This window comes from Semicossyphus pulcher, unplaced genomic scaffold (assembly GCF_022749685.1).
Source record: "Semicossyphus pulcher isolate SPU_LCO1_2020_fin unplaced genomic scaffold, fSemPul1.0.p SCAF_10, whole genome shotgun sequence".
In the NCBI taxonomy this organism is placed as follows: Eukaryota; Metazoa; Chordata; class Actinopteri; order Labriformes; family Labridae; genus Semicossyphus; species Semicossyphus pulcher.
This window is the reverse complement of record NW_027211604.1, coordinates 28,874,266-28,988,708: the sequence shown is the minus strand read 5'-3', so window position 1 is coordinate 28,988,708 and position 114,443 is coordinate 28,874,266. Positions and strand designations below refer to the sequence as shown.

At 40.8% G+C, this 114,443-nt stretch overlaps 2 protein-coding genes across 2 annotated transcripts; both read left to right on the top strand.

The window, feature by feature from the left end:
- The first annotated feature begins 33,699 nt into the window (after positions 1–33,699).
- On the top strand, positions 33,700–83,301 carry LOC138595092 (junctional adhesion molecule 3B-like). The gene is made up of 9 exons (XM_069666415.1): positions 33,700–33,771; positions 71,029–71,097; positions 71,184–71,297; positions 71,383–71,535; positions 73,508–73,710; positions 77,234–77,333; positions 77,443–77,572; positions 77,697–77,751; positions 79,237–83,301. Exons 1-9 carry the CDS (start codon positions 33,723–33,725, stop codon positions 79,270–79,272), a joined length of 909 nt encoding a protein of 302 aa, XP_069522516.1. The 5' UTR covers positions 33,700–33,722; the 3' UTR covers positions 79,273–83,301.
- A 17,679-nt stretch (positions 83,302–100,980) lies between these two features.
- Positions 100,981–113,833, top strand: vps26bl (vacuolar protein sorting 26 homolog B, like). Its single transcript, XM_069672894.1, has 6 exons — positions 100,981–101,326; positions 103,993–104,149; positions 106,184–106,348; positions 106,475–106,650; positions 106,745–106,887; positions 109,547–113,833. Exons 1-6 carry the CDS (start codon positions 101,104–101,106, stop codon positions 109,679–109,681), a joined length of 999 nt encoding a protein of 332 aa, XP_069528995.1. The 5' UTR covers positions 100,981–101,103; the 3' UTR covers positions 109,682–113,833.
- The last annotated feature ends 610 nt before the right edge of the window (positions 113,834–114,443 follow it).

Sequence of the window (114,443 nt, the reverse complement as noted above, 5' to 3'; positions counted from 1 at the left end):
AGGAAGGCAACTCCTGCGGTTCACTACAGTTAATAAGAGCACTGTTTAATTCATGAGATCTGTCATGCTACAGTAGCTTCATCTTCACAGCAGCTTCTGTACTTCAAACTCCTTATCTGTCATCATCAGTGACCCTGCACATCAAGGTCTGAGATCCAGGACGACGTCTCTGCAGCCTCGTTTACATCCACACAGTGTTGGGCATCATGAGGCTGGATGCTGAATCACCAGGCATGAAAAAAAAAGCTTCAATCACATTATTAATAGTGATTTTATTCGCCATAGCTTAGGAAGAATGATTTGTCCTTCTGTGAGGGGAAATATGAGTGGCCTGTCGCATCAAATGGATTATAGCTCATTAATTTCCATTAACTCAGCAGAGAAACTACACGCAAATGACCCAAATTTCAAAGTGTGCAGGACAGCTTCTGTAAGAACACGAGAGCTCGGGAACAAAAGGAAGAGTGGTAATTGTAAGAGATTGCTTTGTTCCACTCTTCGGCTTGTTTCTCAAGTACAGTCTGTAGAAACCTCTGGAAATTTAGTGTGAAATTGTTAAAATGCATGTTTAATAATACAGTTAAGAGTTTCATTAAGCATCCACAAAATGTAAGTTGAAATAAACCTTCATATTTATTAGCTAATTTTGCTGTTTACACCATTTGGGTGTGGCTGATCGTGTTTTGATTGACATCTTTTTGGCTCATCTGCACAGCACGCGTATGTAAGAATCAGCTCAGTGCAGCTTCAAACAGTATGTTTGGGTCGTCTGAGTCAGAAGCAGAAGACAGTCTGGAATCTGAAAGTTTATATTTCACTTGGTCACTGAAGGGTAAGTTGTTTTGCTATCCATATCATAGTGAGCAGTTAGCACACATGTAACGTTAGGTGAGAGGCCTCTATTTGTTCTCAAAGCTATGAATAGATAGATAATTCCTTTATTGTCTGATCAAGTCTTAAATTTCTTTTGCATTACAGCAGCTGCATTTGAACATAAAAGTTAAAGGAGCCCCTGTAACAAGCCACTGTCAGTCAAAGCTGGGGTTCTCTGTAATCGATGGAAGCAAAAATATTTGAAATTCATAATTGTGGAGAAAGTTTTACAAACAGCTTGTGGTTTCACCCATTCAACATTCCTAGCGTGTATTAGGAAAGGAACGGCCCAGCGAGAGACGCTGGAGGGGAATACTACCATTTTCGCTGCAGGCAATGGCTCAGAGCGGTACAGAATCAGGAAAATCTTCAGTTCAAACCTGATGATTTTGAACGAGACATCACATCGGAGGCAGGCGTCCATGAGAATGTGTAGTTTAGCGAGCTCCCTGGCCTCCGCCAGATGACGCATTTTACGTAGTCTGGTGGAGGTTTTCCAGGGCCCATTGGAGAAGCAGATAGCGCCCTCCAAAAACATAATGGCATTAGCTCCCCAGGTTACAAAATACATATATTTGACAGAACATTTTATAACACAGAAGACAGTATTCAAGGCCCTTTAACGTACTTTAGATCTGGGATTTAACTAATTATTCAATTTCAGGATCGACTGATGAACAAAAGAGTGCTTCAGTTTAACCTTATCAAACCCTGGGACCCTGTATCTCCTGTTTGATGGTAATAGTTCATATTGACTGTTCAGAGCGTGCTTTGGTTCGGACACAATGCTGTTTGCCTGTCTTAACACTTTTTTGTTGTAGGCTAATTTATAAAGTTTCTCGAGTTATTGGCCTACAATCTTTGAGCAGATTTTCATTTGGTGGAGTAGTTCAGACTTTAACGCAGTGGACAGACACTTGTACCACGTGGTGTTACAGTACTATAACAGTAGTCACAAAAGATCTATGTCAGCGAATGAAATAAATTCTTAATGAAGTAATGCTAAATGTTGGCTTTTTGGAAAAAGCTATTGTTATGTCATTACAAAACCTGAAACCCTGAAAAACAGATCATAAAGAACCTGGACTGAAAAATAGACAACCGTGGTCGACACTCTACACCTCCAACAGCCCTCCAAAATCACCTGTGTTGCCAACACTTGGACGTGTTTGATGCTAAAGCTAGCATGTAGCTGAATAGCTTCCTTTCGACTTTAAATATATTTGAGTTTATGGAATTAACTACTTAATAAATATCTAAACACAACAACACCAACAAACTTAAATAACAGTTTAAACTTTAGATTGAATGTCTAGATGATCAATATTATGAACAAAGGACCAACAAGTTGCAAGGTTAGAAGGCTGATGTGGCCACTGGGTTTAATTAATAAGCACATTTTTCATGACAATTCAAATGATGGTAAACATGTAAGAGATTTATTAAAAGCTGAAAGGAAATCATTTATTTTCCTAAAGTCCTTGTCACTTGAGAAACAATGTAGATGTGGTTTAAAAAAAGAAGGTTTAGATAAGCTTACAGAGTTTCTACTCTCTGACAAATCTTACAAATAAAGGTCATGTAAAAGCACATAGTATGATTTTTCCACATCTAAGAGGTTTTAGTTTTACCCATGTCTCTTAACATAAAGGAGCCTGAAATAGTTTCACAATGAAGCAGCATAATACGGACAGCTTTAGTGAGATTTACTGCCCCGCCTGAATACTGAACGGCCTTCAGTCCTGAGAGTGATACGCTGAAGGAGCGGAGACGGATGGCAGATATCTGACTTTCATTTTCACTGAGAACAAATGTGCAGCCCTTCTGTGATGAGACCAAAAGACCGACATAATTTATCCGACACAAAAGGCTGAATGGTTCTCACTCAGACCCTTAGAGGAGTCGAACGTTCGCAGCAGCAGTGGTATTATTTTTGGACTAATCTGTAGAGATAATACATTTTAAATCTGGACTAAGACACTGACATACATCACAGTAAGTCCGCAGGACCAAAGGATATTCAAATAAGTTGAAATCTGTCTCTTTCACAAATGAAACATTAAGTTGCTGTCGTCCTTCTTTAATAATAGCGTCCGAAAAGCCCACGGCTGATTTAAGTCGTGCTAAGCAGATTTCCCCAAGATGATGTGCAAAGGAAAAGAATCTTGGTGGAGCAGGTAATGAACACATCCTGATGAAACCCAATCTGATTACACACAGGGGAAACTGAAAGCCTGAGCAGAAATAATTGAATGACTCATATAAAATGATTTCCAATGTTTCATTTCAATAACTTTGAGGTAGATACCCGCTTTGCACGCACATTTTAATGGTGCAAATCAAAAAGAATCGAGGAAATAAGGAGAAATTGTTCAGTCTTATTGTCTTCAAGCTGGGTCGCAATTAATTAAGAAGGGTTGGCTTTTTCAGTTTCCCATCAAAGAGATGGAAGAGATGCCAAATACAGCTCTGGATTCAGTGTTAGCTAGGCTAATGTTAATGACCTACTAGCATTAGTTAGGTGAAAGAGATACACTATGCTTTTACCATCACTGTTTGTGGTTTAAAGGTGTTAAAGCAGGTCAGTAACCTTGTTTAGTTGATGTTGGTGATTCTTAAGGGCCTATTTTTGGTATATCAAATACATTAGCAAACCAACACAGAACATACATTAGTACATAAAACCATCAAATCAGAAACATCTGATAGTTGGATCATCAGGTTTAACTGGTCATCACTAAACATTACAGTTACCTCTGAAAATGATAGCAGACAACCAAGGTCTCATATTTAACATTATCTCTGATGTTAACAGGTTGTCTCTTATGTATATCTATTTATCTCCTCCATTGTCTCTCTGTAAGTTGTTGTTGTTGTTAGCTGGGACTCCCAGTAATTAAGTCTACTCAAAAGAAATCTGATACAACCGTTTATCTTAATGTCATAAATGAGACTTGTTTGATGAGCATTGGTAGAGAGCAGTTCGGTTTAACGGTACGGCATGGAACAAGCAGTCCAGTGAGGCCGGTAAAACTAGCGAGAGTTCAACATCAGCCATAAGAGACTAGGACCCAAACCACTGATGCGGTAGCCACCTTACTTGCTCTTTAAAAGAGGTCAGCCACCATCTCAGTAGCACCCTCAGTCACACTGTCAGAAAAGAGGACCTAGGCCCGTGTGAGCAAGTGGTTCACCACCAGAGCCAGTGACTGAAATGAACATCTCTGGGACCACCCTGAAAGAGGTCAAAGAAGCAGTCAAGGCCACAAGAGCAACGCTGTCCCTGTCCCCAGTCGAGTCCCCTGCAAGGTTTACATGCAGTGCCAGAGGCTGCTGGTGTGTCTCTGGAGGATCTTGTGGATGATCTAGTGTATCAGTGGTGACATACTGTGGGAGTCTGCATACGGAAAAAGACAAGTTACATTGAGCAGTTTCAAGTCATCTCGCTGATAAGCTTCAAAGGGAAGAGCTTCAGGATTGTGGCCCAATGCCTAACTGACGTTCTCTTGAAGTATATATATATATATAGACACCTCAGTTTAGAAAAAGGGAGTGCTCGGAGTACCTGGCTGATTCAGCATAGGGGGGTGGTGACCCACCTGATTCGGAAGGCAAGGGAAAGCAGAGTAGACTGTGTAGGAGTCTGGCCAGACCTAACCAACGCATATGGATTCATTTAACGCTTGTTGAAACAGCAATGACAAGACATTGTGTTCCAGGAAGCAACCGGAAGGTCATCCTGGAATTGTACAATAATTTGTGTACAATCTCTGTGTCACTTTTCTCAATGCCCATGAACATGATAGTCAAGTCAGCAGAGTTATAGTGCAGATGCCCCATGTCAAAATTTGTACCCCTCATAAGAGCTTTTAAGGTGACCTTACCGTAACAGCTTAATCTGTCCGCTGCTGCAGGTGGCTCCTTCAAAGGCTTGAACGGCTCATAGCATGGGTATGGGCCTTCGGCACGGCCTTTTGCTTTTATTGATAGTACAGATGAAGATAGACAGGAAATGTGGAGAGGAGAGAGTAGGGACGACATGCACTAAAGGGTTGGGGGTTGGAGTTGAACCAGCGGCCGGTACAGCAAGGACTTTGCCTGCTCTACCAACTGAGCTAAACCAGCACCACAGCAAGGATGAGTTGTGAGGCAGCAAAGTCAAGGTCTCTGGTCCTAAAGAAGGGGAGGATGGTCAACCAGTTCTGCTTTAACCTTGGAGGGATCCAGATTCCAGGGTTCCAGAAAAATCCATCAAGAGCCTTGGCAAGATGTTTTACAGCTGCCTGATGGACACAAACACACTACAACAGTTCAAAAGCGACTTGACAACCTGGCTCACAGCGATTGACAAGATGGGACTCCCAGGGTAATGTAAAGCCTGGATGTACCAACACGGAGTCTTACCATGTCAAGTCACTGGTCTACTGATGACAACAATGAAGACAAGAGAGGTGCTGGCATTTCACCAAGCTGAAGCTCTGCCTTAGCTTAGTCTTGGAAGAATTCAAACTCGCCAAGACCGGGGAAATGGTGATTTACCTCGGACGTCAAGGTGACTTCAGCACAAATCTGTGAGAACTGGAAGAAAGTTGAAGGCACAGGAGGCAGTGGAAAGAGCGAAGGCTTGGCTGCAACACAGCATTGTGGTAGGTTCCTTGGCAGTTAAGACAAATGGAAAGAAAAAGGAAAGAAAAACATTAATTTAAAATCTGTATTCAAAGATAATCTAATATTCGCAGACCACGTTACACCAACTCCATTGAAGCAAGATGTGGTGCTAACATCTGCCTTTTCCTAGCAGGTGCTCCTAATAGAGCCAACAGTCCCCTGGGAGGACCGCCTGGAATAGGCTAATGAACGCAAGTGGTTAAGTACCAGGAGCTGGTAGAGCAGTGTCAGAGGAGAGTTTTGAAGTTTCACAATGAGCTCATCAAGGTGGGGTGTAGAGTCTTTGCTGGGTGTTCATTGTGTAAGGAAAACACTCTGCTTGGCATCACAGGAGCTTCCAAAAGGAGAGCCATCAAGTGAACCATAGAAGCTGCAGAGAGGCCACCAAGGTGGCTTTGGATCAGGAGGTCTGAACCGTGGGCCAATGCTGCTGGGATTCATGCCAGGGCCTGATCAACCCTGGCTGGGTCATCTAAGTGAGGGTGTCTGAGTTTGTGTGACCTGAAACACCTGATGACCTCAGGGAACATCATTGATGATGTGTCCCAGCGCATCCTTGATGTTTCTTTAAACAATATCTTATATGGAAACATTAACATAAAAGCAGATAGCCACTGTATTTAGATAGGTTGTTAGCTTATAACAACATCGTCATATTTTATATATTTTACATTTTAAACTCTGTAAATGTGCTTTGTACTGTAAATAGAGATATTTACAGTGCAGAAAAACATTTTAAAATAGTCACTCCCTATACTATACTCTATTTTTAATTGGGTTTTTAGTCATATGTAGGTAGGTTTATACAAAACAACAGTTGAGGAGAGTGAGTGAGTTAAACTTCAGCAGAGCTCTTCACCTTGTTCGGGTTATTTTTGGATCGCTCTCTCTCTCGTCTGGTTTCTGTCAGAGAAATCTATTTATCCACAGGCCTTCCAGAAGTTTCCATTTTCTCACCGGTTATCACTGTAATGTGGACTGTTGGAGCCTGTGGACAGCAGTAGCAGCAGCTCATCATTACCTGAGTGAGTCACTGTGTAAGATTCAAGACGCCTCGGCTCTCCCCGCTTGGTTTATTTCTGTTTCAGGTGAGAGTTTTAAAGCAGCACTTTGCTTGAAACACTCCTTTGATTAATGTTGACTCTGTGTGTTGTGAACACTCACAGCTTGTTCGTGACACTGCAAGTGCATTCTCTGAAATGGCAAGTTAAATATTTAGTACTTTCATCTGTCCATACACTTTTACTTGTGTCAAATTCAATTTCCTGTACAGGTTACCATGGTAATGGGTTCTATGGTGCTTATAAGTGAGTGGGGGAGGTTTATGAAGGGTTGAGTGAGCTAAGATAACAGTTAATCTATGTTTAATTAAGCTTCAGTACACGGAACTAGAGAAATGTAGCAAGCTAAGCTACAACAAGATGACAATATTAGCTGTCATGCTAGTTTTTGGAGGACCACTGTACTAACCTTAGTAGCTCCATCTACTAAGCAGATGGAGTCAGATGCTCTGGCATTTCTTGTATAGTACATTGGTGTGATCCGTCCAGTCCGGTGTATTGTTCAGGTGAACACCCAGGTACTTAGAGTTCACAATCTCAATGTCCATTCCCTGGATGTTCACCTGTGTGGGAGGAATTGGTTTGTTCTTTGGTTCTCCCAGCATTTATCTTGAGGCAGTTCTGCTGGCACCAGTTCACAAGTCCTGGGTCAGTCCCCTGTACTCCCTATCGTCCCCATCAGTGATGAGTCCGACGATGGCGGAGTCGTCAGAAAACCTCTGTAGGTGACAATTGGTTGTGTGGTTGGGAGAAGTCTGTGGTGAAAAGGGTTTAAGAGAAGGCGAGCCAGAACGGTCTCCTGCAGGGCCCCGTGTCCTCACAAATTGCGGCCTGTTGGTCAAATAATCCAGGAGCCGCAATGTGAGGTGATGGTTCACTCCTGTATGGTCCAGCTTGTCCCTCAGGAGCGTTGGCTGTATGGTGTTGAAAGCATGAAAGAAATCAGAAGACATGATTCTCACTGTGCTCCCAGTCCTCTCCAGATGAGAGAGAGATCTCTGCAGGAGGTAGATGACAGCATCATCAACCCCGATGCCTGGCTGGCAATGGGGGGTAGGGCACTGGGTATAGGAGCAGCAGTGAATGTGCAGGGTTGGGTTGTGGGGATGCTGTAAGCGGTATAGATAATGGATGGATGATTGAGTTGTGCTCAATTGTCGTTAGGGTTAAGGGTTGACTTACTTTGAGGTCATCATCAGTGTATTGACTTTATTGATGCAGATGGCTTATAGTGCTACTTCCCAGCCCTGGGTGTTTTCAGGGTGCTAAAGAATTTGGAGCTCTACAGAAATGTTTGATGATTAAGTATTTGCACTCAGAGTAAAACAGTAATTATACTTTTACTGTGCATCCACCTTAAAGCTCTTGTTTTCTTCTCATGTGAAGATCTTAAAAATGAAAACCTGATTGAAGTTTCAGATTTAATCACTCACATTTCCTGAAAAGGCAGCAGTGTCTCACTCTCACACACTCCCTCCTCTTCCTCTGTGCTAATGACTTGTCTTGTGCGAGAGGGTAAATGTGTGTGCGCATGGATGATCTCACGTAAGCTCACTGAGGGGGCTTCACCCGCTCCATCCTCACCGACCACCTCACACAGAGCCAGATGGCACTTTTTCAGATGACGGAGGCCCTGACTCTCTCTTTCTCTGCCTGCTTGTTTATTTGAGTGTGTGTGTGTTTCAATGTGTGTGTGAATGCGTGACTCTGCCTGTGTGCACTGAAGCGAGCAGCAGCTCTCCAGTATTATACATGTAAACACCGCCGTGTCAGGATTTATTGATCTCACCTTTTATCTGAGCGTGCGACCCGGACACATTTTCACCTGCAGCTGTTTGTTCACATGTGAGTTTATTGTGACAGACAAACAAAAGTGTAAAAATGTACACTTTTATGAGAGCAGAGTTTATATTTGTGTGTCATGTGATCAAATCATACACACACAGATGTGACTCCGTTATAGGTCTGAAAATATTCTTTTTTTACACGTTTTTAATTTATATTTTGTCGTTGTTAATGTCACACATTGACTACTGCAACTCCCTACTGGCAGGCCTTCCTGCATGCACATTCAAACCTCTGCAGATAATCGAGAATGCAGCAGCACGACAGGTCTTCAGTCAACCCAAATCGGCTCATATCCCTCCACTGCTCATATCCCTCCACTGGCTCCCAGCTGCCGCTCACATCAAATTCAAACCCTGTTGCTCGCTTTCAAAACAGCAACAAAAAACAGCTCCTGCCTACCTGAACGCCCTCATCCAGGTCTACACTCCGTCCCGCCCACTATGCTCTGCCAATGAAAGCCGCCTGGTACTCCATCACAACAGGGCCCTAAGTCTCTAACTAGACTCTTCTCCTCAGTCGTCCCCCGGTGGTGGAACGAGCTACCAAACTCCATTCGGTCCGCAGAGTCCCTTTCACCTTTAAGAAGAAGCTAAAGACCCAGCTCTTTATGAACACCTCTGCACATGATATTGATGATATTGATGATGGTAGCGATGACATTAATTATGATGATATTGATGATGATGATAATTAAAAGAAATAAAAAAGCTTCTTCGTTCCCTCCTGTCTTGATCGTTGCTTGTGTTGTATTAACTCTCAGATGTACGTCGCTTTGGACAAAAGCGTCTGCTAAATGAAACCGTAACATTGTAACATTATTGATGTTATTGTTGTTTTGTTGTTGTTATAGCTGTTGTTGTTGTATAGTTGTTTTACTTAATTGGCACAACACGTTTAGCTTATTAATAATAATGCAACATTAACACTATTTTCATTTTACATTAATTCAAGTTGAGGGATCATGATTATGTTAATAATTATGTTTTTATTGCAAGTAAATTTGCATGACTAATTACAAATGTTTTGTCCTCTCTTCTAAATCTGTTCTTAAAGTTATAATCTTGAAGATCTCAGTTTTCTGACGGCTGACGGTCGCTTTCCTTTTCAGACTGTTTGCTTCATCTGATCATCGAGTTTCTTTCTTTTTCTTTGGATTTTCACTTATTTTAGAAGTTGTATCTGTAGTCATCCATCTTTCCTTTGTTTGTTCAGCCATAGTAGATTACTGTTTACTCGCAACACTTGCAGAGAGCGGAAAAGCAGCCGCTTAGCTCCGCCTACCCTCTCTGGCAGACCAACCACTGCTGGCTGATGGAAAACGCGTCACTAACTGGGCGCCGCTTGGGATTTTTTCGGTGAATGTTGCCACAGACGCCCAGTCTTTAATACTGCAAATGCAAAGGCTTTCATCAGTGGGCCATAGGCTCAATCACCATTGTGTTACCTCATTCGATAGATAGTGACTTAACATGCATTTTTTTACATGAAAATCTTATTACTTTAATCACACAAAAAGAAATGTATGTTCATTTTTACATAATGAAAGTGCATAAAAAATGAGCATCCTCATATAAAACAAATGTTCACAAAGGCCTGTTAATGTTCCCTGATGATTCTCTACAATCACTCTTTGCAGATAAATCAGATAAAATCCTGGCTGTGTTTGGTAAACAACAGATATTTAAAGCTTTTATTATCTCTGATGTTTGTGTTTGCGCAGCTTCAATGCAGCATGAAAATAACCTTTACACAATACAGGCCTGTTGTTGTCTTAAGGTCTCCTGCTTCACACTCAGTTTGCAGATCTAATTTTAGCGCGGACTCGTCTTCTCCCCCTCAGGATCGGGGTTTAGCCTCGGGGCGGTGGTAGTATAAATACAGTAGTTAAGCTACTGTACGGTAGCTGCATCAGACGTGATGTTTCCATGACAGATGTTTAAAGCATGAGAAGTGATTACTGGAGACATATTGTGTCCCCCTAAGAGAAACCGTCCTCTGTCTTTGATCTGAATTTATTCCATACTTTCTATTTATTTCCCTGGCCCAAGCTTTTGATTCCCTCGAGCCTGACATTACAGGCCTGAGTGGGAATTACTAAGACTGCAGAAAACTATTATTAACCCATAGAAATCCACGAGTCCCCTCCGTGCTGCAGATTATTTTTCTGTTTTCCTCTTAAAGGGAAAGGGGGCAGGATGCTGCCATGGAGAATTTTGTGTGACAGAAGCTCTCAGTTCGCCTGTCTATCACTTTGTAAGACGTGAGACATGAGGGATATAAATACACTGCCTGGATACCCTTGTCCCCATCCTTCGCCCGTCTGCTCTCACGTGGTCGCTCTGATTGCACACCGCCTGCCTCCCTCGGCCCCTCACTGAGGCTGGAGGTCCGTGTGAGTGCTTCAGCCTCTGATAAGGACCTCAAAATAGCAGAAGGCTTCATCATTCTCAAATTGGCCAACGAGGGAAACCACAGACGGGACAGATCCAGAGTTTTTATTTCGTTACTGTCGTCTTCTTCTCATCTGTGAGGAGGACGAACGCTGAGACGACATGATGAATCTGTAAAACGGACAGGCCGGCGGGCTCACTGGCCGATTAATCTGATTGATTACATGAATGATACCTTTGAGCCAGAGATGTGACCTTGCAGCTCAGAGCTGCTCAGTTCAGTCTCTGCGTCTGTGTCCAGTTTGCTGGTCAAACAAATGTCTTGGCTGTGCGAGCCGACGAGCTGAGCTGCACACTGACGCAGTGACCCAGATCAAGCACCTGAGGCCAGAGGGGGAAAGACTGCACACAAAATACCTCATCTGTCATGAGCGGGGGGAGATTTATTATTCACTGAGCGTTTTACATTTTCATATTAGAAGGTGTTTTTTTTTTTTCTTTGCAATTACAGGAAGTTTAATCAGTGGGTTTTATAATTAGCTGTAGCTTTATATGTGCCAGCTTCTTCAATTAAAAGGTAAAATGAACCGAATTAAATACAAAAGCAGGTCGCTGAGGTGCGATATAAAAATGCAAAGCTGACTGTAGGAGTGTGCACGTCATGAGGTGGGATGTATGACAGCTGCTAACCTACACAGCTGCCAGCAGCACACCTAGAATACCAAGAAAATCTAAAGACAGGTGGATGATTAAAGTAAGAAGTACATGTGTGGGAAACTATAACAAATGTTGATGCTTTCATATGAAAGGATTACTGAAAGGTACTGAGCGTTAAATGTTATGAATCATTGGCTGTGACCTTTAGAGTCAACATATTTTTACCCACCTGAACACCTGGGAGAGATTTTGGAGCAAACACAGCACATAACATAAGGTGGGGGTTATTAAAGGAGAAGTTGTGTTTGAAACTGAAGCATGTTGGAATTTAAAGCTTTTGTACTTCAGGAAGAATTGTTATCATTTTAGCTTTAACTTTTCATCCAGCATCATAATCAGTTATATCTTATTTATCCAGTTTATGTCTTACGGGGCTAAAGCTAAAGCTAAAGAGTATGACATAACTTTGTATCCAGTAAGGCTTGCCATATTTTTAAACACACTAAATGATACCCTGTAAAGTCTGCAACATGTATATTCAACACAATAAATGCACAATAAGGCTTTTTCATCAGGATTGGGTAAAACAAATGTAGCACTTAGCACACCTAAACAGTGCTAGAACGCAGTGTTTTCATTCCCTGGTATAGTTTAACAAGGTACGAGTTAGCCTGTGGCTCTTTAAAGAAGATACATGACAGCTAATCATTAGCATACTGTCACGATCTGTCAGAAGGAGCCACCAGCGTCATGGCCTCTGACGCTTTCCTCTGACTTATAGGCCCGAAACAGCCTTGACGACGACACATTGATTGATTGACACGCAGATGAATCAGTGGCGGATTAGAAGAGTCGTGCATTGTTCATATTTTTACATTGGCTTGTGTGTTAGCGCTGAAAAAAAAAGAATAATACATTTATATTTAAAGGTGGTTAAAATCAGGACAGTTTGGTCTTGTGTGCTTTAAAACTGGGACATTTTTATTGTGGCTCAGTCTCGGTAAAACTGGGACGTCTCGTCACCGCATTTTTATTTAAATCACCGTATTGGTCCGAATATAAGACGACCCTGATTATAAGGATTATAAAGTAAACTATTTAATTGTACTTTTAATTAAACCATGTTTCAATATATTTTACATTAAATTATCACTTTTATATTGAATACAATGCCTTTCAAAATGTCAATAAATCATTAACCATCAAATTGAGGTCTTTTTGTAGAGCAGTCCTGAAACAGCTGGATAACAGCTCTGGTAACGGGCAGACCTTCATTCTGTTGTTCAGTAACACACTCACACACTCTCCTGTCAGTCTCTTGGAAGCGTGCACTTTTAGGACCACGGTACGATTTTCTCTGTTAGCATCTGTTAGGTAAGACTGTTAGCATTTTTAAAACGAGGCGGTGGAGGCCGATGTAAATTCATGGATGTTTAAGTTTAACACAAGTAAAGTGCATATTTTGCTTAATAAGTCAGGTAAACAGATACAGATATAAAAGTTAATTAATAGAAATTCGATTCAATTCATGCATATTTTGTTATGTATTAAAAGGTATTATGTTACTGTCTCTTTAAGAGTAGCAGGTCATTGCAGGGGACACGCCGAGACATGTCTTTTGTTTCAGTAGAGGCTCAATGAAGGACAGAGCCACACGGTTTTCTGACCCTAGTTCAGTTGACTGGGAGAAATAGCTTTAAATGTTCCTGTAAAAAGTAACTTTTGGCATTAAAATATTGTTTAACTTTTTACATTGCAGTCAGCGTGGAGGTTTTTTGTCACGTCACTGCACACGAGTCAGCCAAGGCAACATTTCTAGATCAACATTCAAGAGTTTCTATGGACCACACAGCGTTCTTCTGGGCCGGGGAAGGCAGGTCCGGTCCTGGGGGACTCCCAGGAGCTTAACCAAGGTGTGGAAAGCCGGGCTAATGGTACAGACACACTGAACGTGAGCTCAGTAGGCTGAAAAGTCCTCCTTTCATTATGTATTGCAAGCGGCCGATTAGCTGCACAAAGCATGCTGGGATACCTAGCGACTCGCACCAGGCAAGTGCTACCACTTTCTAACTTTTCTCCCTCATTATGTCATAATCATGCATTTAAAGAAAATGGTGATTAACTATTTAGTAAATTCTCCTTATTTCACGCCAACAACTGACCAGTATGGCTGGGCGGAAGCAAGTGTAGGTGAATTGGTCACGTGCAGTCTGTCCACACCGTAAGCCTACTAAGGGCGCAGGTGGATAGAGTACGGAGCTCCGCGGTTAGCCATGGTGCTACGCAGCGCTATGGCTGGCCCATGATATTTTTGACGATCACCGTGTCTCTCCATCTTTCATCCCCCTGGCTTTGTAGCTGTGAGTGACGGCTGGCCTCAATCATGAGGGGTACACTCGCTTTACAGATAAGTGATGCCGTCTACTCTTGTGAACGTATATTGGCCTTTAAAAGTCTAGACCCCGAATATAAGACAATCCTTTATATTTGGAACAATATGGTACATTTTATTTGTACAGCACATTTCACACAAACATAAACTCATTGTGCTTCACGGTAAATAAAACAAACAAAAACACAAATGAGTTCAGAAATACTCATTTAAAAATACATGTTGAAAATATCCTTGCACCAACCCACACAACACACACATTCATAGAGGTGAACATTATAAACACCGCCTGCTACACATTGGCATGTTAGTATGTTGATGTTAGCATTTAGCTCAAAGCTCTGCTGTGCCTATAAAGTCTCACTGAGCTACTAGAAAGGCCAGAGATGTTCTGTCTAGTTAATTTGGAAGAACTGAATGTAATTAATGGATTAATGGTTATCTAAGGTCTTTAAAAATTATGTTACAATATGAAAAGTAAAATTTTAATCTGTTTAAAAAGAAGTCATTGAAATTGTTTTCAAACACTTTGACCTTTCTTGTGGTGCTTTCAATGCAAGGGGCTGTCACAGTGAGGCTGTTTCTGTTTTTATGAGCTGACCCAGAGATGTGGACTCGAGTCATGGTGACTTGGTTTTGATGACTCGAGACTTGACTTGACAAAAATTAAATGACTTGAGACTTGACTTGAGGCATGATGACTTGGATGACTTGCATGTGTTCATAAGTTTGAATGTTAGCTGTTAAATATAAAATGATAAAATTCTATGTTGTCAAGTTTCTGTTTAACTATCAAACATGACACACACAGGCAGATGGCTGCTCTTCTGATAATCATAACCTAACATTACTATTTTATTCTTGTAAAATTACGACTTCTTCCTCTTAATCTCAGATTTTTTTATCCTTTAATGTGGCCCTAATACTCTGTCATAGTCCCTAAACCTCACCAAACTGTGACCGTTTCGCAAACTAAACAAAGAGATCACACTTTGGTAAGGTTTAAGGAAAGATCCTGGTTTTGGTAAGAATAATTATCAACAGGCCTCACCTGGGTACATTTTTGTTGTTGGACATAATAAAAAGTTGATCTATAGGTTCATATATTTCTGCATGTTTTCCAATTTTACATCGTGATGGTCAGTATAAGAATTTATCAAGTCAGGTAAAAGTCATTCCAGTTGCAGCTGTGTCAGTATTAAAGGTACATGGAGCAGAAAGTGTATCGTCATAAATCAATCATCACAAAGAAATAAAAAAATGTGTCAAATTTTGGCGGGTCTCCTGTAGGCTGTCTTATCCAAAAAGTGAAAAGATGACCCAGTTTGAGCCGAGGAGAACAGGTACACAGAACTCTGGTGGGTAAAATGCTGTGTTGTAGGGAATCCCTGCTCTGCGTGGACACCTTATTACAACACTTCTTGCTTTCTGTTGGCATGTCATCCTGGTCCACAGGGCAGGTTAAACACAACCACACCTGTGCACTGAACCTTTTTTTATCCATGGAGTTAAATGTTTTCCCTTGTTCTGGCGCTTCCTCTGCTGTCTTGTGAGGTGAAACCACTCAAGTGCCTCCCTTTACTGCAGCATGTGCCCGTCTGTGTCTGCCCTGAGTCAAATTACTTCAAAACATCATGACACAACACAAGGAGGAGAAAGAGACACTTCATGATATGTAAAACCATCAATTTTTCAACAAAACCTGCAACTCAGGCTCCATCAAACCACCAGAGAAGCAATAAATTAAATGAAATTGAGATCTGGCAGAAACACGCTGGATACCTGACAAGTCCCCCCTCAGGCAGAGAAAGGGTTTCATTTTTCACAAAAATGTGCTTGTGAGTGCAAAACGACCTGCAGTATTAATGTGTGGTGCAGGAATGACGGCGTGCGTTCACAGTCGGAGCACAGAGCCAAACGTTCACAGCACGAATCGGGCCTCCTTCACTGGCACACTTAGTGTAGGACCTCAGAGTCCACACATCACACACTGAACCTCTGAGGGGGGGGGATGGAGCCAGGCTGCATCATGTGAAACATCATGTCACCCCAAGTTAACATACGACGGAATCACTCACAGCGGCTGGATCCTGATCAATCAGAGGCTCTGAGAGGAGCTGAGTCCACAGGGCTCTGACAGGCAGAGCTGCTGTCTGCTCCTTTATGAGCTCACAGCCGAGACGATCGATACAAACTCAACTTTAGAGACATGTTTTGCTGTCTCAGCCTCTACTTCAGCTTTACTCATCAATGCAAGGATTCTAATATCTGAAAAAATACTCTCTACACATACTTTTATGATTTAGGCAACCACACATGAGGGAGTGCTGTAGTGCTGAATATCAGCACATTTGTGAGGTCACACACCATTTTCTTGCACACTTGCTACTTTGTGTTTGTCTGTCCATCACAATTCACAGTTTAATTCCAACGTTATTTGAGAAAATATGTCTCTTTGTAGAACAAGGTTTGCTACAATCTAGACAGCGACCCTTTGCTGTAACTTTAAGTGTATTCAGAACGCCTAAAATGTCTCAACAGCATAATGTGCTGTTATACCCTATATCAGCACTCATTTAATACCTGTCGTCCAATCAAATTACTTTTTAGATTAAACTGTTCTATATGGATTTTTATAGACTTCAAATGACCACAGAGCGGACACACACACAAAGTTTAAGATCACACCATGTCCTGTGAAGACCTCTAGTCTGAACCCCTTTCTTGCCCTGAAAAATCATCATCATAATTTTACTGTTATGATTGCTAGGGTTATTTTTCATTGCATTTTAATTATATATGAATTATATACATATACTATTATTCTCATTATGATAAAAATTCTGTAACATCAACAAAAGCAGGTCATTGAGTGCCAAAGAGCCGAACAGATTTGTTTTTAGCTGGATAATGAGTTAGGCCGCCCATGACCCTGTTGCTGCTCCACTGGTTTTCCTTCCGTGGACCACTTTTGGTAGGTACTGACCACTGCAGACCGGAACACCCCACAAGAGCTGCAGGTTTGGAGATGCTCTGACCCAGTCGTCCAGCCATCACAATGTGGCTCTTCTCAAAGTCACTCACATCCTTACACTTGCCCATTTCTCCTGCTTCCACACCAACTTCGAGGACAAAATGTTCACCTGCTGCCGAACATATCACACCCACTGACAGGTGGCACTGTAACGAGATAATGTTATTCACGTCACCTGTCACCTGAGTTAAGATGAGTTTAAAGTCCACGACATGAACGATGTGTAGTTTCTGCTGTCATGAGGAAGCTGGTTCCACCATCGTACAGCCAGGAGAGAAGTTTGATTTGTCAAAGCAGGAAATTGGAATATATTGATATTGAATTTTAAGTTGTATGAATCAACAATATACCCTGAAAGTATTATAGCAGTAATATATTCCCAAACTCTCTCCATCTCTTGAAGGATCAGCCAAGCTTGACTGGTGTGTTCGCCTGTGCTCTGTCATTGTCTCTTTTAGCTTTTTTTGTGCTCTGTCAGTTTTCTGATCTTTTATCTCTCTCCTGACCCTGCCCTGTATGTGCGTGAGTAGTAATTCTAAGGATAAAACCTCCTCCTGCTTCCTTTTATTCGGCTAACAGACTCACTGCAAAAACATCCTGTTGAAAATGTAAACAGAAGCTCTTCCAGCCTGCGTGCGTCAATCACCTCATTTGAATCAGATCTGATGACATCACTGACAGGCATTAACTTCAGAGAACTGTAAATCTTCTCTCTGATGTTCTGGTTTAATTTTGTAGGTCATAAAGAGGCATCAGTAATACATTAAGACTGTTTCGTAACCAGTTAAAACGTCTTACAGAAGATTTAAACAAAGTGCTTTTGTTATCTAAACCAAACAGACAATCCACGATCAACAGTTTGATTTTCCAACCATGACTTTACACTGTGTTGCTGTTATTTGAGGTGAACGTGGAGTACGTACTGTATGTTATCACCAGTGTGAAGGTCAAAAATGTATTATCAGTGCCAAATTTAGTTGAGATGAAAGCAAACTTAGATTTACTGGCTCGGACTGAACATCACCTCCTCTCCTCATGTGTGACCAGATGTTTTACAACGCTCCTGCCTCAGACGTCTGGAGGAGAGAATCAAACCAGTCTGGTATCAGGTCATCTTACATAAGGGTTTTCTATGGACTGTAAATAACTATCAGTGTTTGGACTTTCTGTTTGAAGCCTCAAGTGTGGCGTGCTGGCTGTCTACATCTTGTTTTTTTTCATGAGCATTAAGTGGCCATATTTGGACAGCTGGAGAGAAATGAAGTGATAGCAATGCTATGTTATAAAATTCAATCAATCACGTTTTATTTGTATATCGCCAAATCATAACTAAATATAACTCAAGACACTTTACAAAAAGAGCACATCTCGACCGAACTCTTTTATATTAAGAGACAGGCCCATCATGAATCCACCATGAGCAGTACGTGAATAGATAAGATTAAAATGTATTAGCATTTATCGATGTCTAGAATCTTATCTTTCTGTATTACACATTGATGTTTTCTTATACCTCTTTCCCACCAAAATTAGTGCGTTGCAGCAGGTTTTTCAGACCTGAGAAGACCCGCTTATAGACGCCGATTGTCTCTGTTCCCATTGCCAGTGAAGTATCCTCCTGTCGGTCTCTTTCCGGCTGTGTCACCGTCAAACGTCTCAAACTCGCCGGAGACGGGGTTAGTAAACAGTGAAGATGTTACGGTTAGGTCTTTATTGTATCTATTACTCAGTCTGTTTATCCAACTCGGCTCCAACAAATTTAGAACGATGTTCGACCACTGCTCAGACAGATACTGGTGGAATTTGTAGCCGAGATGACGAGGAGTCACAGAAGTTACCGATGGAGCATAGCATCGCGCCGGAAAGAGGTAGGAGATTAGTGTGTCGACACAGGTTTTGTGTTCCCATCAATGCTGATCGGAGCTGAGGTGATAACTACCCAGGTCTACTGCAGAGTCATTTGACCTGGGTCTGAACGTCGATTGTAGCCTTTCCCACTATGCAAAAATGCCGGGTGTGCCGGAAAAGGCTTTATTCTACCGTTTGGGTATGAACATTTTACCATTTTAGGAAAAACCTCTGTGGTGGTAGATTCTAGATAAGGTGTGCTGGAATAAACACAGAAGTGTTAGACTCCCTGTTGCGGTTCCACCACAGCGCTGTAACGAAGTTCCGCCATCATGCCGCCTTGACACGGCGGTGTTCCACCCTGCCGGCTCTGCTGTTAACACAGACAACGTTTTGGTTTTAAAGGACACATTTTTTACAATGTGAGATTAGAAATTAGAAAGCGTTACATTTTTATGGTGAAATCTGATTGAAAAACGGTCATGAAGTCACGTCTCTCCTCTACTTGAGGATGACTCAAACCCCTCCTGATCCTGTGGAAACATAAATATTTGCAGCAGACACTAACACTGCTGCTGAATATTTACTCTCATTTAAACCAAACAGGCTGAAGAGATTTCACTTCTCTTTCCCTCAAATGTGCCAGCGTGTCCATATTTGAAAAGCTGTTGCTCCGATCACAACACCGCAGCGTGTTTGGTTTCTGTGTGAACTCCTGAGAGTCGAGCTGCAGGCGAGAGAGAGAGGAGAAACAAATGTGTGGCCCGGGGTGAGGGAGCAGAAGGCTTCACTTGTGTGCAGTCTGGTGGTACACATGTCTGTAATGAGACGCACACAGTCACAGTTTGTAGTGTTTACAGAGTGTGGTGCACCTCAAGGACACTACGAGCTGAAGCAGACCACCAAAGGTTCATTCAGGAAGTAACATAAAGGCTTAATCTTCTCACACTAACATCAGTGAGGCCACCACGAAAGTTTGAATACCCTTTCACAGTTATCACATTTTATCACATTTTCTGTTAGAAAAAGATTTATCTTAACAAAATAACAACTAAAAATAATTCTGTTTGGTTGTTTATGTGATGATGCTCATGCCTTTAAGTCCAAAAGCAATGTTAGCAGTTATGTGAGGCTGTAATTAACCAGTTTTGCTTCAATGCTAATGTTAGCATGCAACAATGTCACATGCTGATGTTAAGCAGTTAAAATGTTAAACATTTTAATACAGGATGATTGCTCATGTAGTAGTGTGATGTTGTTTGTTATGTTCTGAACAGGGCATTTTACATTTGGGAAGAGTTGTATATGGATTGAAGCACAGACTTTTATTTTGAAGGTAAAAGGTTAGCATGTCAGCTGTGACGTCTTTATTTAAACCTGTTGAAATGTAGCAAATATGTTTGTTCTGAAACGTTTGAATAGGTTTATTGTGAATGATGTTAAGGTAAGACCCATTCCCTTTGAGGGAAATGTTGAGATTATTGCCGGCAGGCTTTATTTTATGTAAGGAACTTCTGTTCACTTTCCTTCCTCTCTGTCTCTGGGATTTCTGTGGGAAAGTACGAGACTCCCTAAAAACACAGTATTTCACTCGGATGGGCGTGGCTTTGCAGGACGTAACAGTGCACGTGTCGGCGAGCTCCGTGACCGTTAGCTGTCTCAGCGCTAATTGTTAGTAAGCTAACTTTACAATGACAGGTTTCCTTTGAAAGAAGCCTCACGAGTGGAGCGCTTGGTAACGTTTGCTCCATGGGGCTATAAAGAGTGAAGTTACTGCGTCTATTGTTCATGCTACAACCCCAACTTCAGCAGTTTGTCAACAAATTTAAAGTGAATCACACCTCATACATGGAAGTTAACTACCCTGTAAGCTCATTCGGGCTGGGCATCTATTGATGCAAGATACTACACTGATATCAGAACAGACCCCCATCTGAGGATGTTTGTTGTTGGACATAATTTAGTCTATATGTCAATATATTGAAGGGGAAGTCTAGTCACGGTTGTAGCCGTGCCAGCAGCACAATGAGCTGGACTCTAAGTGTACCTTTATAAATCAATGATTACAATAAAATCTGTTTGAAGTTACAATCAGGCGTGAATTCTCCTGTAGTTAAGTCAAAGATAAGGATAATAAACAACTTTTTAGGTTGCTAGCTGACGAGATGAGCTGAATGCGAGCCAATGAGAACACGCATCAGACAAAACACACTCTGTGTAACACAGAACGTAAGGCACCGCCCCCGGGTTAAATACTGTGTTTTTAAGAGAGTCTAAGTACTAATGCTCGCACATTTTTCGTGTAAATGTGAATTTAAGTTACTTACAGTTTGTGTAAAATCAGTGGTTAATTATTGTGACATGTAAGAGTTGCAGTTTCTTTCTTTTCAGGCATTAATATTTAGTGGAGAAGTATGTTGAGGTGTGTGTGTGTGTGTGTGTGTGTCGCAGTATGTGTACTGTGAGACTGTATGAGGCATGTCGTGCCCTTACTCAAGATGTAACAGCGGCATTTTAACAGATACTTAACACAAACTCTTCATCCACATGTTCCTTGGATGGTCCCGTTCAAAGGTTGGGAAGTTTGGGAAGCCTTTGACACGTTCAAGAGCTCCAAGTATTGAAACAACATAGGAACAACTAACAGGTTGTGTTGCATTTAATTGGCCAGAACGTTTCCAGGTCTCTCTATGTGGAGAGCAAATAACAGTTACAACCTTTTACCATATTACAAATCACATGTTAGCAAAAAATAAACATGCAATATTTAAATAACTAAAATGTTACAGTTCTCCTCAGCTTCTGTCCACCATGTTTCTGCATATATCGAAGGGTGCATTCAGACCTGACAGTTATGGACTTTAACCTGATAGTCCGGTTCGTCGGACAGGTGAGAACACGCATTCGAACTCTGTTGCGGACCAAACCACCGGACCATAGTCCGCCAGAAAAGACGGGACTCAATCCTTTTCCAAATGAACCACGTTCCGGTTCAATTCAGGTAAGAACATAATCTGACTTAAAGTAGGACCTAACACAGGAAGCAAACCAAAACACAGTGCATTGTGGGTTGTTAACAGGTGCTGACATTTGCAGAGACAGCCAGGCAGCAGGATGAGTAGAGGACAGATGTTGGGGAGCGACAGGGACATTGAAATATGGGCTGACCAAGCAATTTCACAAATGCTTGTGGAAACGACAAGAACACGGAGGAGTTCAAACTGTTCAGTGAAAAACTAAAGGAGAGGAACTGATCGAAATGTGAGTTTCCCACCTGGAAATTCCGACCAATCAGAAAGCAGTTTCCTCGGGCATCAAAACTTTCAGTCCGCTGGTAAAAGCTGCCGTGTGAACACAGACCAAACTTAAAGCAAAATGAAACATCCCAATTTAACAATTTGGTTTTTGATTCGGACCAAACAAACTTAAGATGCAGAAGCAGCCGAAGTTTCTCAACTCTGCAAGTTGTGGACACCGCCGGGGTCAGCCCTACACACGGGTCTGTATGTGACTGACTGACTGAGTGACGGTACTTTCACTAGAGAGAGAAAGTTGCAACATCGCAGTGGCGGATCAGGGAGCACATCGGACCTCCACTGACGAGACTCTCCGTCTATACGGCTCTGGATACTTTGATCGGGGAGAAGGTGGGGCTGCTCCTCCGCTGTCCTCACCTACGTCTGCAGTGCACAACTGCTTTCAAACACGTTGTCGACGGCATCATGAGGACAGTCCTTGTAACACATTGCCCACAAAAGCGCATGTTGACCTGATGCGGCTAGCCACATACTAGGTTTTGACCTGGTCATGTTTTCTGACATTACAAGCTGTTTTGCTGACTGGATGGGGCATTTATTACAATTTTTTTTACAGGTTTTTTTCAGGTTTTTCTTAAAATGGTTTCACATTTTACTGACACTACATAACTGCAGTAAAAGGAAAGTTAAAATGATGTTAAAATGCTATGAAACAATTTTTCATAAACAAAAAGGTAGTTTTTTATTTTACGTCCTCGTTAGGGGAAACAGAAATGTCTGCATATTCATAAAAATCTTATTTTGCCAATTTATCTTGAAGATGTCGAGATATGTTAGTGTTGAACAAAGCTTAGAGTCACAACAATAGGACAGCTAATGTCTTGTATTCATCTCTACGGCAGCTGACCTGTGCACAGAAATGTAGGACACAGATGGAATATTTGATCATTCAGAAAGGTCTCTTGTAAAGGAAAACAATCCCTTTCTTTCAAAGTAGTAAAGTGGAGATAAAAAAATATCCTTGCTGCATCATTGTGGTTCCACAGAGAGCATTAACACAACTTACTCTAACTGTATGTTTGATGAAAGATATAGAAGATGATCCTGGAGTGCTGTTTTATTGAATCCCGGTTAGTGCATTGCTCTACATCTCCCTGCTCCCTCTGTCCGTGCGATTCTCTCCGAGTGCAGTAAAGTGTAAGCTGGCATAAGTAAGAAGGGAAAAAGATTTGAGAAAACAATGCAGGCTTAGAGCCAGCAGCTTGAGTTTAGTGAATGGAGAAAGGGGCAGTGTTGTTCTAAGTGCTCGAAGTAAATCTGAGAATTCAATAAGTCTCCAGCCACTTCTATTATTCAGGAGACACCAGGAACACAAAGACAACAAAAGAGGCAATGTAGTGTGTGTGTGTGTGTGTGTGTGTGTGTGTGTGTGTGTGTGTGTGTGTGTGCGTGCGTGCGTGCGTGTGTGTGCGTGCGTGTGTGTTGTAGGGATTCTACTTCTTCCCATCCACACTGGAAAGCCTGATGTGTTCGGTGCATAATTCAGCCGTGTTGTATCCTTCTGCACTGGCTGGGACATCATTGTTCTGTGGAGATAACTGAACTGTAAGAAGAACACGTGCAGCTCTGTTTCCTGCTACCTGTTTCCTGTTCCCACCACTACACAAACTGTAAATTATTTGGATAAAGACTGTAATTCAGGTTTAAACCAATGACTGTATAGAAAAATGGACGACGCTTCTCCACCTGCTCCCGTTGTACAAGTGAAGCCAAATGCCCCCCAGAGCGGGCGCTGCCATCTTCAAGATTGGTATCCAGAGTGTGTGCAGTAGAGATCGGCTGGTGGAGCCGCAGTATTGTCGTCCCGCCCTTTCCTCTGCCCTAAACACACATTTACCTTGAGGCCTTGCCGTGTTGGACCCTCAGGTGGGCTCAGTCTGCAGCAGAACAGCTTCTTGTGTTGGTCTGAAGCAGATATTCACGCTTATGGAAAGTTCAATGACCGTAGTGTTCATGTTAGTTACGTCTTCTCTCGCCTTTTCTCCTCTACTACTGGGGAACAGTACGCTGCAGGAGCCGTATAACAGAGCTGTCAATCATGAGGTCACACCCCCTTTTACAGCATCAAATAACTAATTAAAAGTAAACTTGTCAGAAAAATGAAAACTTGGACATAAATCAGCATGATGAGAACTAACTATAATGACAGAAACCAGGTTTGAGAAAAATGATGATTTTATAGTTTGACTCATATCCCATCTGTTAACATGGAGGAGGCTGGCTTTATGACCTATCCTGCAGCCTGTCAGCAGGGGGCGATAGAGAGGGTTTGGCTTCACTTTTAGGGAGCTGTCATGTTGGCCATCTTTTTTATAAAGTTTGTGGTTTAAACCTATAAGTTTAAGCAAATATTTACTTTAGAAAACTGGCAAGCATCTGCAACCAAAGCGACACGTTCTCCACCTCCACCTCTTCAACTACTGCAGCTTTGACAGTGGCCTTACGCTTTAAAATAACCATCTAGGTACCCCTATAGCATCTCTTTTGCATTTGCATGATGATTTATACAAGTTTTGGACATGGAGTGATAGGAGATGGTTGTAGTTTGGTTAGGTTTGGCAAAGGACTTGGTTATAGTACGTTACAAAACTTTAAAAAGAACCTGAAAGAACAGTGACTTTTGGTTTTACACGGGATCGGCTTTGAATCCGTGATCCAGACTTTGAATGACCCATCCATCCCCACAAACCACCACCCAAAACACATACTCCTCATACTCTGTGAGTACAATAAGCAGGACAGCATCCAAAACTCAGGATAAATTGTAAGAACTGATAGCGCTGCCTTCCACATCATCAGCTCATATTTTTCAAGTACTGAAAACTGCACTTTTTGTTTAGCGCTAATTAGCTTGCATAAACTCCATGCTTTGAAGGTGAAGGTGGTAAACAGTAAACCTGTTATAAACTGTTGCTGAGTTTCAATTCTTATTTAGTAGAGGACAATGTTTATCTTTTAAATGATGGTCCCATTTAGAGTAACATAAACGATAAAACAGGTTAGCTTCAGGGCGTGGCTAGTTTGCATAGCAATGTGTTGCCAACCTCTTTTCCAAATATTGTCACTTCTGGCTTCAAAAAAGATCACTGCCATGACAACAATGCAAAACTCCAGGCTTCAAAATGGTAGTCGACAAACAATGGTTGACGTCGCAGTAGTTTTTTTTGCTTCTTATTTATAGTAGATGGAATAAACTGCGTTGTTAGCATTCACACGAGTCTGGACAGACAGAAAGGAAAAAGTGCAAACATACTTTATCATGCATCAACATGATAACATTACAGAAAACATTACAGTAGCTTCCACGGCCCGACACACAACAGATGGGAGGTAGATTTTAAAATTCAGAAATTAATTAACTTCTTTAATTTACTATTTTAATGACTTACCAGGTAAACTTAATGTAAGAATCTAAGGTGTGTATGTCCTCTTTACAGTTTTCTTTATAGCTGAAGTCAAAGGACAAAGAAAGCTGAAGTCTAGTCATGTTCTGTTACAGGTCAGAGTGAATGGCTGCCACATGTGCCAGGAAATGTTCCACCCTGCTGCAGGATGTGACACGCTACAATCCAATTAACATGTATTGAAGAGGGTGCCGCCTTAAAAAAATTGACATATAAATGTATCCTGATATGTGACAGATCATTTCACAGAGATTTGCTATGCACGTGTTTGTCACGTCTGTTTTGAATCTCTTGAATATTTGATTAGCAATCTGTTCATGAGCATAACATACAGAAAATAACGACACTGTCACCTCATTTTGTGCAGCTAAATTATTTTTCTGCATGGTTATCTAATTCCTGATATATATCAAATACGATCCCCCCTCCTTACCCCCACTTTTAGTCTTTACTTCTTGAAAGAGAAACCTTGGAGGCCACGTTCAGCCTAACAGCCTGACCTGCCGGGATGTCCGACAGCCACTCTGAATCATTGCACAGAGTACTTTGACTTTTATCCCACTTTTATTTGCACAACAATAATTGCTGCTGCTAGCTGTTAGGACCATAAGACATTACCATCTCATTGACCTACACATGGCAATCGCCAGCGCTTTAAAGACATTCACACTGACTCGTACATTCTCATACTGCCCTGCCTTGTTCACAGTGCAGGATTAACTTCACTTGACTGCAATAAAAGACTGAAATTTCTGGTCCATCGGTTTGTCATTACACATTACCGTCTGGATGGTTGATTCAAGGAAGACTGTCTTTGTACAAAGACACCGACCGTGCAGGAGATATGACCACCTGCAGCTGAGTCATGAGGGTGATGTCGTTTTACCCTCTCACATACCCATGGGAGGCTGATGTGATATAATACAGCTAATGTTATATGTAGCTGTTTAAGTAAAAACTACGGACATGGGTACTTATATAATAACTTTCCTGTTATTCCAAAACTTGTAAGGAAAATAGAAGTTAATAATAAAGCTATCATAAAGCTATATAATATAAGCTAGCATAAAGCTGTGGAGGGCGGAAGTGGATGAACCACGTTAAAGAGTAGCCAACCATACTGAGTGCTCCAGAAATGGTAAATGAAATGTACTTATATCAACAGATTGTACTTATATAGTGTTTTTTTAGTCTTCAGACCACTTAAAGCGCCTTTACACTACATGTCACATTCACCCTCTCACACCACTCACATTCACACACTGATGGCAAAGGTCTACGTGCCAATCTCCAATCAGGATCTATGCACATTCATACCAGATGGCTATGTCACCAGGAGCAATTTGGGTTTCAGTGTCTTGCCCAAGGACACTTAGACATGCGACTGTAGCAGTCAGGGATCAAACCTCCAACCTCTTGATTCGGAGACGACAGACTCTACAGAGCCACAGCTGACCCCTCCAGAAGTAAATGGAAGGCGCCTTACGCCTGGACCCCACCGGATCCGTGTCCGTATGCACCGCGGTTCTGGTCTGACCGGAAATGACCGGATGCTCTATTCTGTTTTTGTGTCTGACTTCTTGTTTGGAACACCTGCTTGAAGTGGCCTCCGTCATAAATAGACTCGGCGTGTATTTTTTGGGTTCCGTCTCTGACGCGTCTGGGATGCATCAGAAATGGAACGTGGCGTGCGCTGTGGAAACATGAGTATTAACTAGGGTGGGGACGATCAACTCCAGAGGTTGCGGCGCACACGGAATGCGGCGGACATGGATCCTGTGGGGTAGAGCAGTTAGACTGTGTAAAAGAGGTGGACATAGTCACAGTGACATCACTGCAGAGTTTATTAATAGGACCAAAACAGCTAAGCTTCTAGCAGACCTTTAACTCAAATCAGCTGTGCCCCCCACACAGTACACAGTACAGTTTTCACAAATAGCAAAATTAGCTCTAGAAACCAAATTCTTTTTTCTTTTCTTTTACCAGGCTGAAAGTAATTGATAATGTATAGTGAGCAGGTTGTTATTGCAGAATGGATGCTCTGTATGCTAAATATTCACTTTCATTCAAAGAAAACATAATAACAATGTAAAGGAATCGTGTCCTGACATTAGCAGCAGCTCTGCAACTGGAAATTGTACCCTTGAAAAAACGAAAACATTAGCTTCTCCTCCACCATTGTTGTTGACAAAGTTGATATCAGAAGTCCTGTCCCTTCTTCATTGTGATTGGCCGGTGAGGGAGAAGTGACATTGACGAGCGTGGCAGTGTTCCAAAAGTTGAACTATTTTGAACTGAGACAAAAAACAGCTGACGGGAAGGGCGTTATTGTGCTAGAAACACTGGTTTTGTATAAAAAAATAGGCACTGCCAGCGCAAAAAACGGCATTAGTGGACACAGGCCCTAAAGCCACATCTTTAGCAATGGTCTGTTCTACATAACAACGGTCTGTTATTGAGAAACAACAGACCATCAGAATCAAGTATTTAACACAGCTGTGTAATAAACATGTTTAATTCTGCTGTAAGTTTGGTATTTTAATATGGGGCCTAACAGGGATTGAGTTGCTTTTTAGGCCAGCCTCAAGTGGCCACTCGAGGAACTGCAGCTTTTGACACATTTGGCTTAATTTTTTCAGCCCTGGAGGTTGCAGCTTAAATGCACCTGCAATGACCAACGAATAATTTCATTTGTCAATATTATACCTCACATTCTATTGGTTGGGGATTTCAACAGGTTTTTTTTATATAAAATACAAGAGCAGAGCAGAAATCTGTGCAAGAAGCAATATACTGTATGTAAGTGCAAGCATAGAACAAGCAGAACAAATCTGAACCCAAGCAGGGAGTACTTCAGTGCGGGGGCAGGGTTTTAAGGGAGAGCATTACAAAATCTGAAAGTGAAATCAATAAGTTACACTCTGCATGGCTGCAAACTGAAACACCAAGCTCTTGAGTAAAGATTTCCCTACACAAAAACTGTTATCCAATAAGCTCAAATAAAGTCACAGACAGGTAAATGCTCAGTCAAAAGTCATAACAGGAGCAGACGCGATGAAGTTGTCAGCAGGAACAGGAAACAGGCTGAAATAGATTGAAGCTAAAGAAAGAATAAACAGGTCTTATTGAATCTTCTTTCATAATCAGTTTAAAGTCACACAGAGAGACCAGCCTTCAGTTTTACATCATTTCCCCACAGGCTGCTGAGGGAACAGAGAACATGAAAGCCCTTTGGTCTAATTCGGTTTGTCTCCACAAGACGGAGAGAAAAGAGAAAACACTTCCATGATCATGCACTGTTATTTTCCCCCATGTTTCCAGAAGAGGAGTGAAAAGTGACAAGTTTATAAGGTACGAGGAGAGTTCAGTGTCAGTAATGAACCTCTCAGTGACACACAGGGAGGAAGGTTGTGTTTATAAAGGTTTTAATACAGAACAGGTTTCTCCATACATGTTGCTGTAGTTACACTCCAGTTTCCTCTTCAGGGTTCTGGTTTCTTGTTTCTTTTGTTTTAAAGTTTTTGATCCAACTTTTTTAAATCAGTTGTTACAGCAGCATAAATTCCATTTTTTGCATCTATAAAATGTAGGGGGATGAAGACCAGTATTTTATTTACTACATCTTTATTTGTCCTTTATTGCTGAGGATGCTAGTCTGTAAACAAACATCTTCTTATGCATCTGGACACATCTTCAGTGATGTACCTGGACTCAGAGGGTGTTGATGGTCTTCTCAACACCATACACCCTCCTCCAGGTTCTTGAGGCACTCTCTGCCGCTTCGGTGGTGCTGCAGGTGGCTTTCTTCATCCCCTCTCCCTCAATGCCTGAATCTCTGAAGGCTCTGACCAACCTCAAGTGGGAGACACTTCGCTCTCCATCCCGCCCGCTTGCAGTTACTGACCAGTCCTGCATACTTTCTTTTAAAGGCCTCTTCCAAACGATCTTCCCAGAAGACTGTCAGCTTCAGCGGCACGGCCTTCAAGGTGGACTCTGAGAGAATGACAATGTCTAGTCGCAGGCTGTTGGCCACACTGTGGTTGGGGAACTTCAGCTGCCCTCGAGATCCACCAACAGCTGCCAGTCCCTTGAAGATCTCAGGAGGCCCACAGATGTTCTCTTGGTGGGATTTGGAACTGAGAGGCAGAGCCATATTTAAAAAGACAGCAACAATACAATTGATTAACAACAAGGGTGTGTTGCAGTGCTATTGGACAGATAAGATGTGATGAGAACAGCTGCATGAGTGCAGGAAAATAACAGTGAGGGGTGTGTGAGCAGAATGCTGAGATATGAACAATAGAACCAGCATGCACAGTATAGTCTTCATGACTGAAGTTACGCTACCTTCATTAGTAATATTATGTTTACGTGCTAAATTATTTATTTATTTAATGTTCCTTACATGTTGTTTCTCTCTTTTTTTGTTATATAATCTATGACTAATACAACATTTTAATATAAACTTAAATTCATACTAACCTAGCTTAAATTTGGTTAAAATAAATGCATAAATGTGGGGTCTGATGTAGGGTCTCCTTCCACTGTGGCAGGTCACTAAAATCTACACAGAATGATTTACATTAGTTAACACTGAGTCAAACGAACCTGACAGAAGAAATATGGAATAACCTTAATCCCAGACTTTTATTTATTTATTTAAATTATATATTTTTTTAAATAATACTTAATGATAAAAAAAATGTATCTGCTATGGGGAAAGGTGACCTCAAATTCTCACCTGCCACAGTCAAGATGTACCCCATAATATGCATGTGTGAGATGCTAATTTAATTAAGCTCATACATGATACATATACACATATACAAAAGACTGCTATGTTCGGACTCGTAACACAAACCTAGAGAGCAGAGCCTGAAGGCAGCGGCTTGGTTAAAATAACTACACCTGGTTCAAATCTGAGTGTTATGTAATACTATTATCATGCATGCTAGCATAATTAGACCTAGCTCTATATTTAGACATAATTACTGCAGTAATGAAATATGCACTGATTTGCACTGAATCATTTCTAATCTGACTCGTATAAACTGAGCAATGATCCAGTTTTGAGGATGATAATGTCATGGAGATTAGGTTATTCTGCCCCGCGCAAATGCAGGTATACGTATAATATTATTTTGCCTGTTGTAGGTCAGTTAGAAGAGATTATATTGTATGTCACAGTCGTGATTTGAGCAGCGTTTACACTCTGCATCAGCTGTCATCACAGAGTTATAACAGAGCTATAACTGCTAGATGTTATCAATGCATGTAAGAGGAGCTGCAGGCCAAAGGCTTCACGTCCTCTCTGACAGAAACAGGACCTCACAGGATGGAGGGGTTCAGGATGAAAGAGCTGTGGGCTGCTGCGGCTCTGCTGCCTGTCACTGTGTCCGACATACGAGCGGACCCTCAGCCCTCCACTCTGATTTACAGCCAGTGAATATTTTATTGAAGCCTGCTCTATGACATTGGTCACAGTACTGACAGGCTGCCGGACTCCACTTTTACATTTGTAAGGAAGTTTAAAAAGCCTGGTTTGAAATCTCACACATTTTTTTAATAGTTAAAGTTTGGAATACATGCAAAAATAATATACTTTAGTAATGTATTAATTAAAGCAGGATGTATCATGACTTTTTTTAACATCAACAAATGAGTCAAGATGACTTATTGTGATTAGTTCACATGTCTCAAGAAATGTTACTTTGTGGTAACATGCATTAATTGTACTGTATAAGCAGGATTTCAGCTACATTAAAGTGTATTAATTTTACTACATTTATGTATTGATGTGCATAAAAATGTATGATAAGTTTTATAAAAGGTACACATATTCAACATGTATTATGTTACTTATTAGCATGCATATTTGAAGCATATTGTCTCATTAGTCACAATAAAGCACTTATTTATGCTTTATTCTGCATTTTCTACAACTATAGGCAACTAGTTTTCTCTCAATAAACTCCTAATTACTGCTTATTGATAGTAACTAAGGAAGTTGTTGTACATGAATTATCATCCTAATATGTTTTGCTCAGCTTGCCTTATAAGTTGGTAATATCCCAACACAGAGCAAAGAAGAATAAGATGATTATTCGTGCAGAACAATTTCCTTACCTACTTTCAGTCAGCAGAAAGGAAACAAATATTTTGAACATTTTGGAAAATTTTGAGAAAAAATATTTCTTGCATGTTGTACTGGTAAGTCCACAATGATCGTTTTGACAGTTTGTTGTCGTATATGAAACACGTCCAGTCTATTTCTCTGTCCAAAATGCTGGCAACTTTGATGTGGAAGAAAACTAACAATAGCTAAACAACGTTTTTAGATTTTTTTTTACAGTGTTTGTGATTTTGTTTTGGCACACTTTTATTCCAGCACTGATATAAACTGTTTTATAATTCCTTACACACTTTATTGTGACTTTTTGTGTTATACAATAAAAAAAAAATCTCATTGTCCCCACATGAGGACATTTTTCTAAAAAATACTTTATGTTTAAAGATAAAGCTTAGGTTTTTTTATATACCCATTAGGTCCTTTAATCCCAAACAGCAGAAGAAAGTAAAAATAATATACCAAACAGCTGCTTGGTTCTCAGGAGGCTTTACGTCATAGTGACTTGATCATTTGTCAACAGTGAGCCACAAAAATCCATGATGCATCCTGCATTAATTCATACACTAATTCATCATGAGTCATGCATTAGTTTAGCATTACTTATGTACTACTTGTAGCCTTATTGCAAAGTGTTACTGTTCTCATTTTCAGTACAAGAACCTGCGAGAAATGTTCCAGTCAATGGATTTATAGTGAAATTATTACCCTAGGAAGCTATTCTGTATCACTAGATAACAACTTATAATAGCTGCGAAATTGCCTCTTGACACATTGCCTTCGTTTCATGTAATAATTCTGTGCTATTTTAAATGCACTTTGTTGCTCATCTCTCTTTAACCTCTCAAATGATCAAGTCCCCATGATTGATGTGATTAGTTCACACTTAATATTATCAGATATGGAATGCTAATTCACAGCTTCTAATTTTGCTCATTTCAGTGTTATGTTTTTATCTTTATTGTATAAATATTTGCATTTGACAAACACTTTGATTAAAAACAAAGCCTTATATCTGAGATGAGCTGCCATTCTTTCAGAGAGGCTGAGAAAAAACATGGGTCTGAGATTATTTTACTTACTGAAAATCAGGTCATGTATGAAATAACTATTGAATGGGAACTACTCACATAAAGACGCACTGGCTTGATAATTTATCACTGGTGGGAGGAGCAGGAGTTCAAGATCTGGCATTAAATCATCATGAGTCATACATTAGTAGAACATTTCTCATGTATTTTATTTGAACCCTTACTGTACTTTTTTTTTAATAATCAGTGTAAATAAGAACCAGAATCAATTATATTGGCCAAAAAGCATGAACATACAAGAAATGTATTACTCTCAGACACATAAATAGACATAAAACAAGGACAAGTTTGAGAAAGGTAAAAACATTTAAACACTAAACTACCATGTACAGGCCTATAGATATATGTTAAAAATTATATGTATAAAAACAAAAACGCCAAGTAAATGTATCTATATGTATATAAATAAACACAACAACAAAGCTTGTAGAAAGGAGACAAAAGACAACAGTGCAATGGAAGGTGCTGGGATAATAGGTTATGAATCTGGTTGCTGTATAACCAAATGTTCCAGCCGATGGATTTATAATAAAACTGTTGCTATTTTCACAACAATATGTAATAGATATATAAAATAATATGGCTGGATATTGCCTCTTGACAGATTAGGAAAAGTGTTTCTTTTAAATATATCCTGTTGCTCAACCCTCTTCTTTCTTACAACAACAACACATCATGACTGTAGGCTAACGGTGTTTTCCTATCTGAGCACACAGCTGCTGCTTACCTACAGGATAAGAGCACGGTAGTAAAAAAAGCCTCCCACAACGTGTCAACTATAAATTCTTGTCCGCGTGAGTGATGCTTTCGGTAGCTATGGAAACCTAATATAATACACTCCCCCTCTCTGTCTCCCTCCCTCCCGCTGTCTGTCTCTCTCTCTCTCTCTCTCTCTCTCTCTCTCTCCTTGTCTGTGCTTATGTCTCTCTCCCTCTCTCCATCCACACCGAAGCTCTTTAGGCTACTTTGCGCATGTACGGCCAGTCAAACCGAGCATTGCATCGATTCCAAGATGGCGAAAACACGTCTGGCTTGCCTCCTGACTCTCCTCTCAACTCACTGTAAGTACAAAAATCATCAGAAGTGGCTTTTATTTCCGCGTTTTTCCTCCCCGAGGAGCGTGACCGTCAGATGATATTTACTTCTACATCTGTTTGGTCGAGATTTTACCCCGGCGTTGGGCAAAAAATAGACTCAGAAGTAACCCTATCTGGATTCAACTAACGTTAAACTCAAGGCATACTGACAGTAAGACCGACCTCTCCGTCGTGAAGCATTTATAGTTGTTAATTCTGTTAACAAAGACAAAAAATAGTCGCCATTTTTTATACAAATTACTGTCTACATGACTCGTTCGAGTGATGACGTTTCTCAAATACATCGCTTTTCTCTCACTGTTTAAATCGGAGTATCGCTGCTCTGTGTAAAATAAACGGTTCTGTTTTAGCTAGCGGAAATAACTGTACGAGCTCGTGCATCAGTTCAATTTTCGGCTCAATTCAGAGTCTGCTAAAGCCACCACGTTTTTTGTCCTTACTCCAAAAAAGTTTCTCAAGTTTCGAGAGGGACTTTGTGAATTAAATATGTATTAGTGCGGTCTCGTAGACCGTGCTGTTAACTATTTACCGTTGGTTTTTTGGGGTCGTGGAGATGGCCGAGATGCTTGAAAGTAGTGATGCGAGATAACGGTTTTTTCTCCTGCGGCGGAATAAAGCAGGCTGTCCGCGGGAGGAGCCAGCCAGGCCAAGCCAGGCAGGCAGGCAGTGTCCTTCACCAGCCCCCCTCATCTTAATCCTCCTCCTCCTCACGCTGCTGGACCCCTTCTAACCGCTCCAGAGCTGGGCTGCTAAACAGAAACAGCCGTCGGAAAATCAATTCGTTTCAATATCCCACCCTTAAAGACCTCATATATCCACTTTATCTGTCGTACAGTTCGAAGCGTTAACAGTTGAATGGGCACGAGCGTAGCCGCTATATAGCTGTTAATTTAAAAATTCTATCAACGCACGAGCCTAAAACTTCCATATCATACTTTTTTTGTTTAGTTATCTTCGTGCTTTGACGATATTTTAAGTACAATGAAAGTTCACTAATTGGATTTAACTGTATCTGTGTGCGAGTAAGAATTAAATACGTACTCCACACGTGTTTTAAGTACACAGTATGTGTCGAAAAGCCACTTGTTGATGTGCTATAGCGATTTATTCATCAAGCAAGATTGTTTAACTCGTCATTGCTCTGCTCAACAAGCAACTGAAACTAAAAGCCTCCTCTTGTTTTTTTTAAATCACAGTTACAGTGTAAAACTATTGTTAAGGGCTGTTCATTTACAGAGATTTTTTTCAGGACAGTGAACCACATTACGTGTTTTATCCTTTATTGCATCCAAGATACAGACTGTATTCTCCTGGAAAATGTTTAAAAACTTGGTTCCAGTCATAATTAGGGCATTGGAAGAAGTTGGTTTGGGCTTTGAAATGTTCAGTTCAAGCATGAGTTTGCCTTGGTAATAATTTCACCTGAAGAGTTTTCCTTGAATTGGTGCTTGTATTTTTTTTAGTTTCCCCTTTGAATTAAGCAAGGTGTGAGAGGACAGACTTACAGATCAAAGAGAAGCACAGACATAAGAACCTCCTGTGATCTCTCATGTGTGTGAATGGGCCTTTTCTCGCTGCCTTAATTAGGAATAGCAATGGAGCTTGTTTAAAATCTGTTGCTGTACTATCAACACTGTCTCTCTTTGACTTATCTCCAGGCTGTGTGCTGATTATTTTATTCAGGCGATACATTTCAAAGTCAGTCCTCTTAATGATGTTCCCCTGAGTAAATCTGCAACAGGCCATGGTGGCAGCACAATTGACATTTTGTGTGGGTGGGGGTAGTGAGCTGAGGAAGATTTAAGAATTTCTTTTGTGTTACTGGACAGGGCTTAACCATGTGGTTGACTGGCTCACAGCCAGCATCGCCGCTGTCTTTAGACACAGGACAAATCTAGCTAGACTAAAGCTGGCCGCAAGCCGTGTTATGATACTACTTTCTGCTGATAGGTACTGACTGTAATTAGACTGCTCCTTGTATTTTGGAGAAGCTCTGCTCCAAATTCAGTTTCTGATGTTTTACAAAGCCATTAAGAATTTCAGAAAGGATTGAGTGTGTCGTTTGCTTTCACTTCTTGTTCTGTAGGTCACACTCTGTGTTATGTGCTTGTTATTTTCTATTCATGACATTCTTCGGGTAGCTATCATCCTAATGGCTACGCAAACCCCAGCCGTTTCCAAGTAAAGGCTGAACCCAGCACGACTGAACAGAGCTGCAAATATCAGCCCGGTTGTCTGTCAGCAGAGCCAGAGACGAGGGCCTTTGTTATTTTAAGTACACGTGCTCACAGCAGACTTTCCATCCTCATCTAATGGAATGCATTAACATTTTCCATTGTTGGCTTCACCTGAGCCATTTCACATAAAATATTCCACAAAGTGGTACGTACTTTAAGAGGACATCTGCCCGATCCCTCCTGCCAAGAGCATAGCCAAGATATGTAGGAGCCTGGAAGATGCTCAAAGTGTATTAGTGCTGAGCAAATACAAACTTTGAGATCACTTCTTTGACTCTTATAAGAAACACCTGTTGACATCCAGCCTGTACACACCTTTTTTTGTGTTACTTACTTGTGTAATGCAATATTAACTTTTGTTATGAGATCCATTTTAATAAAATGTATCTGTGTACATCTTGAAATTTCGAAAATCCATGGCCGCTGTTCATTTTGTGTTGTGTTAAAACCCCCTTCAGCAAGATAGCCGTGTTGGAATCTATCTTAAACTATTAAACACAGGCCTATGAAACAGATAGATGCTAGGTCACTGCTAGTATTAGCAAAACCAGCTAACTAGTAACAACTCGACGGTTTCCAAATAGTTTTAGAAAAATTGCAAAATTCTGCATTACTTACGGTCTTCAATATATTGCAATATATCAAACAAACATGGTTTTACTTACATAACTAACATAAGTGCCCATTACTAAGGTATGTTTAGTTGTCATGGTAAAAAACATCTTTTACGTTCTTAAAATAAGTCTCTTTTTTGCGCTATCAAAGTAACAAGCTAAAGGACAGTATCCAAAACTTACACTAGAGGGGTATCTAAAGCGTCAGATTTTTAAGCATTGGGCCAATGATCAAGCTGCTGTATTTGACCAGTTTGGTGTGAGAACAGGCTCATCTTTCACAATTACCTGAAAAGGAGACGCAGAATTGCAAACACAGTTTCAGACCCGAATAATGAGCTTTCACACTTGCTCAAGTGTTGAAATCAATCCCTCTAACTGGGCAACTGACATTTTTATGACTTGACATTATCTTTGCTTTCACTCTTGGCTGTCAGCCTAATCTAATCGAGCTGTCTCTTTATCTGAACGGATAAGATAAGAGAGAAAGCTGTCCGCTAGATGGCTGTTGAGTCTCCCCTGTGCTCTCTACGCTGATAAGCCATTGCATCACCCGGAGAGCTTTGAACATCCGCTATTAACCCACACATAACTGGGCTGCTCATGGGGTGACGTTACCCAGCACACTCTTCAAACATTTGTCTAAACCAGAGCCAAGTGTCGGCACTTTTCTCTGCGTTTGGCATCTGTGGTTATGGCCGTTTGGCATGGCAGGAGTCGTCGGTCTCCCAAGATAACCGCATATAGTGGCTCCCTAAGGAGGTGCATGTTGTCAGATGTTTCCTTACACACCCAAAGCTTGTGAGCAAATGTTTGGAGCTCTCTCTGAATGGCATGTTCGGCCCCTGTGGGCGAGTCACATACAGTTTGACATTTTACTGCAGAGACAGTAAATGGCAGAGGAAAACAGGGATGGACAAACAGGAAGGGGCATTTTGTTTGGAAATCAGAGTTCCTTTCCCTAACACCCCTGAGTGCGAGGTGTCAGTGTCGTGACACATTTATCCAAGCTTCCATTTTGGTCCCAGGTCAGGAGTAACAGCAGGAAGGATTCCTGCTCTTACAGAAGGTTTATCTGAGTTTTAAAATTTGCAGAGTTTCTCCCAATACCAGTATCTGTATCGGCCTCAAATACTGCCTTCAATCTGGCATCGTTGGTGGCAAGTAAGATTTTAGGTAAATGATCATGTGACAAAGACAAACATCAGCACAACAGTGTAGTGCCAGCAGAGAGTGTAATGTTCGTGAAAACCAGCTAAATGTCAGCAGTCTGTTTTTCCATCATTGTGTTTTTATTTAATCACACTAGTATCGCAGGGCTAATCGTCATTGGAAGAGTTTAATTGATATTAGGAAGGAAAGATGGTATCAGCACATCTCCTAAATGTTGTAATCATTTTTAAAAACACTACAGTCAGCCATGTGGATATGTGTGCCAGAACAGCCCCTCCTGGGATAAAGTCGAAGCAGCACATGGCCCTCACTGTGGAATGACCCCAAACAGCTGAGCAGGCGTGGGTGGGTGGGTGGATGGTGTTTTGAGCTGCGTCGCAGGCGTAACCAGAAATATCTGCTGCGTCCCTCCCAAACCTGAGTGAGCGTGTTAGCAAATGCAGCATTCCTAACAGAAAACACATGGAAGCTTCTCCTCATATGTGCACTGACTAACAATCATAACCACCTGTTTCCCCGAGGAGATAAAAGGGAGCCCTGTTGATGAGCTGGCTGGGGTCGGAGCAGAAAAGGGGGGAGTGGTGAAGAAAGCTCAGCAGTGTTCACAACACAAGCTGGGTGTGACGATACATCTCCTGAGACAGAAATCCATTTCAACTTGACACAGAGGAGGATTCAGCTCATCTTTTTTTATTTTCCGTTAGCAGTGAAGCTAAAGCTCATGCTGAGGTCGAAAAGGCAAACAATAACATGCTCACGTTCCAGAAATGGCAACGGCATGTGCATGCTTCAAATGTCAATAAGACTAGCATGTGAAAGAAGCATCGGTCATAAAGTAGAGTCAGCCTGCAGGCGGAACATACTCGCCAAAATCTCCATATGAAAATAGTATAATGTCTCTGTGTGGGGAGGGAATGTTTCTTCTACAAAAAGTGTATCAGATGTTCAGTCTGAGGCTGGGACAAGAGGAGGATTTATGAGAAAAAGAGGTTAATTGTCGTCCTGTTTAGTGTAATGAGCTTTAGGAAATGATGGCTAAGTGGTTGTTTGCTTTGACAAGACATTATTATTGGATGTTTAGGCTACTCTAGATCAACAGGATAATCTCAAGATGCCTGAGCACAGGGCAGCACAAGAGAGGTTTCCTGTTTGATGATCTTTATCTGTGGTCACATGGTCCCTGGAGGGAAGGAAGCGGTCCTCCCGCTCGTGTGTTCACTGGATACTGACGGAGTGCATCAATAGGTCAAAAGAGACGGCCATCGATCAAACATCGGGATGCTGTCAGCTTACTGAAATAATTAGGGGGTTTCATTAACGTCAGGGCAGAGGCAGTGAACTACATGGTGCTGAGCCGCTGTCGCTCTGAGAGGAAAGAGCTGGAGGCTGCGCTCCCACTGAGAGTCATAACCAGATAATCGCTCCGGATTCATCTTTTGTTTACCAGGCTGTAACAAAAGGGCAATTACTGTCTAAAAATATCCACGAGGCAGAGTCATCTGAAGACCTCAGGTGTTTGATCACAGCTCATTCCAAACCATCGGACCCACCATTAAAAACATACATCCTGATAATGACTGTGGACAAACCCTTTGTACAGGAGCCTTACGATATATCACAACTTCCATATTGTCCTTGTTACATCCCAGCTCCAGGATACATTTTATGTATGTGTATAATATTATATGAACTAACCTATAATAAATACCATAATAGCTCGAGGTTTTATTCTTATTGCAAAAGAAAGCTAATGCTTCCATCTTTAGTGTCAGCAAGTTGATGTTACATGACATGAAGTGCTGTTCAAAGTGTGTGGGTTGCTGAGATCCAGCTTCCTGTTACTTAACGTTTATTTCATAATGCCATTTAGACTGATCTAAAATCCATAAAGTCAAAAGTGTCAATAACACAACTACCAAATGTTGTACAGTTTTTTAGGGTATGAAGCATTTGAGGATACTCCAAGCAATAACATCACAATAAGCAGAAATACCAATGTAAGCTCTGGAAAACTGTTTCTATATCGGATAATTAAGGTTTAACAATGGACAAATAGTAACATTACAGCTTTGCACGACATTGTCAGGTAACATAGGGATTTTGAAGGAGTAATAATGGACGAAATCAGGTTCAGTTGAGCCTTAATATGAAACTAAAATATTAAAATCAACTCTTCAGGTATCCAGTGTGGCTGAAAGCTTTGCTACAGCATTTTGAATAGGTCAGGGACAGCAGAGAGGCTTTTAAGTTTCTGTGGAGTTGGCAGAGTTTTAGTCATGAAAAGAAATAAAGAAGGGAGATCTCAGGATGACAAGAATGAAAAACAACTTTAAAACATTATTTGGCAAGAGGAAATATGACCGCACATTCTTCTTGACCTGTTTAGAAGAAATTAGATTTTGAGTTGTCTGTTTTACACGTGGCAACGATAATAAGAAGATATCTGGGGCAGCTTTGTCAACACAAACACAACTGTGGATGTACACGTTACCTTGGAGACAAGACCCCAGCTCTCCACCTACATCTCCCAGAGATGTCGACTATAAAGTCCTGCCTCCCAGAATAGATGGATAAGGACTTTTGTGAGTGCAGATTTTTTTGGGCGTTTCCTGATCTGTATCACCATGACCAAGTGGTTTTGGCTTACGATGGCTTAAGACATTTCTTCTTACAGAATTGAATTCAAACAGGCTGCAGATGTTATGTGAGGAGCTGTACCTGTATTTGTTAGCAATGTAGCATATAAAACTTGTGTGCAGTTAGTTATTATTGACACAAGAACTCCTTCTGACTATCAGGTGCAGTTGTGCTTGAAGCTCGTTTCCTTTTCTCACATCTGGTGGCCTGTAATTAGTGGGTTTCCACACCTCCATCCACCACCTCCAGGTTCATGTTAGGCCTGCTACACGCCACTGTACAGAGGGTAGAAAGGGTAAATAACATAGGGTTGCCCCCTAAAAGATGCTGATTGGAATAGTCAGTTGGGAAGACCCTACGTTAACTCGCTTTTTTCAGTTTAATCTCTGCTTTATTGTTTGTTTATCATCATCATTGTACAAAGAGCAATGCAGGAGAAACAAATGTCTATGTTTACAGTTTTTTCTCAGGCAGTGGACTAAAGGTTGTCAGGACGAGCTGTGAGCTGAGCAGCTACTAGCTTGTTTGAAGGTGCTCAGCTTGTTGAAGGTTAAGATTCCCTTACTGTTCATTGTCACAAAGTCTTTACTGGGGCACGAAAAGTCTCTAGAAATCTACTCTGCGACAAAACAAACAGACCTAAAACTAGAAAACTGTCTAAAGCAGTTTCACAGTAAAAATCTGTGTTTCTGCGATGCTCTTTGGAGGGGCTTTGGGGGCTGCGAGCCGAGCTGTAGCTAACTTTAGCTCAATAGCTGACTAAAATCCTTCATGTTGTTAAATTATATAAATAAAAATGACAGTGATGTGACTTTAGACGCTAAGAAAGTAGTGGGCTTGGAATGTTTCAGTGTTAAGCCATGACAGAAAATAGAAATAGTAATAACAGAAATAGTCCTACAGGTAAAACATGAGACTAAGGTAGGTGGATATATGATTTTGGTTGGGAGCTGAACTGAAAAAGTAATGAAACAGACAAATCTGATTCAACTGATAAAATACTGATTTCATAAAAAATGTTGCCCATGATAGAAACCAGGCTGTTTTGTAAGAGGTCATGCTAATGTTTTGAGGTAAAGGCAGTCAGTTTAGCAGGGACACTAAATGTCAGACCGTGGACCTGATGTGAGTTAGTGGCCCCCTCTGGGAAGCCGTGCAGAATGGGTTCATAACAGCGCAGCATAGAAATGATTGATGGGGCTTGGTCAGTGAGCGAGACCTGGACCTTGATGTCCTCAACTTAAAAATAAATAAAATGAGGAAATTATTTATCATGTGCTGGCAGGCCTGGTGTTTTCAGACTCAGTGAGCACTGGATGTAGCTTAGAAATGACAACCAAGTTCTTCTAAACATCTCTCTAATTGAAAAGGACAAACTAATCAAGTTGTTAGTGGCTGGAAATCCATGTCAGAGATTGATCCTGGTCTTCATCCCTTTAAAGAGGGACTCAGTGCTCAGCAGGACAGTCTGCAGAGAGAGAGAGAGAGAGAGAGAGTGGATTTAAGAGTGCTCCGGGTGAGACATGACACAGAAAACTTGGTGCTCGTCCAAATGAGTTATTAGCGATGATTAACTTTGTGTGTGTGTGTGTGTGTGTGTGTGTGTGTGTGTGTGTGTGTGTGTGTGTGTGTGTGTGTGTGTGTGTGTGTGTTAGAATAACAATAGTGATGCAGTAGATTTCTCTGTAAAATTAGCCTTTGTAGTGTGACTATTGAAGTTCAATGAGGTAAAAGATCTTCTTCAGATCACTCGCAGTCGTTCTTAACACCATCTCAATTTCATCTTAAATTACTGTGGGACACTGCGGACTGAAAATAAATCACAAATTAGATTTTGGTTCCAATCAGTTTGCTCCAACTGCCTTTAGGTGTCAATGCAAAGACACAAATAGACACAAATAAGTGCCAAATTAGGAGAAGCGAATCACAAGTAGTTTTTTTTTTACTTGAGCAAGAAATTCTGATGAGGTTTGTCGCGCTTATCAAGGTGAGATTCATGTTTCCTGATCCAAACTCCATTCAAAAAACAAACATTTTAAACGTTTTTCTTGCCTTGTCTTGAGAACAGACCTGACTAGCATGAATTCAGACTCCTACAAATCTACATGATGATGCAATAAGGCATCCTTCCCACCCATTTATTGCAATTAAATCACAGCAAAACCTGTTTATTTTTTGTTTATACTGCCATAGGAAGTCAAATGTTAGCAGGTGTGTGATTCTGCAGCTAAAACGGAACACTGGTGGTTGTTGTCCATCCAGGAAATCCTAGCATGAGTTGAACCAAACATGACCTAGCTAACAGGTCATCAAACTGGGCACTGGTCAACCTTAAGTAGCTGGATGCAACAGGGATTTTTAAGCCAGACACAGTTCCTGGAAATTGCAGTAAAAGCAATCCATTGATGTAATGGACCAAGACAAAACAGAGAGTGGTTTTCTAATGTATCTGGATTGGTGAAAATTCTCTGGATTAAACTTCAGAGTGCAGGAAGCATTACTTATATGACCCAGATTACATATTGTAGTTCAGCATTTTTGGAGAATTTCATGAGAAGATTAATGCTACTCTCATTGTGTTTCGCTGTATATGACTCGAGTAGAGAGGACACAGCGAATCTGGCTAGGTCCGAAGGTAATAAAATCAACCAAAAAGTACCTCTTTAACAAATAATTATAAACACAACAGTTGTCCATTTTACTTGTGGCTATTTCCTGGACTATTTCTTGGCTTGCAGCAGTGACCTACTGGAGTCTTAGCTGGTTGCCGGCAACTTCTCAGAGCCAAGAAATAGTAGTAACCCCACAGTAAAATGAACAAATTAAACCTTTGTGATACAATGGGTTAAAATGTGAGCTTTTAATGGTAAAGTTTATGCTAAGTAAAGCTTCTAGTTGTAGCTAAACCTTACTCTTATCTAAAACCTAGTAAGTGTATTTCCCAAAAACATTTTCCTAATCCTTTGATCTCGTAGAGTTAACAGACATACGATTTATATTTTTGTTGTGCAAATTCCCAACCCGTATTGTAGCCTGATCAATAGCTGTGCTGCTGTAAAAAGCCCACCAGCACTGTCAGAAAGCATTCAGCTGAGTGGACAGATAGTGCTGACAGATTGTAACCAGACCATCAGACCATATGGTGTGAGGGATATCCCTTCTGGGCTACTTAGTGGCAGAAATGTTGAGATTGAACTGGAATTGATAGTGCTGTTATGCTGTTTTAGAGCTTGCCAAAATATGTTTTGGTAGAGAGAAATCGAAACAGAATTGATCTGAATTATTGATCTCTTACACCAGCGGCTTTTACTGTCGGTCAAATGGTGAAAAAATTCAAACACGATGATCATAGCTGAGTCCTCTTTCCCTGTGTTCACTAAAACGTGTGAAGATCTGTCCTCATTTCCAAGTGTTGCTGGATGGAACAGGAATAAATACTTAAAGAGAGCAGAAATGGTTGATATCTCATCTTAATGGAACTTTTTTATTCTGTCAGAAAAGATTACGAGTGTCCTGCATCGTCCGTGCTCTGCTGTGAATCATGCGAGCGTAGCAGCTCAGCGTACACAGCGCTGTTGCCACATGTGTGTGAGGGCATACTGTGGCTAAGTAAGTGCCTCAGATATTTGTCAGGATGCCAGACATACGCGGCGAGTTTGTAACATGGTTGCTGGCCCCTGTCTGAGCTCCGATACAAGGGGGGATCTGCATGTGGGTCTGCTTGGTTCCTGTGTCATAGAAAGCCAAAACAGGGGAAAGGGAGCAGGCAGCAATTTGGGTGGATTTCAGCGTGACTCAGTGGTTTGTCAGGCATTTGTCATCATTGTAACAGGTCACCCAAAATGTCCAGGCTGCAGCCCCAAAGCCGATCATAGACTTAAGTATTAAGATAAGACTGTCCTATAATTTCAGCCACAAAACCCTCATGGAGACCTGAAGGAACTGTTGACAGCAATAAGACCTTCTACTAAACAGAAGAGCTTACAGGAGCACAGTATTTAAACCCCATGAGAAGTGAACCTTGTTTGCATAATCCCGTTTAATTACATCAAAAATTAAAACTATAATTGCCAGGTTTATTCATTCCTTTTCAACAGAAAGCACCGTCTTTTGTGTTGTGACGTTGTGCGTCTGTTGCTGACGTGATTACGTTATGTAATGTGTGGTTGGAAATGTAGTGACAACACAATCTTGCCACAGAAGATGGCTGTTGGTGTAATCCTGGCATAATTGATCCAAAATAAACCATAATAGCCAAAGGACAGATTACATAACCTTTAGGTTGTGCTGAATTAAGGGATATAAGGCATTTGAGGATATTCCAAGAAATTATATCACAATAAGCAAAAATAGGCAGTGTAATTCAAATGCAGAAAAACAAAACACCTCTGAGCCATCTGCTCTTAAAAATAAGCATCTCTCCATTTTTCATTCAGAATCGAATTGGATGAGGATTTTGTTTTGTGTGTTTATGGGCAGAATCTGATGAGAAACATGGGATTTTTGTATTTTCTTTGATAATGCTACAATGAAAATTACTTAGTTTCATTGTGAGCCTTTAGCTCTGGTTACACCCATTTCAGGGATATCAAACATTTGAAAGTACTCCAATCACAATAAGAAAATCTCCAGGCTTGTAAAGGTTAAATGTATAGTATATCTAAATACTATAATCAGTGTTGACCTGCGCTAAATGATGGAAAACAAGAGTAGGGGAAGGAATTACACAGAAATGGAAGATGAGCAAGTGAATAATACACCTCCCATTTGTGTTCAGGGACTTCCTGTTAAGTTTGTAATTAACCTAAATTGTCAGTTTCTCCACATTAAATCTCATGTCCCGTAAGAGAGCCGAGTCATTCCCAAAATGAGCACGTTATCTACTCGGCCATTTCCTTTCTCCAGCCTGCCCCACTTCCAAAGTCAGATTAATATATTTATACAATGGTCATTACCAGAGCTTAAAAGGTTACCTTAAAAGAACCCATCGGGGGCATGGAGACTCTTCAAAGAGCCACAGTAATCACACAGCATTATTGTATTTTTCAAAGACTTAAAGACAAATGGAAAAACTCAAGCCTCTTATGGAGTCACAGATATTCTGACAGCCAGGTGAGTGTTTTAGCTTAAACAGGAGGATGTCAGTAGTGTGGCCACATTCTTTGGCGCCGTTGTCTCTTTTTAATTTTCATATTAAAACCATGGGGGGAAAAAATGTTTAATGTCTTTTGTCCGTTGCAGTTTGATTTGGCTGTTCAACACAAAGTTTAAACTATCTATTCATTTTATTCGTTCAGTGCCGTGCCACACAAAACTCCTATATCCGCCTCGAGACTCTCATGTTTTACCTGTAAGATGCACGTTCATCCGTTTTTCCATAACCGAACGTGATTGAAACAATTCCAGATGACTACTTTCTTAGTGTATCAAGGCAAGCCAATCTCAATTTAAACTATAAATTCAACCAGTTATTTAAACAAAAGTTAAGCAATTTTGGTCCGCTAGTGAGTTAAAGTTTAGCAGCAGCGCAGCTAGAAGCCCCCAAAAGCCCCGCCAAGAGTGTCTTAGAGGCACTGACTTTTAATGTGAGACTGCTTTATTCAGTTTTTATTCAGTTTTGTGGATAATTTGGCTCATCCTAAATATCGTGTGCATGTGAAAACCTTAAAACAATCTGCATGTACAAAAAAGCAAGCAGCAGCTCGGCTTGCAGCCTTTATTAACAATGTATGTCTGCCCACGATGAGCCTCAGAAAAACAGATATTTCGGCCTACTTCAAAACTGTTTATTCAGTGTTAGAACTATTTTTACCATTGAGCCTGTTTGTTGTTGTTGTTCTTGGTTGAAACTTAAAAACAACTTGGAGTTTTTACACCTTAAAAAAGGATTATTATACCTGTATTCTAAGGTGCTTGACTAGATTTGCAACTGGATTTGTGGCAGTCTGCTTCTTTTCCTCCTCATCAACAAAGAACAAAGAAACATCTCAAACTTAAGCTCTTGTAGCCAAGAATACAGAGAGCACAGCTGTGTGCTTCCTAAAATATTCAACATACAAAAGCAAAGAGCCAACAAATAATTTATTAAGAAAATAAAACAACAGCAGAAAACACGAGAACAAAAGCCATTTAGTCGGCAGGGGTAGAGTTTACGGTGTGCACATGAAGCCTCAGAGTATGTGTGTGTGGGTGCTGAAGAAGAAGGGAAACATACAACAGACCACCAATCTCAGCATCCACCCTACTCCACCCTAAAGTTGAACCCTGAGCTGCCTCCTGGACACCGATTCTGGCCCGATCTGGTTTGAGCTAGAACAATGATCTTATGGTTTCATGACCACACATTCAGAGGGAATCTGTGTCTCGGTGCTGATGAGTGTCTCTGCACGGCCTCCGTCCAAGCCAGCGCTCAGTGTAATGAATCCTTCTCTCACACCCCCCACCCCTCCGTCCTTCCCTTCCCTCGCCAACGAGCACTCATGCAGAAACTGAGCGACTGTACAGTTTTGTCTCAGATCATCAGCGCTCCAGAAGATCATCAGTGTTCACATCTGTGGGCGGCTTGCTTTGGGGCAGTTGTTAGCGTGGTTCAGTGAGGAGCTCAGCTCTGCAGTGAGGGATGAGGTCTGCTGCGATGTGCTGGTATCCAACATAAAGGTCCCAGTCACATCTGAGGACAACAATCCTCATGAATAGGACTTAGACACATCCTCCTGCTTGTTTTGTTGCTGTCCTTCAGTGTTACATGGATGTATATAAGCAGATTGAGCTGGAAATTAGCCGATCAGTGGCAGTCATGTCTTATGATTACTGGCCCTCCTGTGCTCCAGGATGTTTTTACAAAGGGCTTTATTGAATCATCCTGTTTAAAGCGATCAAATTAAACTTTAATAGCTAGAGCCTTCGATCGTATCACCGAGGGAAACTAGGACCTCTGTTATTTGCGTCATCATGTTGTACGTGCGCTGTAAAAACGCTTTGGAAGAAGGGGGTTGTCGCACATTCGAGATCATTGTTTGCATAATACTCTTTAAGGTAATCTGAAATCAAATTAATAATAGCTAGAGCATAACTTATGGTAATTATATAACCTTTGGTAACATAGATTTTAGGGATATGAAGCAAGTGAAAATACCTCATCACAATAGGCTAAAATTAGAATGTAGGCACTGGCAGACCTTTTCTATTACAGAGTCTTAAGGGTTAATAGCATTGTCTCTCTACACAGCAGAATCTTTCCACATTGATGCTGCGTCTAAAGCAGCACAATCTGTATGATTTAGGCAGTCAAAAGTAAATCAGTGATAAACTCCATCGGTTTGGATTTCCCTACTGAATCGAGCGCCAGATGTGTGCAGGTTTTTGTTTGGGAATATAAACACTAGAAAGTGCATCATAATCTGCTTATCCTGCATTCTTAGCTAAAGGAGAAAAATTGAAAAAATGTTTTGATATTATTATTGTTTTGTGTGTGTGTGTGTGTGTGTGTGTGTGTGTGTGTGTGTGTGTGTGTGTGTGTGGCATCAAAGTTTGTCTGCATTGACATCATTTTCAAAGATACGGACAAATGATTGACCAGGACAGCTCATGCATGTGGCGCTCACAGAGATAGTTACAGAGACAGCAGGTGACTGAGGTCGCCAGCTGGCCTCTATTCTTACCATGAAAGCCCTTTAGAACTTAGTCATTGTTTCCCGCAGCCTTCGTCTGTACTGTAACTGTTTACAGCTCACCTTTACTTCCTGTGTGACTGCACGCAGGGTGGCATAGCTGACGTTACAAACAGAACAGGAGGCATGAAACGAGCTGTCTGATGCCTGTAGTCTGGTATTTCCCACGGAAACCCATCAAGGATTCCTCCCTGAGCAGGTGATGGAAGTGCGGCTCCAGCAGGGGCGAGGGAGAGGGGGTGGTGGGTCAGCAGTAGGAGCCTCAGATGGTGTCCCCTCCCCAGCTGTTGTTTAAGCAACATTCCCCTGTCCCACAGCTCAGCCAGCCTTGTGCAAACTATTTGAGTCTAAAGGATGCCTTTACGCACATTTGTTGTCTGAGGGGCTGCTTGTTGGCAAATTCCTGCTCAGGGAAATCGCACACTTTGATGTCTCAATATTTATTTTAGTTGTTTTGTCATGGCAGGCACATGGGGTTCGTAAACAACTGTCACTTTACATGAGCAACAGTCGGGATTTATTTCCCATTTATGAGTTTTGCTAAATGGAATTTAGAAATCTGTTTTCAGTTTGTGGTTTATGAGACAAGGCGTCGCCACCCTTTTAATTAGAGTTATTTCAGAGTTATGAATAAACACATTACAAAACACTGAGTTGTACGCCTATATGCAGTGCTATGCATACGTATTTACTCCTCTTTAACTTTTCTATATATTGTCATGTTACAACTGCAAAATTAAACAGGTTTTATAGTTTTGAATTCACACAGTTATTTCAGTTTTTCACAAGTAAAAATATTTAAAAAGCCCAGTATGTGTATTAAAAACCAGGTTGTAAATGGGGAAAAAACCAATAATGTGCAAGGCCATGAAGTTTGAATTCTGTGTCAAGCCAGGTAATTTTAGTAAATGTTGAACTCACTCAAATTCAAGCTGCCCAATGGTCTAAAAACCTACGACAGTGAAATAATAGCTGTGTACAAACACGGAGGAGAAAGTTGTGTCTCCTCCTCTAAATCATCCCGCCCTTTGTGCCAATACTTTCTCCATTTTAAGTTGTGTGTTTAAAACGGGGCCATTAAGTGACCCCAGACCCCCTCCACCCCGCCTGCCTGTCAAAGCTGACTTCACCTGTGACCAGTCGTCCCCATGCAGTCACACACTTTAGGCGACCTCACATTCTGCCCTCCTCCTCCTGCACTCAGCATTAGTGCTTACTAAGGAACAATGAAACAGTCAGAAGTGCTTCCCACAGCATTATAAAACATGCCGGCCCAGTTGTTACATTGCGAGGGGCTGCTTTAAAGGAAATCTTTGTCAAAGAGTAAATCTTTGCAGCAGTAACGTGTTTGACCCCTGACTCTTTGCTCCGCTGCGCTGATTGACTTCTGTTTTTTTTCTTCCCGCAAACTCAGCAGGCCCTCCCTTCTGTCTGGGATTGTAAATATTAAGATGTAAGCAACAATCAGATGCTGAGCACACTTATCTGAAAGTCTGCTTCATATTGTTTTTCCTCACACAGTGTCTGGAAGCTGTTAGTGGGGATTGATTTATCATTTAGAAGCCCTACGATAATGTACTGTAGTTACACAGTACATCAGCATCACTGCTCTCTGACTATAGTTTATGGAAAACACAGTTAAATGTGAACGGTTCCTAGAGAGACTGTCAGCACTAAAAATACAAACATACTGCATATTCTGTCTGTGCACCAGCTTATAGACACATATTAACATTAAAAATTAAGATGACATGTTTGTGATGTCATGTACATCACCAACACACACACTTTCATCACTCTTCAGTGACTCTGACACCCGCATGAAAAAGTAGAAAGAGTTCAGGACGAGTGACGCGTTTCTTTATAAAATAATTACAAACAGATTTGTGTTCTGCAGTTGCATTACTTATTCAGTATGTCATCTACCATTTCTAACTGTGTTCAAATGTATGTTTTATGGGCGTGAACAGTGAAGTTTGGAAAGGAAAACTCTCTGTCTCCTACCTTCTGTCGACACACACATGCAGGTGTAGTTAACACTCTGCGGCGCGTTCGCGCCGTGAACGGTCCCTTTATGTGGCCAAAGTGTTAACAAGCACAGGAGTGAGGTGCCGCTGATAACTGCAGTACACACACTGAAGAGCCGCCACATAATTGAAAGCCGGTCTTGATCATCCTGCGAGCATGATCTGTGATGGCAGCATGTTAACAGTTTGCAGGCAGGTGACACACAGACTGTGCTGCTCAGAGGTCAGTTCACTCTGTGCTCTGATGAAGAGCTGCCCTAATGTGATGTCAGACAGACTTTTGTTGCAGAGAAGTCATTAATAACGGGAAAATGGTAAGTACTCCTTTTGCACTGAGCAACAATAAAGTAGCAGCTTAACGTGTTGCAGTTAATTTGCTTCACATTCCTAACTGTGATTTGACTATTGCACATGCACACATTGCAGTTGCGATGGTTAAACGATTTATCGTGCAGCCCTATCACCTACATAATGTAACGTAAAATAACGTAAACAAACAGGATTTGAAGTTGAGTTTTAGTCCTGCATGAAATCAAAAGTTAGCGTTTACTTCTTGTGAGTTACATGAAACTTGATGTACATAAGGCAATCTAACAATATGTTAACAAACTTACACCATTAAATTAAAGTAAGAGAACTTATCTTTAATCCAAAACAATCAAACCAAACCAAACAGTGACAGTTTCACAACAATGATCATGTGGTCCATGTGTTCGTTTGTTACATGTGTTATGGTATGGTACTTTAGGAAATGCTGCTGAGAGTTGTATAAGAGGAAGGAACAATGCACGCTATACATGCTATGTGTTCATATGGGTTGGAGGACTTGTTGTTGAGCCTAAACAGATTAGTGGTTTTGAAATAAATGTGAACTTAATTTATTGAAAGTAAACTTGGACAAGAGAGAAAGAGGAGAGCAAAGAGAGGTTTTCTCTAATCAATGTCTCCATCGGTAATCGGACATGCATCAAGTCAATGCACCCGTCATGTGCCTCTTAGTGTTCAGACCTCTACTGCACAACAAGGCTTTTGTTCCAGAGGGAAAACAAAGGCGGGTTAATATTCTGGGATGTGAGGAGCCAGTGTTGTAAGAGCAGAGTTGGTACACTGGTGTGTGTCCTGTTCCTGCTGTTTCAGAGCTGATAGCATCTTGATGAGTGTGCTGAATGCTGCTGGGAGGCCCCATTATGAAGACTTTATAAGCTTCCTGCTGCCGTCTCACACATTATGCTCCTGAGTGTCACGAATGTGCAGCCACACGGCTCAAGACACGAGTGCATTTGGCTGCACTCTTGTTGTGTGTGTTTAATCGATGTTACATTTGTCTGTTGGCGTTCATGCATTGTTGGTTTGTGTCTTTTAGTCACAATGAGCCAAGATGACTCCCGGTGCAGGGACTTTGAAAAACACACTGAACTCCTGTCTGTGCTGCTGAGATGTGCAGGAAGGGCTGGGTGATCAAACAATCTCAAAACATGATCATGATCAAACTTGGACATCTTGGAAATTATGTTACTTGGTGTGGATGGATTTAAGAATCGACAACAGCTATCTTTCTTCCTGTTCCAAGTCACCGTCTTCATCTTATTAGTTCCTTTTTACCTATAAAACAAACCCAACCATAGTAATACAATGTATTGGAGTTACATGAGAAAGAGATTTAGCTCATGCTAGCAGCACTTTGGCTTGAAGATCCCAGAAAAAAGCATTGATTTTAAACCCGAAACTGTGTTATTCAGATGTTTACCCATTTGAATCACCAGGTCTGTTTGTTGTGGAGAGGAAGAGACCTCTGTGGATAATTCGGCTCCCTGTAAAAACCTTGTGAATGATGATTACTGTAGGAATCATAACCTAAAAACAGAACCAACGTCATCAGCAACAGCTTGGCTAGCTGCCCCTCCTGACGTCCTGTCCCCTGAAGAGCTTTAGAAAACAGCGATTTTTACATAAAACTGATTTATTCAGTCTTTTAACTGGTTTTAACAGGGTCCTTTGTTTGGGGGAGGAGGGAACCTGATAGAAAATCAAAAAGCTAAGCTAGTGATGTTAGAGGCAGCGTGGCTCACAGCCCCTCCTGACGGCCTGTCCACTGAAGAGCGAGAGCAAAACTTTTTTAACTACTTAATTCACTTAAAAAAAGAAAAGAAGAATACAGCCTTAAAGTATGTAAAAGACAACTTTATCACATGGTAAATGGACGGTACTTACATAGTGCTTTTCTTGTCTTTGCGACCACTCAAAGCTGCTTTTCCACCTCATACCACTGAGCCACAGCCCCCACAAGTTAATGAGCTTTATTCCAAAGTTTAACTAATCAACTCTCGTTTCATGATAAATATAGATATTAATCGTCATAGGACAGTTATTTTGTATGCCATATTTCACAGCCACAGAATAAAAGCCAGCAGAGCCGTATGAAAAGTTAGTGTATCTCTAAAGTCTGCATTACAAAGAGCACCCTTTCAGTCCAGTCCATCCTTGGAGCAAGCAGGAAGTGAGGCAGATTAAACCTTTTGGACCTGCTAAGTCAACACGTCTCTGCTGTCTGCTGTCGTATTATTGTTCAGATGTCAGTCGAGCCTGAGCTCATCATGGTCGACTACGCTCACCATCCATGCTCCCAACAATGAACGCTTATCTCTGCAGGGCCGGGGCAGAGAGTGGCTCAGCTGCCCCCACGCATCTCTCTGTCCGTGTCCCGGCCAAATAAGCATTATCAGGTAGAGGAACTGCTGGCTGGTCAAAAAAAAAAAAGATCCACGATAATGTCCCGGCATCCAGATTAGCCTGATGTCTGCAGATGTGAATGTATCCAGGTCTTTGTATGTTGCAGAGGAATTATTGGTTAATCCTTTGTGACGTGCTGATGGACAGCTTTAGAGAAAGGGTGAATATTTCTATCACGGATCAAATATATGTGTGTGTGTGTGTGTGTGTGTGTGTCAGTTAGTACATTGGGTGGGGGAGGTTTGGGTTTGTCAGGCAGCAGAATGTTATCCAGGGATTTACCACCGTGTATTATTATCTGACCAGTTCATTGCAGACTCACAGGGAGGATATAGGTTAGTCCACAAGAGCAATAGTCCCTGCTGTAGTGATCGGTTTAAAATGGCGTCACAATCATGGGACTCCTGGAAACATGAAATAATACTACCCATAAGCCACTGCTGCGTGGGCATACAAATGTTTATTTTCATCGCGCTTGAAAAAAAAGGCCTGTGTTGAAATTGCATTCCTAATTAGGATTAAGGAAGGGGTCAGGCAGCCTGGACTAGAATGTGAAGCATTTGCAATGAGCGCCGCTGATGCCATCTGTGCAGAGAGCACTGAGGAGCTAATTCTGGCACTGAGTGTGGCGCGATTTAACACAGATTTCTGTGGTAGCAGCTCCAATTCAAGCACGGGATTTGACTCTGACTGCAGCCCAAAAATCTGTTGCATGAGCTGAATTAGCCCCCACCCCACTCCTGTTAAATCTCCTCTAAGCTGACGCCATGGAGCTCCCCAATTCATTCGGACATCCAACATGTGTGGCATGTCAGATTGTTCGCATAACAGAGATTCTGCGCCAGGGGAGGCCCGCTCACCCTCTTGGCCTTATGCTTCGATCTGTTTTGACAAGGCGCTCTCACTGTCTCCCTCAAGAGGCTGACCTGGGCCAGAAAAAAATGAGCGGCCAATTATTTCATGATGAAGTATGGTCATGGTGTCCCCCGGGTGTGTGTGAGAGGCAGCGAGAGACACTGCTGCTTACACTTCTTACCTGGGAGGGATCCCAATTAGCAGACTGTAGGGGCTCTGGATGGCGCTGACAGCCACCATAAATAGAGCCAGGAATCTGAATGTTAACCTGTTCTCACTGTGGAGGGAAGAGCTCATGATTGTTGGATATTACCTAATATGGTCCACATTTACATTAAACTGTGGCTGGATTTAGGGCTGAAACATGTCATGTGTCACCACTTTTAAGACCTGTTTTCTTCCTTATACTATACTACTTGAATCAATTCTATGCTCATGTTAGCTGCTGTTTTGCTTTTGTTTTTGGCCTGCGTGCCTGTTTAGGGCGCTGTAATAATTCAGCTGCTGCTTTTAGTTGCCAATAACTCTAGACAAACACTAGTCTTTACACCAGACAGTGGTTTATTGCACGGCTCTAATTGTACATATTTTATCATAAGTTAATATTGAAACACCATAAAGAGAGTGTGCAGAAATGTGGTAAAGCTGTTACATATTCTCTTGGTTTATAATATTTTATTTTAACTGTAAGTATTGGTATTGTTGCACAGGTGACAGACAGTGTTTCAGCAGTGAGTGCAATACTGGAGTTGCACTACATCTCAAATATAACTCTATGAAGTGTCAAGTTTTCCATTAGGATGCCATGACTGTATTTCTGATGAACAGATTTCACGGATAGATGCTTATATTTTTAAACACTGTACCCACATGTCATTAAAGTAGTGGTGGCCAAAGTACAAATTTAGGTGCCCAAATCTAACTTCTAAAAAAAACCAGTCCAGATATGGACCAATGTGTCTTGCTTAAAGAAAGAGAAGGGAATTTCGTTAAATAGCCTTCCTTAACTGGGACAGTTCTATAAACGAAAATACTTTTTTTATTTAATTTGAAAAATACAGTTCTCTGTAAAAAATACAATACATATCAGCTGTGTCCCAATCCAGGGGTGGCAGCCTTCGAAGGCCGTATTTGAAGGCCGATTGCGTCACAGCAGCGAAGGCTCGAAGGCTGTCCCAATTCAAAGGCTCCTTCAGATGCGGCATACAAATGCATCCTCCTTTTCCCTGGCCGCGAAGGGTCCAGCGGGTGCATTCTTCGCGGCCCAACATATCCCGAGATGCATTGCACACCAATTCAAACAAGATGGCAGACTCAATCAAATATCAAGCAATACATACACATGTATAAATAAACGAAAGGGCCTTTGAAACAAATTGTCTTTAAGATAATAGGTTAACTTACTCAGCGTAAGTTATGCTAGCTATTAGCCAGCTAACTACCTGTTGCTTGGAGACAGGAGCGGCATTTGGCGACGCAAGGGAAAGGGCGGGAACAGCTGTTTCAAACTCCTAATTAATCTTCCAAACAGCAGCCGTGACATCAGCTTTCCCGAAGGAATCATTATGTTTGTTGGTGATATTCCATGGGGGGTTAGGGTTACTGTTGGACCCTGGTTTTATATCTACACTTCCACAATGTATGTGGTCCAAGGTTAGTGTGTCTTCAGTCACAATACCCTTCGACCATTGTTCTGCTTAATTAAGCATTCATTCACTCCTACTGCCTGGAACTGTGTCACACAACAAAGGTCTCCATTGGCATGCGTGGCTGCTGGGACCATGTGAGCAGGCTCTGTGACACCAAACAACAGTACTATTTTTATACAGCAACCGGAATCTGATTGTCTCAGGGCCAAGATGGTTCACATGACTTAATGAATGGGTGATATTATCATTGAAGATCATTCAGTTAATGTCGGCTCCTTCTAAATGCCTTATTGTGAAGAATAACTTTGGCAGCATGAGAGGATACATGGCCACAGTACATCCTCTGAAAAAGCTTGTTTTTGCTGTGTGTTGTACAAAAAAGTTTTGGATTGTACTAACCATTTATAACACCGAGGTCACACAAGAACACTTCCAAAAAAAACAATAGAGGCAGAGGTAGATCAGCAACTCCTGTTCTCTTTGAGGAAAAGTTACTGTTTTTGTCTGGTTGCTGTGAAGAGAGAGATGTAGCGGCTGTTTCTTGTTTAAGAAAAGGGAACTTGTGTTAACAAAATGGGACTGATCCTTTCTATAATGTTGGCAGACTTCAAATAATAATGTGAGCCTTTCAGTGACAAAAACAAGCCACTTTTTTGGACATACTTTGATCCAGCGCATTTGTCCTCAGAGAGAAGTGTCCAAAAGTATTAGTGTCATTTGGACCACAAAATATGTGAAATAAGGCTCATTATGAAAAAAAACAGGTTGTTTCCCCTTATGCTCTCAGCACATGTATGTTGTGTATTTGCTGGAAACACTTTTTGAAAATATTATTGAAACGTTATTGATATCTGCAGATTATGGCTTGAAAATGACATATCTGCGTCATCATTACCTTAATTATGCTTAAATGCTCGATGACTCCATAAAAAAACTTGATGTCATGCTACGACATTAACCCCTTCCGTCAAGTGTGGAGAAGGATGCAAGATGTCTGCTGTATGACAGTTTTCAAAGTTTCTGAAACTGACAGCAAGGTCGTGCTCAGCATCGGTCATGCAAGTATGCATGATATCAATAGATGGGGGAAAAAAACATGTGCCTAATATATCAGTATCTCAATCGGCATAAAGGGTTGGAAAATATTGGCAAGAAATCCAATATCGTGCATCCCTAATTGCAAAATACAATGAAAAGCTCAAGGTGTTTGTGTGGCTGTTTTGAGATGACAGAAAAATAATATAGGTTTTTGGGGTCCACCTCTCTGCTCTAAACACCAAAATAATTTCCTGTTGTAATTTTATGAGGAAAAAAGGTCTGTATGGGAAATAGATCATCTTAACATACTTTGGGAGACGAAGAAGTGAGAACTGAGTTTCCAGAGAAAAGTTGAGTTTATTTTTAGTCAGAGGCACATTTCCTAAACATCTATTTAGTGAGTGCTGGATGTGTGAGAGCCTGATGTGAAGTGATGGTTAAACACAGTGACTGGCCTCGTGACAAGTGAAAGGCGCTGCATAAGGTGGGAGAGTAAAAGTTGCTTTTCCTTCTCTGTGGTCCAGTCCTGTGAGCGAGTCGTACTTAGCTGCAGGTCAAAGTGAGAGCAGGCCAGATGCAGACGCTAACACTGACGCATAGTGACAGGTTCCCAGGCATTCAGTGACACCACAGGCTCCTCCCCAGCCCCCCCTCCGTCCTCTCATTGGCCCTGGCCGAGTCTTTGACCCGGCCTGGATCACAGGGCTCACCGGCAGCGTGGCACACGGGCCTCACTGCGCTCACAGATCAGGGCCTGCAGCACCTTCATATGTAAATGCAGAATAAATGAATACACAAGGAGCCCTTGTGGGGAGAGCTGAGCTGTGTTCAACACACCTGGAAAAGATAGCGTGCATTTGAATTAACTCCTGATACCAGGATACTACTTTGAGTCAGACAGAAGGAGTTTATATAGCAGAGAAACATGTGAACAGGGTGACTTTTCAAAATAAAGTACATTTTGTTTGTATCAAGACTACTTTTCATCCACAATATGAGGATATTGTGAATATTGTTGTTCATCTTCAGGGTTTTCATCTCCTCCTGTGTTTGTGAAAGCTGATTGCATTTGGACCGCTTCTGAACGCAGTGTTAATCTGGCCACTTTCATCTGTGAGCATTTTATCTTTTTGGCTGCATGCCAGTTGGCCACAGGTACAGGCTCTGTGACTGGGTTAATCCATCCAACATGCTGGATGCTACACTTTCAATTCCAAGAATAGTTGGAGGTTTGAGGAACACAGCTTGTTTTCTTTTCTTGCCAAGAATAAGAGATGATTGAGACCCCATTCTAATGTCTGTACCATAGATGAGATTCAACCATGAACAGCTAGTTATCTGATTTTAGGACTAAGACTGGAAACAGGGGAGATAGCTGGCACGGCTCTGTCCAAAGTTGGGCTTTAGCAGGCTAAGAATTGTGTCTGTCAAATCTGATTTGGCGGTTCAGTACAAAGTTTTGACTAATGTGCCATTTTTTTCTTCAGTTCAGCGCCACATTTGAACTCCTATATCAGCCTTAACAAGTCTCATGTTGAAGTTTTCAATAAGCATCTCGATTAGTATTTCAATCCATGTAATGCGAGAAGAATTACGGATAAACTAAATTTAACTTTAGCTAAAGTTAAAGTTAGCAGACACTTCGCTCCCAGTTCTGAAGGCTTGCTGAAGAGCTTCGAATAGACACAGATTCTACACATGAAACTGATTTATTGGGTCTTTTACGGGTTTGAAAACCAGATCCCTTTGTTAAGGAGAGGAGGAGGCCTCTGTGGATAATTTGCCTCCTGGTGAAAACCTCATGAAGGATAAACTGTGAATTAACTCTGTCCTAAAAACAAGCTGATTCCCTAAAACAAGCTAGCAGCTCAGCTAGCAGCACCCCAATGACGCTGAGTAGTCGGAGATTCACTGATTTTTACTTGAAACTTTTAATCATTGACTTTTAGGTGGCTGCCGTAGTCCAAAGGGATTTAAGGTTACTAAGTAGCATGTTAAATCTGGTTTGTTTAGCCTTCACAAAAAATATAATGTATAAAAGCAAAAACTTGCATTTGTTGTCAAACTAATGCTTAAATATTTTATAAAAAGTGTGAAATATTCTATTAAATGACAAAAAAAATTCAAACGTGATTAATGTCAACCATTCTCATCAAAAAGCAGAAAAAAGAAAACTAAGAACCATTAGCTCGCTTTGCCAGCCTTTACAGGAAACCTGTGAAACTATGACCTGAACACGTGATGAACCATGAATTTAGCAGACCACTCCGCCCCTGATCAGCATGTGATACATTTATACACAGGTTTAATATAGCTGCGTGTTTTACATACACTTGAAGATGGCTGCTCCGTCAGTGACAAGTTGTTCTTATGTGCTCAAACATGGCAACACTTTCTCAGCAGCTGAAGCAGCATCTGATACATTTAGACGGTCGAGTTTGCCTTTTTTGTCTTAAACGCTCTACGTTTGCATGAAACAACACTTTAACCTTTCGACCTATGCTTTAGCCTTGGATTAAAGTCTGTTGTTGAAAGCTTCAATATGAGATTTAAGAAGAAATTGTTTTGTTAACCAATAGAAGAGGATTTCCCCAGTCGATCACACAAAGAGATTACTCAGACTTAAAACTTAAATGTCTTTATTGTATGTCACGAGCTGTTGTTCTCTGGTTATCTAAGATGTTCATGAGTTTCTACAGAGCTGTCACACCAGGGAGGTTAAAGTGGGTGTGAGTGGGAAGAAGAAAGTTGAAAATACTCCCATGAACAGCTCGACACTGTTGGATGACCACAGCTGTGTTGACCTGGGGTCATTCTGGCTGCCGGCTCGGCCCTAAAACCTCCCCCTCACTGTCACTGTGTCACTAGATTGCTGTTTTCATGGACCTCTGGGGTCTGTTTTTACCACTTTCTCCAACAGCTCCCAAAACAGGTGGGCTCCTGTCTCACTATGGTCACTGGTGGGAAACAGGGAAACAGCACGTGAGACAGAAAACAGAATCAGTTTCTATGGAAATATCAGCAATATTGCTATGGGAACTGGAGCATCCGCGCGCGCTTTGTCTCGGATCGAGCTGTAATCGTCTCTCAGAAAGGAGCTTATGGTAATATGTGATGCTCTTATGAATTAATTTGTCAGGCTTTGTGTCCCAGCTGACATCACAGACTTTTATCGAATGGAAATTAGCGTCTCCTCGGGGTAAAGCTTGTGAGACACGAGAGTGCTCCAGTAATGCGCTGTTCGACTTTTTGTTTGCCTCCAGTCAGCATCCCAGCGTTTCAATGCACAGTTTAGATATCTATAATTAAAGGGCCATTTTCACTAATGATTCATAATCAGATCTTGTTGGTCATAACTTAGCACGACATTTCCCTAAAAGATTGGGGACTTGTAGCTTCTTTTTTAGCACTTTTTCCCACAGTAAATAACCATTATAATGTTTTATATTAAAGATATCTTTGTAAAACTCTTGGCTGTAGTTTTCCTGGGTTGGACATTAATGATGACCACAAGAAGAGTAACTCTGTGGTCACTAGATGTCACATTAAGGTGGTCCTTGTCCCCAACAAGTTTTATTCTCATTCTGCAAGACTTAAGCACAATGTTGCGGCCCCACAAACATCCTGATTCTTTCATAGCATTAGCACATTTGATGCTAAATGCTAAATTCTTGTGCTCCTGCTGCATCAAAATAATTTGAGCAGATGTAGCAGGGGTCGCCAGAATCAACACAAACTGAGAGTTTCTCACAGGAGCTTTAAGCTCTGTATTGGTTGGTATCTTGGTGAGGTGTTTTTAAATGTAAAGTTCATTGTTGCACATTTATATAAATTATTAATAAATATTGATTGCTGGCTTTTTGATCATATGGTGTTCATGTTAGTCTGTGTTGTAACTATAATTTGAACTGTTCAAAATGGCATGTTTCTTTCCTGATGTAGTATTCAGCCTTTACTGTTTTATGTTTTTAACTTCAGATAGCATTAGTAGATGTTTGATACAAGAGACATGCTATCCCTCATCTGGAAGGTTGGTAACTTACAATTCTGTTCTTTCTGATTTGAGGTACGATGAAGCATTTTGGTCACAGCAAGGGTAATTTTGAAGACAGAAGGGTCATCTTGGGCTGAAGCTTATGAACTTATGAAAAAAAAATGTTTACATACATGTGAAACAGTCATTTTTAACTAAATGTGCTGACAAATCATTATTTTTGATGAGAATTTGTTTTTTCGTGTTTTTTGACTTTTTGAAAATGTGGGTAATATGTCAAAATACAGTGGCAGCAAGCCCCTAAATCGTACTTGTTACTTTCCCTAAAGTTTCAGGATAGTCCCTGCCAAATGTCATACCTGTAAGACTATTTATGCAATAGTTGTACCTTCGTATGTGCACTGACATCATGTAGCCAAAAGCATCTTTCAAAATGGGGTTTTAGGCTCCCAAGACCAAACAGTCCTGAGTTGAGAGTGGTCGATATCGTCTTGTGCTGGCCCAACATATAGGCTAACAGAAAATAAAAGTGAAAAAATCGAGCAAAAAACTCCTGGCCTATTACAATCAGACGTGTACTCTTTTGCGGTTACTTCTAATATTCTCATGATAGTGCGATATCTGACCCTGACTCATTTTCATGACAGATTAGAGGAATTGAGCAAATTTGCACGAAATCTCTTTTTTATCTGAAGCTGTTAAAAATGTAAAACAAATGTAATATTTGTTGTTGTGACTCTTTCACAATGCTGGGAGGGAGGGAGAGCATGTATGAGGCAGAGACGGGTTGATGAGGGGTGAAAAAGATAAACTGTGAAGTAAGAGACTGTGAGAAGATACAAAGAATTCTGGTTATGTCTTTATTTATTAAAGTGTCACATTTAAGGTGTCACATTTTACTGTGGTTAGCCTCTTCTAAACTTATAAATTTATATTTGGGCCACCAAAAACCTTCTTTATTATATTTATTACATTCATATTTTTAGTGCTTAGAAATATTAGCATATATCCCTGCTTCTTTATGTTTTTTCTCTTCTAATTTAGTTGTCCTCATTATTGCTTCCTCATGAAGAAATTCTCCAAATCTCATAGCAGAGTTTTGACATTGTTTTATTTTAACTTTTCCTTTCCAACACGTCTGAAATCACCCTCTCCTGGCTTGGCTTACTGTGCTCAGGGCTCAGGGTGAACTTTTCAGCACTGTGACCACAAACTCAGCAGTCATGTGTGCAGAGCCAGAACCTCTAACCCAGTCTGTAGGAGCGCACAAACTGCTTTCAGTAGAGACTCTTTAAATAAAAGGATGCACCAGTGTAAAAAAACAAATGAGATCTGGCAACCCCCTAACAGCATAAATTGTGAAGGGCTTTAATCGCATGAGAGATCTAATAATATACAGTATGATCATTAAATAAGCCAGACACTTTCTGATTTATTTGTGTTAAAGACCAGCTCCAGTCATGTTTTAAGACATATAAAATGCTGTTTTTTTTCTGCAAAATACGCTTTATTACCTTGTAAAAATCCTTCCAAAGCATCTTCTCCTTCTCCCTCATTAAATTCCTGAATCTGCATAGTCCCCGCCCACTATGCACATTACCAACCGCCCCCTCCGTTACAAAAACAAACCACGTTTCTGCCATTGTTGAAACTTAGCTAGCGTGAAATGTAGTAATTAGTAGTAGTAATGTTAACGTTAGCAGTCAGTAGTGAGTTTGCAAAATTACGATGACGGTTACAGCTGGCTCGTACATCGCCTAAGTGGTTGCCATAGGTTACACATAATGATATGCATAGAGTCACCCCGTCCATTAACGAGATTGGCTCCTTAGGTTCGTGACGTCTCAAACCTGCCAATCTGAAAACGTAATGTTCAGCCTGTCCTTGGTACACTGCAGTTTAAAAGCAGACAGGCCCAGCCATGGAGATGATGCTGATGTTGTCCCTGATATGTCTGTAAGCACGTGAAACACACCAGATGGAGATGTTTACAAGGTTAAACACTGGATTTTCACTGGAGAGGGCCTTTAAAATCGTACTTAACTAGTTCCAAATACAGAGAGATTGTAAACTAGTGCTTAAACGTGTGCCAAACACTGGTCTCAGCCTATATGTATGTGTGCAGTTGAAAACCTTTGGGTTTTGGAGTTGAACAAATCAAATAACTGTTAGATTTCACCTTGGACACAGTTATAATTTGTTATTTGGAGTACGTCGCGACAATTTGTCTATAAATCTATTAGGCCTTGTTGTTTAAATGAATTTGCAACCAATCGATTAAGCATTTCAGTCAAAAATGCAAACATTTGCTAGTTATAGACCTTCTGATATGTTAAGTATTTGCTGCTTTTTTTAGTAATCATTGATCGTAAATAAAGCGTACACTGTTGGTCGGATAAGAGGAGCAATTTGAAGACGTCACTTGGGCTCTGAGAAATGTTGAATGTTTTCCACCCTTTTTTGTTATTTTATATCCTGAATGATTATTTAATTAATCGTGACAACAATTGTCCTTTTCTCATACAGTCTATGGTATGGCAGCATGTTTAATTTTCTGTTTTTAAAATGAGATGTTAACAGCTTATGACTTTATGTAAACCACTTGGCTTTGAAAATATTTACAGATTTTTGACATTGATGTAGACGTCTTGTAACTACATACATATTTAGATTGCTAATTTGTTGTTTTCTTGTTGGTTAGCTTTTGATGTGATAATGAACTCTTTGCCTGTCCGGTTTCTTTATTCAGAGTTTGTTTTGAGAGAACAATCAGTACAGGTCGATGTGTTTATGATGATGAAGCATCCCTCTGCATTTACATTCTTCTTTTCTCCACCACAGTAATACATTGTGCTTTTACTCCGCAGCAGCTTTATTGTTGTTTGCCTCCCTGGTTCGCTTGTTTACCTGTGTTGAAATTGGAAACATGGTGCTGAATATGTATCAGGGGTATCTAGGCCATGTTATTCACGTAACACAAGCTGCACGCAGTGAATATATAGCCAAGCATGTACATTCTCATATCCATGAAGCTGGCTCTACACGTGGCTTCAGATGCACATGCTCATATGTGGAAATGACCTTAATGTAGAGCAGAAAACGCGTGACACATACAGTATATATTCTCTCAGGTTGTCATTTTTATAAACTGTTAAAAAATATATAACTCAGAGGACATGGCCTTGGAGGTGTCAGAGGTTGACAAGACCAGCTGGAGAGGGTTTTATTGAGATGGTCGGTCGGACTGCTCAATCTGCTATTGAACAGACAGGACCCTTCTTCAGGAATCAAATGAATCCTGTAATTCAGAATTAATAAAATACAGAATAAAATTAGGCTGGACAATATGGCAAAAAATATAATCATGCTAATGTTTTCTATATTGATCATTATCGATATAATCACCATACATAGGTTAATAATGTTGCCAGTTTGTGGAGTATATATGATATTGTTTATTCAAAGTCATACCATTTTAAGGCTGTATTTTCTTTTCTTTAACAAAGATCATTTAATCCGGTAAAACACTAAATACAGCAGTTTCACAACCACATTCAGTGTCTCTACGACGCTCTAAAAAAGACTGGGTTGAAAGTCAGACAGGACGTCCAGTGAGGGGCTGCTAGCAGAGCTGCAACTAATGTCTATAAAACTGACATAATGATAGTATTTATTGCCAACAAATATCAGGAGTGTCCTTGTTGCTTTCATGTCACTGTATCATTTTTTTCTCCTTTAGAGAGGACATGCACTTCTTTCCACAGCTCACGCTTCACGTGCAAGCAAAAAATCATCATCATTATTAATGTTTATTTTACGTGGATCCCCCTCTCCACATCACCAGCCATAGAATTAAATAAATAAATAAATTATTCCCATCTTGGTTGGTGCTCACATCAACATCTCTTGACTGAGATGCTACATGCATCTGAAGCAGCATTCAGATACGTGACGGGTTTCCAAACAGACACTGGTTGATTGTAAGTGAAATTGGGTGTGTGTACTTTGATGTCTGAGCCTCCAAAGGGGGCGTGGGAATATTCTCCACAGGCACGAGGCGGAGATTTTCCACAGGGAATATCACTCGGCTGCTTAATTGAACCTTTCTATTTATGATAGCGGCCTCACCTCTCTGGATTCACCGAGCAGCGGTGGAAACAGGAAACAAGCCCTGTTTTCCCAGGGGGGATAACAGAAAAGAGGAGGGATTCATTACACAGTGCAGCATCAGGAAATACCCAGCTCCTCTGTGCCTATTGTATTATTCAGTGATGAAAAACCTGAGGGGTTTATGAGGGCATTACACTAAGATTACAGAGAAAACTCTGCGCCCACCACGGGGGCGGGAAGGAAGATTAAAAAAAAAAACTTTAATGCAGATTGCCAGATCTCACACAGCTGTGTCCAACCAAGAAGCAAATAATACAGAAGAGACACAGAGATGAAACTCACGGCATATGTAGGTCACTGAGCACCTGCACGGTCTAAAAGCTAATAATCTGCATCACACAGTTCAAACACACACACACGGTCATGTGCTGGGATGGGGGCTGTGTCCCATTTTTACACCAAAATTAAATAATATGTAGTTATAATGTGTACGAGGGTGTACACGGAGAGGAGACTGGATGAGTGTGATGAGGGTGGGATGTGTCAGTCAGACTGCAGGAGAGATGGAAAACACCTCTCTGATAACACACAGTCAGCATTTCACCTGACCGGACAGTCCAGCTGTTTCTCGCTGTGATGCAGAATTTTCTGAAATGAGACCCAGAGAGAAGCAGTTTGTTTGATTTATGGCTCAAATATTCAGGAGGGGAGTCATTAGGCCTGCATGACAATATTGTGATAATGATAAGAAGTGCAATAAATTAACAAATATTCAAAGAGTGCATATCAGATACAACTTGTAGTTTCTATGTCTACCTGCTGTTCTTGGCACCAGTTAATCTGAGGTTAGCTGATAGCTGCGTGTTCTTCATCTGATCGCATCAACATGGTGTGAAAGCATGACCAGTACACCCAGGGCTCTCAGTGAGTGAGAATGTGTGGTTTGTTTACATAAAATAATGTTTCTTTATTATTACTCTGGCAATGTTTATTCCAAAGGTTCATATTGCGATAACGATGAATCTATCATTTGTTGTGTGACTTTAATTCAAAGTATATAAAGTCATTCTGTTACATCACTCTATTTGTCTTGTAGCTGCCATGCAGTCAGAAAATATCAATGAGGGCTGTCAAAGTTAACACCACTAATTATTTTAACGCAATTAACGCACACCATTCTATTATTATGACCCTCCGCCTGCCTCGTAGTTTGAGAAATGAGGAAGCGATGCAGCCGCAATGTTGCGGATAGCAAGCAGAAACAAACTTCTGTGAGCAGAAATAGAAAAAGAAAAGGGTCTTTTAAATGACAAACTCAGCCTCAAAGCCCTGCTAGATGCTTCTCTGGACAAGACAAAAGTTTTTACTGTCGATGAACTGAGTTACCACCGGCAGTGTGACAACCCAGTGTGATTGACAGCCCTAATATCAATACATTTAAGTATCCCAATTTTATGTTTTATGATACTTTATTTAAGAATACACTCTATTGATTTTTATTTTAGATTTAACATGCAAAGATTAATTATTTTTCCTTTGCTCTGACTGCATAAAGAATGTGATGAATGTTACAGGGACGGTTAGAAATACAGATGCAGAACTCACCTTTTTAATTGCATTAAAAAAGTAAAAAGCGGGGCGTCTTTTTAGCTCAGCAGTCAAATCACGTGTCCCATACAGAGGCTGCAGTCCTCGATGCAGCAGCCCTGGGTTTGACTCTCACCCTCGGCTCTTTGCCGCGCGTCATCCCCCACTCTCACTTCCCCTGTTTCTGACACTATCCACTGTCCTCTGTCTCAATAAAGGCATAAAAGGCCAAAGAAATAGATTGAAAAGAGTAAAAAGCTTTTACTCAGATGTTGTGTTCTTTATAATATAACAGATTTCCTGAAATAAGATTTAAAAAATGCATTGTGGAATATATCACAAAGTATTTTGACCCCTGTGTTGTGATACTTATAAAACACAGGCCAAGCAGCTACTTGAAGCAGTTGTCACATATTTTTAAAAGTTACCGTAAAATTTCGGTGTATAAGACACACTTTTAATAAATTTTTTTCCCATCTAAAAAGTAGGCTGTGTCCTACATACCGGTGCAACTAATATACCAGTATAAAATGCAGAGAGAGGTATGTTATTGTGTTATAGTATTTTACCCAGAAGGCACTATCATCTAGCTGAAGTTGTTGGTTGTTAAGCGGTGACGTCACATCTCCGCATTACACAGTTTCCGGGTCCAAGCTGCTACAATGTCTCCTATTTACAATATGCCGCAGTGCTATTTTTCTCGCTGTTTTAAGCAAGGAAAACTAACTTGATTGTTGCAAACGCTTCGTCACGGACATGCACCGTCATGATAGCCATTGCAGCCGCCACCCTCAAAACAATCAACTCTACCGTAGGCTGCCAGCTGGAGCTAGCAGGATTGTAAACTCGACATGGTAAAACAGATGGTAGGCTGTACTTTCTTTAGAATGTGTTTTAAATGAAAATAAATTGAAATAGTGTTGAAATAACTTGTATACAAGTTTTTATTAATACATAGCTATGGAAAACACTTTACCCTCTGGGATACCCCCAAAAAACAGATATATATATATATATTCCGGATTTTAGGGTAAAAAAAACAAAACAGCAGTCATAACATGTTGCATTGTTTGCAGTATCGAAATACATTGCCATATATTGAACTGTTACCTGTGTATTGTGATATGAATGGTATCACCAGTTTCTTACAGACCCCTTGTACGTCTGTTGGAAGCAGAAATTAATATTTTTCTAAGACTGAACTGAGTGAAAAACAACAGGTAAAAAAAAATGTAAATCATTTCTATAAGTAGCACTAAAAAAAGCAGTCCAAAACCCAAAGATCATAATTGTTTGAATGTAGAATACTGTAGCAAAGAGAAAATATTTATAAGTGATACTTTAACTATATAAAATGTACTCAAACAAATATTGGAGTATGAAAATGGTCGTGGGTGAATATCCTGCTGCTTGACGTTTTGTTCAGCTCTACAGTTTAGTTTAAGCTCCGTGTTAGTTCACTACTGGATGCTTTTTGATGTAATACTCTGTGTCATCTAAAATGCTGTTTTCACTCCCCCTCCTGTAAACTTTAAATTGGAGTGAAACTTTGTTCTTAGAAACTGACCTTTTCAAAACGCTCGGTTCATCTTAGAGACAGAGCGTCTCTGAAGCTGTTTGAAAACAGACGTCTCTCCTGAAACGTAGGAGAGGAGGGCAGGTGGAAAAATGTGTTTAAAGTGTCTGTTGTTTCATCCTGCAGCATCATTTAACGTCTGGACTTTTATGCCTGCATTGAAATTGTCTCTTTTTTCCTCCGCTACACAAAACACATTTGTATTTCAGTTATAACTAGTTAAACTTCCTGTTTTCTACCTTAAGTCTGAAAATAAATGAATTCAGGGCCCGCCTGTGAGCCGGAGGGCTTCTTGTGTTTTCCTGGACAGCTGTTTCATGGCAGACCTCTCAAGCTTTTTATCTCTACGTCAAGCTCACTTAGGCACCTAATCTGCACTAATACTCTGAGATTTAAGGAGGAGCAGAGGGGCAGGGGGTGCTCTCTATTAGCTTTACGACCACAGTTTAAACTGCTTTTAATGAAAAGTGCTGCTGCTAAATTAATCACCAGGAATAATTTATTGTCACCTCTGGATTCAGTTTCAACGCGGCACATTCTGATATTTTGGACTCTCTGCATACTTGGCCTAGTTAGATTTGGTGTTAGGTTACACAGTTACTGCAGTAAATGTGAAACTTAAACCCGGAAGTAAGCAATGGCATGTCTCACTTTCACAGGCTTTTGTCGGAAACAGTAAAAATAGCATTTTTCTATTGAAGAGCAGCTATCTTTGGTGATAAATCTGCCTCAGTGTTAAGAAAAGATTAACTTTTCATCAGAGGATGCTTTACGTTTGTACAAGAGCGTAGCTCAAATACAAGGAGGCCTCAGAAACACTGCGAGTCAAAAAGCATCTCTGTGCACACAGCTTCTAACTCTGCCACCGCTGCGTGTGTTTGTCTGCATGTAGAGCTGCACAGAGGAAGCTAAAAAGACGACAGGCTGCGACTGGAGTGGTTTGATTATCAGGTTTTTGAAAGAAGTGCAGATTCTCATCCTCCTCTTCTTTGTGAAAGTTTCACTACTTTTTTAGGTTGTGTAGAACTTTGTTATTTAGCGCTGTAGAGCTAAACTTATTCCTCTTGGGACCAAACTTTGTAGAATAATAAATTAATGCAAAGTTTCATTGTTACCCCAGATGTTGTGTTGTTGAGCTAGATTTCCCCACAAGTAGCTTCCACTGATTCAACAATAATATTGAATCCTTTAGGGAAACTGGGACGAAACTGGGAGGTCAGAGCAGAGCGGCACCCTCGAGCTGGATTCAGAGATTTTCTTTCTGCGCTCTTAAGCAGGGAGGATGTGTGTGTAGTTTTCTTCTTGTTCACACCCAAAAAAACATTGTGGAAAAAAGTCAGCCACATAAAAACACCCGTGAAATGATTTTAAATGTTTATACCTGTTGTATCTGATACAATGGAGGAATATTAAAAAAGTCCTTGAGCTTCTTGAAACTTGAAGATAGATCTGTTTTTATTATTACTATATGTTAGCTGTGACCTACTTCTGACCTTGTGTGTTCAGCAGCAGCTAAAAACAAGCTGTCGTCTTGTCTTTTCGTGGTCCCCACAGAGCGCAGGGGCTAATCAGCTTAGCCTGTCTGCCTGAGCAGGTGACCCCACACACGGCTGTGTCCAGTGGACAGTTGGTGGAGGTCAGCTTATCCCTGTTTGAGAGGTCCTTGACCATTTTCAACACTAATTAGTGTCAGACTACACCTACACACTGTAATGTAATCACCAGCTCGTGTCCATGTGAGGTCCATCTCTGAGCTCAATTTGTGCTCAACTTTTTGCTTCTCACTCTGTTTTATTTTATGTCCATATTGTTTAGCAGCAAAACACCAGACAAACTGATTTGACTCTGATCGTCATTACACTCCCGTTTGTGGTTCATCTTAGTTGCTGTTTGCATGTTTTGATTTTCCAGCTCTAATTGATGTTTGGTTGTTGTTTTTGTGTTTGTTTTTATCAATTTGTAATTATCCTGTCTTTTTAGTGCTGTTTTTTTCTCGTTGTGGTTATTTTTTGTCTCTTTGTGGCTGTTTTTGTCTCTTTGTGGCTGTTTATTAACTCTTGGTGGTTGTTTTTTGTCTCTTTGTGGTTGTTTATTAACTCTTGGTGGTTGTTTTTTGTCTCTTTGTGGTTGTTTATTAACTCTTGGTGGTTGTTTTTTATCTCTTTGTGGTTGTTTTTCTGTCTTTTTGTGGCTGTTCATTTTGTCTGTGTGGTTTCATCTCTTTGTCCCTGTTTTTTGTGTCTTTTTGTGGTCATTTTATGTCTAATTATGGCAGTGTTTTGTCTTGTCTGTCACATTTGGTCTGTTTTTACTTTATACAGAGTTTGTAGGGGCCCATTAGCTTATGGGCCATCACGTTAGGACTTTGTCCTGGCACTATTCAAACATTTAATACATACTCTCAAAGCTAACGCTCCAAAGCTGGACAGCTACTGAAAATATGTGTTGGACTTCATTGTCGAGGTCACCTTGATGATAAAAAATCCTGTTCAATAGATCACTGAGATGTATTGTGACTCGAGTGGCCTGTGTGCTGGATGTATTAAATGTAATAGTAGCCTCTTTCTGATGTGATGATCAATAAAAAATATCAGGACATATAAATCATCCTATAATATATGTTTACTCTGTAGTTTGCAGCAGGAGAGGTTGAAAAAATTAGATTATAAAACGTTCATTAGCCTGTTTCTAAGATCCAGAGCATCATGCTCAGTCTGTGGAAGTGTTCATGAGCGAGTTCCTCGGTTAACATTCATGTGGAAGTGACTTTGTGTGGATCAGTTTGTGGACCAAAGGCTGTCAGTATGACTCAGCGTGCCCCCTCCCAAGGCCCTCGCCCCTCCGCCACATACCAACACAGATCTTTCCAGGGTGCTTTTGCCCCATTAGTCCCACATGGGCAGCAGCATGAGACGCAGAAAGAGAGGGAGGAGGGGTCTTCGTCAGGCGGTTGAACTACTGGCATGGTGAGCCTGCCCTGAAAAGGACACATGCCTCCCTGCGCAATTATCCTCTATGCACAGAAACAGCACCCCCACCCTTACGAAGACACACAATGGTTTGACCAACACCACTAAAAATGGACGACAGCCTGGCGCAGAACATGGCTACAGAGCAGCAGGGTGTAAAAATCACTGAAATTAATTGTGATTGTGCGATTTAAGACGAGTGAACGTGCAACAAACATCCCAGAGGAGGGTGTTAAAACGAGCGCAGAACATCAGCTGGTGTTGTGCATGTAGCATGAGATCATCAGCGTATCATGAGAGTTCATGCTCCACAGAAACTCATGTTGCATCGCCTCTTCTCTCTCTTGTTTTTCAGGCTACGTCAGCGTGTTAGCGGTGGTCCTGAGAACGAGTAACGTCTCACCGTGGACAGACGAGTTCGACAGTAAGACATAATGAAAATTCCCTGCAGAAAATGATAAAACATTTTTTGAAACAGTGAAATCACTCCTCTCTTTCTTTGTCCTGCAGAAATCGAGTTGTCATGTTTGATTGAGTCCATCTCGACGTCTAATCCCAGGATTGAATGGAAGAAGATAACGAATGACGGACCCAGTTATGTGTACTATGACAAGAAGATTTCAGGTAACAAATCATATTTCACTCTCTAATATCTACACTTTATACATTTATAACCAACATGAACCTGAACCTGTTTGTCCTCTGACAGGAGCCCTGGAGAATAGAGCGGTGATCCGAGAACCGGCCACGTTACTGATAACCAACGCCACAAGATCAGACACAGCCAAATATCGCTGTGAGGTCACGGCCGCTCAAGACCAGAAGTCATTTGATGAGATTGTGATTGACCTTGTTGTTAGAGGTAATCGGACTGACCTTAATCTTAATTAGTCTGTGTGTTTAAGGACTATGATGCATGAAGAGACACAGATAGGAGACAGTTATATGAAAATGAGATGAAGTAGGGCGGGGTGATCTTGATACAGGATAGAGTCCATTGTTGATGAACATTTGATCTTTTTCACACTATATTGATAAACGCATCAACAGCCAGTCAGTCAGCAGTTTTGAGCTCACATGCTCGACATTAAAGTGATAATATCGATTATTTTAATTCAAATAAAAGTCACTATCTGTCGCTGAATGAGGTAACACAATGGTGATTGAGCCTATGGCCCACTGATGAAAGCCTTTGCATTTGCAGTATTACAGACTGGGTGTCTGTGGCGACTTTCGCAGAAAAAATCACACAAGCAGCGCCCAGTTAGTGACATGTTTTCCAGTAAACAGTAATCTACTATGGCTGAACAAACAGAGAAAAGATGGATGACTACAGATACAACTTCAACAATAAGTGAAAATCCAAAGAAAAAGAAACAAACTCGACGCTCAGATGAAACAAACAGTCTAAAAAGGAAAGCGACTGTCAGCCAGGAAAATCAAGAGTTACAACCGGAGCCAACCGTGGACGTCACACATGCAGCACTGTCTGGATATCTGGGAAGTGTGCTCCCACAATTACCGTTTATCGCCATAGGTGCCACCAGAGAGAACAAAACTGAGATCTTCGAAGATTTCGAAAGATTTCCACCCAACTACTCTCTGTGAAAGTGACGTCTCTGTCACTTCATAGATTTGATGTAATTTAACTAGATGAAGGATTTTAGACAGCGAACATCTGGAGGTTAATCAAGAAACAAAGTAAGCAGCAGCTCGGCTCCCGGCCTCTGAAACCCACCAAAGAGCACCAAAGAAACACTGATTTTTAACTTGAATCTACTTTATTCAGTGTTAACTGGGTCCATCTGTTATGTTAAGGAGGAGACATCTAGAGATAATTTGGCCCCCGAAACAAACCTCATGATTGATGAGCACTGAAGGAATTCTGACCTAAAAACTGAGCTAACATCAGTAGCAGCAGCTTCTTTGCTTAAGAACGAACGTCATAGAAACACAGATTTTTAATGTAAAACTTTTTGAATATGTTACTGTTTTTTATCTCTTAGGCTCTTAGTTTTGGAGAGGAAGGACCTCTGTGCATATTTTGGCTCCTGTTAAAAACCTTGTAAACTGAAAACGGACAGAAACATAACCTAAAAACTGAGCTGAAGTAGTGAGCTGTCATCCTTTTTCCCGCCCAACAAGAGAGCTGGAACAGATTTTTGACTGGAAACTTTATTGTGGCTGTTCATATTACAATTTACTAACAACTTCAATGGACAACTTTAAGGCATGTGAATAAACTATATTGTATGTGTATGAACTCTCAGTTTCTTCAGGCTTCCTTCCTTATCTGAATACACTTTAAACTGGTAACATTAGCAAATAAATAAATACAATAATTATCCAGAAAACATTAATATCTCTATAAAATGTCCTGATCATATTTATCGCCTGTTATTGTGCCCTTAAAGAGAGACCTTGCTCAGAGATTCACACTCATGATGCTGAAAGATGAAACCGTGTTGTAGGTCGCACCAACCCTTTGGCATACATACGAGGATGTGTTATGACCAGACCTGCCCAGCTGCAAAGGCGTGTTCTGGGCTATAAGAGGAAACCTCTGAAACTGCATCTCCACTGCATCGCAGGCTAAAGAAAGCAAGCGCCGCGTGTTTTGGTGGCGCTTTTTGGCACGGGACAAAAACCATGTACCCGTCCTTAACAGAGCAGTGAACCAGGGTGACATTGTTTTATTTTAAAGCATCAAAATGGATGATAGACGCAGCAGCATCGTGAAAGAATGTTTCTTTATCTCTGTGATGCTTAGAGAACATAACAACTCATCGGAGGTGTGAGACACGTATCTGATCATCTGCTCTGTGTCCTCACAGTAAAGCCAGTGGTGCCAAAATGCAGCGTCCCAAAGTCGGTGCCTTTTGGGAAGTCTGCAGAGCTCAGCTGTGTGGAGGACGAGGGCTTCCCCAAGTCTCAGTACCAGTGGTTCAAGAACCGGGAGGAGATCCCTGACGACCCAAAGACCAGCCTCAAGTTCTTCAACTCCTCGTACACGCTCAACGCAGAAACAGGAACACTGGTAAGTGTGTGTGTGCATGTGTTTGGACAAGGACACGCAAGAGCGACAAGGGCGGGGCAGCAGGGGACGGTGGCCTGACGCCCAGGGGTGGGGGCGGATATTTTGGGGAGACAGTTGATGGTGCGAGAGGGCTCGAGCCACGAGGGGAATCTGCTGTCCTCGTTTTCACATTCCTCAATTCCTCGCCTGCTTCCCAGCACGCCTCGATCCAACACTCTCCTGTTAACCTTCATGTCGCCTCTGAGACGTGACGCACCAGAGAGTACTTCAGTGTTTGTCTTTATGTGAAAAAACAAGGAAATGTTTACGGTCATAGCTGCAAAGTATTGAGCTTTTTCCACTGTGCTTATCTCCTTTGGACGGTTATTTTTAGAGCGTTTACAGAAACACTCATCACTCCCCGCTGCCACTCCCATGTGAGGAAATGATGCCCACCAACGACGCAGAGGGTGGAATGTGTAAAACGTATTTTTAGTTTGCATTAGATTAGATAAAGTTATTTACCAGGAAAAGTTTCAGCTCCATCAATTCATCAAGTTTTATTTGGAAACTTGAAGAAACACTGAGAAAGTGTTTTTTTATTGTGATAAGATCGACACATTCTTGTTCTTCATCTCTGCAAACTGCATCGTTTCTGCAGTATTACAATTTTTATCAATATATTTTTTGTGATTTAATATAAAAGACATTAAAAAAAAACACATTTCCAAGTATATGATAAAAGAAAACAAAAAGGAAACACAACAAAGATAAAAAACAAAATAACAGCAATCATTAATCTAAAGAGTTTTAAACTTTAAGTTAAAATAAATGTTCTCTAAACATCAATCATCCTGTTGTCTTCTTAGCATTTATATAGATATGTATTTATTATAGGGTTTAAAGTAAGAGGGACAGTTCCCATTAATATACATTTCTGTAAATGTGCCAGTATAGCAATATTGTCTGATTTCTAAAAGTCAAAAAGTTTCTGTACACAAAGTGAACATAAAAACACATGTAATAAATTAAAACAAGATCACTGCACAAAAAGTAAAACAAAGCAAACGACGGGTAATTTGAATAAAGAACGTATGATCGCACACTTTATTGTCTTTTAACTCTGATTTAAAGTAATTAAAAGAACATTGTGTCTGAGTCTGTGATAATTGCTGGTGAGGTGTCTCATGTGTGAGCTGAGTGTGCGGAGGCAGACCTCCTCACAGGTATTATACAATCCCCTCATGTCTGAGACATAATGTTTCCATCATCAGTTGCTTTCAGTTTATTAAAGCTCTGACACGGAGTGAGGAGATTAGTCATGAAGAATCTCAGACAAGAGACAAGTGTTAATTTGACAGATTGAGCAGCTCAGAAATTTCCTTAAGAAATTATGGTGACGGGCGTTTGGCTTCCTGTCAACTGTCTGAACACGTTTATAATCTAATTATGTCCCAAACCCAAAACATATTGTATTGTTGGATTTATATTCTAATTCAAAATTAATATTCATTGATGTGTCTTATTTTTCACAATCATTGTCCTCCAACAAAAACAGTTTACTTCTTTCCATGAATAATTAAACAACATCAATGACTCTGTGTTTTTCTCCTGCAGTCCATGTAAAGGATGGAAACACTGCGCTAAAAGACTAACATGACTTTATCATTGCATTGAAATAAGGTTTTGCTGCCTCAGTCGTCAGACGATCTGTGATACGTAGAAAATGTTGAACATTTTTTGACAAACTGTTCTGTAACATAACAGTGAGTGTAGAGAGTTAGAGTGCACACAGCTGCAGACGGCTCACAGTTATATGTAAAAGTCTACTGTAATACGGCACCACAAGCTCGTCTGGTATGTTGATTTAAAGACTGACAGTTCAACGACAGGGGTGTGGAGTTCAACTCTTTATTAGGGCTGCACGATTGTGCAAAATGATAATCTGTTATTTTAAACAATATTAAGATCCTGATTATTAATCATTATTATTTATTCATTTTAAAGACAACATTTTTTATGTACTTTCACATTAAAATCAGCAGAGCAACACTTTCAGTTCCATTTTGTGCTACATTCAGGCTCATTTACAAATTTGGCATCAAGCTAACATTTAAAATCCGGTTCTTCACCGCCAGGTCTATTTTTGACCAAGGCCGCGTCAAGCTTAACAAAGCAGATCGTTCCAAACAGGAAGTCACACACGAAAGCAGCATACAGCATCCAGTCATTTCAAAATAAAACACCATGTTCAGACCGGTACAGACTCCCGTTTTTTCTGTTTATTTTGAGATCAACACACTGAAATCTCGAAAAAGGAACACTTTTAATTAAGTAGTGTACTCCTCCATTGTAGAGGCACAAAAATCACAGAATGATTTCCAAATGAGCAGATAATCAACATCGGATGTGCAAACTGTAGTTTGTGTGTTGCTCAATTCTCGCGCGATAATGTCGTTCTCCCGCGATCTTGTGATCTCGCGAATCCAGACCAGACACGCTTCCTGTGGGCGAGGGCGAGGGTCGTTGACGGCCCAGAAACGCGGCACTGTGGCTGACGGATCCTGTGGGAACGAGGGGTTATTCCTCTTGGCCTTCATACACTCATCATGCTGCACTTTGTGCTGTTTTTTCAGCTGGTTCAACAAGTTAGTTGTGTTGCTTTGCGGCGCAGACACCTCCAAACAACTGATGACGAGCCGTTTCAGGGGACCGGTGTTTGGGTTTAACGAGTGACATGCTCTGTTCTTATTTTAGCGTGACAACAAGCAGCGATCATACCACAACTCAGCGTTAGAACCCTACATGACACGTTTGCACAAACATTGTTTGTTAACATGGTCACTCATTGAACTGAAACACCAGTCTCTGTTGTTTACTCTTCCACTCTCATGACATGACACGCCAGCTCTCCCAAAAGTGAAGCCCAAACCTCTCCATCGGCCCCTGGGGGAGTGGCTGTTAGTGTAGGGAGCAGTTGATTTGATATGCAGAAAAATTGTGATCAGGATTAATATTCAATTAATTGTACATCCCTACTCTTTGTGTGTGTCCCCTCCATCATTTTATCCCACAGGATTGAATCTAATATAAGAACACCTCTGACCACTGAGCTGGTTCTTTCTGTTCTCTCTTTTATCAGAGACAGACAGCAGTCAGTAAAATTCAGTCTCATTTTCATGTTTAACTTCCCCTGACATGGTAATGACATTTTGTCTGTTATCAAAGGGATGTAAATGTGGTGTGAATGTGACTCTTCTCTGCTCACAGTGGCTGTCAGTGATGTTATTTCCCTCCTATAACCTGCCTCTGTTCCTAATACTGACTTTATGCATTCATTTAAACAGCAGCACACACCATATATAAAATAAATAGTTGTGTGATTTACAAAAATAAACCAACTAAAATTGCAGAACTTCAACCAACCAACAAGAGAAGCAGCTGTGGATCTGGGGTTGATTTGTAGCTCCACTTCTGATGCAATGATTCTCAGGTGTGGGTCTTTGCATTAATCAGATGCATGTTTGTGATTTATCCAATGCAGAAGTTCATCGCAGTCAGGAAAGAAGACGCGGGCGATTACTTCTGCAGAGCGAAGAACGATGCCGGATACGCAGAGTGTCCGCCCCAAAAAATGGAAGTCTGTGAGTGTGGCACAGATACAAATATACATCTTACAGCGTCATTTAAACAAAGACTATTCTCCTCTGTGTCATCTTGTTTAATTCTTACATTCTTACCTGATCCTGACAGATGACGTCGATGTGATTGGGATTGTACTGGGAGTGCTGGTGGTGGTGGTGGTGCTCTTATGTATAACAGCGGGGATCTGCTGTGCGTACAAGAGAGGCTTCTTCTCCAGCCAAAAACAGACGGGGAACAAGTAAGACATCAAGACAGATCCTCACTCTTCATATTGTCAACAGAAAATACATGTATTCCTCTCTGAGCAGCACTGCCTTCATCCTCTGATCCATAAAACCATGATGTCGCTTTGTGTCTTTCAGTTACAAAGTTCCAGCCAAAGGAGACGGAGTGGACTACGTCAGGACGGAGGATGAGGTTTGTAGACAGCAGATATAAGATGCTTATAGAATTAGACAATGCAATTAACATGTAATTGAGTTCATTTTAAATCTGGTGAAGACAGTCCAAGCACAATCAAAGGCAAGGAAATGTTGATGTATGATCAGCAGTATAAGTTTAATGGGCTAAAACAAGCAGAACTACCTGTCTTCTCCTTTAGCGAGCCATACCTGGTCTTTATCTACCAAACGCCAGTGTCCTGAGACACACTAATACCCCCTTTACCACTGAAATTAGCGCTTTTCCCATTGCCAGTGAAGTATACTCCTGTCAGCCTCTTTTCTGCTGCGTCACCGTCTGACGTCATGAACGCGCCTGAAACAGGGTTAGTAACCAGTGAAGATGTTACGGTGGTTTGGTCTTTATTGTATCTATTCATCATTCAGTCTATTTATCAAACTTAGCACCAACAAATTTGGAACGATGTTCGACCAATATAAGGTGAGAATGTGTCTGACAACAACAAAGAAAGGATCCCGACATTGATCCACATTGATTTTTGTTGAAGAGTAAGATCATTTTTAACCAGAAACCGTCGTTAAGTTGCTCTCTTCAAAGCCGCCAGATTCCATTGACAAAAACATTCAAGTCATTTGACATCAGACAACCGAGGAGTTGCTGGTTTACCATCACTACTTTGACGGTTAGTTTATTTGTAATTTTATTTTGGGTTGGATCCAAGCAGTCAGTGCAGCAGTAGACCAGCAGCTCCTGTGCTCTGTGAGGTAGAATGGCTGTTTTTGTCAATAGAGTCTGGTGGCTTTGAATAGAGCGACGTAACAGCTGTTCTGGTTTAAAAAAAGAGCCTCTGTAACAAAAAGGTCTTTCTCTGTAAGGATCCTTTCTTTCATGTTATCAGACACTTAGAAGAATAACAATCTGGGCCTGTCAGTGGCAAAAACAACTTTTTAGTGGGCGTACTTTTCCCTGAAAGATTATGTTGCAGTCAGTACAGTCTGTTTGCTGCAGTAGGATGAAGCAATCTACTGGACATACCACAGTCATTCCTAGACAGGGCTACGAAGTCTTAAGAATTGTTGGAGCAGGCAGAAGTATTGATGGCTGAGGGCGTGTCTACCTGAGAGAGATGAACTGAGCCTTGTGCACACACGCCATGGTCCACAAGGATTGCATTTCTGAAAAACAGAACTATCCATAGAAGCATATTTATCAAACTGATGAAATGTAAGAGCTTTAGTGATAAATCCACGCAGAGGTTCAAGAATCTGGTCACCTCCTGACGTGTGAGGACTGTGTATGAAAACTGTAGAATGCTTTTTTTAGAGCAGTAAATTGTCAATTGTCAATAGGCAGATTTGCTGTTGGAGAAAATAATGAAAATACAATACAAACATGTCTTCATTAAAATGCAGGATGAAATAGAAGGAAACTATCTGGATGACTTTGCAATAACTTTTCCAGCATGATAAATACCTAACTTTCGCTGTTTGTTCTCTGCAGGGGGATTTCCGACACAAGTCATCATTTGTGATCTGAAAACAAAGAGGATGATGAGCGGCTTTGTGCTGAGTGAGAGACATGACATGTGGGACTGAACTCCACACTGTCTGACACGGAGCCGCCACAGTTCATGCTCCAAGCGCTCAGCACGACGGAAAAAACACCCACACAAAGTTTGCCAAAGGTGACAAGAATCCACAGGACAACAAAACTGTCACACACACGTAGGGACTGCAGTTCATTTGTCGACTTTTAATCACCAACAATGGTAATCATTTAGTTAAATTATGGAGTCGTTACTTTACAGTTACTGCATGGTTTTAAACAGGCGGAGCAGGGAAACCTGTCTGTGTTCCTCCGGGTAGAAGTGGCGTCTCTGTCCTCCAGAGTCGGCCGGTCATGACACATTTCTACTGTAAAACATTTAGCTTCAGACCTTCTGTCATTTGTATAACATTTCTTTTCTACTGTTGAAATTTGTCAGACTATTTTTGATGGAATATATTTTAAAATGCCTATAGATAAAGGTTTACTTTTTTAAATATTTGTAAAATACTAACATGTGTTTTTCTTTTTTTATTTGGTTGTGGATAAGAATATGTAACACTTTAACCACTTTGCATCAAGCTGTAAGCATTTACACCTTTGCAATCAGAAGAAAACTAAAGAAAAATGACTTGTTTTAGCATATCAAGATGTGCTTCTTGATGGGCGGTCTTACATATTTAATTTCTCCGCTGGGAAACGCCCGGCTCCTGTCATGAGAGACTTTCATGTTAATGTTTGTAGATAGTCTTTGAAGAGTGCCAGTCAAATGCTGTGAAACACTGTTCACGATCAGTGCTGCATTTTCTTGATTTTAAGTGTCCTTCTATGCTTGCTGTTAATCTTGTATATATTGAATTTACTCCAGGATAGAGTTTTGCTGTCATACATACGTTCAGTATTACACTATAATAATTATGAAGATAATATTAATACTAATAATAATAACACAGGGTTTGTAGGTTAACCTTCCAGACCCAAACTAAACGGGAAAAGAAATCTGCAGAGAAACATATAATTCTAAAAAAACAGCACCTTGATATTTTAGTGCGTACAACTCTGAATTTGAGTTCTGGATAGAAACAAAAAGGATAATATATACACAACAATAAAAAAACAGTTAATTTATTTAAAATACTGAGTCACCTACTTTTGAGTTACAATAACTAAAGGTTCCAAAAACATCCATGAAAATGCCCAAACGTTGATCACAATGAACAATCTTTGTTGTGGATCGAGGGTACCTCAGCTGATGTCCAATCTGTTTACAAACTAATGATGCTAATACTGGTGCTAAAGCTTGGCTATATGGCAAAAAATATGATCATGTTCACTTTGCTTAGCGATCAATATTAATATTTATCACAAAATATATTTTAAAATTGATCATGTCCGTTTGAGGACTGTCCTGATAATGACACATGCAAGAAAAAAACAGAAGGTTCATCAGTTTAACTTTAAATTATAGTACATTAACATGCGTTAAAATTGCCAACCACACATTTTAAGGCTGTATTTTTTTAATTAAAGATAATTAAAACAACTAAACTAATCAGTGTCTCTTAGATGCTGGAGGTGACACAAGGTGTCAGGAGGGGCTGCGAGCTGAGCTGTTGATCATGACGCTTAGCTCAGTTTTGAGGTCAAGATTCCTTTAGTGTTTATTGCTCACAAAGTTTTTACCAGGAGCCAAATTATACAAAGAATATTGAATAAAGCAGTTTCCTGTTAAAAAATCAGTGTTACTTTAAAGCTCTTAGGCGTGGCTTCAGGGGCTGCAAGCTGAGCTGCTCCTGACTTAAGCTGAACAGATGATTAAAATCCTTCTTCTGGTTAAAAGATACACGATATACAAGATATACTAACATGTCACCAAGATCTAGAAAGTTATAATGACATGACAAGAGATATGTTTAAATGTGTAGCGTGCTAAAAACTGCAGTGAGACTGGCTCTAGACACGTTTATTGCCTCTGTGATAGGCTGTTATCAATCCATTTTAAGTCAAAAAATGTCCAAGATTTTACCCATTGTTGATTTTTATCACAATCCCTCCTGGAGATCTTTTTATTGCCAAGCCCTAACTTGCGCCAACTAAAAAGTAGACCTCTTTAGAGTAACATTAATTCTGTTTTAACAAAAAAGTGCAAGTTATAAAGACAAATCATGTTTGGTTTGATTGCAGCTCATAATGTCCTCATGCTTCTCCTCAAAGCTTCAGTGTTACAGTGATACACGGCCCGGGTCTGGAGGGTTAACAGTTGTTCTGATTGTATATAGATATTTGTTTTTTTCTCTCTCTCAAGATTATGTTTAGTGGTGAAAAATGAAAAGAATACGATATGAGGCGACATGAAACTCTTTCCATTTGTAAGACTGAGAAAAGTTAACATTTTACCACATCGTTCATAACATGAGAACAAGAGCGTCTTAACAGCAGCATGATTCGACATGTAGTGTCGGGTTTAGAGGTGTTGTAACTTAGCTGTCGGTACTTATTAAGTATCAAATATGCTGTTTTACAATATGATAGAAAGGGCATAAATAGTTAGCTAGCTAAACTTTTTCTTAACTCGCTAACGTTAATGTTAGCTAGGAGTTGTTGGGTTGCTAATGTTAGCTGTCGGTACTTATTGAGTTATCAAATATGCTGTTTTACCTTTAAATACGGCTTTTCAGTTGCTTATTAATCACTTAAAGGTGAAATGATGTAAACTTACCAGATTACCAATGTTTATACAGTTTGGATACATGGAACACAGCAGAACAACATTATATTAGCATTTGAGCTAACCCTCCTGAGCATGATGTCAGAGAAAAATGGCCACCGTGTGATTATCAAGATGTTTGCTACATTCAATCCAAGCAGCTCATATGAATCTCTTGTTCAAGTATTATGAATGTTTTTTAAATGACATAAGTGGTTAAATGTTAGCTAAGTATCAGTCATGGTAGAGACGATCTGCCCGACATTTGCACATAGGAAGTTGTCAAGACTGCTCAGTCAAAATGATGCATTCAGGAACCAAAAGAAAACCCAGTCAGGTTCACAGTTACATTATAAAGTCACGCAGCTCACAGACGCATACATTACCCCTCCTCATTTGTACAAACTCATTCCTCTTAAGTGCCTTTAAAGAAGTCCAGTTTCTCTACAGCCATGCTCTTTGACATTTCTACGATACCGTCAGAGGATTCATTTTTAACCACAAGCACGGCGTTTGAGAGGAATGATATCACCACAAATCTCCACTTCCCTTCTTTACATACGTATCTGCAAATTTGTAAATAGCTTTTTTCATAGATTTGATGGTGTAGACATGTTGAAGTAGAAATAGAAATATATTAGTGCCTAAATATAGTGGGAATTATTTTTGGAGAAGACACATTATAGCACTATTAGGCAAAAGAAAAAGATGGATACCCAAAGCAGGGACGTTTATATTTTAGCTCTGGTTTTTAACACGTTTAAATTTGTCCTGGCTGATGTGTTTATCAGTTTAAACAGCCGCTGTTCCACTGCTCTCAGAGACAAACACGGTGTTCAAACCCGGAGTCGACTCGGTGTTCATGAACGTGTCAGCAGCTGTAATGGAGCTCTGATTATTCAGGCAATGTGAGTGCTTAATAAAGAAGAGTTCATGCAAAGTGTCAGACACAAGCAAACAGAGTCATGTTCAGCAGCTACATGTAGGATGCCTACATTTAGCCTACAGGCAGTCTGAACACGTCTGTTTGTAATCTGTAGTAGGAAGGTGTGGTAGAGATTATATTTACGCCACAGAGAGGTGTTTTCTGGTGTGTTTTATCATTGTTTTTCAAATCAAAGATGGCAGCGCTCCTCTGATCCACACTGTTAAACTGTTTACTGACTGAGGTCTGGTGCATCATGTAAGAAATAACATGACTTTCTGAACCAAACTCACAAACAGTAGAATGTCCATCTGGGGCCTGCTGGGGCTGTTTTTGTTCATTTTAGAAACACTCTATTTGTGATTAATAAAACTCACTTCTGATATTACTGAAGACGTCTGTGTTGTTTTATTTTATGCTTTTTTGTTTGGGACAGCCTTAATATTCTGTGCTTGTCCCTCCGTCCATCTGTATATCTGCCTGTGCCATTCTTGTGAACATTAATCTCAGAAACACCTGGAGGGAGTATGTTCAGATTTGGCACAAACATTCAGTATGTACATGTTTTTCACTAAAGCCACGTTTTCACCAAAAGCACGCAGAACTTTTAGTCCCAGGAGTCACTTTTAAAGGTATACAAATGTTCATCCAGCCCATCGTCTGCGTTTCCAACAAGGTCTAAAGACCCCATGAATATTAGGCAAATAGTCTGCTTAATACTGTAAGAAGTGAGAAGTGTTAAATGTTGCAAATCCTACCCCCAAAGTCCTTGTACTTTTAGAGATTATAACCCCTGAGCAGGAACCTTTTGGGGTGTAAAATAATGTCCCAGGGACTTCATCTGTGTACCTCTTAAGGTTTTTAGTCCCTGGGGAAAGCAGCTATAGTACAGTTCTCATTGAGTAGTTCAGATACCATGCACATGTTTCTTTATAAAAGCTGCATTTCCACCCAAAGTCTCAGGAGTTACTTTTCAGAGAACTAATTGGTTCCTCGAGTCCATTGTTGTCTGCATTTCCACCAAGTTCGAAAGACCCCTGGTGTCTGTGATGGAAGTCCCTCCTAAAGTCCCTAATCCCTGGGGAAAGTTCCTGCGGTGGAAAAGCAGCTATAGTACCAGATATTATTCAGATACTTTGCACATTTCTTCATAATAGCTGTGTTTCCACCATAAGTTAAGTCCTAGGAGGTACTTTTCCGGGGATTAATTGGTTCCTCAATTCCATTGTTGTCTGCATTCCCACCAAGGTCTAAAGACCATTGAAAATTAGGCAAGTAAGACAGCAGATGTGTGAAAATGCCAATCAGAAATGTTTAGCGCTGAAACTCCCACCCCCAAAGTCCCTGTACTTTCCCCTGAGCAGGAACCTTTTGTTGGGTAAAATAATGTATTTGGGACTTTATTTAGACCCTGGTCTCTGCTTTGGAAATCCACTACATTTCTCCTTAAATCCCTTAAACCATGTGTAAAGTTCCTGCCATGGAAAAGAAGCATCTCTGTTTATTAAACCACAAGACAAAGTTTCTTCTAGATGTTGTAGCCACAGCCAAAACATGTTTATCACAAGATTATCACAAGGGTTGGATCCTTTTACCCTTTAAATTTTTTTCCCTTCATTTTATGCCTCCTCTATGGGGACAGCCTACATGTTTTCAGCTGGTCTTTCCCATTCTTTTAAACATTAATATCAAAAACACCTGGAAGAAATAGCGCCAAATTTGGTACAAACATACAGTTTGTACACATTTTTGCACAAAAGCTGCGTTTCCACCAAAAGCACCCAGAACTTTTGGTCCTAGTGGCTACTTTATAGGATTATAAAGGTTCATCCAGTCTGTTGTTTTCTGCGTTTCCAACAAAGTCTAAAGACCCATGAATATTAGACCAATAGTCTGCTAAATATTGTAAGAAATCAAGTAATCAGAAATGTTTAGCACTGCAAGCCCACCCTTAAGGTCCCTGTATTTTGAGATTATAACCCCCCTGAGTAGGAACCTCTTTTGGGGGACAAAATACTGTTCCTGGGACTTTATTTAGAGCCAAGTCTCTGCAGTAGGAATGCCTCTTTTAGTCCTTTATCCCTGGGGAAAGTTCATGTGGTGGAAACGCAGCTATAGTACCAGGTATTATCAAAATAGTTCAGATACCATGTACATTTATCCTCATAAAAGCTGAATGTTCACAAAAAGTAGAGCCCCAGAAGCCACTTTTAAGGGGAATAAATGGTTCCACCATTCTGTTGTCGTCTGTTTCCATCAAGGTCTAAAAAACAATTAAGAAAAAAAAGAGCAGCTCGCTGCGTCTTTTTTTCTACTGTTCCTAAGGCAACCACCAAATCATTAGCTGTCATTAACCTAACCGTTATTTTGTAAACTGACAGAAGGCCCGCCTCTACATTCATCTGATTGGACAATGAGAAGTTTTTCAACTCGAGGTGCTCAGAGCGTTTTCTCAAAAACGCGAGGCACACAGAGCGAAAAAACGCAAGGTGCTCAGCAACACAAAAGCAGCTCACAAAAAGCGTCCCTCTTATTGAAAACAATGACAAAAAAGCCGCCCCCAGCTGCTAAGACGTGTTCTGTCTGATCTGGCCCTAACTCTACAGATATTTCAGAAATGTTTAGCGCTGCTAGTCCCACCTCCAAAGTCCCTTAACTTTCATTAACTACTACCCCCTATCAGAAACCTTGTTGCCTCTGTGGTGGAAATGCACTGAGTACCTCTTAAAGTCCTAAATCCCTGGGTCTCCTGTGGTGGAAAGCAGCTATAGTACCAAGCATTTTAGGGTTTAGATACCATGCCTCCCAAAATTTCAGTTAATAATGACCTTTCTTTCAGTCTATTAAACCACAAAGGACGGGTTCTTCTTGCGGGCTTAACCACAGCCAAAACATCTTTATCACAAGATTATCACAAGGGTTGGCTCATATTGGCCCTGTTTGTCCTGTGTATAAATATGCTCATGCCATCTTGCTGGTTTGACATGAAAAAAATGCTCCCAAAGCAAAAACCCACTTGGACTTAAGTATGAACTTTTGAGATTTTGATGGTCAAAGGTCAAAGGGCACTGTGATCTCAGAAAATATTTTGGCCATTACTCAATTTATACACTTGAAGAAACAAGGAAGTGATGACATTTCTTACTGAAAAGGTCAAAGATCGACTCACTGTGACATCATTCGGACCTGGAAAAACACTTTTAAGGCCATTTTTTCTTTCCCATTCTTGTGACGTGATATCTCAGGAAGGCTGAATGCCAGCAGCTCATGATGTCAGAGCAGCCAGACCAGGGGAGCTGACTCTCAGCAACCACAGGACTGCAACCACCAGGAGATGGAGGCCTGCTCACAGATTTTCGTGGTTAAAGTACAAAGGTCACTGTGATCTCTCAAAAAACATTTGACCATAACTTAAGAAATCATACGCAAATTTGGAATTATTACACACAAATGTCTAATATGATCAAATAATGACTTGATAACATTTTGTACCCAAAGGTCAAAGGTCACTGTGACATCATACAGTCCTGGAAAAACACTTTTAAGGCCATTTTTTCTTTCCCATTCTTGTGACGTGATATCTCAGGAAGGCTGAATGGGATCATCTTTAAAGTAGCACAAACGTACAAAAGCCTCAGGCAAAACATTTTACATTTTATAAAAAAAAATTTACATTTTGGAAAACATTTTACATTTTTTACAAATTTACAAATACAGATTTCTCACGGAAAGGGATTGTACCAAACACCGGAAGTGATTGAGCGACAGGTCAATTTGTGTGTTTTGGGGGAAAAATTGTGTGGAGTGTGTTTTCGGGAGTTCATGGCGTTTGGATGATGTTTTGCCGGTTTTGTGGAACGCATTTGAGCCAAATCAGGCGATTTTGTTTTTCATGTGGACGTGGAACTTATGATGGACTCGGGCGAGACGGAAGGACCAGATATCCTGCATTATTGTGGCACACCGGCCGCGGCCCACTAGTCCAAAAACACACCACAGTTCAGACTTTTCTCTAAAATGTAAAAATGTTTTCCAAAATGTAAATTTGGCTTAAGCTGTTGTCAAAGTGTTTCAGACTTTGTAACTTTGTTTTGCACTTCAGGGCCACCGTAGAGAACCCCACGATACCTCAACAGAAAAGCTGAGGTCAGAGGCCAGAGCAGAAGGCATGGACGCCAGCATGTTGTCCTGATTGTGTTTACACCTGTAAAAGACCCAAACACAATGTGATCCAGATTACCTCCAGATGTGATCATTCAGATCTGATAACGATGCCTTCACATCTTTTTCCTTGTCCAGATAACACGTCCAGATGCAGATCACATTTTAATGCCAGGTGTAAACAGGTCTTGTACAAGAGGGTAAACCAATGCGATTTTGTCGGTCAAAGTTCAAAGGTCACTGTGACCTAGGGTCTGTCTTATTCTTCTGAACATGATATCTCAGTGGGGAGGAAATTTGCATTCATGGTTTATTTAACCTTTTTATCGGTCCAAGAGAAAACCTCCCCTCGCTCTGCGACCTCTCCTGTTTAGTGCAGACCTACTTATGTTTTCAGAGTAATCTAATATTTCACATATTTAAATATATCCCCCGTCCAGGCCAAAGCACAAGTTGTTCTGTTGGAAACTAAACACACACACACACACAAGGCTGTAATTCTAGTTGTGTTGTGTGTGATTGAGGATTCTGCATCTGTTCTGCCGTCATCTGACATTTCATAATATTTTAGCTTCTCTCAATCCTCCACGACAGCCCCAGAGTCTCCCGCTGGTCACAGAAATCCTATTTGGTCTGAAAAGGCCATAAAATATCCCACTGACAGCATCTTTGTTGATCTAAAGCCGGAATCTATTAGTGGGAGTTAAGCCATTTCCACTTTCTACACTGAAAAACAGCTTTCTTCTTCCTCTCTGCTGGCTATGCCAACTGGCAGCAGCTTCCTGGGTAAAGAGCATTATAATCAATGAGCTCAGCAGGGATCATATATTGTAGTGTGCCGCAGAGCCAATGGATGCTTTTATTTAATTCAAAGAAAAATCTATTAAAGCTCGGGTCACCTATGTGGGAGGAAAAAAGCTCTCTGACTGCGAAGATGAATCATCTCCGACCATTATTAAATTAACTTTAACCACGGCATCCTTTCACGGCCAGACTGCAGAGTTCATTAGTAAAGACGTGTTCCTGCCATACTCTCAGTATTAAAATGTTGTAAAGGGTTTATTTATTTTAAAACTTGGTTATGTTTGTTAATAATGTCTTATTGTATATCGGCTGACAGTTTCACGCTGCAGATCAACAGTTGGTGGAATTAACACACACACACAAAACAACGCACAAAATGCCAGGGAAAGAAAAATCTGCCAGTAACTTTAATATCGTTCAAGGAAATCTGTTTGATTTTAGCTTGGTACCTGGAAATTTGACGAGGCTCTCTGCTGGGCCCTCGTCTGTTCCACCTCCCCATCAGACCACCTTCAGCTGTCCTTAAACGCAAACTGTGACATGCTATACTTACAAGCCAAGTTAGTAAGTGCGTTCAGACAGCCATGCCTGCTAATTGGTGTTAACATATAAATACAATAATAATTGATTCACTGAAAAAAATGGATGGTCTGTTGGTACAATAAAGCGCACAGCAAATTACGTTCAGTGATTGACTTAGCTGTGTTAACATCGAGCAGACAGCTAGCAGCTCCCACTTGTCACTAAATGTGACGAACGCTCTAATTGTTGAGGTTGTTGATAGGACCTAAAAGCAAGCCCAGCAGACAAAGGGCTGCGGCTGAGGCGTCGAATAGGGGAAGGTGAGGTGAAGGAGCAGAAAGGGTTGGATGGTGAGGCACTGGAGCTCGGCAGGAAGACGCACTGGAAGGAGAGGACACGAAAAGGTAAGTCTGGTGAAAAAACACTGGTAATCAAAAAAAGGGAAAAAAGTTATAAACAAGCAAACACGAGAGATACAAGCCGACTATCCCACTGAGAAGGCAGAAATCATCTGGCAGTGTGGATGAGAAGAGCCAGGATACAGGTGTGCATGCAGGGAGCTCCAGCACCTGAAGGCCACACCCAGCCTCTGAAAGAACAAAACACACAGGGGAAACCAAAACCAAAGCACACAGGGAAGAAACACTAAAGCATGTATGAAAGGTAAGAAGAGAAAATACCTGACCACCACACTATTATGCGTAACTTACTTTAGGGATTGACTCATTTTAGGAGCCAGCCTCAAGTGGCCACTCGAGGAGCTGCAGTTTCTGGCTCTTCTGTGTTGCCTTCTTTTTTGACCAAAATAGACAAAGTATCTTTCTGAGGACAGTGTTTATGTATTTTTAACACTTACAGCCCCCCTCCAGTGAAAATCCAGTGTTAAACCTTGTAAACATCTCCATGTGGTGTTCTTCATGTGCTACAAGACACATCAGGGACAACACGAGCAGTCATCTCCATGGCTGGGCCTGTCTGCTTTTAAACTGCAGTGTACCAAGGACAGGCTGAACAACCCGTTTTCAGATTGGCAGGTTTGAGACGTCACAAACCTAAGGAGCCAATCCTGTTAATGGACGGGGCGACGCTATGCATATCAATATGTGTAACCTATGGCAACAATTCCGGCGATGTGCGAGCCAGCTGTAACCGTCATCATAATTTTTGTAAACTCACTACTGACTGCTAACGTTAACGTTACTACTACTAATTACTACATTTAAAGCTCGCTGAGTTTCAGCAAGTTGCCACTAAACGATGGCAGAGACGTCCACTTGAATGCAACCCTGTCCAATTTGCTCCTCTTCTTCTTCTGAATGGCTTTCCGGTTCGAACATGTATGGCTGAGTTACCCCTATGTTACCACTTGCCATTGTGTAGCTTACAGAAGCTAACCTAGCAAAATAGAAATTTTATGTCAGACACAATTTATTATTTCAAGCAGAGCATTTTATGTGTCTTAAAACATGACTGGAGCTGGTCTGTGGATGGGTACAATACCCTTGACTAATTTTTCCAGGTATTTGCAGGTACATGCTTCTTTGAAGGAGGCTTTTCTTTTCCCCTTCCATTACTCCGGTCCAGTAGTGGTTGTATTGGGATTCAAATAAAGAGTTGTGAGTAGATTTTACTGTGCTGTTCAAACGATTGTTCAAACACTTTCTGGTACTGGGTTTTTTTGTGGTGGAGGACTTCAGCTACAAGATCTCTGATGGCTCCAGGTGATTGGCAACTAAGAAGACAACATGCAGCTTCTGTTTGCATCACAAAGAGTTTTGTCATCTCTCTATCATATATTCTAATCGTGCACAACGTTGGTACAATCTAGGTCCTCTGTTTTATGTGCAGTTTGCCTTCTTTAATTTGATTGTGAAAGCCTGAGGAGAGTGAGAAAGGATAGGGGAGAGAAAGAAGCTGTACCAGGCGAGCTTCCAGGTTTTATTTTTGACGAGGAAAGAAGAATCAGTTTGACGCCTTATTTTATTTCACTGGAAATCAGCCTCTTTCTTACAGGCCCTGGGTTAGTGATGTAGTGGCACATTTAAAGGTTGAGAAGCAGATATTGTATTAATTTATCATTTCTTTTAAATCTTCATATTCACGCACAGATCAGTGTTTTTGTCTTGGATTTCTGAGACTTTTTGCGTTATTTGTATCCTCACAAAAATCCACCATAAAAAGGCATATGTGTGTTGATGTAATTGTAGAACTAAATCAAACTGCTGCTTTGTGTGAGGCCACAAATCCCTGTCTTTGCTGTAGATCAGCACTGTGTGAATAAAGAACAATTCGTGCAGCATCTGTAGCTGTAAGTGTTTCTCCTCCACGCTAATCATGTCACTTGTAAAAGAGTAAGATACACTTGTGTCTCCTTGCTCTGACTTCCTCCTCGTCTCCTCTGGGTGCATCGAGGGGATTTGAAGATCCTCCATGGTGACGGAGGAGGAACCATTTCCTGGTATCCGGAGGAGAGGGGAAGTATAAATTAGCGTAATGAAAAGCAGCCGGTGTGTGGGTGTTTGTCTTGACGTGGTATCAAATTCCACTCCAGCTGCCAACTCACCTGCGTAACAGCCATCCACCCCCTCCTCAGACCTCTGCAGGATAAACACCCGGCTCAACACTTCAGCGTCCAGCAGATGGTTCAGTTTGTCTCCGTTGTGCTCACATCAAGGCCAAAATAATCTGGACCTCAACACTAATCCTGTTGTTTGCTGGACTCCTTTGTAATCCTGTGTTTACCTGTGCCAGGTCTGCCTGCTCAAATCTCTGCAGACCTGTCTCACCCAGCGCCCTGTCTGTCTGTTAGTCTATCTGTCTGTCCTCCTGACATCTGTGTTTACCTGTGCTCCAGGTGCCCCGTCTGCCCAAATCTGTGCACCTGTCTCACACAGCGTCTGTCTGTCTGTCTGTCTGTTTGTCCCTGTCAGTCTATCATTCTGTCCCTCTGTCTGATTGTCCCTTTTGTCTGTTTAAATTTCTGTCTGTCTCTCTGTTTGTTTTCTGCCCTTCTGTCTGTCTGTCTGTCTGACTTTCCTTTCGTCTGTCTCTCCTTCTGTCTGTCCCTCTATCTTTCTGTCTGTCTGTCTGTCTGTCGTTAGCTCTGTTCATAAAATCAGTCCTCACTTCAAAGTCTTGCTCTGAGTCGCGTTTTTCAGATCCAGAAACAAACCAAACCTCACACAAATATTGAATGAAAATCAGTTACAGATCACTGAGACTTCGGTGTTTCCCTGCAGTCATGTGGCGACGGGAAAAATTACTTTAGACTGAAAAAAATCAACAGAGAAAGTTTGGTACATGCACGCACTTGTAAAGTAAATGTTATATTTCTGCAGAAGCAGACAGAAGTAAGATTTGAGTCAAAAACTTCAGATATGGAAGAAGTCATGTGGATGTAAAATGTAAGCTTTTGCGTTTTAGTTGCAGTCCGTGAAGAGTAACCTAGATTTGTTTAAAATACAAAACATCTTCTTTTAGCATCCTTGTTGTTTTATTCATTTATTCACACATTAAAGTTTGAAAAACAAGAACAATCATAAAAGACATAATACAGACGTGTGAAAGCTTCAGATAATCTATCTGAAGCTTGAAATAGGAGCCCTAACATTAAGCATTAAAATATACACTGATCAGCCATAACATTATGAACAAGTGAAAAACATTGATTATCTCATTGCAATGGTCTCTGTCAGTGTGTGGGACATGTTCGGCAGCAAGTGAACACGTTGACGTGTTGAGCGTAAGGTTGTGAGCGGCTTTGACAAGGACCAGATTGTGATGGCTAGACGACTGCGTCAGAGCGTCTTCCAAACCTGCAGCTCTTGTGAGGTGTTCCCGGTCTGCAGCAGTCAGGAGCTACCAAGGAAGGAAAACCAGTGAACTGGCGCAGTCATGGGCGGCCAAGGCTCATTGATACACGTGGGGAGCAAAGGCTGGCCTGTGAGGTCCAATCCAACAGAAGAGCTTCTGAAGCTCAGACAGAAAAAGTTAATGCTGGTTCTGATGAAAGGTGTCAGAACACACAGAGCATCAACGTTTGTTGTGTATGGTGCTGCGTAGCTGCAGACCGCTCAGGGTTCCTATGCTGACCCCTGTCCTCTGCTGAAAGCGTCTACAATCGGTACGTGAGCATCAGAACTGGACCACGGAGCGATGGAAGAAGGAGGCCTGGTCTGATGAATCATGTTCTTTTCCATCATGTGAATGGCCGGGTGCGTGTGCGTCTCTGACCTGGGGAAGACATGGCACCAGGATGCACTATGGGAAGAAGGCGAGTCGACAGAGGCAGTGTGATGCTTTGGGAAATGTTCTGCTGGGAAACCTTTGGTCCTGCCATTCATGTGGATGTTACTTTGACACGTACCACAGACCAAGTACACCCCTTCATGGAAACAGTATTCCCTAATGGCAGTGGCCTCTTTCAGCAGGATAATGAGCCCTGCCACACTGTAAACATGGTTCAGGAATGGTTTGATGACTCCAGATTCCCCAGATCTCAATCCAATGGAGCATCTGCGGGATGTGCTGGACAAACAAGTCCGATCCATGGAGGCCCCACCTCGCAACTTACAGGACTTACAGGATCTGCTGCTAACGTCTTGGTGCCAGATACCTCAGCACACCTTCAGAGGTCTGGTGGAGTCAATGCCTCGACGAGTCAGGGGAGCCTAGAAAATATTAGGCAGATGGCAGGTTTTTTCCATGTAAGGTCAGAGGTCAAGCAGAAAAACATGTTTTTAAATCAATACAGGACGGGCTCAAAGAGGAGTTTACTACAATTTCAAATAGAATGAATGATCAAAGATTGAAAAGGGACCTTCAAAATGTTTTAAGGTGATACATTCATTACTAAATAACACTGGGGCCGTCTGGACAAAAACTGCTAGGGCTGTATTTAGCTCCTAGTTGGTTTGATTAGTCAGTGTGACTCTGATATTAACGGACATCAAAGTTACTTTCCAGAGTTTCTCTCAGTTTTTGGCTGCGGTGAACAAACACACACACAGCAGAGTGTTGGCAGAGCAGACGCCATAAAATCAGATGTAGAAAATCACACTTGACAGACGGATGCAGCTTATTTAGACGATATCACAGCGAGATGTGATGAAGTGACACGTTGACGGGATGTTTGTCTGTATCGGAGCAGCTCCAGCTGCTCCTCCTGCTCTCCTCTACATGAGTGATTGGTCTGAGCGTTACAGGACAGCTGGGTGGATCTGCTTGTTAAAAGTTTAACTCCAAACACGAGAAGGAGTCCGACGTACGCCACTCGATGACCCAGCACGCTCTGAGGGAGACTCTCTCCTCCAAAGTGAGTCACTGTTATGAAAGAGACTCGTTATGTCTTGGTTCGTGTAACGTCAGAGCCTCAGGGGAGACATTAAACTGTTGTTGAGTTTTATCATTAAACTGTTCACCAAAGGAGGATCGTTGTATCCGTTTCCATGCGTCACCAGAACTCATAATGGAGGTATGATGATCTGAACCCACAGGAGCCCTCTAATGAGGGGAAGTTGAGGTGAAACATGCATGGTCTTCTGAGGAAGTGATCATATTTGGACAGCTGGGTGGAGCTGCAGAGGAGCGAGGGGTTAACAAACAGCAAGTTATCAAAGCTCAACAGTCTGTGTCTGTGGCTGATCTGTAATGAGCTAGTTTAAAGTGATAGTTCTGATTTTTGGACACCAAGTCGTGTGAAATACTTTCTAGTAGTGTAAGGGATCTATTACCTCACTCACCGAGTCCCGTGGTCGGAGTTCTGTCCGGTTCTGAACATAGAAAAAGGAGCTCCGGTGAGACGCCAGGGTCATGAAACCAACAAGTTTTACCCTACAAAAACAACACGCAGGGGATGATGATCCATTTTCAACACAAAATCATCGTTCTAGGATTTCATATACTGCGCCGTTCTTTTAGCACTATTTTGTCTCTTGACCAATATCACTACGCCTGCGGCAAGCCGGTTTCTCAGGTGACGTGATCCATCAGCTGTTTCTAAGAGAACACGCTGGAATTGGTAAAGTGAGACGACGTTTGTTGTCACAGAGGAAAATACATCTTGAAATGCTGCGAATTTGTGATTTTCCTGGCTGTAGTAATAAAAAAAATTCCACCACACGTATTTCATCGTTTTCCTGACACGAGCGTGCCCTTAGAGGTACCGCTGGATCCGTTGTTACAGGTAAATCTTCCTCATCACTTTCATAGTCCGACATGTTTACTTCAACAATGACGTGAATCAGTCAGAATCAACATGAAGCAGCTGCTAGGTGAGCTTACCTGAGAAACGGGCCTGCTGCAGGCGTAGTGATACTGGATTTGTCAAGAGAGAAAATAGTGCCAAAAGAACGGCGCAGTACATGAAATCGTAGGACGATGATTTTGTGTGGAAAATGGATCACCATTGCCTACGTGTTGTTTTTGTAGGGTAAAACTTTTTGGTTTCATGACCCTGGCATCTCAGGCTAACAAGCAGCTATAGTGAGCACAGAATACCTGCTACTTAGTGCTAAAAAATATATCAAAACAATAACACGAGCAACTCACCGAAAAGCTGGAGCTCAGACTTCTTGCTCGGCCATAAAGATCCATAAATCCCACAGAGAAACAGATTATTTGAGACGGATTATTTTATTTGAAAAAATCCCCAAAAGACTCGAACAACACAAACAGCTGAAGTTCAGTTCAGTGTTGAAATAAAAAATAAAGTGTGTTCCTGTCTTTATATGGCCCAACATGTCTGCAGTTTCAGTAATTCATGCCAAAAATTGTACTAACTACTTAAATCACTATAAACTATGTAACAACTATCACTATCAGACCTGCAAACTACTAAATGACACCCAGTGACAGCCGGGATAGGCTCCAGCCCCCTGCGACCCTCAACAGGATAAGCAGATAATGGATGGATTGTGGACTTTCAGTTATCGTGTAACTGTGCCGTTATGATTTTTATACAACTTCTGACACCATGTGCAATACAACAGCCTGTATTAGTATCATGTGCAATGTTACTTTTTATCATGTACAATTACATTACACATGCACTTTGCATTTACATTCATCATCTGGTGCAATATAAGTTTTAACTACTTCTTATAATCTATAAACACTTTATATTTTAAATTTCATTTATATTTGAGTTATTTTGTGTTACTCTTATTTTATCCTGTAATTTTGGAGCAATCCTGCGCTATAGAGTTTCCTTCAGGAAGTTCTATCTTTTTTTATTATCATTATTATTATTATCATAATTTAGCCTTTTATGCCTTTATTGAGAGATAGAGACAGTGGATAGCGTCAGAAACAGGGGAAGAGAGAATGGAGGACTGGAACCCGTGGCCGCCGCATCGAGGACCATAGCCTCTCTATACAGTCGTCGATTTAACCGCTGAGCCAAACCGGCGCCCATGTCATCCTATTTATATTGGGCCTGTAATTAGATTCAGCCTTACTTGTATGTTTGGTTAGAATTGTGGACTGGTTAGAATATCATATTTATCTGGCTCTTAGTGCTATTTATGCATGGTGTCCACTGTAATTGACAGATATGCAACTGGGAAACAACAATGTTTTGCCATGGTTTACCTGTTTCAAACTTAAAATATAATTATTTTCTAATTCATGCATGAAAAGGTTAAGAGTGTGATATGGTGGCAGGATACGGTAAATATCAAAATGTAATGCTCACAAAATAAATAGAATCAGAATCAGAAGTAGGTTTACACATACAAGGAATTTGTTTTAGTGATTTTTGGTGCAGAACAATTAACACAGAACTAGAATGCAAATAAAAAAGTAAAAGACTTGAAGACCTTCCGGACTCCACAGGATGAAGCTGTTAATAATAATTAGTGTTGGAATGTTAAAAATGAAAAAGGAATTTTCCTAAAATGCAAAGGTAGTTTGGTTAGATCCCATCACGTGTCGTTTGTTTGGTTCAGAAAGTTTAAAGCTATGTTCACTTGTGCATCGTTCATTCACAAATACATATCCAAGCGTGTATATATCCTGTAATTGTTGTTGGTAAAATATCAGTCTGTGGAGTTATTTTATGACACTAAAAGTTAACATGGCTGCAATGGTGCACAGAGCGTCTTATTAATGTTAGTTTAAGTGGCAATAAGAAGGAAGATGTGGACTACATTATGTAGACGTTAGGTCTGAATATAAACCAGTCTCCTCTGTGACCGTGGGATCCTGTAGTATCGCTCAAGAAAAATATATGACATGTTTTCCCGCAGCTTTTTGTTGCTCAGTTTTCCTTCTAGATCAGAATCAGATTCAGCTTTACTGGCCAAGTATGTGGGCACATATGAGGCATCTGACTCTGGGTTTCTCTCGATGTACAGACGCACATCCTAAACAGACAAACTAAACTTAGAAACAAGGACAGGTAGACAAAGGTAACACACACACACTTCAACACTAAAAACTCAATCTAAAACTTCTATATACACACCTATGGATGCAAATATATTTTATATAAATATATACATTATATATACATTATTTAAAGAAAACACAACAACACTTATAGACAGGAGACACTAGACAATTGGTGTAGCTCCAATAGATTTATTCTTTTGTTTCTTGTTGTTGGATTTATGTACCAGAGTTGTTCTATATAATATGTTACAGATACAGTATGCGCCATGTGTTCCTACATGCCATGTGCCAATCCTTTGAATAACTCATACTGATCAGTGTTGTATAATTCAACTCTGAATGTGTTTTCTGTGGAAACCTTTTTAAAGTTTGAGAAGCTTTTAGGTCTTTTTTAAGATTAAAATATGCGTTAATAAAAATATTCAGGGCTGTGGATTTATTTTAACATGTTTAAACTAAACAATGGAAAAATCTAGAAGGAATCCAGCCGTCTTCTTAACTGATTTTGAACTGAGGTTTGATTTGTCTCCTGTTGTTTAACTCTGCCCTCTAGTGTTGCAGCACCGCCATCACAGCACACAGTCTACTCTACTGTTTCCAGCCTTTGTAAAAACTATAAGTGAAAGAGCGAGCTGAAGTGAAAGGGGAAACCTTTGACGACTTGACTGTAACTGACTGTAAACTGATGCATCTGTTGTTACTGTGAGTTTAAGTGAGTTTATAGGTCCTCTTCTAAATAATGCACTGCTGACACCCTGTGTTCAAAACTAGAACAACAAGCTGTCAATCCTTATTTTGCTGTCAGGCCATTTATTAAGAGAAAAACAGAAAAGAAAACGTTATTATATTGGAAGATGTTTCAACATAAGTTCAACTCATACACACATTCAACTGGATAGTACAAAAACACCGCCCAGGTTCAATAACCTCTGCAAGTATATAGGCAAAGTAATGAGTTTGGTTTAATGATCATTTCCGAATACATGAAAAACAATTAAAACATTTCAGACTTCACTGAAGATCAAACTTGAATGTCCCAGAACTAGGACACTTTGCAAGAAGCAAACGTTAACAAAGAAAACAACAGGTAATCACATCATGAAATACAACCAGTTCAAACTGAGAACATCACTAAAGTAGAAGGTAGATGCTGTAAAAGGGTGATTCTGGTAGACAATATTTTTCACATATTTTAGGGTTAAAATGATGTAACAAAAAGTTCTGGAATTGCTCCAGTAGATTGTTTCAGCCGACCAACACGAAACAGGCTGTCATGACTGCAGCGTAATCTTTCAGGAAAATGCGCCTGATCAAAATAAGTCTTCTAAAAGTTCTTGTTTTTGTAAATGTACATAAGAAGTTCTGAGTGCAGCAGGACAAAAACCACTTCAACAGCATCAAGAGTCTTTGAGTCTAAAGAGTAATTGAATTACATCAATTGGCTCATCTTATCTCATTCAACTTTGTTTCTCTTTAGGTGTTGAGGTATTCTCAGGGGTATTGAGCGATTACTGATGGGTAATCTGCTCAGCACGCATACCAAAATTACACAGCTCTGAAGTCGCCGTCTTATTTTCCTGACAGACACAGATTCACAGACTGCTCTTGCCGTTATCAATTGATTCTATACTAATCCACCCTAGAACGTCTTCCCAAGAAACAAGGCTCACAATTTGCTCCATCTGTGTCGGGTGCAGACCTTAGCTGCCCCAGAAACTCCCCCTGAAGGGGTGCTGTGTTGGACAGATTCACACACAGTCTTTGTACCCTCAACACTCACCAGATGCTGTGTGTTGTTATTGGTTTAATTATTGATTCATGTATGTCATGATTTCAAAATATTAGCTGCAAGGTGTGCACTAAAGCAATAATTATTATTATTAAGTTAAAAGAATCAAATAATATAATCAAATAAGTAAATAAATAATTAAACTAAAATAATTAAGTAAGATCAGATACAAAGTTATGGGAATGCAGCAGTAAATAAAAGTATTTTAAGAGTGTTTTAAAAGCGCCAACCGATGGAGAAAGCCTCAGGTGCCCTGGTTCATTGTTTCTCGGGTACTCTGGTAGCTTGTTCCTCAGGTATTCTGGTAGCTTGTTCCTCAGGTACCGTTTGGTCCTGGTTCTAGGAACAGTGAGTAAACCTGTCCCAGAGGACCTGAGGGGCCTGGATGCCTCGTAGCGTACTAGCATGTCTGATGGGTATCTGGGCCCAAAACTGTTTAGTGCTTTTTATACGAGGAGTAGGATTTTAAAATCTATCCTTTGAGTCACAGGAAGCCAGTGAAGGGATCTGAGGATGGGTGTAATAAGCTCTACTTTCTTGTTGATGGTGAGGACTCTGGCAGCAGCATTCTGGATGAGCTGCAGCTGCCTGATAGATTATTTTAGTCAGACCTGTAAAAACACCGTTACAGTAATCTAGCCTGCTATAAATAAAAGCATGAACAAGCTTCTCTGCGTAGGCAAAGGAGTTGAATCTCTGCGGCTGCCTAAATGATTAGTTATTGTTCATTCCACATATAATTTGTTGTATCTGAACTAAAAACTTTTCAAACTTTCTCCTTTAAAGTGTTTGTCCAGAACCATCAACTATCAGCATAAAGTCTACATAACATCGGATCAGTGAGGAGGCCTAGAAACTAAAGACATTCACTTTTTAGATGGATGCTGGATGTTGTTCTTTCAGCTATTTATATGCCGTGTCTAACAGCAGTGGTTGTATCGAGTCCTCTGTTAATACTAGCTCTATAACTGGACATTTGACTCATCACACTGGTTTTTCTTTTCTTTAGGGACATCCATCCATCCATTATCTATACCACTTATCCTGTTCAGGGTCACGGGGATCTGGAGTCTATCCCAGCTGTCACTGGGCGAGAGGCGGGGTACACCCTGGACAGATCGGCAGTCAATTGCAGGGCGGACACACAGAGACTGACGACCTTTCACACTCACACCTACAGGCAATTTAGAGTCACCAATGAACCTAGCGAGCATGTCTTTGGACTGTGGCAGGAAGCCAGAGTACCCAGAGGAAACCAACGCATGCACGGAGAGAAAATGCAACTCCACACAGAAAGGCCCCATATGTCTGAACCAGGGTTCAAACTAGAACCTTCTAGCTGTGAAGCCCTCTTTAGGGACATCCAAATTTAACTAGAACTTGGAAAATTAAAGTTACAAAAAACTTTTGGTTTCATTTTTATTCTAAAAAACTCAGAATAATCTCAAACACACTGATGTCCTTATTCTGAGTTCAGGATAAAAAGCACTTTGAAATGTATGATCCAAGTGATCCTTAGATTTTTAAACCGAAGGGGAGGGTTGTACAAAGTGAACAAAGAATCAAACAGGACAAACATAACTTCTTTAACTCTGTTAAAAATGGCAGAAGATTGAGAGTTGTCAGGACAAACATTTAACTACTTATTTTCTAAATGTGGATCATTTAGATTTCTACGTCCAAAACAACTTGTATCCTTATTTTCACAGAATATATAACTTTTGACATTGCTTAAAAAATCAACAAGCCAAAAACACTGGTGATAACAACCACCATCAACTATCCACATAATGTCAACATAACATTGGATCAATAGGGAGGCCTAAGATATCCTAAAAAATTAGGTTACCAGCCACACTAGCATACTTGCTTATCTTGTATTGCTAAATATTATTTTTGAAGTTATTCTTAACTTGTTTGAATTGAATTGTAAGGGAAAAGGTTAGGCTATTTGATATATTTTATATTTTAACAGCCAACCAACTTACTCGGTGTTTAAAACCCTCACGTGGTAAATAGGCCAGTGGAGTTATTAAGCAGGTGAGGAAAAACAGGTAATATCAGATCCTGATACCATCGCAGCAAATTATATCTTCATGACCTGACGCGTAAGCGTACCTGAAAGACTGAACTCCGGGCAGCAGCACTTTGGTTAAGGCAGGGTTTGTTGCTTCTTCCGCCTGTTGATACTGCGCCATAAAAGTGCAGACATGTCGTAATAATATAGGTTACCAGAGTTTAAAATAGTCACCTTAAACCTTATATTCTTTTATACATTGAGATGTGAGAGTATAATTTATATTAAAAGGTTAAAATAAAGACGAAACACTTGTTTGATAAACACAGGCTTTCCTTCACATGACTGTTGACGCATGCGCAGTCGACCGGTTGTAACTCGAAGTATTCAATAATCTGGGAAGCTGTTTGCACTGTGGACATCTGAGAGGAAAACGAGCACAAACTCCTGTAAACAGTTTAATTAAACATCAGAATTCATCGACAGAGGTTCACTGACGAGCAGCGATGAGCTTCTTTGGTTTCGGACAGAGTGCGGAGATCGACATAGTCCTGAATGACGCCGAGACGAGAAAGAAAGCTGAGCACAAAACCGAAGACGGCAGGAAGGACAAGTATTTTCTCTTCTACGACGGAGAAACGGTGTCCGGGAAAGTCAACGTGACGTTAAAGTACCCGGGGAAGAGGCTCGAGCACAACGGCATCAAGATCGAGTTTATCGGGCAGATAGGTGAGCGGCTGAAGGGCCTGAGTCAAAGTGTGACAGGAGGTGTTGCTTAGCTAGCTAAACTGTACCAGTGTAGTGTAAACACTCACACTGTGTAGTTCATTAAATATATCTTAATAAGTAAGGTGTGTCCCACTTTAACCTCACACAGCAGGGTACGGTCGTGTCGTAACAAGTGTCAGAAGTATCAGAACTGTCAGTTAGAAGTGTCAGGTCTCGTGACAGATGTGGGTGCAAGCGAATGTCACCTGACACATCAGCCATTGGCTAACACGCTCCGTGACCTTTAACCCTTGTGTTTTTCATTTCTTTTAAAGCTGTTCTGTCAGATTATAAATGTGTCTTTCATACCAGGGTTACTATAGCTAACTAGAACTAAGACTGAAATAAAAATAAAAAATACAATTTAAAAAAAAAAACTAAATAAAAACTACAGTGGACAATGCAACACAACAAAAATTAAATAGAATTGCAGGTAAAATCAGCATAGTTTCCCCCTCGATTCACACTGTGGTTGCTATACCACTTTTTCCTGCTCTGTTTGACTTCTCGAGAGACACTGGCCTGATAAAAAAGTCTAATGAAAATTTGAATTAATTAATTTATTGTATTTAACCTTTATTTAACCAGGACAAAGAAAAAAAATCTCCAGTGTCCTGGCCAAGACAGGCAGCAGCACATTAACAAAGTTTCAGACAAACAATAAGCAGCCGTACATACAAACATAACACAGAATACATGACTATAATACAATCAAAGACATGAAATAACAAGTGAAACCAATCAAATTTTGTCTAAAACAACCACAATCATAAATCTAGCAGAACATCTACAGCCAGATGTGTCTGCCTCCAAGTTATTCAAGAGCACCTTAAAAGCATCCAATGAGACCAGTTCCTTTAGTTCCAGGTCTTTGTAGGGATCAGCAACTTAAACTTAAACGCCTTTTTACCCAGTTCAGTTCTGACCTTTGGGACAGACAGTAAGAACAGGTCCTGGGAGGAAGATTGTAAGCTCATGCACTCTTCAGTCTGTAGTTTAGAAGGTACGAGGGAAGCATACCTAAGATAGACTACGCCAGTGTTTTAGTCTACATGTGGACAAGGCAGACCATTCAACACGTGCATACAGAAACAATGATGAGGGAGGGCTTTAAAATTGGTAATGAACCTCAGTGCTCCATGATTAGCAGTGTCCAGAGCATATAAGCTTTGGGAAGAGGCATGCATCACCATCGTCCAGCACAGACATTAAAGTGGCAGCAGCCACCAAAAAAGTCAAAGTTGCCTACTCTAACATTTAACTTCCCATGAAATCAAAATAGATGCTTAAGTTTTATTTTAAAAAGCACTGATTGGCACAGACATGCCATATTTCTGGACCAACAATGATTAAATAGTAATTATGAAGGTATTCTATTTTTCTTTGTGGCAATTTTGCTTTTCATCGATGTTAAAGCCAAAGAGAGACAGGAAAGATGGGGGAGAAAGAGAGAGGAGATGACATGAGTCGTAATCAAACCCAGGCTGCTGTGACAAAGACTTTGTATTTGCTGTACCCCATGAGTTACCAAGGCTCCCCTCCCTTTTGTGTGTATACTTAAACACATTTTAAAGTTTGTGATTTCCTTAGAAATAATAGAAATTACTCCTCCTGCAATTGGGCGACTTGGGCGAATAATAATGTTGCATCCAATTGAACACTTACATCCCTCCCCCAAGTCACACAGGACCTCAAGCTAGCTACATGTGTGTGTTAGATCCAAAGATCTCACCTGTTCAGTCCAATAAGAATTGATTGTCACACGAAGTTCTCTCTTAGCCAATAGACATTAAATTGTTGAAAAAACTCTTTTGTCACTGCATGGTCATGTCGACCTTAAAACAAAGGTTACCAGTTTGGGGCGCTGGTTTAGCTCTGTGGGCAGAGCAGGAGCCCCATATACAGAGGCTACAGCTCTAAACGCAGCGGCCGCAGGTTCGACTCCTGCCCTCGGCCCTTTGCCGCTGTCATCCCCCACTCTCTTCTCCCCATATTTCCTGTCTCTCTTCAGCTGCCCTATGAATAAAGGCAAACATTTCCAAAAAAATAATCTTAAATAAAAAATAAAACAATGGTGACCTGTTTTAACGTCTACAAAAGTTTAGTCTGATTTAGAAAAGATCACCCTCAAGGAGGCCAGCTGCAGCTTTTTAGCACCCTCTCAAAAGATTGTGTTGCATTTTGATTTCAGGTTTAGTGGTTTAAAATGCAGTCTATCTATCAGCCTATTTAAGCTGAGTTTGCAGCCGCGGTTCCTCATATTTTGGCCTTAAAGCATTAATTCATTTTTACATTTTTCATCACCCCTCCCTTCCCCTTTTTTTTGTGACCCACATTTGTCTCCAAATAAAGAAGAAGTACTTAAGATCAGGGGAAGAATGGCACTTAAATAAGGCCTTGTTAAAAAGACACTGCACAAGTATTAATGTTGTGTACACAAAGGCTGCCTTATGTCAGAGTGTTGAGAGCTGCAGTGGATGAACAACGAGGTCCCTGTCTCTAGATGATGAACAGTTTTCTCCTGTCATCAGCAGATAAAACTCTCGACTGTTTGCAGCTGTCACTATTGATGTCTTTAACTGCTCCAGTGTATCTAGCTGATGCTATGTTTAATCTGTCGTTTCCAGAGCTGTACTACGACAGAGGAAACCACCATGAGTTTGTGTCTCTGGTCAAAGACTTGGCTCGGCCCGGAGAGCTCACGCAGTCACAGACGTTTGACTTTGAGTTCACACATGTTGAGAAACCCTACGAGGCTTACACGGGACAGAACGTCAAGTTACGGTAAGATCTACTGTTCACTCTCTGCATAGTGCACATTTAGTATCTGCAATGAATATTTTCTCACATTAATATTACACTTTTATGGGGCGCTGGTTTGGCTCGGTTGGTAGAGCAGGCGCCCCATGTATAGAGGCTACAGTCCTCGTCGCACTGATCGCAGGTTCGACTCCCGGTCTGCCGATCCATTTGGTGCATGTCATCCCCCACTCTCTGCTCCCCACATTTCCTGTCTGTCTTCAGCTATCCTATGAATAAAGGCAAAAAAAGCCAAAAAAAAAATCTTTAAAAAAAATATATATATATTACACTTTTATTTAATAGCTTATACTAGTTTAAAGCAACATTCTCATTATAAGCAAATGGTTTTCAGTGATGTTACTAGGTACGCGTCCTGCATCTCTGACGCATTAAAATCTAAAAGGACACAGTAAACTCAGTATCCACGCGTCCCAGTGATGCGCCTCATCTTTTCCATACAGAACGGTACATTGTGAACTACAAACTCGCAGTTAAAATCACAGTAATCAGCAAAAGAAACCTTGCTATCAGAGCACCGCCGTTTCAACCGTCTGCGCATCTGACCAGCGCAGAGGGCTGACATCCTGTGTGCACAGTCTCGAGCAAAAGAGAGAGAGCATCTGTGGCCGAGCGACATAGACAGGAAATGAAGAGAGCGATTGCTGTTAATAAATAGATAAATAAGACATTATTTTCTGATTGTTTCACAGCGGTAACACTCAAACTAACACGTCTTCATCTCCCTACAACCCCGCAGGAAGGTACAGGATTTAGTTTTTACAGGCCGATTGTGTCTGTCTGCTCCGCCCTCCGTCACAACTGAATACAGCAACAACACAGCGGACTATTCTCATTCACAGAACACCAAATGAAGACTTTTTCTGAAGTCCCTTTAACGTCTCATAAAGATGCAAACGCCTGATCAAATGCCTGTTGCAGACAGACAGAGAGCAGAGCAGAGAGACAGCCTTGTTTTCATGTTGATGAACAATTTTTTTCCCCCAGGACTTCTATTTTTGTTGCCTTGGTATCGAAACAGGTATCAAGTATCATGTATTTTTATTCGTATTGGATCAAAGTTTGAAACTTTTCGGATTTTGAATTCTATCCTTTAATTTCAGATACATTTTGAACATACGTAAATATATCCCTTAACTATAACTATATCATACCATACCAACATCAAACAGGAGTTTAACACCACAAACTAACAAAAACTAAACTCAATTCCATTCAGTTTCCCAGGGGCCCACTCGAATCACTAATTGTGAGTTCCGGGGACTCACTACATTGAAAACCAATCAGCATCACTGGTTTTACCCAAGCAAATCTTAAATAGGGGAATTATGGTAGTTTTAAACCTGGGCCCATGTTTTGGGGTCAAAGTGACTTATATAATGAAAGTATGCTCGCTTTAAGTTCTTGTTTCCTCCACTCAGGCTCAGGCTATTCTAAGTGTGCAGAAAGGATCCCTACAGAAATAGACCTTTTTGGTAAAGAGGAAGATGCTTGTTTTTTAAACCAGAAACAGCTGTCACGTTGCTCCTTTCAAAGGTGACCAGCATGAGGAGGAGGTGCCAGGCTGTCGTGGCTGCGTATGGTTCTTCCAACTACTTCTGAGGCTCCTTATTTTGTTCAAAAAATAAAACATAAAATTACCAATATGTCTTGTTTGTTTCTTGTTACTGATAGAGTTGAATCATCCAATCTCCCAAACAACACAAAACAATAGAGTCCATACCAACAGGAGAATAGTCTAAACTGTTTTTCAATGGGAGTGAAAGTTGGCACATTTTCTTTGGGACCTCAACCACTTCTCAGATGTGCTCATCATCACACAAATGTATCCTTACAAATGGGACATTGTTAGAAAGGGAAATGAACAAGCTTTCCAATGACACCAGATTCAATGCTTATGATAAAATGACAACTGAGATATAATCAACCAAACACCATATTCCAAACTGTTTTTGACAAGTTGTTTTTGTTTCATGTGATGTTTTTTGTTTCTTCCAGCTACTTCCTGCGGGCAACAGTCAGCCGGAGACTGAACGACATCAGCAAAGAGCTGGACATCGTTGTTCACACACTCAGCACCTACCCTGAACTCAACTCCTCCATCAAGATGGAAGTGGGCATTGAGGACTGTCTACACATCGAGTTTGAGTACAACAAGTCCAAGTAGGATTTCCTTTTACAATAATCCACTTTTCTTTTTTATCAGAACTTTACCTGTTTCTGTCATAAAAGAACAGAGGCTGGCAGAACGAGTGTTAGCTTTTTACAGATCTCACTCTTCCCCTGCAGGTATCACCTAAAAGACGTGATTGTAGGAAAGATTTACTTCCTGCTGGTGAGGATTAAAATCAGACACATGGAGATCGACATCATAAAGAGGGAGACGACAGGCACAGGTCCAAACGTCTACCACGAGAACGACACCATAGCAAAGTACGAGATCATGGACGGAGCACCAGTCAGAGGTAAAGATAGTGAAGTTTAAACGGTCTTCAGCATGTAAACAGCTGGATTATTGTTGTTACTAACACTAAATCACCATGACTTGTTATTCTGCAGGAGAGTCGATCCCCATCCGGCTGTTTCTGGCCGGCTATGAGATGACGCCCACCATGAGGGACGTAAACAAGAAGTTCTCGGTGCGGTACTACCTCAACCTGGTCCTCATCGACGAGGAGGAAAGACGCTACTTCAAACAGCAGGTACGCATGCAGCACAGTGTCTTCATGTAGATTTGTGGCCCTTTTTATACACAGATTCAGAAACAATGCCTCAAAGAAGCCACGCAATTACTCCAGCTTCTCTTTTTTGCCTTAACCAATCAACGGCTGCATTTTGCTGCCCCAGTTGATGGTTCTTAGATAGCTTGGCGGTGTAAGAAACAGGGAACTTTTTCCATCCTGCCAGCACCCCATTTTTCTCAGGCATTAATTCAGCTCTGGTACTCTCTCTGCTGTTGCATTAACAACTGAAAAACACTGCTCCTCCATTCAGCCGTCATACCTTCTATACAGAACGTGGAGGTAGAAAAAGTCTCCAACAGTCCCTCGTGAACAGGCTGTGTATAAGGGGTTTGTTTGTCTATTGACTTCCACACGCTGCTTAATCGTTACTTCTTTCTCATTCAGCTTTAAACTTCACAGTGTGATAGACCTATCTGAATATTAAAAGGACATTCTACAAGGGCTGCACGATATATATCGTTTTACCATCCAAATTCCGATGTGCGCATGTGCAGTAGTCACATCGCAGGAAGTGTGAAACGCAAACTTGCCAGTTTCTAGTCTTTGTGACTAATCTACAGGAAAGTCCATTTGAAATGACATTAGTACAGTTTTTCACCAGAGCACAGAGTGAACTGACCGCTGTGCTGCAGAGCCTGTGTGTCACCTGCCTGTAAACTGTAAACAAGCAGTTGTCGGCAGGATGATACGGGGAGATGCTCAGCTACTCAAGGCCACTTTTCAGTGCGTGTCACTTGTCTCGGTACTGGTTAATGCTGTGGCCACATAAGCGGACCGTTGCCGGAGCAGAGTGTTTACTTTTAGCGGCTACTCCTGCAGCACACACTCGCCATGAGGTTGTGTGTGTCAACAGGAAGTAGGATACGGATAGCTTTTGTTTCTTAAAGTAACCGTCACTGAGCTGATTAAACATGCATTCGAACACCATTAGAACACTGCAGCCCACAAGTCTATTTGTATTTATTTATATTATAAGAAACTAATGCTGCTTCTATTCTCTCTCTGCTTTTTCATGTGGGTGTCAGAGTCTCTGAACCAAGTGTGGTAAAAATCGAAGGCAGGTTTTGTTTTGTTAGAAGAAAAAAAGACTCAAAAGTCCCAAATAATAAAGTATGATTGGTCATTTTTTACATGTATATGAACACATAGAGACTTTATCTGGTAGAATTTCCTGTCATTTTTTTATATAGCAACAAATATCACAGAACAAAATGCCATGTCACTTTTTTCCATTTCATGCAGACCTACATTCTGCTAATTTTACACGTGAGGGAAGGAGCCGTTCCCGTCAGTCAAATTACATTTTGGTGTTTAATACAGAGCTTCAACAATCCAGTGCTTACATCAACCTATGAATGTATCATTATCAGTTATCCATAAGCACCACCTCTCAGACAGACATTAAAACATTTGCAGCAGAGTAATTTTTTCCTTCTTAAAGACACTTGGCCTTCGTGGAAGGATTTTACTCAGCTGGTGTGCTAAAGTTAGGGGCAGCTTCCAGCCTGCCGCACTGTTGCTCCTGCATCGCAGCGTTGAGATTATACTACCAAATCACGAGTCCTCCTATGGTCTGAAAAGGTATTCTAAGAATCGTTGAATTTTAGGGGGCAATCCTGATATATATCCAAATGTACTAAGGTTGTCAAAATGTTTCAGTACTTTGATACTTTTTGATTCCATGTGTTTTAAAACGGTACAAACTCCATTATTTTAACGTTTGATAGTACTGAAGCTTTAAAAAAAAAAAAACAGATCTACAGTCAGATTTTCAACCCAAAGCTGCCGCGAGCAAAAGAGAGAGAGCGAGCGCCGTTAATATGAATAAAGCAGTGAAACAAAATAAGACATTTTCTGATTGTTTCACAGCAGTTACGCTCCGAACAACAAACCAACACGCCCACACCTCCGTGCAACCCCGCAGGAAAGTACAGGGTTTAGTTTTTACAGGCAGAAGTCGTGGTTCATCATGCCAACTCTCTTATACACAGACTGTTCTCATTCACAGAACGGCAGATGAAGACGTTTTGTGAATTCCTTTTCACGTCTCATAATGATGCAAAAGTTATGTTGGCGTCTGTTGCAGACAGACAGACAGACAGAGAGCAGAGCAGAGAGACAGCGCTGTCACCTGTCTCTACGTTTTCATTTAGTCCTGACAGGCGGACTGTGAGCTGTGAGCTGAACAGCACTTCACAATGATTGACAGAAATGTCCCAAACAGCAGAGTTAGAAGAAATGAGAGAGCACATATAAAAGCAGATTCTCTAGAGACAACTAAACACTTCTTATGTTGATAATTGAGAGGGTAGACTATATTTTAATATGGATCTAAACAATATCAAATAATATCAAATTACTTTTTTGCAAAATCCTGCTCATTAAGCCTTTCATTACTATTAAAAGTATCGTAAAAGTATCGTATTGAAGTCGTGACAACCCTAAAATAAATCAACAGCTCTAAATGATGTAGTTTTGTCTCTATTATTCAGGCAGCAGGATGTCTTATTTTGGTTCATTTTCATATCAACATTTTGACCCTCAGGGTGCACAGTTGCCAGCAGTGAAGGCTTGCACAGTCCCTTTCTTGTTCCTCATTAGTCTTGTATTGTTGCAGGAGATCACCCTGTGGAGGAAAGGCGACATAGTGAGGAAGAGTATGTCTCACCAAGCCGCCATCGCCTCCCAGCGCTTCGAAGGCTCGTCCAATCCAGAGAGGACGCAGCCCCAGAACAGTGAAGACGACAGCTAAAGCCCCGCCCACGCTTCACCTCCCCGTAGTGAGAAATTATCAGCAAGTTCTGAATGTGAATATTATTTTGTTTGCATCGAGATAGAGTGAGCTGCAGTGTTTTCCAGGATGTGTGTGTGCGTGTGTGAGTCAGAGAGGCTGTGTGTGTGTGTGCTAAGGGAACAAACAGTCAGACCCAGACTACAGTTGACCCAGCTGGGTGGAGTTTTCCACATTGAGACTGTCTGCCCTTGTAAGTGCTCACCTTTTGGCATTTATTGTACAGTTAAATGTGGCAAACTCCACCCGTTAGATGCACTTGAATATAATTTGCAAATGCAGTTCTACCAATATCATGAATTCACACTTGTGTGCATGAATGTGTGTGTGCTGCTGTGTGTGACAGACAGACACCTTGGGGGTTTTGATAACTTTTGCTTCAGACTGCTTACTTAGCAGAGGGCCATGCTGAAACTGTAGTCCTACAGTAGGTTTCTAAAAAAAGATTTTACACATAGACTGTATATGGGAAGTGGACGTGACACTCTGCCATCACACGTTGGTTTGCGGACTATGCGTTGTGGCATTTTGGCTGCTGCCATCTTGGTTTTTGGAGCCAGAAGAGACCATGTTTGGTTGAGCGGGTAGAGAGGAGTTAGAATCGGGGGACGATGCCGACGGTGTGTTCTGTCCACGAAACACACAAAAGCTGTAATAACATATACATGCCTGAAACATGGTAGTAACCGCCTCGAATGTCTCCATGTCTGTTGTTTACATCCCGCACATACAGTAGTTGCATACAGCCTGAGCTCTCTCGTGTGCCCGTATGTGAACAATTACGTTTATGACGCAAGCAAAAGCAAGAATGTCTCCAGCCTGAGATAAAGATCGACTCCTTTTTGCAACCAGTAAGTCGCCCCCTGCTGGCCATTAAGGCACTTCAGTATGGCTTTACTTTTCAGCCTTGGTGGTTACGTCTACTTCTTATATCCAGTCTCCGATCATACAGTACATATCTGTTTGTCTCCCAACAATAATTGATCTAACTTTGCTGCAGAGAAACGGCTCCTTTCATTTGAAAATGTGTTGATTTTTAAAATCTTTTAGGTAATTAACAGAAGTATAAGACTTGCTTAAAAATGCTGTAAATGAAAACATTTTCACATTTGTATTAAACAATGCTTAAAATATTTTCATACATTCCATCAGAAACAGGCATGTCTGTAGAGTATTTATTTTTAAGAGAAATTCCATTTTTAACCAGCATTTACATGTTGGTAGCGTCAGCTGGTCGTGGCTCGGTGTCTGACGGTGCCACTGCTGCTAAAACAAACGTGGCACTTCTTCTTCCATCATCGTTCCACCTGTCACAGTTTGAAGCCCTGCTTTCTTATTTGCACTATGATCTAATTCTGCTTTTTCTCAGTGCTGTTCATGAACTCTCTGGACTCACAGCAGGGTTCAGGAGAAGAGAAATAACCAGACTACTCTGCCAGGGCTTCACTTGATATCTAACATAGACAGTATTACACCTGTATTTAGGGAAAATACAAACATGGGGCTCTTCTCATTTCTCTATTTGGTGCCTCCCTTGTGTTCTCTCGATCGATTACCAGGTCTTTAAAGTCAGCCCAGTTTCTTGAGGATTTTTCAATTCTTTTAGTGCGTTTTGAGGAGCAAGCAGAGAGAAGAGAGGAAGCCTGGCGGAGGAGCTACGAGTGAGGATGGACAGGTGTATCCATTGCAGAAGTATTTACGTTTAAAAGAGGTGTCATGTACAGCTGGAATACACCAACAATAAGCAGATACAAACTCATAATACGGCTGTTCAACATTCTAAGGTCTGCTATTTCTGTGTAGCAGATCGTTGCTATGCTAAGTACACTGCTTTGATCACAGACCCTGGAGGACTAACTCTGATCATATCAATCCGCATAAAAGAAATTCTGCTAAATTCGAAGTCGGCTTGTTTGACATGGGGCTCCACGTCGGGCAGGCATCACCCTGTCAGGGACCCACTGTTCTATAAAGTACATCAGCACTGGGACTTTTCACCCTGTGTATCACTCCTCCTCACCCAGGTGTTCTGAGTACAGTTAATTAATTACAGCACACAGTTAATAAACTAATACAAAATAATCTGTAGTTGTACATCACTGTTTACTGGAGGGGACAAAATATCGATACAGCAATATATCGTTGCTCTGACTCGTGCAAAACAGATTTCCCTGCAATTTTGACTCACCCTGTGTATATGTATAGTATATCTGCACTATTGTTTGGTCTCCTTCTGCTGTAGTTCACCCGCTCACTGTTTGTTAAAAACACAGTGAGCGCAGCTGTGCCACAAATCATATTTAATAGACATTGCTTTCCTAGCCTCCTCTGTTCGCTCCTCAGGTGTGAGGAAAGGAATCAAGGATGTACAAACTGAGAAATGAGCAGGGCCTGAAGTTGTTCGTCTTGATCAGCTGTTAGGACTGACTTCCTGTTTGGCCAGTTAGCTTTGTGCCTAAAGGATTAATTGCCAAAATGTGTGAGTGCAATATAGAGAACAATTGCAACAGTGTAAAGCTCCCCCTACAGTCACTTTTAATGAAGTTAAAATAATGAGTTGATTGTAAAAAGTAGTGTCAAATAATTGTGAAAAATGAATGTATAATAAAGTGTACTCAGTCCAGGTGAGAACTTCAATAAGATTCAGAACATTAGCATATTTTTAAAATACATATAATCAGGTTTTAGTGGTTTCTGACCAGGCAGAGTCAATAACTGATTGTCATGTTGAAATTATGTTTCCTTCTCGAAAAAATATATTTCCCTCTTCTTATAAGAGAGAGCACACGTGAGTACAAAGTGTGCAGCACTGAATCTGCAGCCCAGCTCTCAGCCTGTTTTCTCTTTCTCGCTCCAGCTGCAACTTTTTGCTTAACAAGCTCACGCTGTGCAACTTTCCAAACTCTTATCACTGTGTATCATATTAAAGTTTTACACATTTTTATATTTTGTACTTGGCAGATTGTGAGCTTCATTTTTAATGTGCTGTTTTTGTGCTGAAGCATCGTGTCCAAACTGCTGAAATAAAGGAAACAGCTGATTAACAAATATTGATGTAAAACAAGACACTTTGATTTCACTTCATGTAGCTTAGTTTAACAGGTCTAACGGAGTACAATAAAGAAAAGAAAAAAATCTGATATTGCCAGAATAAAGTGGTAAATTTGGGCCATGGTTTGCCTGTACGTTATATTTAATATCATAAGAGCAGCCGGCAGCCAGCGCTAAAATGACCACAAAGATAAGTCATTTTCAAATAAAATCACTTATCAGAGTCCTGATAGTTATGACAGTGTGGAACTGATGAGCCAAAAGACTTCTGATATTCTATATATGAATAGCAGAAAATTACGTCTTTAATGTCTTTAATCTCATATTATTACGACTTTTCTTCTCGTATTCTGAAACAACTTTAGTCTCGTAAAATTACGACTTTAATCTCATAATGTAACCACTTTTCTTTTCATATTATTACGATTTTTTTTTCTGTGATATCATGACTTCTTTTACAACTTTATTTTTGTAAAATTGCAACTTTATTCTCGTAATCTCAATTTCTCTGGCTTTACCAATTCTTTGGTAAAGCCAGTCTTTTTCCCCACATTATTTTTATTGTTCAGAAAAGTGTACACAAAAAGCTGTGACACATATAACAAAATGCACCCGAAACTACTGTAATTTTTACAGTAAACTTATAAAGACGATGATGAAAAAATGTATTTTAAAATAACCTTTTATCAAAAAGAAATCCCTAAAATAATGATCATACTTGTTCAGAATATAACCTGCTTTATTTTACTCCTTTATTCTGGCAGTCAGTGTTGAGGAAAAAAAGGTCCCCACTTTGGAGCACAAACAGTACATGTTGTTTTTCATGTTGTTTTTATGTGTCTGAGATGATTTAAATCTGTGCCCCCTGGCGCACACAGTAGCTGAACTAACCCGTGTGTAGGCTAATAGAGAGTAAGGTGAGCTGATAATAGGAAAGAATAATGAAATGTACAGTGTAAATGCAACCCTATTCCTCTTTGTTTATGTAAATGTCATATTTTAATGTTGATTTTAATCATTTTATATTCCAGTTTTACTTTGAATTAAAAGGGAGTAACTGAACATCTCGTCGTTTGTTCTCATTAAGTGTGCTCTGTTGACACTTCACTTCCTGAGTAACACATCCAATGTTTCTGTCACTAGTAAACAGCAATTCACAGCAAACTGAAACACACACAAAGACTGTCACGTTATGTTTTATGAACGTGAGCTTCCCCACTCGAAGAGTTAAATGCATGTACCTGAAGGATTTTAACAGGTTTCCATCCAATGAACAAACAGCTGCAACTTTTTTTCCCCCTGGCAGTTAAACAAGGTGCAAATAGTAGTAAACTGTAATAATCAACAACATATTATATTTTGCTCCACCAACTCAACTAGTTCCTCAACTTAACTGAAACTGGACTTTTGTTGCCAAGCAACCCAAACATTCTCCTGCACTCTGTCTCCAGGTTACCACAGATCAGCTGTTTTTATCATGTACATTTATCTGTTGGTTTTAATTTATCATCAACCAGTGAAATAAGAGTCTGCTGTGTGATTCAGAGGTACCAGCTTGATCAATGTAGACATACACGGTCTGCTGTGACATTAATTAACAGTATTCAGAACACCTGGCTGAGGCGGAGTGATACACAGAGTGAAACGTCCCAGTGATGTTGCTCTCTATGTC

Excerpts from the sequence above, each read along its gene's own strand:
- LOC138595092 (XM_069666415.1), top strand. The coding sequence starts at position 33,723 with ATGGCGAAAACACGTCTGGCTTGCCTCCTGACTCTCCTCTCAACTCAC. Across the intron at positions 71,098-71,183 it reads GTGGACAGACGAGTTCGACA|AAATCGAGTTGTCATGTTTG; the intron begins GTAAGACATAAT and ends TTTGTCCTGCAG. Across the intron at positions 71,298-71,382 it reads CTATGACAAGAAGATTTCAG|GAGCCCTGGAGAATAGAGCG; the intron begins GTAACAAATCAT and ends GTCCTCTGACAG.
- vps26bl (XM_069672894.1), top strand. The coding sequence starts at position 101,104 with ATGAGCTTCTTTGGTTTCGGACAGAGTGCGGAGATCGACATAGTCCTG. Across the intron at positions 104,150-106,183 it reads GGACAGAACGTCAAGTTACG|CTACTTCCTGCGGGCAACAG; the intron begins GTAAGATCTACT and ends TGTTTCTTCCAG. Across the intron at positions 106,651-106,744 it reads GGACGGAGCACCAGTCAGAG|GAGAGTCGATCCCCATCCGG; the intron begins GTAAAGATAGTG and ends GTTATTCTGCAG.